Source organism: Apus apus, chromosome 1, assembly GCF_020740795.1.
Source record: "Apus apus isolate bApuApu2 chromosome 1, bApuApu2.pri.cur, whole genome shotgun sequence".
Classification (NCBI taxonomy): Eukaryota; Metazoa; Chordata; class Aves; order Apodiformes; family Apodidae; genus Apus; species Apus apus.
This window is the reverse complement of record NC_067282.1, coordinates 188,842,242-188,986,420: the sequence shown is the minus strand read 5'-3', so window position 1 is coordinate 188,986,420 and position 144,179 is coordinate 188,842,242.

The following is a 144,179-nucleotide window of genomic DNA, read 5'->3' as shown; positions in this document are numbered from 1 at the left end:
GGTACCTGATGATCTTTTGGGTCCCTTCCAACCTTAACCATTCTAGGATTCTATATTTCTATAAAGACTCAATTATGAGGTCGTAGTAAATGTATTTGTAAACTCTGACTTACATGTTTCATTATCTTTCACCTGAGGATATAGTCTAGTATGGCAGAAAGAGATAAGAAATAGACAGCATATCTAGAAATATTTCGGTTGATAAAAATGACTGGCATCCAACCTTCAGACATCAGATAATGGATTTTTCTAATTCATGATTGTAAAGAAGTTCTCAAGGCCACTCTGTATATACCGGGGACCTCTATTATACAGTTTCTAAACCTTAATCAAAGCTTACTATCAGTGTGCACAAAGATTAAAGTATCTCTTACTTGAATGCATACTTGTCAAATGTTTTGTTTCTATTTATGTGACCAAGATTATCTGAGATCATCATGATAGGATATCCTCAGCTTCTAGTCACAATAATAGGAATGGAGTTAGCAGAGACAGTGAGGATACTGCCCTTGTAGATATATGATTTAAAAACTTGAACATAAATTTGGAATATTTTAGTGGTAGCAGATAACCTGCCTGGAGTTTTCAATAACATGTGTGGGGAACGGTCCATTTTCTCTCCCTACACATAAGACTAAACAAAATGCCTTTCAAGCCAGCAAAGCAAGAGTGGCATCTTTTAGCTGATTTATCCAAGGACTGACTGGAACAGGCCCCTTGCTCTACCAGATAAGTCCACAGCAAGAAAAGAGCATAAGGGTTATGTAACCCCCCCTGGCATTGGCTTGCGACAACATGACATAAAAGCACTGGAGTCTGATGTTGGGCATGCAAATAGGATTAGAAATCTTGTTCAGTCTCTGACAGAAGTGTTCTGTCAATATCAAAAGAACAAGGAAAAATTTTGTAAAAGCATCATGGGCGTATTTTGCACACTACAGAAATAGCCTAGTTGGTTTGTTCACCATTTGCATTAAGAAGTTATCATCAATGCACTGGAAGAACCTGCTATACTGTGAATGGCTGGCTGTGATAAACAACAGTTTTTGCATAATGGACACGGAATTGCCTTAATTCTTCCTCCTGTTTGTATTCCAACCATCCCAAGAAAATTTTAAGAGATCAGGGGTAGGTTTTACAAAAAATCAAGGGTCTGCTCTTTTGAGATGCATCAGCATATAATGTGAAAGTGAACTATATCCTCTGAAGACGTGAATGTAGTAATGATTTATAACAAAATAATCAGAAAAAAGCATTTCTGTGCTGATTGCTCCTCATACAATCTACAAATTATTCCTTTTTTTCTTTTTATAACACATCCAGACATTTGGACTTTTAAAACCAATTTAGTTACGTAAATGAAAGACAGAGGAGCCTTATTTTTGGAGGTTGAACAATGCTGAGGATTTATCAGTATCCAGCCAATACCGTAACTAAACAATTGATTGCAGATTATTATATTTCTGGAGAGTGTCCTTAATTTTTTGCATAGTAAAGACAATATTAGTGAATAAAGTAAGATATGTCTTGCATCTCTACCTTCATTTTCAAAGAAGATTCATTATTCAGCTCCCAAAAATGAAGAGATTGGCTTGCTCTCAAACAAAATTTCTCTGCCAAAACCAATCATTAGCCACTCAAGAAAACATACAATGACAATTAGATTAGACTTGTTAGCAAGTATTTACACTATTGTATCTAGTGTAAATAAAATCCTTTCTTAAAACTAATTCACTGTGCCAAATCTGATAGTAAATAGACCATCAAATTGTCTCTCTTTTTTATGTTTATGCTTCGGACAGGGATGTGTTAAACTGCACCCTCACTTTTATAACAGGGAAAATAAGATCTTGACAGCCCCTCAGATGGAGAGAAAATTGTCAAGTATAAATACACTTGAGGAAAACCATGAGAGTTGCAGATAGAACAGAGGAAAAGGAGTTAAGATTGTGAGGTTTGAAGGTGACAGAAGAAAACCATTGGCTTCATAAGTAGGAAAAGAAGGTAAGAAAAATATATTCTTCACTTTGACTTCTTCACAGTGAATCTATTTTTAGTTTCAGTTGAAGATTGTCTAGAAGAAAGCCTATGCTATTAAATCAGGTTGAGATCGTAGAGTCTGTGTTGTCTCATCTGTGCTTTCATTAGAATCAATGAAAAGTTCTCTCTTCAACTCAATTAGCCTTCAAACATTCTTAACTGCTCTTGAAAATCACCTTTCCAATATTTACAAAAAAGAATCTGAATGTTTTTGAAATTCTGAACTTCTTGTATTAGCTCACACACTAAGTCCACTTGTTAATATGCTACTAGTATCACTTCAGTACATGAACAGTACTGGAAAAGAGAATTACATTATGCAGCAATATCATGCTTTGTAAGTTTCTCTCTACATATTAAAAAAAATATACATGGTTTTGTCTTGTTTTGTTTGGGTTTTGCTTGTTTGTTTGGGTTTTCTGTTTGTTTGAGTTTGGTTTGTGTTTTGGGCTTTTTTGTTTGGCTGGTTGGGGTTTCTTTGTTTGTTTGTTTTGTTTTGTTTTTTCATTTTTTTCCCCGAGCTAGGTTTTGCTATTTTTTATTTCATCAAACAAAACAAGCTCATTCGGTTCTAGTTTATATCAGCTCAGGATTCTAGCTGTGCTTTTCACCACATAAATTTCACTGGGTATGTATGAAATTGTTGATGTGATATGATGTGAAATAACGCTTTCAGTGATAGATACTGTCATTCAGCATATCCACAGTGTAAGGGGACTGAGAAGGATAGTCAGTTAGGCAATTAGTAGAATACATCAATGTCAGACATCTGGGTATAATTTAGTGGCTCTTGTCTTTTGTGAAGTGAGTTTCAATCTACCTCTGACCAATGGAAGACTCTAGAGAACATGGTCTTACATCCCAGGAGAGAATCCTGTCTTCACTGAGAGAAGGTTGTCAGCAGGCAAGGAAGGGGAGAAAGTGGGAAGATATTTACTTCTAGTTACTTCTAATCTGTGTGCTTAAAATACTTTTGTTTGTTCCCCTATTACAGGGAAAACATTTGCAAAATATGAGGTGTGTCCAATCAGGTATCCTTGCCATGAGGATACAAGGGAATTCTTTCTCATTGTCTCTGCCATCTATGTGGTTCCAGCATTTTGGGCTACGAAGTGGCTTTCAGTCAAGATGTCTCATGACTTGCTTGTTTACATCACCCTTGGATGATTCCACTGTGTGACTAAAAAGCAGAAGGCAGGCTACAGCCCTGCAGTGACAGCAATATTTCCCTTCATGAGATCATTCTCAGAAGTCAAGGCAGATTGAACTGCAAGTGAATGAAGACCTTCACATTTCCCATTGTTCCTTGTACTCATAAGCATATTTGTATCTTGAGAAGCACTTAACCTGTTCCCATACACTGTTAACCAAGTCCCTAACACTTGATATTTTGGTAACAGGCATCTAAGCCAGACACATCTCTTTCTACTTAAAGCACTCTCAAGTTAATTTCCCAAACACAGCATTCCTCCACAAACTTTGAGAGGTTTCACAGCTGGAGGAGGGATGTACACAGACTTAAGCAATTATTATTATCTACCTTTGATTTATTATACAGCCCATTTCTGAAATATTTGCACTATTTTGCCATTATAATAGAGGATGCAATGAGTCTGATCCTAGTAATTACCAGTTTAATTTTCTTTTAGTCCAAAGCAACTGTTTCAGTATGGAGAAATTATCACCAGGTAGGTGTTTGCTTAATCACTGTTGTACCATGTAGACAGGACTCCAGAAAATGTTTCAAGAAAAAGTTGAAGAATTTACCCTCTTGACACATTTGTATAAGGTAGAATAAAAACCATCAGCATCTTGTACTTCTATTAATATGTTTTCTCCTGTGTATTCTTTCTCTAGGCTTTACTGCTTGAAATTTCAGTAACAAATACAGTATTGTCTTTTCCAGCATTCTACTTGACATAAAAGTATGAAAAACCTTTTGGGTTTAAACACAATTATGCATATAACGTTCATTAAGACACTTTCTTCCCAAGGAACTCTTAATTACTTCTAAATAATACATAGGAAATAAACAACAGTGGAGTTTCTCGGAAAGAATTTCAAAACATCTATGACTATTGAATTAATTACGTTTTTAAAATGCAGGAAAGAAGTATTTGATTATCACTATTATTTAATTTACCTCCTGAATTTATGTGTTAGGATGCTAATTGCTATCTTTAAACAACATAAACCATTATAAACCATAACTTAGTTCAAAAGCTTTAAAAGCCTCCTAGCTTTCAGTTATCCAGTTTTCTCAAGATACAGAGAGCATTCTCTACTATAAAAGAGGTAAATTCTCAGCATCTTGAAAAAAGATGCATTTTATTCTCCATTATTTCTGAAATCTCTCGGGTACATCAGCTCTAGTAGCATTTTCACAGAATCACAGGATCACTGAATCACAGAATTGGAAGAACTCAAAGGAACCTCTAGAGATCATATAGTCCAATCCCCCTGTTAAGGCAGGATCCCCTAGGGCACATTACAGAGGACTGCATGCAGGCAGGTTTTGAATATCTCCAGAGGAGACTCTACAACATTTGCTCTTGTTGAACCCTATTAGGTTCCTCTCTGTCCAACTCTCCAGCCTGTCCAGGTCACGCTGGATGGCAGCACAGTCCTCTGGAGTGTTAGCCACTCCTCCCAGCAAGCTTGTTGAGGAAACACTGTCCCCTCGTCCAGGTCATTGATGAATATTTTAAACAAGACCAGACACAACCCTGACCCCTGGAGAACACCGCTGCCTACAAGCCTCCAACTCAACCATGCTCTTTTGATTTCCACCCTCTAAGCTCTGTCACTCAACCGGCTCTCAATCCACCTCACTGTCCACTCATCTAACCCCCACTTCCTGAGCTTCTTAGTGAGGATGTCAAAAGCCTTGCTGAAGTCTAGGTAGATAACATCCATTGCTCTCCTCTCATCTAATCTGCCAGTGATGATATCATAGAAGGCTATCAGATTGTTGAAGGTGATTTCCCCTTGGTGAATCCATGTCAACCACTCCCAATAACTTTCTTTTCTTCCACAAGTTTAAAGATGACATCTAGAACCATTTGTTCCATCACCTTTCCAGAGACAAAGGTGAGACTAACTGCCCTATAGTTCCCTGGGTCATTCTTCTTGCCCTTTTTGAAGACTGAAGTGACATCAGCCTTCCTCTAGTCCCCAGGCACTTCTCCTCGATGACTTTTCAAAGATGATGCAGAGGGGCCTAGCAACAACATCTGCTAGCTCTCTCAGCATTTTTGGGTGCATCCCATTTGGGAATTCAATCCCACCAATCTATCCCACCGTGTCTCAGCAATTGCAATGAGATCATGGCCCTGTGACCACACTCAGATCTCTAGCTCTTCCTGTTGTTTTGCCATACTATGTGTGTTAGTGTACAGGCATTTCAGTGAGGCAGTCAAGCATGCAGGTTTCACTGGAGAGGAGTGGAAGGATATATCATAGTCATGAACACCCCCAAGGTGGTTAGCCTTCTGCTTCTTGTCTTTAAAGGCAGCTAAGGAGCATTTGTTTCAAGTCTGGTAGACCTCGTTTATTCCCCAGAATGTGTTGACATAAGCATTTCCATTTTAGACCCTATGAACCAAATCCTTCAGTTTAAAGCTTGTTTCACTAAGCTGGCCAGTCTGCTACCAAAGATTCCCTTACCTATTCCAGAAAGGTGTAATTTGTCCCTCCCTAACAGGTTGCTGTCATTGAAGAGTGTCCTATTGTCATAAAAACCAAAACCCTCTCAATGGCACCAGCCATGTAGCCAGAAGCTGATGCACATTATACATCTGTTTCTGGCTAATTCCTTTCCTCCAACTGGTAAGATGAAGGAAAAAATAACTTGCGCACCAATATTTTTTTTTAACTTCTACCCCTAGGGCTTTATAGTCCTCCTTAATTCTGCTCAGCTTCTGGTTTGCTGTGTCTTTCATGCCCACATGAAAGAGTAACACAGGATAGTAGTCTGTGCTTTTGATCAGTTGTGGCACACTCCCAGTAATGTCTCTGATCTTAGTGCCCAGGAGGCAGCAGACCTCTCATGACTCTTAAGTCTGGTCAGCAGATGGGTTTCTCAGGGCCCTTTAACAGACAGTCACCCACTACAAGTACTTGCTCTTTCTTTTTGTGGTATTCTCTGTGCAGTGCTGTTGGAGTTATTTCCTGCAACCCTTGCTCATGGGTGTCTGTGGTTGTTAAAATATCTTATCTGTTTGTAATTGTAATTGTGGAGGGGCTAGATTGAAGAGGAGTCCTGATTTTGTGGGTCACCAGTGTCCAAGGTGTCCTTAAGAGGAACATGCTTATGAAACCACCTGTCTATCTCTTTCTTACCTCTACCAAAGTTGTGCAGCCATTGAACTGCTTCTTGTATCTCTGCTACCTGATATAACAGATCATTAACCTGTGCACACCTTGTGCAGGAACTTACCTTTTCACCAGGAGCAGAGTTTGGGCAATCACTACAGCCTACTGCATGTACTGAAGTCTCCTTTGTTACCAGTTCCATCTGAGAGGATACATCAGACATTACTGGGGCTTTCTCTGAAGGAACTACCTTCAGTTAATACAAAATGAAAATATTTTGCTCCTGCAAAATGATAGGACAGTAAGCAGAGAAGACATTGTATTCAATTGCACTTTACTATAAAGCATGGAAACAGTCCTCGGAACATAGATCAGAATCTGTATTACCCTAACCCAGATAACAACCGTAACTTCTAGGTCTGACTATGGATTCAGGAGATCCATGTATCTTTTCTTTCCCACATAAGAAATGACCATGCTTCCAGAGCGTTTTCATGAATAGGCTGTAGACTGTTCATTCATTCACATTTCGGAGAGTTAAGAAATCCACATTTAATTTCTACAGAGAGAGAATGAAGGTATCTTTAAGAATATAACCCAAAATTCTTTATGGCTTTGGCCTTTAGCTCTTCCTGTCTCAGTTCTACCTCCTTAAAATGTTGTGGGAATGATTACAATAAAGATAATGAGATACTCAGATGCTGTCATGATGAGGCCTTACATACAGACTACTAAAATGAATAGGTTAAGATTAAACGCTCCTCTACTTCCTAATGATGTAATTAGAAAGCTTTTAAATTTAAATGAAACACCACTTAAAGTGCCTGTCTCTGGCTTTGAGTGTGACCTAGAACACACATAACTGTAAAGATGATTAAGAACCCATTGAATAAAAATGCAAATAATAAAAAATCAACCAATGCTCTAAATATGAAAATATATTCCTCTGCCACTTGTTTGCATTTAGAAGATTTACTATTTCTCCTCTAGCTAGCAGTTTGAAGGTGTTGCTTCTCTTATGGTGAAAGCACCCAAATCCTCAAGAAGTGAAACTGTGTGTTTCCTTCTCAATTCATGTTCACCATCTCCTGTATAGACAAAAAATAAAAATAAAAATAAAAAATCTCAGAATGTTAAAAAATGTGCTTTGTGCTACCCATAAGGCTGAAAAAACTTTATAAGGTAAGGAAAGTTCCACTGTCTGGGGTTTCAATAATACTGTTTTGAAGTTAGAGACAACCACTGCAAGTGCAGTGCGTCTTGCTCTCTTATTCTTACTGACCCATAATATAATAGTGCATAATATCTTTGTCACAGTGGACCATACTCAGCACAGAACTATGGTTTCCAGATTTCAAACTTTCTCTTTCATGTAATATAGCTATAAAACACATTTGCTTATGAAGAAGTTGGCTGTGGGGAGGGCATATTTTCTATAATCGAGCAAAAATATAGGGAAGAGGAATCTACTGGCAGACTACAAGTATCATATTGGTGATTTCCAAGGTAAAAATTAATTCCCCCTATTGTCCTGATTTTGTAGGTAAGTTGAAAGTATCTGGTTGTACTGGGTTTGCTTGGGATGACATTAATTTTCTTCATAGCAGCCCATATGGTGCTATGCTTTGTATTTGTAACTGAAACAGTGTTGATAACACAGCAGTATTTTAGCTATTGCTGAACAGTGTACAGTGCCAAGGCTTTCTCTGTTGCACATATTATGTGCCCCATCCCCTGCCTTGTGAGTTTTGGAGTGGACAAGAGCTTGAGAGGGGACACAGAAATGCAGAATTTTTTAACATGGTGTAGTTTGACACAGCAGTATGCTGGATCAACACAAACAAATTCATTTTCCACGGCCACAACAGGAGTTAGACATTTAGAACAGGAATGAATGGCACACATACAGAAGAGAAAAAGGCATCTTTCATAACAATTAGTCCAGAAAGGATTTTGTAGGAAAGAAGTTGAAAACAGAATAATGTGATTACCATCATGTTGTCTGTGCAAGAAGGACTAGTGCCATTCACATAGGGATAAATGTGGTAAGATAATGTTTGTATTTAGCATGTGTGGCCCTACTAGTATACAGCTGTGCTGTTGCCATTCTTTAACAAAAAGTTATTAAAAGTGTAGAGAATTTTTTTTTTTTTTTTCCGAAATATATAAAAAGGCCTTCTAGTGACAGATGTCCAGGCCATGATCTATTTATCTTATTAAAAAAAAAAAACAACATAAAGAGTGGCTTAATTGAGGGCATAAACATTTTCACAAGAAAAAGTAACCAAGTATTAACAGAGTTATTTTACATAGCAGACAAGGGCATAACAAGAACAAGCAAAGAACAAAGTCAGATAAATTCAAGGAACACTCAGAACAGTTACTCATTAGAATACAGCAGGAAGAGAAACAGCACAATTTTCATCGTTTGATGTCTTCAGGTCAAAACTGGATTTCTCCCTGGAAGATGTACTTCTATCAAATACAAGTTATTTGGATAGAAGTAAATGAAATTTTATATCCTGTGACCTAGTTGCATTTCCCACTGCAAAATCAAAGAAGCACCAAAATTGACCTGATAGATATAAATAAAACTAAGAGAATACTATCACATCAGCTCTGAATAATGAAACTATTTTTGCTTTTTGTATTGCAAAGCTACCCACCAGCTTTCCCTTAACTCTTTTCAATTCCATCTCTTGAACTAGCAATATAGAGTCTATTTGACATAATTATTTTTTCTCTTCTATTTATACATGCTGAAGAGATTTTTTAAAGAAGCTGCTTCATAAATGTTGTCCTTTTACTGACCCTTATGCTACATCAAAATTTCCTTCTTTAGTGGTTTGACCATAAGTGGATGTTATGTAGCATGAACTGATCTTGGCTTTCAGATTTCTAGCAATTTAGTCATATTTAATCAATTGTCACTCTATTTTCCTTAGTATAACAGGTCCAGTGCTGTTATGCCTTAGGAGCCATGAAGACTAAATCTAGTTAACTCCCCTGTTTTATTCATGTCTTAAAATATGTATGTGTTCTAAATTATATTAATGATAATTCAATGTAGCTGCAACTCATTAATTTTTTGAAGTTTTTAACTATGGAGAAATTTGAGTTTTGTAAGTTCTGGTTAGTGCAAGACTGAAGTGAGAAAGTGATGGAAAATTGCCTGTTAGAGCTCAATGCTTAAGGAAAACTTCCTCTAGTTAATGAAAAAGTAATCTGAATTAGCTGGTTTTAGTGTCATAACACTAATGGGTAGAATTCAGCTTTGAGTAAAATACATGTCCTATTCTATTGCAGATGACCTAGAGTATCTGACACTAAATGGAGGTGTTTGCATAACCTGAATCATTCCCAGTGCTTTCATTCACAATTCAATTTAACATATACTGGATCAACCTGGGCTAGAATCAGTTTTCTACATAGCAGCCCTTATGGTGCTGTATTTTAGATTTGTGATTAAGATAGTGTCGGTAACAAACCATTGTTTTTAGCTATTGCTGAGTAGTGGTTGCACAGCAAGTGTCAAGGTTTTCAAGTTTTTTTCTGTTTCTCACTCTGCCCCTCTAGCAAGTAGTCTGGAGATAGGCAGGAGACTGGAGGGATGACACAGCTGAGACAGCTGACCTAAACTCACCAAAAGGATAATCCATACCGTATGACATCATGTTCAGCAGTAAAAACTTGGGGCAAGGGGAGTATTTCCAAAGTAGCCATTGCTCAGAGACTGGAAAGACATCAGTCTGGCAGTGGGAGGTGGTCCTTTACATCATAGTTTAAGTACTGGAATTGGTAGAGTCAGGTTAATGGTTTATAGAGGTAAATTAAGGTTGGACTTGATGATCTTAAAGGTCTTTTCCAACCAGAAGGATTCTGTGTGATTCTGTGATCATTTGGGTTTGTTAGTTTGTTTTTCTCTTTTACTTATTAAGCTGTCTTTATCTTGACATGAGTTTTTCTCACTTTTGCTTCCCCCTCTACTGCAGGGAAAAGTGAACAAGCAGGTGCTTGGTGCTTAGTTGGTAGCCAAAGTCAACCCAACCTATAACAGCATACAGGAAATCTACCTATTGCCGTTGAAGGGTCTGGCAGTTTGAATCCTCTCAAGAAAAGGTGTGGTCTCAGTGCCTTACCACATTTTTTCTCCAAAAGGTGAGAGCTTCTGGAGTCTGGGGGTGATCCAGCTAAGGAAAGTGGATTTAGCCTATTCTTAATCCACTTATCTACACAAACAGGAAGAAAAACAACTAAAGCACTATGTTGTTAGCTAGAAACAGCTAAAAATCCAAGCAGACTAATCAGTAGGGAATAGCAATCTCTTTTAAGCGTCTGGGAAGAAGTCAGAAGAAATCTAAGTTTAATTTTGAACTGGTAACAATATGTTAAAGTGGGATGTTTGAACAAAATATTTTTAGGTAGAATAGTGATGTTTTGCACTGATGTTGGTAAAAGTGTTGTGAAGGGCGGTTTGTCTGAAGTTCGTCATTAATCAATAGACTACCACATAGAACAAACCTGACTTTAATGAAAATCTGAGCACTTAACTCACATGCTGAGATCAAAATTGCAAATGCCTGAAGTTTGGTAAAATAAATCCCATTCAAAATCTAAGCTAGCTATCTGGTGGCAGTGCAGGGAGCAAGGGAGAGACTGAGAATTCTTTATAAAGAGACTTACTTATCTTAATTACCTATGTGCATAATTAACATAACCTAGGTGACTCTGAGGTGGCCAGAACCAAGTGAGATAAATTCTAGCACTGATCTTTCTTGATCCATGGAAGTATTATTTACCAGGGCAGTGATATCTACAAACACAAAAACTTTTCTAAGTATATATATAACATAGTGTATAAAATATATGGTATGCATTCATCTATATATACTAAATATATATATACACGCACACACACTGTACTGCATGGTATAGACAAAGGTCAAAAAACACCAGCCAAGCAAGGTTATTTGATATTTTGGGCTATAAGCCAAAATATTCCTGTCATTCTTTTCTCCCTTCTTTTGCTTTTCCTTGTGTGCCTCTCTCTCTGTATTACCAGTAGATGAAATCTGGGCTTAAGCTTTACATATACTAAATCAAAGAATACAGAATTCTAATGCCTCAGTAATTCTGATTCAATATGTTGTCTCATTAAAATTCACAGTTCCACACTGTACATAATTATAAAGAAAGTAAAACGATAATGCATGCCAAAAATCAGTTTGATATTAGCAAAATACCCAAAAGTTACTCATATGACCATATTATCTTCTTATTTTAAAACTCCAAACACATGAGGCTATGAGCTTAGGCACAAAACCCAAACTAGGAAGCCAGTCTGGGTTAGACTGATTTGATTTTAAACTTAGATGAAGAGGGTGTCTTAAAAAAGCTTGTAATCTCTACTAATTCCTTTAATTGTGCTTTAAATTTAAAATGATCCTTGAATATTGTATTATGAGATATTTTAAGACCTTTTCATAATTCCTAAATTCTTAATTAATAAACTTTAAAGACCTAATCCTGACAGTAGTAAATAATTATGTTAATGTCATTCCGATTTTAAATAACAGCAAGTTATGAGTAACCAGCACTAGGCATGTTCATATCTTAATTGCTTAACGAACAACTACAACTTCAAAATTACATAATTTGAATAATTACATGTGCCAGTAAAATGGGAATTAAGATAACATTTTTAATGTTTTTTTAAAAAGTTGGCAAATAGGTCAGTGTAAGATACAACTACAGTTTAAATGGGCATTTTAGTTGTCACTACCCTTAAACTGAGTAATAACTAACTCTTAGCTATCCCACAGATATGACCCCAAACTCCTACCCTTCTGCAGAATTAATCTGTGGGATTTAAAGCTTATTCATACAGGTATAATTACAACAGTTATAATGACAGCTATTAACCATCATTTCATACCTTTGTGGGTGTGTGAATGAGTGTGTTGCTTTCAAATGTCACATAGTAAACGATTCACTTTTTCTACCATTACCAGAATGTTGCCCACTCTGTACCCTGCCTCCCACATGTCCTGTCTTACCCTGTGGCTTTTACTGTCTGTGGTCCAGAGGTCCAAACTTTGGCATGACTCAGTTGAGTATCTTCAGTTTACAGCTCTGAAGAAATTGTTAGGTTGAGATAAAGACTAATGAGCAAGTTCACACAGTGGTATTGTGAAAGGTAGGAAAGGTAAAGTTAGAGATATAAATGCTAGAGCACAGATTATCAGGTTTTCAAGGACTGAAAAGGAAAAAGGTACAAAATTATATATATATAAAAAACAATCCTGGAAAATTAGATACAAAATGGCAACTCAACAACTTGAGCATTTTCTTTCAGACAGCAATAGGGGATGGCCATTTTCTTCCCTGACGAACCTTACCTGGCCAGCAAAGACCCTTTGGGGAGGTTTTTGGGCTGGGGAGCATACTAGGCAAGTGCACTAAGCTAGTATAAGCAATATTGCTTATGCCAGCCAGTCCTTCCACTTAGCTACCTTTTGTGTGAGTTAGATAATAAATACTTGCTTTATGCTTTTAAATAATTTGTGTTCTTGTTGCAGAGTGTCCTTGCACATGGCTAACACGCATCTGAAGAAAATGACTGGATAAGGTTTAGCAAAGTACCCATTTTTAGTGCGTTTAGTAATAAAAAATGATGTGAATTATTTATTCAAACTTTAGATGTCTGTAATATAGACATCTTTAGTGGACAAACCTGAGCTAATAATTTCCTCTTGAGTCAAGGGGGAGAAACAAGCAATTTCAGGGTACAATTCAACTGACTTATTTTTAACATCAATCTTGGGATAAATCAATAGTGCCTTTAGAAGAACCTCCTTTTCTCACTATTGACTAAAAAGGTGCCCTAGAGAATCAGCATAGATGTAGATGTATCCTTTGAAGACTTCTGGTCTGAATTTGCATGGTTTGCCAAAATCAGCTCTTTGTAAGGACAGAGAAAGATTCAGTGTGTAACCTCTGAAGCTAATTTTCAGACAAATGAGCTTTCATTTTTAATAGATGTTTCCTTATCTTCCAGCTTAAACAACCAAGTGCAATAGATAGAACATCATATAATTTTACTTGTTAGTACCTTAGGAAATTACATACTTTTCACTCAATTTGTACTGAGACTTTTTGAACTTTTTCTTTCAAGTCCTCACCTTTATCTTACTTTATCATCCTTTCATCCAATGATAACACCTATTTTTTTAGGCTTTACTTCCTCACCTGCCACCCTTTTACTTACATTTGAGTATGCAACACCAGGCCCTCAACATAAATCAGGTAAGGGGATGAATCATATGGTATGTTTGCTGATCAAGTAGCCACACAGTGAAGGTAATAAAAATCTGGCTAAATATGAAATGTATCACAGAGACCTTGCATAAATATGTACACTGCAGCACTGTAATCTTACCTGTATGTTTAGACATACTCAAGAATTTCCTTGATCACTTAGCTCTGACTTTGGTAAACAACATATGGTAACTGTGATAGAATGTATTTTTTGTCATTTAATCCTTTCATGTTATTTCCTATAGGATCAGAAACTTCAGGTCAAATTTAGAGGTGACAAACAGTGTTGTAAATCAAACAGTCATGTACATGAAAAATAAAAAGTTTAAGAAGGAAGAATCTCAGAATTTGGTCCCATGGATGTTTTCCTCTGAGTATTTTAAGCATGTATATTAAAACAGTGAATATTACTATACAAAGCTGGATTTGGATTGTTTTGATCTCATGGCCCTGGGGAAAACTCTGAGAATATGTTCCCAGTGTAGCTAGTGTCTCTCACTGATGACCTTCTTTGACAGCTCAATGAAAAGGCCAGAGGGAAAAGAACATGGTTGCACTGACCATGTATGGTCATCTCCTGCATCTACCTTTTGTTCTGCTACACAGTGAGGAAGGTTTAGTGCTTCAGGTCTTAAATTTTCCATACCTGAATACCTTATTTTCCAAAACTGGGGAAAAAAAAGTATTTCAGACTCCAAAAAAATTGAGCCTGAAACATTGCGTTTCTTTTTGGATGTGTTCAGACTGTTTGGGCTGAAGGCAACAAAATTAACCTCTGGCCTAATCCTGTGTTTCACTTCAGGATGTGGAAAAGTGTGGAATATGACATGAAAAGCTTTTGGTCGTACCAAATAACACAGCAAAATACTGACACAAGTTACAGATCCCATGACAACGCTTGCCTGGAATTAACAGGTCATAAAGGTGGAGTTACATAAAATACCATGAAACTGAAAACTGCACAGACAGTTGGAGGAAGGCATTGGGGCCTTTTGTGTAGTACAGTCATGCAAGGCCAACAGCAGCTAGGTAACCATATTAATAATGTGTAAGGCCAGAAGGACATAGTCACCACGTGACCTGGGCTTTCAGTGGGAACCTCTGAGGCAGTCCTGATCTTGATCACCACAACTTAATAAGGACAATAACCCATATCTTTCATTCAGACAATATCATGCCAGTCAAACCTCCTGAGATCAGGCAGTCCTGGGGAGGAAGAAGAAGTTTTCATAAGAGTAAAACAACCACATGAGTACATTAACTGTCCTGTGAACTGATTAATCAATGGTATCACTGCACCAGGTCCATTCCAGGCCCAAAGGCATTCACATTTAATAATCAGTTCCTGACAGTGGTTTGTTAAGACTAGAGTTAATGTTAAAACCTAATGGCTCTACTACAGTGAAGGTAATTTTCCTGCAGACCATCTCTGTGACCCTTTTTTTCTTCTCATCACACGATCACAAAATCACTGAAGTTGGCAGGGACCTCAGGAGATCTTGTAGGCAACTTCCCATGCTCAGAGATGTAGCACCTAGAGCAGGTGGTTCAGGGCTTCACTGTCCACTCTTTTACTCATTATTTTTCAGTTTGTTATTGAGGATGTTACGGAGGTTGATGTGAAAAACCTAGCTAAGGTCATGATTATCAACATCCACTGTTCTTCCTTTCTCCACAAAGCCACACATTTCACCATAGAAAGCTATTGGGTTTGTCAGGCAGGATTTTGCCTTCAGAAATCCATGCTGATAACTTCCAATCACTTCCAGTCCTGGGAGTGGTTTCCAGGATTATATGTTCCTTTACCTTCCCAGGGACTGGGGTGAGGTTGAATGGCCTGAAGTTCATTGAATCCTCCTTCTTACTTTCTTCCAGTCCTCAAGAACCTCCAATAGTCACCATGGCCTTCCATAGAGAGTGGCCTTGCAATGATACTGATCAGCTCCCTCTGCACTTGTGGATCCTTTCAGACTCCATGGACCTCAGTCTGTACAATTTGTTTAAATAGTTCCTTTATTGATCTTTCTTCACTAAGAGTAATTCTTCATTGCTCCAGAATGTGTCCTCTCTTCAGGTTTGTTGTGTTGGGGTATTTTTTGTTTGTTTTGTTTTGCTTTCTTTTGTTGGGTTTTGTTTGTGTTTGGGTTTTTTTGTTGGCTTTTGTTTGGTTGGTTGGTATTGTTTGTTGTTTGTGGGTTTTTTTGTGGGTTGTTTTTTTTTTCAGTCTGCTATTTTGTTTTTTTTTTTTTTTTTTTTTTTAGTAACAGAATTTATTCTGTGAAACAAAGCGAGGATGGACCTTTCACATTCCTTTACTGGAATTTATTGTTTCACCTCCTTCCACTTCCATTCAGCCATCAGACAGAAATGGAAGAGAGTACTGAACTCACGTGAAGAAACAACATGATTACAAAGCTTCCCTCCACTTTCAAATCCCTTTGCAGCTTTTGCCTTTGCTGTTTCATGCTTCTATTGACTCAAATGTTTTGAAATAATTATCTGATAATTTGTTCAATGTCCAAAGCCTTTGATGTAACTCTTTTCTTGAAATTTCAGTTTACTGTACCGATGTTCAGAAAAGATCCATTGTTTAACAAACTGCAGTGTATATATATAATGGTAATTAACAACATAAACTATATTCATTTGTAAGATGAGAGTAATTTTTTTGGAAAACAGCTGAGCTAAAAGCACTAAATAAACTTTGGAGTGAAGATAAGTCATGAATGGTTTGCCTCCTTGAGTTTTGATCATTCTGAACTTCTTGAATCCATCTGGCTAAATGATCTAAACAGTTTTACAAGCATGTCCTATAGATGCTGCATTTTATTGCTTCACAATAAAATGAAATTAAAATGAATGCTTTTGGAATTGTTATCTCTCAATAACAGTTTTCATGAGACTGTGATGAAAACTCCTTTCCAATTTATCTGAAGAAACTAGGAGCTGGAAAAGATAGAATCTTTTGCTCTTTATTTAATTTGAGTACCTTGGTATGTATTCTTAAAAAAAATGTTCAGAGACTTTTTTAAACACCCTGAAATATTGTGCATTTTTTTCAAGATACTAATAATAGTTCTTGGAGAGCTAAAACTCAATAGAACACATTGCATAGGAAAATAAACTTTCCTTTGAAGCAAAATTCATCACCAGTTCTGGAATGACTACATCTTAATGCAACTGAGCTACAGAGTGGGGAAGTATAAAAGAAGAAAACAAATCAGATAGTGTTTCACTTTACTGAGGTTTTAAAATTTTACTAGTGTTCCAACAAATCACAGCTCACTGTTAAATGTCTGCATTGCATTTTGGTATCCTAGTGTGGTTTAATTACAAAAGAGGCATAACCTCCTGCAGGAGTCCTGCTTGTAACAGCTAATGAGCAAGAGGCAATAAACTATCCTTTATAAATCAATATGTGAGAAATTAAATATGATTGCTTGGACTTGGTTGGCCCCATAGCTAATGAAACTATAAAATACATGATTAATTACAAAGGTGTTTTGGAAAGGTTAATTAGTTTATTTTTAAAATTATCTGCTGAGATAATGTGGTGGCTAAAAAAAAAATTCTGCATCACTAATTAGCCAATGATTTTTCTGAAGGTTCAGAATAAACCTATTTTGGCCAGCAACTGTACCTGACAGATAAAATTGTTTATTATTCAACAAAGGTTTAAATTGGTGACATTAATTTAAATATTTTCTCAAATTTATTTATCAGTGTAGAGTAATTTCAGGTTAGAATTATCAGTTTTAATCCTGCTAGGAGTCAGAGAACTTAGTTTTGGTTTTACCAAGAAGTATTAGAGAAATCCTAGACATCAACCAATATCTGATTTGGCTAGGTACAATCTAATTAGTAAGCCGGCCTGTGTCATCCTACAAATGAATTTATAATTTGAGGATAAAAGCAGGGGGGGAAAATGAAAAGAAACCAACACAACAGATGTGGAGAACTAAAATAAGACAAAAGTATCAGATAGCTTACATCAGATAGATGTGATTTTCAGGATTTTTTATGAAACCTGTTCTGGTTTGAGCCAGGATCAAGCCACTTTTGTTTTTACTGATGGATTTACCTCTTTGGACAATAAAGGAGCAGAAGAGTCATATCTGCAACCCTCCTGTAGGGAGGAGCGGACAAGACAAACATCAAAATTGCCCAGAGATATTCCATATGTATATATCTACATAGATAGGTATCAAGTCAAGGATCACAGAAGTCAACTTCCTTCTTCTGTTTCCTTCTCTTCTGTTCATGGCCAGTATCTGGGAAAGGCTCCATCTATCCATCACCGTTGATTCCCAGGCTCATGCATTCCTGCCTCACAACTCTCCCCTCAGCTCCTGTCTGCTCTGCCGCTCTCTCTGGCAGCTCTGGGACTTTTCAGGACTGCTCACAGCTCAGGAGATGTGGAAGTTGCTGGGGGTAGGGGCAGGTGATAGGGGCTTGCACATTCCTGCACATACTGGTATATAATTCTACGTATTTATCATTAGTGTTTAATTAAAGTTGTCTAGTTTAGTTTTCAATCCGGAAAATCTCTCTTCTTGTTCTCTCTCTCTTTTCATTGCCTGGGTGTGAGGGGAAGGGGATCGAGAGCATTGTTGTCGCCCATTTAATTGTTGATCCTGAGTAAAACCTTGACAAAAACTAGTAAGGCAGCTGTGAGGTGCAGTGTTTCCTAAACATGAGAAGTGTGGGAGAAAGCTTGGCTGTGTGAGTTCAAAAGTATGGAATCATAGAATTGTTTTGGTTGGAAAAGATCTTTAGGATCATCAGGGTCAACCATTAACCTAGGTCACTGCCAAATCTATCACTAAACCATGTCCCTAAGCACCACATCTACACATATTTTAAACAATTTCAGGGATGGTGACACAACCACTTCCCCAGGCAGTCTGTTCCAGTGAGTGACAACTGTTTCAGTATGGAAATTCTTCCTAATATCCAATCTAAACAATTTCAGGCTATTTCCTCTCGTCGTATCAGTTATTACTCAGGAGAAGACACCAATCCCCACCTTGCTGCAACTTCTTCTCAGGTAGCTGTGGAGAGACATAAGGCTGCCCCTTAGCCGCCTCCCCTCCAGACTAAATAACCCAAATTCCCTCAGCTGCTCCTCATGAGACTTGTGGTCTAGACCCTTCACCATCTTTGTTGCCCTTCTTTGGTCACACTTCAGCACATAAATGTCCTTCTTGTAGTGAGGGGCCCAAAACTAGACACAATACTTGGGGTGCAGCGTCAGCATTGCTGAGTACAGGGGTACAATCACTTCTCTACTCCTGCTGGCCACACTGTTTCTGATACAGGCCAGAATGCCACTAGCATTGTCAGCCACCTGGGCACACTGGTGGCTCATGTTCAGCTGATGTTAACAGATACCACCTGGTAACAGTACAGTCAGTCTTCCTCAATGCAGCATTGCATGGGGTTGTTGTGACCCAAGTGTAGGACTCAGCACTTGGCCTTTTTGAACCTAATATAACTGACCACCAATCTAACCTGTCCAGATCCCTCTGTATATGAAGGACATGTCATTGTGGTCAAGAATTTGGAGAAGTAAAGAAGGAATTATTAATGATGGATGGGTAAAGACAGCCCTTGAAAATAACGATACGCAGTTCACGCTCATGAGACAGAGTTTATGCAAAGAGAGGGATCTCATGGAGAAAGGGAAATGAATGAACAGTGTTCACAACAGGTACGTAAGAGATTATGAGCTTGTAGCTGTGAAGGCCAAGGAAAGCCTATGAAGCAGATGATTTGCAAGGCTGGTAAGAATCTAAAATGGATCTAGTTGGACAGAAGGATGGAGTAGGACCTGTAAGAATTTTCAAATGTTGGCTGTATGAATATATTAGGGGCAAAAACTCAAAGAGAGTATCTCTGTTATAAATTGAGGCTATGGTAAGCTAATGCTATTGTCTGCAGAAAAAAACAATTAACATTGTGATCTGAAGAGTGAGAAATACCTCAGATGGCTATGCCACATGGTAATTACTGAATGAGGGATTGTGAGTACTCCCAAATATATAGGAAAACATCAAAGGACTAAAAAGTGACCTTTAAAAATGCAAATAATTCTACAGATACAAATTTCATTTTCAATGAACAATGGGATAAATTCAGCATTTTATTAATTTCAACTCATTAAATGAGTAAGCAGCAATTATCCACAGAAACATATATGAGGCAATGCCCCGTATTTATTACTTATAGGTTTTGTGAATTGTCTTGATCACTAACTGAAAAGATAAGCAAATAAACAACTCTGGAAAGCGGAATGAAAGAAGGAGAGGTTAATAATAAAATTAACTCTGCAGCTGTATCCTATTTTTTTAAAATAGATTTGATTTATACTAAAAATGAAAGTGCATTAGATCATTTGAGGCCAGACTGTTTCTCAGTGTAGTCTTGTCCTCCTACACAAGAATTTTCTTTGACATATTGAAAAAAGATCTTAAACCAATTCTTCTTTAGCTTCTTTGTAACACTTGTTGGAAATATAGATTTCTTGTTTCTCTTCTCTGTCCCATCAACATAATTCAACAATGTCAGTAGCTTAATCTGAGGTTATATATTTATTAATCCGAAGGGGGTGTTTTAATTTATTTTCAGTCATCTCTTCGATTTCTCACTACCTTTCTATTTCTAGTGTTCAGTTTCAAGTAATGCTATTTCCATCCATCACTGTCTCTGCATTTTCAGTTTTCCTCTCAGCATCTTGTAGCTTAAGGCTAAAGCTCTCAAATTCAGTGTCCATAGAAATCTTTGGTTTATTTGTTGTGGTTTTTTTTTATGGCATCCAGCCATTTACTACTACTCACAAACAGTTGGTTTTGTTTTGCTTTACTTCTTTTTCTTTTTTCTTTTTTCTTTTTTCTTTTTTTTTCTTTTTTTGTTTTTTTTTTTTCTTTTTTCTTTTTTCTTTTTTCTTTTTTCTTTTTTCTTTTTCTTTCTTTTCCTTTTCCTTTTTTCTTTTATTTTTTTCTTCTTTTTCTTCTTCTTTTCTTCTTTTTCTTTTTAAATGAAAGCCTGAAATTGCCTAATAAATCTAGTATATATCTTTCAGTGAGGGGACACTAAACAAAAACTTTCAGTTAATGGAAACCTAGAAATCAAGATGACAAGTCATGTAAAAATTAAGACAATTTTTAGACCTTATCTGCCATGTTAATCCCTTCCGTCGTCAGGTCAAAGTTAAAAGTGGAAAACCAATAAAACAAAGGTAAACAAAAGAAGTGGTTTTGTAAAAACTATTAGAATCTGGATTTCTTGATTTTGTAGATATTTCTACACAAGTCGAAAGTCCAACCATTTATGAAAAACCTGACTGTGACAAAAAAGGCCAAGATGTTAAAAGGGTTGGAAGCCCAATAAACACATTGGTAAGCTGACGATACCAAAGACTGGGGAAGATGATGGCATAAAAGAGTTTCAACAACAGAAAATGCAGGCTAATTTGCTCAAGCAAAAAGCAATCTGAAACCTGCTGAGTGACTTTACAATGAAAGTAGTGTACAACATCAATAGGCTAATACAACATCTAAAAAGGTGAGGGAAATTGAAGAAGAGTGAAGGGACCATTAGAGTTCACAATCTCCTAAAAAAATGTGCAACTTAATGACTCAGCATCATTGCTGTTCTGGAAATTCAATAAAATATTGTAGTTTGAATGGAGTGTTTTGTCTGCCAAAATCCAGGAATCTGTGAGTCTTGATTTGAAGTGCATACTTTGACAATACTGAGGCAATATTTAAAGCTGAGAATGTTTTTGTTAGAGTGGCAATTCCAAAAAAATGAAAACATTCTTGGTTGAAATAAAGCTTATACAAATTTTCAGAGAATAAAGAAGTTGAGTAAAATGTCTTGCAATTCAAAAGGGGAAAAAAACCTAAGTTGCATTATGTGATCTGTAGCATTGCAGAATGTTCAATTATAAAAGAAAAGGACTTTTTAAATAAAAAAGGATAATGAAAGTTTTTATCTCCAGTATTTACATTTTTTTCCCTGAAGTAAATTATTAGGAAATTTTCATTTGAGTGATCAGATTATTTTAATGACATTAAATTTGTGTTTGTTTGCTTGTTTGTTTTATTTCTTGATTTTTGGTTTTACAAATCTGTTTCCAAATTACAGAATTATCTGTTTAGGGATCTTCCTTTGTTCTTTGCTGAGAAAATACATCTTATGCAGAACATGACAACCTTCTGCTTAAGGATAGAGCATGTTTTCATCAGGTGTTCTTTATTAATAGATGGTGTGTTGTGGTTTTTAGTTTGTTTATTTTGAGAAGAATTAGCTTTTAACTGCAGGCTAAACCTCCACATCAAATTCATTTTAACATGGGAAGGATATAATAGTAATCTTTTCCATATAGAAGAGTTAATCAATGAATTCCAATATCTCTCCAATGGTTGACTGTAAAGGGATTTCACAGCAAATATATGAGTTATGGTAAACACATGTGATAAACAGTTATTTTGGTTCACTGAATCCCATGTCATGAGTGTGGTCTGCTGTCAGTGAGATGGACAAAGTAAAACACTTCCTGAAAAGCCAGACATTTGCTTTGTACTCCATTATAAGTAAAAAATGTGCTTTGTCCTGCCTTGTAGCTGCATTGCTCAGTAGTTGGTTTACTGCAGTCTAAGAGGTAAGATCATTTAATATATGGTGTAATGCCAAATTGTGATAACTAGAAGAACCTATAACTTTTAATGCCTTTCGTCTGTAAAATGTTCCCTATTTAAAGGCTAGAACACAAGAAAATGGTGTAATAAAAAATGCTAATTTTTAATATTGTTACATGAAATTCCCTCATTTTGATTTTTGAAAGGAGATGAAGTGTTGACTCTACAAAGGAAAACTATATCCATAAAATTAATTTTACTTCTGTTTCTGGTCAGTCATAGAAATGTCTTATGGATTTCTTAATTCAATGAAATTATTATGAATAGAGTAATTCCAATCTGAATATTTCAATAGATGCTGTTTATGAAGAAATAGATGAGTTTAATTGATTTTCTAACAAAATAAACACAAATTAAACCTTTAAAGTATGTTATACAGCCATTTAGTATAAGCTACTTCGGGAATACCACAATGCAAGTATTAATATGTGTAGTACTTAGACTTGACACAATGCAGTACACAAAACAGAGCAAGTACAGGACAGCTTTCAAGATCTGGGGTCATGTATCTTACCTTTTTATTCAGCAGTAATTTTTTCAATGTATACTTTCCAGTGAAGAGATAGGTTCTTATCTCTTCCTGTTATACTCTGTACAACAATTAAATATTTAGAAATGAAAAAAAAGAAAAAAAAAGAAAAAAAGAAAAAAAGCCAGTTTTAAAGAAATAATGGCAAAAAGATATAACACCAAAATCTTCACTGGAGAATACAAGTAGCATGATAATTCACAAAGCAGAGATTACCTCAAGGGCATTATTCATGATGGATCTATTTTGTCAGGGAATTGAACTCATGACCCAAGTATTGGAAAGTGCTGGGCTTACCTATTGAGCCACAGAAAAATCTCATTTGCTGACAGTAGTAGTCCTTTTAACTCAACTGGGAAAGCTTTCAGCCAAAGGGCCTTCACCTTGAAAGGGCAAAAGATTAAACTGAAGATAGTATTAAATGAAAAAATCAATGACAACTAGTTAAATAAAAAAGGAAACTCTGAAATGAAGACAAATAATTGGCCAAATGTATCCCTTGTGAATCTCTGTTTTCTTCATTAGAGACATACTAAGGCTAGGTTTTTCCCTGTGTGCAGAACACAGAAGGGAAATAATTCAGAAAGTGTACTGTATAATATGAAATGGCCAGTAGTTGCCTTGGAGAATATTGAGGTTCTAACTGCAGGTTGCTAAAAGAGATCTGAATTATCCCCATTTTAACCTGGAAAAAACCTCGTGAAGCAAGCATTGTACAAAAACAGTTGCTTATTATATCATAAGTTACTGATTCTTGGAGATGTAAGCAAAGAACCTGTAAGTTGAGAAACATTCCTAATATAGTTTTAAATAGGGCAAAAGATCTCAAACTGTAAAAATACCATTTTAATAGTACAAGAAAGTAAATTCAAGGTATTCACAGAAAAATAAAACAAACCAAATTTATTTTTTTAAAAAGTAAAACTATAAAATAATGGGATAAAAAAAAAATTGCTACAGCTAGCAGGGCAAAATGCTTGCAGAAGGCACAGAGATTGAACATCTGGAAGAAACAGCATATAATACACTTGTATCTCAAAATAAACTAGATAAGAAAATAGACTAAATCCAGACTATTTGCAAAACTTAGCAAATATGGTAAAGAAATAAATAGATGTGTATAAGCAGCCAAAATAATATCTTGAGAAGAAAAATAATGTTTGTGTAACTGTACATCAAGTTGCATTTAAATCAAATATAGAATACCTAAGAATATTTTAGAAAAGTTCCAGAGGCTTAAAATCTAACATTTTTTTCCCGAGTTATGAGAAATAAGATTTTCAGGAAGTTGAAAAGAGGCAATCAAACAATGAGCAAAAGACCATAGGCACATATTGGAACACAGCGAGTTCCATCTGAACATAAGGAAGAACTTCTTTAGTGTGAGGGTGCCAAAGCACTGGAACAGGCTGCATAGCGAAGCTGTGGAATCTCCTTCTCTGGAGATACTCAAAACCTGCCTAGATGCAATCCTGTGTGATGTGCTCTAGGCAATCCTTCTTTAGAGACATAGAATTACCAAGGCTGGAAAAGACCTTTAAAATCATCAAGTCCAGCCTATGACCAACACCACCACATGGGATAGACAATGGGACTAAGTGCCACACCCAGCCTATCTTTGAACACATCCAGGGATGGTGCCTCTGCCACTTCCCTGGGCAGTCCATTCCAATGTCTAATCACCCTCTCCATGAGGAAGTACTTCCTAATATCCAACATAAACCTCCCCTGGAGCAGCTTGAGGCTCTTGTCTTGTTGCTAGTGGGGGGGTTGGACTAGATGATCTCTAGAAGTCCTTCCAACTCTCACGATTCTATGAAAGTTAAAACAGCAAGAAGAGAAAAATATTGAAAAAAATCTAAATTAATATTTATATCAATGCTCTTTATAGAGGAGATCTCAGATGCTTTCACATCAGGTGCATTATTTATGATATGAAACTTTGAGGAATTTTCTCAAACTGAATTCTCAATAGAATTCATGAAATAACCAGCACGTAAGCTGGACAGCATTGAATCACCAATCCAAAGAGTATTTGTTCAAGAAATATAAAAAAGTTGAAATCTAAAATTGCTGAACTTCTGTGGTATAATGTGTGACAATCTTTGAAAAGAACTCCAGGGCTGACACTGGAAAGCACTGACTAGTTTGTCTAGCTTCCAAAATAGATAACTTGCTAGAAAATGGCACCAAAAGTGAAATTGTAACATCAGGGCAATGTATGTATGATATTCTGGAGAACTTTTTTTTTTTTTTTTTTCAGTCAATATTAAGCTTCACAAATCCATTAGCAGTCTCTGAAAAAATGAGTAACTGTGAATAAACGTAGAAAATTATTGAAGATGATTAATTTAAAACTGACTGTGAAGATTTGAAAAAGAATTTCATGGCACTGTCTGATTAAGCAAAACCAGAATAAATGTAAATTGGCATCAGCTAACGTCAAATACTGTACAGTGGAGAGAAAAAAAATACCCTAATCATACATATGTGGTGACACACCAAACAAGATACTATCACACACAAAAGCAAGACTGAAGTGAATAAACCTTTAACACTGTCTTTTTGTTGCTACTTAACAGCCATGAAGGCAAACAAACCTGGGAATTGTTAGGATCAGAACAGGAAGCAAACTGCAAAGTGAGACCAGGTTACTGTATAAGTGGATAGTGTGTTCATGTACTGGGTGCTTATCAGTGTGAAATACTGGTCACCCAGTCTCAAAAGAGATATGATGGAATTAGAAAAGAGGCAGAAAGGGATGATGGGCTGAAGAAGTGATTGACAACTCTTCAATCTGGAATGGAATTGTGGGTAGCAGTCCATAAAATCATGAATTGTATGAAGATACAGAGTTCATTATTTCTCCACAACTCGCAAACTGAACGGTACCAACTGATGTACTAATGAAGTGGACTAAAGTAAATGAAAGAAAATGTTTTTCACACAGTTTATTTAAGATGCAAAGTTAAAAAAAAAAAAATTCAAAAGGCACTCAGGCAAATTAATAAAAGCGATAGCCATCTGTGGCTCATCTAGGGATTCACAGAATCCCTAAACTGCTGAGAGCTGAAACTTGGGAAAGCATAGCATAGAAAGTTTAACATATACATCTGCTCTGTCTTAGACGCCATGGCCCAGATCTAACCAGTCTAACTTTAGGCATTTGAGTTGGCTTAAGTCTCTGTAGGTGTTCCTGTACAAGAAAGAAAAATAAAAGTTTTAATTAAATTCCAGAAATATATATTCGTTTTTTCATGCTACAGGAAGCTTGACATTATTTAGGTTGTACTTTCATGATATAAAATATATAACAAAAATAATGTATTTGTAGGTCCACCTTCTCTTCCAATACTTTCCTACTAATTCCTGCTCCCATAATGAGACATACCTCAGTTTAGCCCTACACAAATGCGTATTGCAACAATTCCACAGTCTTGTTCATAACTCATCGCATGAAACACTAGTCTCAGAGTGGCCAAGAAGAAAGGAAGTTAGTTAGAGCACAGTCCTGGAAAGAGTCAGATTGGAAATACTTTTGTGAAGTACTGTCATCCAGTACTTTATAGTATAAAAACATAGCCTCTAGCACCTCAATTAAATTAGATTCATAATGAATTCAAAGTTTTTCCTAAGTATTCACGATATTCAGATGTAGGATTAATTCAAGCTACACTACAAAAAAGTCTGGTCAGATCCCCTATGTGTATTCTCATGTAAGTGTTCAAGCAATAAAGTTGAAGTTAAAGGTGTCTGTTCTTTGAGTTGCCTATACCTGTAATTTAATAGCTACGGTCTACAGGCAACATATAGAAAGAATATAATGCAACACAAGTCCAATACTATTCACAGGGGAATGACCAGACTGTCTCTCATTTGTAAAAGCTGTCAGATGTATCATCAATACCATTGTTCTTCTCGCGCATGTAGACAGTCTGAGGTGTCAAATGGAAACCATGACTTGGTCGAAGTGCCTGGATTTTAATTTTAATTGTAAAATGTTCATATTCTTTTGTTACTGATTATTATGTGGTTAGGGAGAAAAACACTTCTTCAGAATCACTTAGGGTTGAATATGTAAATTCCCTGATTTATGTCTAATTTCTGTGAACACCAGGATTATCAAGAACAGATTACTTTTTATCTGCAAATAGCTTTATAAGAATTCAGATGCTCAAATGCCAAAATATAAGCCTTAATACAATCTGTTGCTATATGTATTTCTCATTAAAGAGAATATACTAATTACCTACAAATACTCTGGACTGGCAATTATGATAAACTTGTAACTCATAGTCAGAGTTATTGTCACAATTTCTAGGACTTCCCTTTCTTTCAGAAAACAAATAGTTTTTTTCTGTTCTTGTGCAACATTATTCTTCCACTACATTGTGTCAACTTACGTTTGGTTTCACTGCAGACTTTGATGTGATAATATCAGGTATAAGCCAATAGCAAGGAATGACCAAAGAGAGGTGAATGTTCTCCCCTGTTAGGAACTACTATTCAGTACTGCAAAAATCTGGCTGATCATAATTGTCTGCTTTTTCTGATATCTCTATAAATTTAGTATAAACATAGCAGTATGCAACAAGTGAGTTAGAATTAAAAATTAGATATTAATGGGAACTGTATTTTTCAAAAGTTGGTAATTATTCATGAATTATTTCCACAAGATAGTTTGGATTTTAGAATTTTAGATTCTTCTGGCTGATTTTTATGCCACTTTCTCCACTCCTGTAAATTGATGAAGTGGTTTTCCATTGGTGTACAACATATACGTACTGTATAGTGGATCTGACAGATTTCATTTTTCCCTCAATAGGGTTTCACATTGGCAACGAAAAGTATGATTGTAGGAATATCAACATTTGTTCTTAAATTTGAAAAATAAATTAGGAAATCAACCAATGAAATAGTTTGAAAGAGAAAATATTTAACAGTTTTTTGATCTAATTTGATATTCAGACAAGCCTTCAGGGTGCCTTCCTTATTTTTAAGCAGAAATTAAACTTTCAAGACATAATGAACTATTCAGATGTGTCATTGTTAATTAATACTTCACTACAGAAGTATTTCAAATTTAAGAATATTTCAATTTTTTACTGTAAAGCTTTCTAAGCACCTCACTCAGGTTTCAAGATTTCAGAAAGAAAGAGAAAATGAATGTCTTGTAAACTGCAAAGAAATATAGGCACCTGATTGACAGCTCTAATACATGTTGAACCACAAGAGCATATAGTTTTTATTAGTCTAAAAACCACCTGAATTTTAATACTATCATCATACACATTGTTTCATGATAATTAAGAGGAAACTTTTAAGAGTACTGAAACATGAGCTAAAGCTGCAGTTGTTTATAGATCTGGCAGCAGTACAAAATGTTAGATCTGAAGTACTGTGTTTTCAAAGGTTACTACAAATGTTAACCTTCCTGACCTTTAAAAATGCAGACCTTTGCCAAACACTAAGAGATGTTCAGTGACCAATTTATTCTTCAAGTATTTTGATATACTGAATGTGCTCCTGCAAGGGCAGCTTATCTAACAGTACACTAACACAAATCTGCAATGTAGCTGATCTGGTAGATTAAAACATATCTAGGGTAAAGAGGCATGTTGGTGCTTCATGTTCACAGTGTTGATTTACACTTGAAATTATGAGATCACAGAACTCACGTACTCTTGGACTGCTGGGACTCCCTAGGCTTTCAATGACAGGAAAAACCATGTACAAGAGAATCAGAATATATATAGTTATCAGAAACAGACTCTTCTGTATGCCTTGACCCTAGGAAATTTTCCATTTGTATTCTTCTCACGGAAGAAACTGTCAAAAGGATCCATGGGAATTACATAAGCACAGAGGGATGAATACAATGCAATAATGTCAGTAGAGATTCCTTAGGAAAGTCTAAGTTATGGAAGAACTATGTCACTTCTTGCTGTGGTTTTTGCAGGAAAGGAAACAGACACAGAGCCCTTCAGAGGGGATGTAGTTTTCTAAGTTCAAAATAATGTTCTTTGAACTTAAATTTTTCAGCAAGAATGAAAATAAGTTATCATTTCCTGGGAAAAAAACACATCTTCTTTCAACAAAGAGTCTGAAAAAACAGTAAGTGCTCACATCTGGCATGAAGTCCACTTTTAGTAGTGATATCAGCACAGAGAGAGAAATTGCTCGTCAAAGCAAGCTCTGAAGCTGGAAATTTAACAGAAAGAAAAAAAAAAAAGTTTTCCTTAAATCTTGTATGACAATTTCATGAAAGACAGATTTGATAAATTTTTCTGTAGAGATGTATTTTGCTCTGGAATTAATTGTGAACTGTGCCAACAGCAGGTAGCTCTACGTCTGACAGGTTATAATACTTACTGATAGTCATCATCTCCATGAGGCCCCTCCTAGCCCTGTTCCTACTCTATTCTTCCTTTTAGAGCAAGCACCGAGAGCTCTATTTGAAGCTGCAAACTTGAATAAGCCAATGCACCTGAACCTTTGCCAAGAGGTTGATTTTGTGAATACATATAGAAAAATAAATTATGTAGAGAACTGAGGCTAGACATTGATGGGTGAAGTCAGCCTGTGGCAGATACCAGGGAATGGTGGCAGCTGCTAAGTGGCTGGCATGGTGGGTTAACAATATTCTTCAACCTCTTCCTGAAAAGCCTGACTTCTGTTTCAGCACCGTCTCATCTCATCTGACTATTTCTGACAAGTGCACATGGGTAAAAATATCTAGCAGTAAGGGACTGTAGAATAACTTCTTGCCCATTCTCCTTTTCCAGGCAAGGTAACTTGGGACTGGGCAATCCAGCACCAGGAAAACAGCAGCTGATGACATCACTCAAAGTTTGAGTCTGTCAAGAGCAGGAAAAAAGTCAGAATTTGGGTGCTGCCCATGTAGCATAAATACTATTTTCTACCCAAATAACAGCTTTCCTCTATCTGCATGCTCATAAATTCTCAGATCTTTAGTATTTTTGATTCAGAATGGTCCCAGTCAGACAAGATTGGGTACTGGAGAAGAGGGGAGGACACGGGTACACATCCTGCTCAGACAGATCCTGGGCATGATTTTGTTCTCTTGCTGCCGGGGACAAAATATATTGAATTTACACATAAGTTTTGTGACACTCTAGTGCTGTCTTAGGCTCTGATAAAACTGGTTTCTAAGCAGTGTTAGAACACCTGGAGACCTTGGATGATGAATCACAGAATATTAGGAGTTGGATGCGTCAGGAATTTGATCCTCAACACACCACCAAAACATGCAGTGGGGCAAAATACCTAGTTAAAGAAGAATGCTCATAAGGACCTCTTCTAATGGAGAGTGAATAGCTCATTTGTTAACTGTACTGGGATTCAGGTGTTAATTCTGTCTTTAAGGTCCCATACATCATCCAAAGCCAGAATACTTTAAGCCATCCAGAGGTAAAACTTAGTGCCAAACAAAAATCACTTCAGCAGTTTCCAGGGTCCAGTGCTCTCTAATGAGAATCTTTTAAATATCCCACATTAAGAGGTTTTAATATTTTAAAATCAATTTTACTTATTTGAGGCTATTTCCCATTACAAAGGATTTTGATTCAGCAGATTGACACAGCAATATACTGAAATCACTACACAAGCATAATATAGCAATTGCAATATACAGTTGAATCACAACACCCACATGATTACTATCAATATATAAAAATATAGGTTTCAAGGGATTAGTACAAGAAAACTTCAGGGAATCATCTGAAGGCTTTGGAAGGATCTTGAGTTAATTGCTGAAATCTGTGAATCATATTGCATTCAAAAGATGCTCTGTATACCTTTGATAATTTACATTATATATTCCATATTCATGAAGAATTTAGATACCACAATCATAAAAGCAAGGCACAAAATTCTGTAGATTTTTTTTTTTCTACTAGGTTATTAGGTAGTGCCAGAACATTCACCTTTTTGTACAAGTAAAGAACAGTAATTTTAGGCTAGCCTTGTCTCCATATGCCTCATCATGACTTGCAGAACCAACCTTGCTACAGTTCTAGCACTCCTCTACATCTGTGAAACAGATGGACATGTTTAGACCAAAGGTACTGGATGGGACTCACCTGAGACTTTTGAAAGAGGTGGACAATGTCCTTGTAAGAATGCTGTTTATCACATACCGAAAACTGTGGTAATCAGAAGACGTCTGACAACTGGAAATATTAACATTGTGTCTATCTTAAAAATTGATGGTAAAGAGGAATTAGGGAACTACAAACTGATCAGCTTCACCTCACTTCCCAGAAAGATCATGGGTCACATCCTTTTGAAATCCATTTCCAAGTAAATATGCACTGAATAAGCAGATGGTTTAGTAAATTGAAAACTGGCCAGACTACCAAGCTCAAACAGCAGTGATCAATATTTGGATGTTCATCTGGTGACCTGGAAACACTAAAGTACTCTAGGATGAAGTGCCAAGACCCATAATGTTCAACGTTTTTAAAAGTGGTCTGGGTGATCACACACAATGCTTTTGGAGATGTCCTGGCTTAAATATTAAAGGTGAATCCCAAAAGAACAGGGGACAGAATTGCTCTCTATTGCCCACCTCCTGCTCCAGCCTTCCAAGGGAAGACAGAAGAGGAATAAGGAAAAGAGACTTAAACTTTGGAAATTGAAACTAGAACAAATTTACTATACCACAAGGTAAAAGGGTAAAATGTGGGGGATGAACAGGTAAGTACCTATATACAAAACCGATCTCAATGATGGCAGGCATATGGGAAAGGCAGAGCCACTCCAGGGGGAGGTACATAATATGTACCTCAAGTACATAATATGAAAAAATGTAACACCCTTCATCCATAAATCTTCCATGACATCTGCAGTATAAGGTCATGTGAAGATTACTGTAAACTCTGAATTTGAATGAGAAACTGATATTATCTTAAGAGAAAGTTAGTTGCATAATCAATATATGCATACTATTTGCAACAGAGTCATGCATTTGGAATCACAAAAACATTGTGCTAGTTTTTGAGTCACTTATGTTAATTAAAAGTCATAATTATATAGGAAAACAAGATACAGGTATATGATGTAGTAAATTTAGATAAGGTTTTTTGAACTAGTAAATGTTCTGTCATAGCTGCATAGCCCATAAACTTTTTCTTGTTGGTCAGTAATGTCAGAGTACATCTGTGCTGGAATAAATGAAAAGACAAGTTACCAACAAAACCCACCTAGACTATGATACAAAGCTTCAATTAGCTGACATCCTGTGTTAAGTTTTAAAAACATTTCATGATAGATAAGATTATCAGTATTTTTAAAATGAGGCTAGAATGAACTTTATGTTTCTGGATTAAATGGATTAATTCCTACCATTATGCTCTAGCACTCACTCACAATTGAGAGGCCTTGTTACAGCTCCTATTTAAGTAGGTCAGAATTTTAAAAAAAAGGAAAAAAAGAAAAAAAAAGAAAAAAGTCTAGATTTTGAAACATTGGTAAGTAATGGGATTTTTCAGGAATGTTAAGCCTCTAACACAGTGAACTTCCAACATCAGCAATTAAAAAAAGAAGTCAACTTAACAGCTTTCTACATGTGAACAGAATAATCAACTCATATATTTTTTCACATTATTTTAGGCTCCTATATTGGAAAAACTTGGTCTTAATGATGCTATTGGGATGCTATTATTGGATTATAGCCTAGCCCATGCTCACCTTGAAATAACCACTGAAAACTTATGGAAAAACCTAGTTACCACAGAAACCAGCATTATGACTTCAGGAGGATAATTATAAAGAGCAGATAAACTCCTGAGAAACCAAGATCCTATTTTCATGTAAATGTTACTAGTTATAATGAGTGAAGGGAAAATGACCTGGAAAAACTGCAGAAAGACAGAATTGTTTTTAATAGCTTGTCTCCCAGAGTATTCTGTGACCTGTCTTATGATCTTTAGCTCCTTTGTTCTTTTCCTGCAGCTTCTATAAAAAACAGTATTTATTTTGGGAAACTGAAACCTATAACTCTCCTTTTTTTTTTTTTTCTCCTGTCACAGTTAGCAAGCACAGCTCTAGCGTACAGATCAGGCATTTTATTCATTCAACAAGTTGTATCATCCTTTAAGAAGTAGAAGGGAATTTTTCCTCAGTGAGTGCTGCCTTTGTTCCTAGAGTGTCACACCAGTAATTCAAGCAGGGCTGTCAGGTCTTTGAAAGAAAATGCAGTGGCCTTGAACAGACACCTGGGTTGTTGGAAGAAAGAAAACATACTGAATGCTCAGAATTCAGGTCTCAGACTGGAGTTGCATGAGCAGAGATGAACACTTTCTATCACTGCACTGCACTGAAGGAGAGGACAGGCTTGGGATAACTTCCAGGCAGGCTCTGTTTGAGCTGAGAGAAGCAAAGACTGGTGGGTCAAGCAGTCAGCCTTTCTGCTTATATGGCATTAGCATATGGACCATTGTCTCATTTAATGAGTTACCTCTCTGTTTGATACTTCTTGAATTAGTAAAGTTGTTTGTTTATTTATTTATTTATTTATTTATTTTAGGGAAACGTATGCCTCATTAGGAAGTCTTTTGATGTTTCGTTTTTGGCAGAGTTGGAAGAACTCCACTATAGTCAGTGAAGAAGAGTCAGCTTCTGTATCAAGAACATTATATTTTACTTCCAACTTCAGGTAACATTAATATAAAGATTAGTCAGAAAAAATGTTTCCAGAATCTCTTTGTTTCTGGCAACAGAGTAAAGCTGGATGCCATTTTTCTTGCTTTCTATTTCTATGTATTTTATTTTTGGGGCAAAACTATTGAGCAAATGTGACCTAAATTTAAAATATTTTTTTTCCTGACAGCTTAAAGGCAACAAAATTATTCAAAACTTACAGGTCTTTAATTTCTATTTATTTATTTTAAATACAAGGACATTTATTTAAAAGAAATGGAGTGAAATAACATTTATATTTGCTCTGGATTAACTGTTAGGCACTTACTTGTCTTTTATTTATACAATACAAATCCATTACATAAAAGCCATGTACATACACAGAGATGAAATACCACTCTTTCAGTGGCTGCCAAAATTTGTTTTGTTTGGGATTTGTTTTGTTTGGTTGTTTGTTTGTTTTTGTTGTTGCTTTACATTCTGAGGTGTAGAGGCACTGTAATAAATCACTGCATTACTCTGAAAAGCTACTACTCCATTTTACGTTTCTTAAGACTTTGAAAAGTACATTCAAAATAGCTTTATTTTCCAAACTGACTGACTGGTTGACAGCCTGTTCTGCTGAGCTCTGATTCTTTTAAACAGATCACAAGTGGGGATACATTTATTGCTACAGGAAATGCTTGAGAAAATGACCAGAGAAACAAGAGAGAAGCTGTGCAGCCATCGGGTATTGCTAAAAATCTGTAATACCAAGCATGGCTGCTGGTCTTCTTTTCATTATTCTCAACCCAAAGCACGTAGCAGAGGCAAAAAAAAATAAGAAAACAATGCACACATACACAGAGTACTGTAAATTAAAGGTCTTCAGAGCTTCAGAAATGTGAGGCAACAATAAAGGCTGCTGGTCTTGCAAGACCAAACCACACAAATATTTTCTTGTTATCTAAACACATAAAAACAGTGAGCAAATTACTTTGATTTGCATTTGCTCTATATCATACATGATCTACTCGTAACATCATACTTCTGCAAATCAGAAAACATTTATTTATTTTTTTAATATAAAAAGATGAAAATTATCTCATTTTCTGTAACAGGCACTGGCAATGTGATGCCAGGATGCTTTTTCCATTTAACGGGGTGTTTTACTATTAAGAAAGCATCCCCTTTCCCCTTCTTTCCATAGACTTCACAACCACAAAAGCACATCTGATACAATCAGAATATGTTTTGGCTTATTGTCCCAACTAGACTGCGGTGATCAAGCTCAGAGCTGTGCCACAAGTTACCACAAGTTACCCCCTTTACAATTTCTCCACCTCTTTTTTTCTATTTTTCTCCACCACAGTCTCATCCCAAACAAATAACCCATTACTTACTGATTTTTGTTTGCTTCATCTATATTTATCTGTTATATCTTTTATTTCTGATATTCCAATACCCATTCTGGTATTTCTGAACACCATTTCTGGTATTGGTGGTATGGTTACCCAGGTTCTCTTGGCCTTACATGGTCTTACTACCATGATTACATACAGATTGCTAGTCTTGCAAGACAGAAATACACAAAACATTCCCAATACTCTTTCATTTATGCTCTGAAACAGTTATAAAAAGAGTGTGCTTGGTGTAAGCAGTTTTCAGAAATGGGCATTTAAAGACTGTTAGAAGTTTCTGCACAGCTGTTCATGTTCAGTTCATGTTCAGTTTTCCAATGATCCAGGGAAGTGATTCTCCCCCACTACTCTGCTCTGGTGAGACCCCACCTGGAGTGCTGTGTACAGCTCTGGAGCCCTCAGCACACAAAAGACATGGAGCTGTTGGATAGGGTCCAGAGAATGTTTTGACTTGAGAAGCACATTATTTGTGCCTCTACTTCTTTCAGTGCAACTACACTTGGTGCTCATCTTATGTGATGTTTTAGTCAGTCAGAGTAAAGTCTATCAACATGATAAGCACTAAAATCTGTAGGAAAGATTATATCACAAAGAACATGGGATATCTGGACTACCTTGTTGGCTCAAAAATTGAACTTACATTTGGACAATTAATTTCATTTTTCCTTTTGTTGAATGTGGATGACTTTAGAATCAATATCAAGTATGCCACAGTTACAGGCCTAATGCTTCTATACCCTACCTGGGTATACTCTCTTGTATATATACAAACATATGGCTGGGTGTACTCCCTAGTGCATGAAGGCTTATTCAAAATTCAAACATTTATGGCTTCACTTGGCTAGGGAAAACTGTCATTGGTCAGCTATTTTCCAGCTGATTCTCTTTAAGAGAGTGTCTTCTCTGCAAGCTCATACAGCTGGGGGAGCAGAGTAGCCAGAGAGCTTCTTAAAAGTTGAAATAATAATATAAGGTGGAAAAAAAAATCTACATACACATCATTATTATCTAAAATTTTGTTAGGCTTTTTTTTAGAGACCTACGCAACTTTTCCAGATGCACTGACTCCTGGGCCCTGAGGTCTGAGAATCATTCTGACGCCTTGCTTAAATGGTTGTGCAATTTGCAACCAGTCTAGCAGAGAATTTCTCCTGACCCTTTAACAAGCTAGTCCATTGAACTCAGCAAAGAATCAGAGGCAGAGAATATAAATTAATAGCTTTTACTTAGTCCTGGAGTTTTGGTTGATGGCTCTTTATCTCAAGAAATTTGTTTGCCTTTGTCTTTGCTTCCTAATAGTCTTGACATTTTAATCAAACAAAGAGCATCTTCGGGATTAGGCTATGCATGAAACAACTTAATTTCTGCCTTTATTAGTATTACCAAATATATTTATCCCTATACTTTGTAGCATGTGAGCAACGGGAGCAAAATATTCTCTGCTCATGGAAACATTTGCAAAAATTGACACTTGAAACCCATTTTTTACTGTGAGGGGGAAAAAAACAACCACAAAAAACCCCCACTAAACTAAAACAAAAAAACCTCCCAAAACAACAACAACAAAAAAAACCCCAAATCCCAGAAAGCAATCAAACAATAAAACCCCACTAAAACATCAGTTAAGTAAGATATTTACCAACAAACTCTGCTATGTTTACATAACTTGAACAAATTGGGTTAATTTAAAAATATTTTTACATATTTTGAAACAGACATTAAGATGCATCTCAGCCATACTTGTAGAGTGTCAATGCCTAATGAAAACCAATGTACCTACTACATTTTTGTTGCTAAAAAGAGAGTTAACATTCAACTTTGTATGTTATGAAGAAGCACTAACAGGTGGGATGGAGAAAGCATCATCATGGGATATTTATCATATTTCACATCAGTCAAAGAAGAAAATTAATTCATTAATGTGTGTGACCTGTTTTTTACATCATCTTATTAAGGACTCCATATTTTTCTGGTGTAATAGGCATTCTGTAGTGCTGGTAACCTGCTGTAGGTTGTAGTCATGCAAAGAATAAACAGGTGGTATGGAAATTTTCCAGTGTCTTTGTTTTTTAATATCATGGTCTACCTGTACCATACTGTAACATTTCCAGGAACTGGCATCTTTTTTTTCCAGCATGCAGAACTGAATATTGTACACAATCTAAAAATGCAAAGAACAAATACTTGTACGATATTAGTAGGTATGAGGTATTAAATTTAGTATCTCTTGTCCATCTGTAAGCATTCCAAGAAACTTCTAAAGATATGGAGTATGTATCCAGGTATATTTATTAAGATTTAAAATTTGTAGAAGGAAGGAGTAAATATATTTAACTACCTTGTTAGGCTTTCCCACATTATTAACTTAATGTGAAAGAAGAGCTGCATTATTACTTTTCTGTATCCACCTTACAAACAACTAGGAATGTGCAAACTTATTTCACTAAATGCATTTGTGCAGGCTTATAAATAAATGTTAATGTAAAATTTACCAAGTTTGTTAGAAAACATCCAAATAAAACTACTAAGATTTTTAAAGACAAATAAGGAAATACATTTCCACATGCATTGTAAATGAACGCTAGAAAGAAAATGCTTAGAATTTTCTCAAGACCTGATAAAAAACATAATTAAAACTGTCTGAAAATAGCCTGTCTGATGTAGGCTATGTAGGACAGAGAGAGAAGGAACAGCTACTTAGAAGTCTAAATTTTATTATTTTCCCTAAATGGAACCCAGATTCTCCCTTCTCCCAGTGCAAAATATTCAGAAGAATAGCTGAGACAGTATCAGTGTTTTTCAGCTGGAAGATCAGAAACTGCAGTTTTTCGCTGGGAGAAGGGAGAATCTGGATTCCATTTAGGGAAAATAATAAAATTTAATCTTCTAAAGTTGTGGGGGTATTTTTTGGGTAGTTTTGCTGTGTTGTAGCTTTGGATTTTTTTTTCCTTATTTGGGTTTTTGTTTGTTTGTTTCTTTATTTCTTGTTTGGTTTGATCTTTGGTTTTGTGTATGTGTGGTTTTTTTGTGTTTTGTTTCGTTGGGTTTTTTTTGCATAAACTTAAATCCAAAAAGACATATGTCTTTAAGTCTGGTTTCTGAGATCAATCATTTTCTGCCAAAATACTGCCTTGTTCAAAGTTGGTTAACATCAGATGCTTCTGAAAGTAGTCCTGTGCTGACCAATTATTGCTGCTATATAAGTTTTAGTACTTCTTTAAGGACTGAGCCTGTCAAGACGGTGATTTGACAAGCTGAGTCATACCAGTTCATATATGATAGATTTCAAAATAAATTGCATCTGACCATCTATATACAGCAGAAGAGCACATCTTTATGGAATTCTTCATGTGTCTCCATTTTTATTTTTTTAAAATACATTATTTCTCAATGTACTTCAAGCAATTTAGTTTGACAGAGATACATCTCTCTGTTACGACTTTTAAAGTACAGAATGGCTCGATTACCAAAAATCTTTCCTAACAGCACAGGTTTGTGGTGGATTACAAAGAATCAAAAAAAGTAATTATTTACTATCTTGTCCTGATGGACAGGGAATTTTAAACAGTATTTTCCTCTCATCTGTACTGCAGCAGTAAACCAAAGTCTGGAATTCGTTTCTCTTATATCTGTAAACTCAATAAATATTTTTTCACAAACATAATTATATGTCAAATTTACACCTTTTTCCCCATGTGGGATTATTTTATTTCCATGACGGTACAATATTCAGTAAAAGCTCAAGTAAGATGAGTCTTAGTTTCAAAAAAAAGACAACTTGATGTCCTCTGTACAGTCCAGCAGGAGAGACTTTCCAATGGTCTGGCAGCATTTCTAAATATCACAGCAACCATCACAGGATTATTCACATATTCTAGGAATCAGTGCCTGTATGATCTCCTTAATCCTATACTAGACCTCTATCTCTAGTCTTTCACATGGTTGGATAGGAGATGTGGAACAATATTTGGAAAAAACTTTACATGAAAGAGCCACATAAGTTTCTAACCTTTGATTGAATGTATGCAACTTCATTTAAACACTATTTTTTAATGACTTCTCATTCTACTTATACTGATCAACTTTAAGATATTTTTCCTGAAACTAATGAGCTTCTAAAAGAGTTTTCACACATTTTAATGTGCATGTGGATACATTCTCAATATAAAAAAATAATTGTTAAGCATTTTCTGAACTGTTTCTGGACCTGTCAAAAATAGCTTCCTAACAGAACATATTTCAGATATTTGTACAGTTATCTACTAATGCACAAATTCCTACTTTGAAAATGAAGCAGATGGATTTCTCTGTGTGTAGGAGCACCTTTCTCATTGACAGTGTCCTTAACCATTAGAGATTTATCCTAAACTTCACTAGTCTCCTCAGACTGCCAATGAGTTCTTTATACTGACTTATTTATCAGCTTTACCTACTCCAGTTTTCTTTACATAGGGAGGAACTTTCATTAACTTTTCCTAAGCAATTAGAATTTCACTAATTATTGTTTCCCTGTGTTTCTGAATGAGGTAAAAAAAAAACACCTTTCATTGTCTTCATGAGATCTTAAGGAGATGATTCTTCTACAGTTTAGGAGAGAACTGTAAATTACCTGGATAATATCTTCAAATTACCTTTACATTTAAAAGAGAAAGCCATGCTTTTCCATAGTTGCATAAAATGGCCCATGAGATCATTTATCTAATTTCTATTAGACATAATAATGCCTTGTTTTAGCTCTTGAGAAGGTTATTTGTTTCTCTGCAGATCAGAAAGGTTTAAAGTAAAAATGCTATGCATGACAAATTTTAATACCAGTTATAGGATTATGCAACAAATACCAATTAAATTGCTTGAGCTTTTTCTGTCTCATAGTCTTTGAACCTGTTTGTGAAGTTATTTACTGTGTGATATTTGGCAGTTTGTTCACACCGTAACAATAAAACTCAGCAACATCAGTGGAAAGGAGAAAACCTAAGGATGTAATCTATCTGGAGTTCTGTAAGGCCTTTCACATGGCTCCCTGCAACATCCTTCTCTCTAAATTGGAGATATATGGATTTGATGGATTAAATGTTTGGTGGATGAGGAATTGTCTTGATCGTCACATCTGGAAGGTAGTGGGCAGTGGCTTAATGTGCAAATGGAGATCAGTGGCAAGTGGTGTGCCTCAGGGTCTCATTATGGGACCACTACTGGTTAATATCTTCATCAATGACATAGAGGAATCATCTGCAACGCAACCTCAGCAAGTTTGCAGATGATGCTAAACTGAATGGTGCAGTTGACACATCTGAGGACTAGAAGGCCATCCAGAGGGACCTGTACAAGCTCAAAAAGTGGGGCCATGTGAACATCACAAGGTTCAACAAGGCCAAGTGCAAGGTGCTGCACTTGTGTCAGTACAACCCTACTATCAATACAGGCTGTGGGGATAAAGGGATTAAGAGCAGCCCTGAGGAAAAGGACTTGGGGATACTGGCAGATGAAAAACTGGACATGAGCAGGCAATTTGCACTTGCAGACCAGAAATCCAGCTGTATCCAGGACTGCATCAAAAAAAACATGGCCAGCAGGTCCCGGGAGGTAATCCTTCCCCTCTACTCCACTCTTGAAAGACCCCACCTGGAGTGCTGTGTTCAGTTCTGGAGTCCTCAGCACAGGCATGATATGGAGCTGTTGGAGCAGGTCCAGAGGATGACCACAAAAATGATCAAAGGTCTGAAACATCTCTTCTATAAGAAAGATGGAGAATGTTGGGATTGTTCATCCTGGAGAAGACTCCTGGGAGACCTTGTTGTAGCCTTTGAACACTTAAAGAGGGCTTAAAAGAAAGACAGGGACAAACTTTTTAGCAGGGCCTGTTAGTGATAGGAAAGAGGTAGTGTTTTTAAACCAAAAGAGGGAACATTTAGTTTAGATATGAGGGGAAAAAAAATTACAGTGAGGGTGGAGAAACACTGAAACAGGTTGTGCAGAGAGGTGGTAGGTGCCCCACCTCTGGCAACATTTAAGGTCTGGCTGGTCAGGCCTCTGAACAACCCGGTCTAGTTGGAAGATGACTCTGCTCATTGCAGGGGCGTTGGACTAGATGACCTTTAAAGGTCACTTCCAACCCTAACTCTTCCACGATCCTATGATACTACGATTCTATGAACTAAGATTTTTTTTTTGAGATTCCCCTGCCCTTAAGAAAAAAAGTTTTTAAAAAAAAGAAGTAAACAGAACAATAATCGCTGGTAATTAATGGCTTTCCCTGCCACTAGCTCTACTCTAATAAGAAATGATTGTGATGTCTTTTTACTAAGCCAGCTAGAAAACGTAACTTGTAGCAAGTTAAATGGCAGATTACTTCTTGAATCAAAACAAACTCTGGTCCATAAAAGTAGACACACAGGTTTTAACAGTGAAAAGCTCCATGAAACATGCGACTGCTTCAGTCAGAGAGGTACGTTTTTTTCAGTGTTCTGGCTAGACTGTACACAAGGATATTTTACAGTTTTTCATGGCTACTCCTTGCCTAGGTGAACCTCCTAGGACTAAAGATTGCCTGTTTCATTAAAAACTTTTGTTATGGTGCAAAGATAAAGAGCCAGAGCAGATAATTTGTATGATTGTTGCATTAAGAGGCAAAGTAATTTGGCAGAAAACAAACCACCTTGCGTTCCAGCTTATCCTCAGATTTTAGAGGAGCTGGGGACAGCTCGGCTTTGATTGTGATTGATCCCCAATTTGGCATTAATCACATCCAATACCTCTTTTGAGCTCTTATACTTATGGCTGCACTAACGCTGCACTGTCCGTTCAGCAGCATTCTGTGAACTCTCACGGCCACAATCAGGAATTTGGGCTCATTCAAAAACTCTCATGGTCAGATTAATGAACAATGTAATTCATTGAAGCAACAGATGTACAAGTTATTTTAGATTGATGATGATAAATTCATTGTCTGCACTGTACTAAATATTGCTGAAAATCTGAAGTCTGGTATTTTCTCCATATATGAAGTCTAGTTCCTTTGTTAACTTGAAATAGACTTGTTTTTCCTCACTGATACTCAGAGTCATTAGCTTTTAGTGTTGTTACTACTGTAGAAACTGAAGCAGAAAATAAGAAGTGTTTTTCTGAGATTTGCATTTGAATGTTTTAGTTCTCTGCTTTGATCATGTTTGAGTGCCTTTTGTAACCATAAATTATTTAGATTTCCTGGCAGGAAAAAAAACACACTGTTGCTTATAATAAAAGAAAAATGCAAAATTAACTTTGTATTGAAAAATACAGTAAAGAAGATACTGAGTAATTTAAAAAAGGTGAGAAAAATCCTAGCTCTATACCCAGTCTTTTTTTTTCTTTCTGTTGAGCCGAGGACCAAAAGTTAGATCACTCAAAGCCATAAAATTTAGAAGAAACGGAACCCAAAATATAGCTTTTAGGCTTTGATTCAGAATTGAGAACTCCTAATGCATTTTATAGTCTTCCTCTACAAATTGTTAGGAAACCTAAGATGAGAGTTCAAAGCAACAAGCATACTTCAGGCACTGGTATTAGGGATCTGAAGGCAGGACCATCTCCCTCAAAGGCTGCAAGAAGGTTCTTTGTTGAGAGGGAAGTAATAAATTTGAAGATAAGACAACTCTGTCTTTTTTTCAAAAAATGGACTATGAGTCATCCTTTAAGGAAAAGAAGTGAAGCTTTTTATACAATAACCTATTGTTTATGACACCTTCCCCAAACAGTCCTTGGCTGCATCAAAAGAAGCATGGCCAGCAGGTCGAGGGATGTGATTCTGCCCCTCTACTCTGTACTCATGAGAGACCACTTGGAGTATTATGTCCAGCTCTGGAGCCCTCAACACAGGAAGGACATGGAGCTGTTGGAGTGAGTCCATAAGAGGACCATGCAGATGATCAGAGGGCTGGAGCACCTCTCCTATGGAAACAGGCTGAGGGAGTTGGAGTTGTTCAACCTGGAGAAGAGGAGGCTCCAAGGAGATCTTATAGTGGCCTTCCAGTACCTGAAGGGGCCTACAGGAAAGCTGGGGAGGGACTTTATACCAGGGTGTGTAGTGTTAAGATGAGGGGTAATGGTTTTAAGCTGGAAGAGGGTAAATTTAGGTTAGATATTAGGAAGAAATTTTTTCCTGTGAGAGTGGTGAGGCACTGGAACAGGTTGCTCAATGCTCCCTTCCTGGAAGTTTTAAAGGGCAGGTTGGATGAGGCTTTGTGCAGCCTGGTTTAGTGTGGGGTGTCCCTGCTCATGCAGGGGGGCTGGAACTAGGTGGTCTTTCAGGTCCCTCCCAACCCTAGCCATTCTATGATTCTATGATTTTTTTTTAAAATTATTTTTATTTGGTCTCCTAAGCAGCTCGTAACACTAACCTGGATTTTCCAAGGCAAAGGATCTCATGATGCTTCACACCACTGCACCTAGGCAGTTCCTTTATGTCCCCTGTGCTCCCTGTGCATTTACAGTTAGCTTCCACTCTTTTCCCAAAGCGTCCTTCACAGTGTTTTGGCCTGTCATCTGGGAAGGAGGCAGAGTATGCCACTGCTGGGTCTGACCTTGCTGCAGTCTGGTTGATTAGCCAGCTGTGGGTTCCACTTGCTCAGTCATTTGTTTCCAATCAGGACTGGCAATGACCAAGTTTTCCCTGCTTTCCCCTCAAGTTGTGCCTCTGTAATCCACTTCCTGAGTGTATTCACCTCTGTTTAAAATTTAATTGGAAACCACCTCAGGTTAGACTGACAGATGGCCAATGTGACCATGGGACAGGTGGGCAAAAAAACTGTACAACCTCTTACAAAAGAGAGCTGACAGGTATTTTGACAGTTGGCAATTTCTCTTTTGCATGACATTCATAATTTTACTGTCTCTTATATCACAAACAATGATTCCAGATGCTGGAGTCCCAAATAACTCCTAATTTTGGGCACTTTTGAATTACAAGATTGTTCTTTAAAACAAGTAAATTGAACTAAATTCTTTACAAAGAAAAAGGAGAGAAAGAGAGGTAATGTGCTATAAGACTACACAAGGCTTGCAAAAATACTTAAACATCTTTGGAAATTTTTTTAAGAGATTACAGCTTGTTGATCAAATTTGATAAAACTCCTGATCTGTTTGATTTGTTGACTATGAGCAGTGTCTGGGGATATCTCTACATAATAGTCCATTTCAGGTTCTGAAAATTCAATTTATCAGATTCTCTGGAAAAGATTTTAAACAATCGGTCTTGAGGACCTGCCAACTCTCTTCTTTGTACTGCGCAAGTATGACTCAGTTTTGGCTTTTAGTCCGTCCTCTTTCTGGCAGTCATTTTATGATACAAACAGACCCACAACCTGTCACAATAAGAAACAGAAAAGTTCATTCTTTATCAGAAAAAAAGAACCCTAAAAAAAAAAAAAATACACATATATATAGCCTTTAACAGATTATAAGATAAGGGGTAATGGTTTTAAACTGAAAGAAGGTAGATTTAGATTAGACATTAAGAAGAAATCCTTTATTATGTGGGTGATGAGACACTGGTTACCCAGGGAAGTTGTGGATATATCATCCCTGGAAGTGTTCAATTACAGTTCAGATGGCCCTTTGAGCAACCTGATCTAGTGGGAGGTGTCCCTGACTATGGTGGGGGGGTTGGAACTAGATGATCTTTAAGGTCTGATCCAACCTAAATCATTCTATGATTTTATGATAAAATAAAATTATTTCATCTTAAAATAGTGGATAGTAGAATTCTTAAATATTTGTTATTTCAAAATGGGTATCAAGGAAAATATAAGAACATATGCAACGATGCAATGGTATTTTCATGCTGGTAGTAGTTAAATGAATAGTAGTTGCATAAATAAAGACTTCATTAGATCTGAGGAAACAGATGCATGTCCATAACAAATACTTATTGCAAAGCTACGCTGAAAATCTGTGCCAAAGGTAGGAACAGATACTCAAATTCCCCATTGGGGACTTCTTGGTCCTCTTTGAGATTTACCTCAGACCTATAAAAGGTGTATCACAGAATGAAGGAAAAACAAGTTTATAAAAAAACACTCATCAAAAAATCCCAGGCTCATCTGCAAAACATTATTCCACTGTGAAGCCTCTTTTTTGTTTGGTTTTGTTTCATTTTGGTTTGGGGTTTTTGTTTTGTGGTGGGTTTTTTTTGTTTTGTTTTGTTTTGTTTTTGTTTGGTTTGGTTTTGTTGGTTGTTTTTTTTTTAATCAGCTTTTGTGAAGTATGGACTTTGCAAAGTACATACTTTGCATGCTTTTACACAGTGTATTTTTAGATTTTTAGATATCCTAATTGATTTTAAATATTCACATTTATTTTTATATAATGAAACCACTCTTAAAATCAACAAACCATTTCTATAAGTAGCTTTTATTATGGAAGTTGGTGAAGTTTCTCAGTCTGTCTTGTATTACCCTGGATCACTCTGAAATATTGTCAAATAACTCTAATGATGTTAAACAGCCAAAACCTATTGAAATTCTGTGGGTATTTTGTGGTTAACCTCTCTTGAAAGTATAAGACCTAATCTCATTGTATTTTGTTCTAATCAAATACAGAGATGTCACTGTTCCTGCAAAGATTACCAACTTCTTTATCAACGTCAGTTCATTGTATTACCATGAGACAGGTCAGTAACTGCCTTATACTTGGCTGAACTTAAACCATAGTTCAAAAAACCTTCCTTAGGGTCATTCAGTGAATGAAAACTGGACTTCTGACTGACAGTCTCCTTGTGTAACTAAGTGCCTACACTTACTCACCAATCATAAATTCTATCATCCATTCAATGATGGCTTTTCAGTGACAGCTATTCACACAGAAAAAGTTATTATAGTTTCAGACAAATCTTCCTGTTGGGATTACCAGATCAGAGATGGTTGGGAACATCCTCCTGCACAGCTTGGGTCTTCTGAGGCTATCTCTGAGGCATGAAATTCTCCTTGTTTGACTGATTCCCCCATCTCTCCAGTAGCAAGGCTGAGTGCCTGTTCCTGAGAGGCAGTACATGTCTGGCCACACAAAGTAGCAGACTCACAGAGCACTCACACAAACACAGAGAGAACCAATGGCCCTATCCTCCTCCTAGCTCTGGCTGAGCAGGACCATGCTCTGGCACCCCCACACACCCCTTGATCCCAGCCACTTCACCTTTCTGTTGGCTCTCTCAACTTGATCTGCACTAGTGATCACACAATCTCCCACACACCTGTACTCACTCCTCACTGGTACCACAGACCCCCTACATGCATGTGCACAGAGAGTGAAGAGCTCCTTACCAAAAAATAGTGGAAGATATAAGGAGGCAGGACAGACTGCAGTGACCAGGTGCAGGACATGCCCATGATCATCCTTTTATTTTCCATACTCATTCCCTCCCAAATCACCTGAATACCTCCCTTTTTCCACCTGTGGTTTCTACTCTAAGCATGCCTTAATAAATCCTGTGCAATCCCAACATAATATTTCCCTTTCTCCCATACTGTGTCCCACACCACTTAGCAGCAGCTCCCCTTAGTCCAAAAAGTGACAGTGATCTGGTCCTAATGATTCTGTGATGGGCTTTACACTCAACAATGAGGCTGAGGTCTGCTAGGGACAGTCCTGTGAGGGAAACAAGACAAAATGTTCCTCAGAAGTTTCTTATTTGGATTCACTGCCTGAAATTCTGTCCTCGTGCTACACTAGGCTTATGGTCACGAACTTTTCATGGGCTGGCAGCTCTCTGGAGATGGCCCTGAGAGCAGCCAGGGCATGTTCTCTGCATCCAATATTTTGGAACCTAGAACCTGTGTCTTACATTGTTTATCACCCATAACCTGCAAAATGTCCTGGGCTCCTGGTTTCCTTCACTGAGCAGATTAGGCACTAATTTGGAAGACACTGTCACACCCAGCCCTTGCACTTTTCTTTTACCGTTGACAAGAAAATAGATTACAGAAAACAGTATTAAAAATTTACGTCTGAACTACCCCCTTTTGCAAGGCAAAATAGCTAGCTTAGAGAATTGCAGAAAATCTCAAGCTGGAAGGGACCCATAAGCATCACCGAGTCCAGCTCCTTGCTCTTAGCAGAACTACTTAAAAGTAAACCATATTGTCCTTGAACTCTGACAGGCTTGGTGCCATGATGACTTCCCTGGGGAGTCTGTTCCAGGGACCAACACTGACTCAGTGAAGAACTATTTCCTAATGTCTAGTCTGAACTTCCCCTGGCACAGCTTCATTTCATTACCTTGTGCCCTATCACTGGTCACCAGAGAGATCAGCACTGCTGCCTATACCGCCTCCTTTGAGGAAGTTGTAGACTGCAATGAGACTACCCCTCAGCCTTCTCTTCCCCAAGCTGAACATGCCAAGTCATCTCAGCCACACCTCATAAGTCTTGTCCTTGAGGCCTTTCACCATCTTTGTTGTCCTCCTCTGGACATAATCTAACAGTTTCATGTTCTTCTTATATTAGTGGAGCCACACTATTGCAATGTAGTTGTGCTTGATGCACCCCGGTAGACAGCTGTGTTTTTTTTTGCTGTCAGGTACACTGTTCACTGATAACTCAACTTGCTAAAAACCCAAACCTCCACATCTTTCCATGGGGCTGCTTGCCTGTCTATCATCTCTGAATTTGTAGGTATAAACAGGATTATGCCATTCCAGGTGGAGAATCTAATACTTGCTCTCATTAAAATTCATATTGTTGGTGTTTCCCAGCTTTCCAATCTATTCAGATCTCCCAATGAGGTCTCCCTACCCTTAAGGGAGTCCACAGCTCCTCCTATTTTAGTATTACAGGCAAACTTACTTAATGAACCTTTGCTTCCTGCATCAAGATAATTTATAAATACATTAGGGAGTACTGGCCCTAAAACAGAACCCTGGGGAATCCCACTGGTGACTGGTCACCAGCCTCACGTAAGCCCATTTACTATAACAAATTGAGCCCAACCCAACAGCTAACTTCTCACCCAAAGTATTATGGACTTGTCTAGCTCTGTGCTGGACATTTTATCCAGAGAAGACTGAAAGTCAGTATCAAAAGCTTCGCTGAAATCCCAAACCCTCACATCTACAAGTTTCTCTTGGTCATCTATGGAAATTAAGTTGGTTAAGCAGGACTCTCCCCTCCTGAACCCAAACTGGCTCTGTCCAATGACTGAATTGTCTCTCAAGTGTTTTTAATAGCCCTCAGAGCACGTGGCAGTGCAGAGCAGAGAGCGGCAGCCCCACCAGCAGCGGTGAGAGCTGCTCCTTTAATTACTGAGGATTAGAGAAGGGGCCGGGCTTCCCGGAGACGGCGAAGCCGGAGCAGACAGAGGAGACCCGAGTCTGAGCGGGAATCCTGAGAGGAACAGGAAGGCTGACGTGGCGGGGGGCGGGGCTGAGAACGGCGGCAAGGTTTAAAAGCGGCCATCTCGGCAGCTCCCTCAGAGCACGCGGCAGCGCAGAGCGGAGAGCGGCAGCAGCCGTCACAGGAAGTGGCGCGAGGGCGGGGAGCGCGAGCGCACGCAGAGAGCGGCGGAAGGGCAGACAGGAAGCAGAGAACACCGGTAAATTTCTGTAGCATGGTCACAACACGCCCTAAAACCGTATTGAAAAAGGATATGGGAACTCAGACGGAGGTTCTGAGCAGGCACGCAGCTGTGCAGGTCTCTGGCTGCAGCGAGTGCCTGAGCCTGGCACTGGTGCCAGAGGGAGCCAGTGGCACCGCGTGTGTGCGGTGTGAGCAAATCAATGATCTCCTCAGGCAGGTGGTTAGACTGACAGAGGAGGCTGAAAGACTTAGAATCATCAGAGAATGTGAGAGGGAAATAGATTGGTGGAGCCAAACCCTGAGGCAAGGGCAGAAGGAAGAGGTGCTAGAAGTGACGGACCCCCTCCCCTCCTGTCCTCAGACAGAAGGAGAGAACGTTAGGGACATGGAGGAATGGAGGGAGGTCCGTCCTCGGAGAGGCAAGAAAAAACCCTCCCAACTCCCTCCACCCTCCGAATTGCCCCTGAAGAATAGGTATGAGGCCTTGGAACTTCAGGGAGAGGAAAATGAAGCTGGAGTGACAGATTTGTCTAGTGAACCGCCTATGACTTGTCGCTCAGCTCCACGACTTAGGACTTCTTCAACTAAGAAGGAAAGGAGGGTAATTGTGGTGGGTGACTCCCTTCTGAGGGGAACAGAAGGGCCCATCTGTCGACCGGACCCATCCCACAGGGAGGTCTGCTGTCTCCCTGGGGCTCGGATTAGAGATGTTAAAAGGAAAATCCCTAATCTTGTAAATTCCTCTGATTACTACCCACTGCTGATTCTTCAGGTTGGCAGTGATGAAATAATTACAAGAAATGTAAGGGCAATGAAGAGAGACTTCAGGGCCCTGGGACGGCTAGTTAGGGGGCCTGGAGCACAAGTCGTGTTTGCCTCCATACCTCCTGTAAGAGTGGGTGGAGAGGTAAACAGGAAGAGTTTAATGATCAATCAATGGCTACGAGACTGGTGCCAAAGGCAGGGCTTTGGTTTTTTTGACCATGGGATGCTCTACGAGACACCTGGCCTGATGGTGGCAGGTGGGATGCACCTGTCCCAGAGGGGGAAAAGGCTTTTGGGGCAGGACTTAGCAGGGCTCATTGAGAGAGCTTTAAACTAGATGTGAAGGGGGAAGGGGAGAAAACTGGGTCTGTTAGGGACAAGCCCAAGAGAAACATACCAGGGCCTGAAGGGGGGTGGTCTAAGGAGGATTTGGTCCCACCAGTGTGCTCTACTTGCTTCCTGAAATGCCGGTACACCAATGCACGCAGCATGGGCAATAAACAGGAAGAGTTAGAGGTCTGTGTGCGGTCTAAGGGTTGTGATCTGGTAGCAATAACAGAGACATGGTGGGACAGCTCACACAACTGGAATGTGGCCATGGATGGCTATGTGCTTTTTAGGAAAGATCGGTCGGTGAAGCGAGGTGGTGGAGTTGCACTTTATGTGAGAAAGCAAGTAGAATGTATCGAGTTTTGTGCAGGTGCTGATGAGGGGCAAGTTGAAAGTCTGTGGGTAAGAATTAAAGGCCAGGGTGGTATGGGTGATAGAGTTGTGGGGGTCTACTACAGACCTCCTGATCAAGATGAGGAAGTTGATGAGGCTTTCTACAGGCAGCTGAAAGCAGCCTCACAACTACAGTCCTTGGTCCTCCTGGGAGATTTTAACTACCCCGATATCTGCTGGAAGACTTACACAGCCAGCCTTTCACAGTCTAGGAGGTTCCTCCAGTGCATTGATGACAACTTCTTAATGCAAATAGTGGACAAGCCGACTAAAAGAGGAGCACTGCTGGATTTTGTGCTCACCAACAAGGAGGGCCTTGTTGAAGCAGTGGTGGTCAATGGCAGCCTTGGCTGCAGTGACCATGAGATGGTGGAGTTCAGGATCCTGTGTGGGAGGAACAGGATACCAAGCAGGACCAGAACCCTGAACTTCCACAGAGCAAACTTCGGCCTCTTCAATCAATTGTTAAGGGAAGTCCCATGGGACAAGGTGCTAGAAGTTAAAGGGGCTCAAGATAGCTGGTCAGCATTCAAGGACCACTTCTTGCAAGCACAGGATCAGTGTGTCCCAATGGGTAGAAAATCTAGTAAGGGAGCTAGGAGACCAGCATGGTTAAAAAAGGAACTGCTGGGCAAACTCAAGTGGAAAAGGAAAATCTATAGATCATGGAAGGAGGGGCTGGTCACCTGGGAGGAATATAGGACTGTTGTCAGAGAATGTAGGGAGGCAACTAGGAAAGCTAAGGCCTCCTTGGAACTTAAGCTTGCAAGTCGGGTTAAGGATAATAGAAAGGGCTTTTTCAAATACATAGCCAACAAAACTAACACCAGAGGCAATATAGGCCCACTGTTGAATGAGGTGGGTGCCCTGGTGACAGAGGATATAAAGAAGGCAGAGGTGCTGAATGCCTTCTTTGCCTCTGTCTTTACTCCTGCAGGCTTTCCCCATGAGCCCCAGTTTCATATAGCCCCAGAAGAAGTCAAGATAAAGGAAGAGTTTGCTAAGGTAGATGAGGATTGGGTTAGGGATCAGTTGAGTAATCTGGACATCCATAAATCGATGGGTCCGGATGAAATGCATCCAAGGGTGCTGAGGGAGCTGGCGGAGGTCATTGCTAGTCCACTCTCCATCATCTTCGGTAAGTCATGGGTAACAGGAGAGGTGCCTGAGGACTGGAGGATAGCAAATGTCACTCCAGTCTACAAGAAGGGCAAGAAGGTGGACCCGGGTAACTATAGACTGGTCAGCCTCACCTCCATCCCTGGAAAGGTGATGGAACAACTTGTCCTTGGCACTATCTCTAGGCATATCAAGGACATGGGGGTCATCAAGAGCAGTCAACATGGTTTTACCAAGGGTAAGTCATGTTTGACTAACCTTATAGCATTCTGTGAGGAAATTACTAGGTGGATAGATGATGGCAGAGCGGTAGATGTGGTCTATCTTGATTTCAGTAAAGCATTTGACACCGTCTCCCACAGCATCCTTGTAGATAAGTTGATCAAGAATGGGTTTGGTGATCAGACAGTGAGGTAGATCAAGAACTGGTTGAAAGGAAGAAGTCAGAGAGTTGTAGTCAATGGGGCAAAATCTAGTTGGAGGCCTGTGACTAGTGGAGTCCCTCAGGGGTCAGTACTGGGACCGGTGTTGTTCAACATCTTCATCAACGACCTGGATGAGGGTATAGAATGTACCCTCAGCAAGTTTGCTGATGACACCAAGCTGGGAGGAGCGGCTGACACACCAGAAGGCTGTGCTGCCATTCAGAGAGACCTAGACAGGCTGGAGACTTGGGCGGGGAAAAACCTGATGAAGTTCAACAAGGGCAAGTGTAGAGTTTTGCATTTGGGGAAGAAAAACGCCATGTACCAGTACAGGTTGGGGGCTGACCTGCTGGAGAGCAGTATAGGTGAAAGGGACCTGGGGGTCCTGGTAGACAGGAGGATGACCATGAGCCAGCAGTGTGCCCTTGTGGCTAAGAAGGCCAATGGCATCCTGGGGTGCATTAGAAAGGGTGTGTTTAGTCGGTCAAGAGAGGTTCTCCTCCCCCTCTATTCTGCATTGGTGAGGCCGCATCTGGAATATTGTGTCCAGTTCTGGGCCCCTCAGTTCAGGAAGGACAGGGAACTGCTGGAAAGAGTCCAGCACAGAGCCACAAAGATGATTAAGGGAGTGGAAGATCTCCCTTATGAGGAAAGGCTGAGAGAGCTGAGTCTCTTTAGTTTGGAGAAAAGGACACTGAGGGGTGACCTCATCAATGTTTACAAATATGTAAAGGGTGAGTGTCTGGAAGATGGAGTTAAGCTTTTTTCAGTGATGTCTAGTGATAGGACAAGGGGCAATGCATACAAATTGGAGCATAGGAGGTTTAAGGTGAATATCAGAAAAATTTTTTTTACTGCGAGAGTGACAGAGCACTGGAACAGGCTGCCCAGAGAGGTTGTGGAGTCTTCTTCACTGGAGACATTCAAAACCCGCCTGGATGCCTTCCTGTGTGATGTACTCTAGGTGACCCTGCTCTGGCAAGGGGGTTGGACTAGATGATCTTTCGAGGTCCCTTCCAGCCCCTAGGATTCTATGATTCTATGATTCTCAGAACAACCTTCTCTTTAATTTTACCAGGTACTGAAGTGAGACTGACAGGCCTGTAATTAGCACGGTCTTCCTTCTTATCCCTCTTGTAAATTTGCTAGCTTCGAGTTGACTGGGATCTCTCCAGCTCCCAAGACTCTTGAAAAATAATTGAGGTCCTGCATGACATCGGCCAAGTCTTTCAGTACCCTGGAATGAATCCCAACAGGCCTCACGGATTTACACACATCTAGCTGGAGTAGTAAGACTCTAACAAGTTCAGGGGTGACTGAGATTTTATCATCCTCTCATGGAGAGATGTCCCTATCTCCTTCTTGTCATGTATACCCTAGTCCTTACCTGGAGAGTTCCTACTAATTTTCCATCACATCCTGCTTTTCTTCTGTTAATGTACACCCAGTTTAGATATGTTATTATCGTTCTGGCGGGTGAGTAGGCTAGTAAAGTAATAAGTGAGAAATCTCCTTGAATTTTATACGCACAGTTTCCTTCTGCTATTACGGCACTTGAAATCCAAATGGCAGAGAAATGTGTGAAGGTGTGTTTGGGTTGTGGAAAAGAAAGAGGAAGTATAAGCCTAATGGTTCCCATGGAGCCAAGGCAAGATGCTGATATTTTTTGGTTTGAGGATTTGACTCTGCTGATTAAAGCCCCTCAAAAACTTCTCAACAAGGAGGAAGAAACTAAGGTTTCAGCTCCATGTGAGAGGTTTGCTATCTCATAACACTTTTTTTTTTTTTTTTTTTTTTTTTTTTTTGCATACTGCTATATAACCAGATAAGTCTGGACCATGTACATACTACCTGTATGTAAATGGCTATAGAAATGGAGGGAAGAAAGATGTGACTACTTTTCACTCAAAAATGCAAAAAGAAGAGTAGGTTAAGTTTACTCTTTTCCAGTTTGTAGAAGATGCCACCTATATTTTTTAATCAAATCTTTGAACAGACAGAATAGCCAATTAAAGGAAAGCTTTTCCCCTAAAAAAGAAGGAATATTTTAATATGAACACTGGTAATCCTTCTTCCTGCATTTTAGCTCTTCTGTCCAAGTAAAAGAACCAGTAATAGTGGAACTGTATAAGGAGATACTACTACATGGGATTTTCTTGTAAGAGTTCAATTAACTCCTGCTTTCCAAAAGAGCAAAAAAGCAGTCTAGTCTGCTCCACCATGGGTGGGAGGAAAGCTGCAGACATGAGCTTCAGAAGTGTCCTTGATTGTTATCAGTCCACTGACACTGCTAAGAAAAGTTCACTGAAAGGAAAAAAAGTCAGCAGAGAGGAAATTTACTTCACCCTGGTTCAAACCAGCACAAGAGACCTCAGAGGAGATTGGTTATATTATTTTCAAAAGGTGTGCATGCTGTCCTTGAATGGTGATCTGTTCTGAGTCTTCTGTAGCCGGAACAGGGTTCATCAACCACACTTGCTTTGCAGCTTTCCATTGTGACACCTTTTGGAAAGTCACATATTTTAAGTCGAGTCTCCTCTTTTGCTTATGTTTCTTACAGATTGGGCTTCTGAAGTCTACTTCTATAGAGCACTTAAATTTAATAGAGTATGAATTCTCCTGGAGTGTTAAGGATTTAAGCTGCAATTATCACAGAATGAATGAATGCAGTTTTTCAAAGTCCATTTTCCAATTGGTTGGTTGGAGTTTCAACAGTAATATTATCATATTCATGCCTAAATCCCCCACAGATCACTTAAGTCATTGCTAGCCATTTCTTTATGATTCCTGGTTTATACAACAGGGTTGCGTATACATATTAGATATTTCAAATTCATACATTTTGCAGAATATTTTCAAAAGTCAAGGGTACCACACCCACAGAAGCATTGCAATGTTTTTCTGTGCAATTATTCAAAATTCTTCCTCATGTTCTGGGAGAGATACAACCACTTAGATGTTGGCAGACACCAGCAGTATAGCTGTCCAAACTTGCCCTTTCTCATCATCTCATGATTCCTTTGTGTCAGGTGGCACAATTTCTATGGAGGAGCTATTAGAGAGATCATAGAGGAAATTATTACATCAACATCTGTTAAGGCATGTGTAATAGGACTATGAAGAAAGCCCAGCTTCCAGAGTCCAATTCCTTATATTTTCCTTGGAATCAAGTAGTGAGATGGAAATATTTCTATTAAACAGATACCAAAGAAACAGACATCTGTCAAGATGGCTACTAGCTCACAATAACATGGTATTTCACTAAAAGATTATTTGAACTCAAAATTTGCTATCTCCTCCGCTCAACCTAAGGAGATGAAGATCAAATAGCCACTTTTCGGGTGCGATACCATATTAGACCATGTTCTTACACAGAAGAACTTACAGAGACTCCAACTCTACATTTAGAAAAAAGATAAAATCCACTACTCCTCAGAAAAGCTCAGTTTCCTGGGATAGAAGACCACAACATTGTTCCAATGTACTTAGTACCCAGAAATTTTGAACAGTACCTATTTATTTATTTAGTTTTAATACCGTGAGAATTTACCCACTTCTTTCTCTTCTGAATACATTATGACCCAGGGAAGACAAATTTGTGGAGAATAGCTTTGTATGGTAGCTTTTAATTCATGTTGTGTGATCTGTGCAGGCAGTATAATACAGAAGCAGATATTTAAAAATAATTTATCTTTCAGTTCACTTAAGGACGGATTACCCAGGGGAACAGGGATGAAAAACACTCATCTGAACTATTTGTCAGTAAAATCTCTGAAATACACGATGGCATTTTAAATACACGTTTTTGTAGCAAACTAAAGATGATTGCAGGTGTTGTTATAACATTAAAAGCAATAAAAGTAATTCAGGGTTATTATCTACTTCCCCCCCCCCCAGGATTTTCACAGAATGTAGAATACACTCTTTCATCAATTATAGAACCTACCAAAAATCCCTGTCAAACATTAATCCAATTCTAGTTGTAGAATTCTGAACTCTAAATTACCAAATTATTTTCTGAACTCTGAATTTTTTTAACTATAACTAAGGAGAATGTAGAGGAGACTCTATTTATGAATGTAATTAAAAATTCAGAAGGAAGTCATGCCTATGTTTTCACTTTTTTTTTTTTAATTATTATTTTTAAAAGTTACGGTATACATACCTCTCCAGAGGGTGCAAAAAGGATGGAGCCAGTCTCTTTTCAGTGTTACTCATTGACAGGCCAAGAGGTAATGGACAAAATCTGAATCATGGTAGGCTCCCTCTGACCATCAGGAAACACTTTTTTACTTTGAGGGTGACTGAGCACTGGCACAAATTGCCTAGAGAGGTTGTGGAGTCTCCATCTTTGCAGTTATTCAAAAGCCGTCTGGACATAGGCCTCGGAAACCTACTCTAGGTATCTCTGCTAGGGCAGAGAGATTGGACTAGTTGACCTCCAGAGGTCCATTCCAACCTCAACCACTCTATCAGAAAACAGAAGGAAGGCAAGAAGACTGGTGGGTCAAGATAACGGTAGTTTGATAGAGAAGCAAGAGCAATGCACACATGCAAAGTGGAAAGAAGAATTTAGGTAGGTAGATGTTGAGTGACTTCCCAGAAAACAGAACCTCAGCATGCAGAATGGTTGTTTGGGAAGACACATGCCATAAACACAAACATCCCCCCCTGCTTTTCCTCCTTTCCCTGAGCTTTTACTGCTGAGCATGACATCATATGGTATGGAACATCCCTTTGGCCAGTTTGGGTCAGCTGTCCTGGGTATGTATCTTCACAATCTCTTCTGTCTCTGGGAGAGAGAAACCCTGACAAGACGAAAAAACAAAACCCAGACAGGGAGAAAACCCTGATACTGTGCAAGCACTACTCAGCAGCAGCCCAACTATTGGTATGTTATCAACAGTGGTTTAGCCACAAATACAAAGCAGAGTACCACATGGGCTGATGTGAATAAATAAATAAATAAATAAACCCCATCCTAGTCAAACCCAGCACAATCTGGTCTTCCTATGTTTCTTACATTTTTAAATAAGTCAAACCAGACTCAACATCACAGTGCCAGACCATTTAATCTCAAGTCTTTTTTCTGTTCTCCCCAAAAGATAATAATTATTTTAACCATGAATACTGCCCAAAAAGATCTAAAAAAGAGGTTTTCCTTATGAAAGTTTTCAGAGCTAAAGTGAAAGGGAATGACGTTAAAATGCTGTTTGCTTCTACCGCAAAATGTAATATTTAACAGCTATTTTAAATGCCAAAAGCAGATTGGCTAGATGTGAGATAACACCAGAATTTAGGTTCCAAGCACACTAAATAATGTCACTGATACACTGATCAAAGAATTATGAGTTTGTTTTTAGTTTCGATGTTTGTTTCTGGTTTATAGTCTCTCAAGTTTTCAACATTTATTCTTCCTCAGTAATAATTTTACAGTATTAACTAAATCAAAATACTTGATAACCTGTTCAAAAGACAAATACTTGAATAAATAAAAAGGGTGAATCAGCATCTTACTGATATTTTAAACATGAAACTATAACATTTAAAAATGCGGTGACATTTTAGTCTTAAAATGTTTTTTAAAAAACATTTTCACTGACAATATTTTTGTGTAAAAGTTGTAATAAATTAAAGATAAAAAACAATAAGATTTTTAAAAAGTGAAGAAAAAGGTTAGACAACAAGGAAAATTATTTTATTTCTAGTTCAAGTAAGTGCTTTCTTTTAATAAAACATAAGATTTCTTTGGTTTGTTTAGTTTTAGTACTAAGGCGAAATTCTGCTTTTCTCCAGAATAAATAAAAATCCATGTCTTCCTAACTGTAACCTAAAAAACCCTAAAAATCAGTCTGTAGAAACATGTTAAAATGTGTCAGTCCTTTTATAAACTGCAAGATAGATGAGCAGTTTGGGTAGTGGGATCTGTTTTCAACTCCTGCTTTGTCTGAAGGAGATAAAGCAAAAATCCAAGCCTGATTATCTCTACAATACTGATCAGAACCTAACTGCAAACTTCAGATTTTCTTTGTTAATGGTAATTCAAACAGGTAGTGTATTGTTCAAATCCTGAGGAGTAGCTTGTTATTTTTCATTAGACTGGAAACCAAAAACTTTCCAAATTCAATACTGTTTTTGCATTGAGATTCCTATTTATCTATGCACAAGACTATTTAATTTTTATCAGAGTACTCATCTCATATTAATATAAATCAAAACTGAAGAAAACATTTTCAGGACCTATATCCTGAAACCTCAAACCCTTTTGCAACTCAGTAATCAGTACAGTCAAACAACAATATCCTGAGTCCTGTTCCTTACAAAGAAAATCTGGTTTTTTTACATGAAAACATCAAGCAAGTAAGAAGAAGGTTTTGAAAGCTTTCACCTGGTTACTGTTGCTTAGGAAACCAAAAGCTCACTATTAACAAATTTTCATCACAGAAGCACAAAGTAGTGAAGTAGTGAAGGACCAGGTGGTCTCACACAACTTTTTCAACAAAATAAACACTTGAGTTATGGACCAAGTATCATCCTTTGGGATGTTACTACCAGTCAGTTGAGACTTCAGGAATCATACAGTACTTTACTGCTGTTATACTACCCCAATGATACTATGGGAGACCATATAGGAAGTACCTTACTGATTTCAATACTTGAGGTGCATTTGTGTTGAGTTAACCCGGGTAGACAGCTAAGTACCAAACAGCTACTTGATTACACCCCCACGGTGGGATCAGGGAGAGAATCAGAAGGGTGAAAGTGATAAAATTAATGGGTTGAGATAGACAGTTTAATAGGTAAAGCAAAAACTACATATGCAAGCAAAGCAAAATACAGAATTAATTCACTGGTTTGTATCGTCAGGCAGGTGTTCAGCCATTTCCCAGAAAGCAGGGCTCTATTGTGCGTAACAATTACTTGGAAAGAAAAACATTCTCCCTTCCTTATTCTCTCACCAGCTTTTATTGCTAAGCATGGTTTCATGTGGTCTGGGATATCCCTTTGGTCAGTTGGACCAATTGTCCCAGCTGTGTCCTCTTCAAACATTTTGCACACCACAGCTTACCTGCTGGTGGGGCAGTGTGAAGAGAAGCAAAGAAGACTTTGATGTTGGATAAGCATTGCTTGTAGTAATTAAAACATCCCTGTGTTGTGTTGTCAAACCTGTTTTGGTCACAAGTCCAAAATATAGCAACATATGAGCAAATATGAAGAATATTAGTTCTATCCCAGCCAAAACCAGTACAAACCCCATTTATTTTTGACATAATACATCCTGTTAAACATCCAAAGGATGAAATAACAGAGATCAGCCTGCTAGTTTTGGGTTAATCATGTAATTATGTCTCAGGACTCTAAAACAATAATCCTAAATCAGAAGGTTTGACCATTTTGTAAAGTTATACACCTCTTTCTCTAAATGTGTAGAATACCCATGGTGATATATAGTTCTAAAGAGTTTTACTGTTATGACACGGTCTGAATTATTTAAAAACAAATAGGAAGTGAAAAAATACAGAACAGATAAAACTTTACAAGCAACTGAATTACAATTAATTAAAATACAGTTCTCATGTTGCAAAGAGCAAGTACTTAAGGTCATTACAGAAAGAAGTTCTGTGTGGGCTGTGCCCTTATTGTACGGGTATACAGTACAACAGATAAACTCAGAGAGCATTTTCCTGTTACAATTCCCACTTGAGAAGCCAACAAACTTTTTTAGAATAATATGTTTTCAAAACTCAAAGGTGCTACTATATTCATTCTTCATTGTCCACTCAAATGAACATCTCTACAGATACTGTTCTATCATTCTTCACCCAGACACACTCCAGATTACAGCCTCTCTGGGTAATTTGCTCTAGTGTTTGACTATTCTTATAGTCCAAGCTTGTTCCTAGTATTGAATTGAAATTTCCCCTATTGCAACATGTGTCTGCTGGCCCCTCATGCATCTCCAAGATGTCTTCTTGTATTGTTATAGAAGATATCTGTAGGTAGCAACAAGATCCCTTCTTTACCTTCTTCAGGCTGAACAAATCCAGTTCCCAGAGCCCTTATTCATTGTGCCCCATCCTCCTAATCTTATTGGCAGCTGTCCTTTGGACTAACACTAGTATATCATTAGCTTTTTTGTAGTGAGGAACCCAAATCTATACACAGTACTCTAGAAGTGATCTAAGAAGTGTTCAGTACAGGAAAATACCACATATTTCAGCCTGTTGGTCACATCCATGCTAATACAGCTACTATGTGATTGGTCATCTTCAATATGACAAAGGACTGATGACTCATATTTTAATACTTCTCCAACAGATCCTTTTCTGCAGAGCCCTTTCCTAGTCAGTTAGTTGCCAGACAATATTGTTACATAAGATTATTCCAACCCAGCTGCGGGACTTGCCATTTGCCTTGTTGAATATTACAAAACTTATATGCACTTATTTCTCCACTTGTCAAGTCACCTTTGAATAGTAGTAGTGCCTTCCAGTCTATTGACCTTCTCTGCCACATCCTTAGTCTAATATCATTCACAAACTTATTTCCAGGAGGATTTTCTCGAATCTTCCTAGGGAGAAGCCTATGGTTTCCTAGATCCTTCTTCTTTAATCAATAGGAAGATGAGTGTGATGTTAGCCTTTTGCCTGTCATCATGAGCCTCTTCTGATTGACATGACTTTTTGAAAATGAGGAAGAACAGTCTCATAATTATATCAGCCAGTTTCCTCAGCATCTTCTGATGCATCCCTTCTTGTTCCATGGCTATTTAAATGTATCCACTTTGGTTAAATGCTCCCTAAATCTGTCATCTACTAAAGTAGATGGTGTATCTTTCATACTGACTCTGACAGTTGCCCTTACAGTCCCGAGATGACTGAAGCCAGGCTTCAGTTGTTAAAAAGAGAGGAAGAAGATAATTTGGCATGTGCTTTGTCACTAGATTCAATGCCTCACATTTTCCTTAGGCTTACTTTTGCTGACAAGAAGCCCTTTTTTGGCTTTCTCATCCCTCCTTTGTTTCAGCTTCAGCTGAACTTTGCCTTTCTGACCTCCTTCCCTGCACGTACAGGTCCTTCCCAAGAAGCACATCACTGCTTCCTCCTTCACAATACTTTGTTGTTTGAACTTTAGCTCAGTCATGAATTCCCCATTCATCAGTACTGGCCTTCTGCCATGGTTGCTTGACTTTCTGTACATCAAAATGGATGATTCTTGTGCTTTGAAGAGCATTTCCTGAATATGAAAAAGCTCTCCTGAGCCCCTTCGCTCTTCAGAGGAGTTAGCAATGAGGTGCTGCCAAGCATATCCCTGAATAAGCTGAAATCTGCTTTCCTGAAGTCCATATTTATGATGCCATGATTCATCTTGCTCACTTCTCTTAGGATCTTAAACTTCTCTGTCTTGAGAACATTGTTCCATATTGTCGAATCTGCTGTTGACCTTAACACTTCACTAAAAGAAGAACTGGTCCTTTCTTAATCATAAGTAGCATGTCAAATCACCTTACCCTGCCAGCTCACTGATCACTTATTTTTGTCAAGAAGTAATCCTTGATGCTCTCCGGAAGTCTACACCCCTTGTGCCCTCCAGCATTGTTCTTCCAGCACAGGTCAGGATAGTAACACCCTCCATGAGAACCACGGCCAATAGGCTTCTTGCAGATATCAGTACTATCTCTTCTTGATTAGGGACTGTAGAGTCCTGAAATTAATAACTCTCTCAGAACAGCTGCCCTGACACACTGGACATGGTGCTTGGGTGGGGTTCTTATTCTATAAGCCACGTGGACTCTGTTCTCACAAGGAGATCCCTTCAGTAATGACCCTGATAAACTGGACACCATCCTTTAAAGGGGAGGCTCTCCTTTGGTAGCCACCCTAATAGATGAGACACAGTCCTTATTCAATAAGGAACAGTGACTGGCAAGAGGAGCCCCACAGAGGCAGAGTGCCACCTTGCAAAAGAACACTATCCTGTTTAAGAACAGAGTGCACACTAGGTCAACCAGTTTGGGGGGAGCCAAGTGACCACCTGGACCCACACTCCCTACCATCTCATTTCTAGAACATTCTCAAACCCAACAATGAGTCTGCACCCAGAAGAGGCTGACCCAGGTGGCATAAAAGAGGCAGACTTGGAAAGGTTGGTGCAAGTGCCTGCAATCTGAGGACCACAACCTCTTGCTAAGATCACACTGGATCCAAGGGTGGTGAAATCTTTTCTATACCCTTTTTCTTAATGTCTCTCTTTTTCTCTCTCTCCCTCTTTCTAGGTTTATTCTAGGCACATAAGGGTAACATAATTTCCAATTTTGCTAAGTTTTTCCATTTGCAACCTGTTGTTCTGAGAGTACAACTTTGCTAATTTCTGGTAGTTGTAACCTGTTCCTTTGAGAGTGATATTGTGTCTGTTGCTTTGTATAGTGAATGATTCCTCCTAGTCTTCCTGGCCAGCCCTTCCTAAAGGGAAAGACTGAGAAAATTCTGTATTTCAAGAGATCAAAGCATAGTCCCTTCTACACTCCATTCAAAGGGGCAACCATTCAAGTCATGTACTATAGCCAAAAATGATTTAATATTTAGTTTTTATTGCTATTCTGATAAGATTAACATCTAGTATTATGCAACAATAAGCTGAATGTTACTCTATGTCTACAAAGTGTTGTGACATTTATACAAATTTCTCTTCTTCAGAACATTCTTCCTTATGCACTGTGTATGGAAGAGCCTCATGCCATGACTAAGAAAATTCACCAGTTCAGTTAGAGTAGTGCTTAGAAGGCACATAAGGTGATACTATATTAGGTAGCCATGTTAAACAATAGTATTACTGTCTTTACAAAAAATATTAAGTACACTTTTTCTCCTTCCTTGATGCCCCACAGATGACCCAGGCTTTCTGGCAAAATGATATTTCATGTTTGTCTTCTGCATCAGCAAAACTGAAGCACAGGCAGTAAACCAGGGAAAGATACAATTAAAGATTTAACATCTAATATCTTGCCACTGATACATTAAGCTCAGGGGAGAGGACAATACCTCCAATACACCAATATCTCTCACTTGATTTCCTTGCCAGTCATGTACTATAAGCTGCTAGTTTCATCTCAGGAAGAGCATTACAAAGTGCTTCCTGCTTCAATAGTCCTGCTGTGAATGGTTACCTGTAATAAAATCTTCTCTTTCCACAGAAGTAGAGAGGACAATAGTTGCTTTTAATACCTATTACAGAACTAGCAGAAGTATCTCTGCTCTTGAAATTGTGATTTTCTCATTTCTCATTCTTTTTTAGTGAGAATTATTTGTAAGTCAGGCACATGTTTCCTGTACCATTTCAGACAGGGTCAGCGTGATTTGAATAAGAGCAAAACTACACCACAGAGTTCAGAAACACTTGCATAAGACCAAGTGTTACATATAATCCAGCACAGGAAAAAAAAAAAAAAAAAAGAAAAAAAGAAAAAAGCCAACCCAAATTAAAAACAGCAAGCAAGAAGTTAAGGCTGTAATATTTCACAGCAGCTCACTGAGGATAGTTTCAGTGCTTAAATATATTTCTGTCTCGAAATTAATTAAACTGTGATTACACTAATCTGTTCCATGCAGGGTTTTACTGTGAGTTCATGGACATTTAAGGGACAGTTTACATGTTTGTGTAAAAGTACAACCTTAGAGTGTAAAAATTTATGTGTAAGTTTTGTCTTTCTCAGACACAAAAAAAGAATAGATAATTGTTGATAAATTTTTGACAAAAGTTAATGAAATTTGTATGAGTTTCTAATTCAAAATATATTAATGTGTCACAGTGGAAGTGCTCTTTAAATATTAAAATCCTGAAAATGAATTCAAAAGCGTATGGTACGTGTAAAAATAATTTTATCATCCAAAGTTAACAGGGAGGTTGTGTGCTATGACACTCTAATTGTAATGTGTACTGCAGTTTTCAGACCTACAAGAGATTTACGTCCAATTTGTTATCATAGGAGACAATTCCCACTAAAAGCTGCCCACAAAACAGAGCTTCTGAAGGGAAAGCCACAGGGAATAATAGCAGAGAGAACTAAACAGTGTGGTAATACTGAACTAATGTTGTGATGGTTTCTTGAGACCTTGCAGAACGTGGGTCTTTTTGGGGTGACAAATCTAGTTACTCTCCTAAAATCCAAATGATAAAAAGATCTAGTGCATATGAGAACTAGAAGAATGGTCTTTTAACTGATTAAAGGTAAATGATTAATCATTTGTGAGCAATACTAAAATTTTGAATTTATAGAAAGCAATACATATTTTTGAAATTTCAGTAAGAATAGAACAGGATTATTATTCTCCATACTCACAGGTGTTTTAATTAAGCTTGTTTGTTCATCTTCAAATATATTTTAAACTGCTTAGATGTTTCTGCATTGTACTATAAAGGACATTCCAAACCAGAAAGAGCTTGCAAAATGAATAAACTCTATATGGAATTAAAAACAGTTTACACATAGTTCAGCATGTTTATTTATAAACATAAGAGCACTGTTGAAGATATTTTTATAGCCACAGAGATGAACAGAAAAGGACAAATCTGCGAACTCAATAGGAAGGCTGTGAAGCTATGAATATATTTGAGCACATGCCATACAGATAATTTTAACTGGAAAAAAGGTAGAGGACTTATATCCTGTCTCACAGTGTTTTGGAGAGTTTGGAAATAGGTTCTATCTGAACAGAAAATATATTCCAGGCATACAGCCAAGACAGAGAATGGCAGAATGAGACAACCAAGGAGAAAGTGAAAGTAAACGACACTGTCAGAGTGCAGAGTCCGAGAGAGGGGAATTTAATTAGTAGCAAGCTATTATGTAAACATTTATATAGAATTGGTGAATATTCAAAGTTAAGTTTCTCATAAAAAAATGAATAGGAAGTGACAGTTAGGCTGCCAAAAGCTGTTGAAGAGGCAGCTAGAGATGAGAAAATACATCTAGATAGAGAAGATAAGCATTAAAATGGGAGTTAAAAACAAAACAAAACAAAAACAAAACAAAAAAAACCAAGCCAAAACAAAACTGAATGGGAATTATAATTGGTTTCTTAATTTATTTTTTTACTTCCTTTCTGCTAGAAGCTGTTTACCCTGGTGGAAAGAAGTAGTGAAACTAAAACTCTCTAAAATGGTCTTTATTAAAGAAAAATGTACAATATGAACAGAATAGGCATCACAAAACTTGTGATCAAATGCAGAAAAGCCTAAGTCCTTTCCAATTTAGCAACCCTGGTAAGCACATGGTTGAAGTGAAGTAGGTATTTAACTGCTTTGAATAACAGAAATGTTTGTACAAAATTAGTGTTTTGAAAGACATTTGGTTTTCAGGCTCTTAGGGCATGGATTCTCTGGAGACTCCTACTCATGCCAGCCTACTGCTTTATTGCTATAGTAAGCAGTTCTATCAAATGCTTGTGCCTTATTGAGAAATTCTTCACCTGAACTGCAGTTCAGCCTTGAATTTTCTAAAATATACATTGTATGAACTAGCAATGCAGATGCACATAAACAATTAATGTGCAGTGCCAGTCACAGAAGAAACATTTGATCTTGTAACACATTGATCTATTCATAGGGAAGAATGAGAAATATCCCCCTACCTTCTCTCAAATTCTTTCTTCAGTGACCGTACATGTTCCATACACAATGCACTATCCCTCTCCTATTCATATGCCTCCTGGCTTAAATTACAATTTTCTAAATATATCATGTCATGTTATTTATCTTGCTACCCAGATGCAGGATATTTGCCTGGCCTACTGACTCTGGATTCTTACAAATAAATCACTGTTTCCAGAGTGCATGCTGCAAGTCCAGGGTTAACTGAAACACCAAATATTTTTCAATTATACAGTGTCTCAATAACATTGTTATGCAGAACAAAGCAGAGTAATTTGATTTCCAGAATTAAAGAAGTAGATTATTGCTCCTCCACAGATGGTCTTCCATAAATCTACAGGGAAAGAAAATCTATTAGAACAATCAAGATGTGAATAGACAATGAAAAGTGATTAAAAAATATTGGTGTTTTTATATGACTAACGTTCCTTCAGTTTGCTAGTCAAAGATTCATCACAAAGTATGAAGAAACTCAATAATATAAAAAAAAATTTCCATTAAAGTAAGCATCTATGAATAGTGGATGCTAGTCCACATTATTTCCAAGGAATATACGTGGAAGTATTCAAAGGACAGACTCACACTTTCTCAAAATAGTTGAAGTTGTCAGGGACCTCTGGAGACCATTTCATTGTACCCCCAAGCTCAGCTCTGTGCCTACCAGAGGTTGCACAGTATATTGTCCAGTCAGGTTTTAAGTCTCTCCAAGAAAGGAGACTCCATAAACTCTCCTGGCATTCTATTCCAGTATTTGAAAAACCTCACAGTAAAAAAAAAAAAATTAAACACAAAACACAGTGCCTCACAGAGGGTTTTTCTGTTCAGACAGAATTTCCTGAATTTCAGTTGGTGCCCATTGTCTCTTGTCCTACCATTGGGCACCACTGGGAAGGGTCTGGCCTTATCTCCTCCCTGACCCCCATCAAGTATTTATACACTTTGTCAAGTATTTATACCTTTGAGCCTTTTGTTCTTCAGGCTCTCGAGGCTCTCTCAGCCTCTCCTTGTATGGCAGCTGCTCCAATCCCATCATCACCCTCGTGGCCCTTGGCTGAATTTGCTCCAGAATGTCCATGTCTACTGACGAGGCCAGCTCTGGAAACAGCACCCCATATGTGTCTCAACAGTGATGAGCAGAAGGGAAGGATCATCTCTGTTGACCTAGTGGCAACACCATGCCTGTTGCATCCCAGAAGGCTAGTGACCTTCTTTGATACAAAGGCATTTTGCTGGCTCATTTCAGTTTGGTTTCCAGTAAGAAAGACTCTTGAGGTTCTTCTCTGCCATCTGCTTCGCAGTCGGTCAGCATCCTAGGCTGTACTGATTTGTGGGATTATTCCTCCTCAAATGCAGAAATAGCCATGTTCCTTTGCTGAACATCATGAAGCTTTTCTCTGTCAAATTCTTCAGCCTGTCCAGGTCCCTCTAAATGGCAACAAGATCTACTAATAGAATCATAGGGGCTGGAAGAGACCTCTGAAGATCGTTGAGTCCAATCCCGTCCTGCAGCAGAAACACCTAGGACAGATCACAGAGGAACCTGTCCAGACAGGTCTGGGAAGTCTCCAGAGAAGGTGACTCCACAAACTCTTTGGGCAGCCTGTTCCAGCAATCTGTCACCCTTACTGTAAAGAAATTTTTCCTCATGTTGAGATGGAAATTCCTGTGTTGTAGCTTGGTGCCATTTTCCCTCATTCTATCACAGGGCACCACTGAAAAGAGACTGGCCAGTTCTTGACATCCACCCTTCACATATTTACAGACATTAATAAGGTCCCCTCTTAGTCTTCTCCTCCCAAGACTAAACAGCGTCAGGTGTTTTAGCCTTTGCTTGTATGACAGATGTTCCAGTCCCTTAATCATCCTTGTAGCCCTCTGTTGGACTCTTTCCAGCATATCCCTGTCCCTCTTGAACTGGGGAGTCCAGAACTGGACACAATACTCCAGATGTGGTCTTACTAGGGCAGAGTAGAAGGGGGTGGAGAACTTCCCTTGGCCTGCTGGCCGTACTATTGGCTCTCTTGGCCATGAGGGCACATTGTTGTTCCATGGATAACTTGTCCACCAGGACCTCAAGGTTCTTCTCCATGGGTCTGCTTTCTAGCAGCTCAACACCTAATCTATATTGGTGCATGGTGTTTTTTCTTCCTAGGCGCAGGACTGTACACTTATTCTTGTTGAACCCCATTAGGTTAATCTTTGCCCAGCTCTCCAGTCTGTCTAGACCTCACTGAATGGCTGCACAGCCTTCAGGTGTATTAGCCAGCTTTGCAACATCAGCAAACTTGCTGAGTATACATGCTATCCCCTTCGCCAGGTCACTGATGAAGATGTGGAATAAGACTGGGCCCATTATTGATCCCTGGGGAAAACCACAAGTCACGGGTCTCAAACTGGACTCTGCAGAATTGATCACAACCCTCTGGGCTCTATTGTTTAGCCAGTTCTTGATCCATCTCACTGTCTGCTCTTCTAACTGACACTTCCTGAGCTTATCCACAAGGATATTATGGTAGATATTGTCAAAAGCCTTACTAAAGTCAAGGAAGACAACATCCACTGCTCTCCCTGTGTCTACCCATTCAGTCACACCATCATAGAAGATGATCAGATTAGTCAAACATGATTTCCATTTGGTGAATCCATGCTGGCTACTTCTGATAACCTTCTTCTATTCCGTGTGCTTAGAGATGACCTCCAGAATGAACTGCTCCATCCTTTTTCCAGGGATGGATGAGAGGCTGACCAGTCTGTAGCTACCTGGGTCCTGTTTCTTGCCCTTCTTGAAGACTGGAGTGACAGTGAATCAGCTGCACTCCCTGCTCCCCATTTTGTATCATCTGTGAGCTTCATGAAGGTGCAGTCTGTCCAATCATGCAGCTAATTAATGAAAATATTACACAATATTGGCCCTGGTCTTAACCCCTGGGGTACACCATGAGTGACTGGCCACCGGCTTGCCCTTCATGTTGGTCACAGTCGTTTGAACCTGGCAGTTCAGCCAGTTTTCGATCAACCTTACTGCCCACTTACCGAGTCCATACACAAATGCTTCTTTTATTTCTTTACAACAGGAAATGAACTAATAAAGAATTTACACATCTTTAGATTTGTACCTTATGTCACTGTAGATTTTTTTAATTTTATTCCACTGTCCAGTACTCTTGCCATTTCTTAGCCCACCCCTTCCCTTGTAATATCTGGAGAACAATGATGATTTCAGCTGCCCTGCCCTCTTTAAATCCAGTTTTGCAGTGATTTTTGCTCAGCTCATATGGGAAATACAGAGTTCCCTGTTTTACAGCTTCTTTAATTCTTTCACCTAGAAATACTCAACAAAGGAGTTCTTTTGCTACTTTGAATGAAGAGATATAAGGTTGTTTGTAGAATACACAGTGAATTATACATGCCAAAATGTGCATCAAAAGGAAGAGTTATAATTTAAATATACCCAGACTATAACCTAGTAATTTCTAGTACAAAGCTGATAGACATTTAGCTTCCTGAATAAATACTAGAGCATCCTTCCTTTAAAATACACTCATCTGCCTAAAACTAACATTCTACTACCAGAATAAAACAAGCATATTACTTGCTCTTTTCCTTAGATAACCAGATGCCTTTATATCAGAAAAAAATTATCAACTTAATCCCTCACCTAAATAAAAGCAAAAGCATATCCTAGCCAGGATCCTTTCATTGTTTATAATTGTCACCCCATGCTACACTATTTTTTTTCTCTTTCCTCTTCTCCTTGGCAATTCCTTGGTAATTATTCATTTCCTACTCACTACACTGGCATACAGACTTAAAAGAGCTCACATTATTAACAAAATACCTTACAGATGCTGTTTCATGTGCTTATGAGCAAAACGTAAAATAAAAAAAGCAGGAGTATTTGCCACATGAAATTCTTTGTTTCATTTAGGGTTTTTTTTCTGACCAATTAAGAAAATTTAGCTGGCCCAAGGATGAAGTAAATATTTTTTTATCTACCAGCTACCAAAGAAAAGAGGAGTGAATTATTATTCTGCTTGCAGGCTTTGATATGGTTTAAACACATATGTTTGCACATCATAATTTCCAGGCAGCAAGTTAGAATGCCTCTTTTAATTGTTGTGATTGTGACATTGCAATGCTGGGAAGTGTCACACAACAAGTGCATAGTACTAAAACCATAAGAAAATACTCAATAAGCTTTATGCAGGAATCAATAATCACAAATATCAGCAATGCAGATGCTGCAACTACTCAGGCCCATTAATTATTTCTAACAATTGGTTAAGGAAAAAAAATAAGAATGGTTACAGAATAAGAATGTTTTAAATTTTAGCTCCAAGTAACTAATAAGGAAAAAAAATAACTTTGGCTATGCAAGTGGTAAAGTTTAGTAAGATAGGGGCACATTCAAGAAGGAAAAAAGACTACCAAGCATCCTTACAGAAGAAGATTTACTTTTTTACTTTACATTTGGGACCAATATTATAGAGTTATGTGTGGAGAAGCAGCTGTAACAGGAATTGCAAAAGGTTGTGAAATCAGAAAAATGTCAGCATACACTAAGCACCATGGACAACAGACTACTCAGAGTGTTCTGGAAAGCTATTGTATTCAAACTTGTGACTAACTAGAAAGAATAAGTAGAGGTGAAGTGATCAATTAAATTCATAATTAAAATTAATTTCTAACTTCTAATATTGGGGAAGAATATTATTGTCAGAAAGAACTAAGAAAAATAGTATATTCTAAGTCAATTAAACAAGGAAATAGTAGCAATAGTGTGGTGGTTTTAATTTTCTTTTTATTCATGGTTCTGTTAAATTATTCTTATCATATTGAAAAAAAACAGAAACAAAACCAAACCACACCACAACAGGAACCTAGGAGGACACAGAGATTTTGAAAGGTTTCTGCAAATATATTTTCTGAATGGCATTCTTTTCTGCTTGAAAATGCAGACCAGAAAAAGTTTTTTAGACAAGTAAGCATTTAGAGGAAGATAGAGTAATTTACTTTTAGGAGAAAGTAGACAAGATATTTTTCTTGGGCTTCGTTTGGAATAGGAAAATTAGTGTCTTATGGTTATTTATTTGTAATCTTACTGAGATACTCTAAATATGCCACTTCTTTTACAGTAATTGTAAATTATGTCTGCAATATAATTTCAGCATAAGTCAAGTTTGTGTGTGTGTGTGTGTGTGAATTTGCCTTTGAAGTTTTATTCCCAAAACATAGATAATAAATGAAGCATTTGTTTTCATAATTTGAAGCAATAATACAAAATAAATGAAGTGTTAATTAATCTATAATATTTGGTCATCAATTAATCATGATCAATATCAGATAAGATCTCATTTTTTATGTTGATATCTCCAGAAGACACTGAAGAGCAGTATAACAACAGAATTAGAAAACTTCAGTTATTACTTTGGTAAATGTTGTGTTAAACAAAATGCTATCTGCAGGCTAAGACATTAATACAGCCTGAAGAATTAGATGTTAAGATTATTTCAGGTGCATAGAATCCTTAAGTTTGTCAATTGTTCCAACTTCAGATACTATTTTCTGCAGACTATATGTGGTTAAGGATAAGGGGAGAGAAATTAAATTGGGTAAGAAAAACACTGAGGAAAGGACCCACCTATCTTAAATTAGATTAGTTCAGGAATAATTAGGTAATATCTTGAAGGAACAGAATATTGAAATAGAATAGTGTTTAGATGAGCTAGATAATCGCTTATTAGACATCCACAAATCTGATTGTTTTAAGCGTTCAGGAAATAGGACTTATTTCCATCTTCAAGTGAGAAACATGTTGAGTATTTATTTGATGGAAATTATTTTTTTGTCAACTGATCTGCTCAGTGCTCTGGTTACAGAGTTTAAATATTACTTAGGCCTTGAATGAAACAATTAATTCATAGCCAGAAATTTATTTTATTAATTTTATTCTCTTCTATGCATGAATTTTCTGTGAGCAGACTATGATTTTTCTCTAATTTATTCAGTGTTTGAAATTATTACCTAAATAATTTATTTGAATAATTCTTAGTTTGTAAATTGCTTAGATGGAGATAATTTCAAATCATGTAGGTTTAGCATGTGGTTTGGAAAAATACATTTCCCATACAGGTTAATCTTCTTTACTACCAAAAGATCTCTAATTCTTGTTAGTAAGGTAAACATATGGACCCAAATGTCTTCAGATATTGAACATCTGTAGAAAGATATTGTTCACTCTTTTCACTGAACTTACTGACTTAGCTCAGCAGACCTTTGGAATTTGAATTGTAATTCAATTTATTTTTGTTATGAAATAGCTAGAGGAGACTGGGAATTTTATGGGAATTTTGTGGAACTCAAGGTGACTTGACTTGAAACATAACACAATGTAGCTCCAACATAGTCAGTTCTTGGAAAGCTACTCCAAACTTCTCTTGTCCATGCACTGTATTATATCTTTTCTAAAGAGCAGAACACAAAACATAAATCACTTCATGATGATAAGGTATTACAATATCTTTCTGCATAGCCTTATATATTTTACCCATTTTAAGACTTTTTCTTTAAATATCTTTTCATTTAAACATCAGTTAATTGAATACTTTCATTTACAGCTATTTTTTACTGTCTTTTTCACTTGTCAAAATATGAAACAGCAATTGCTTTCATAAACAAGTACCTTGCTTTGTCAGAGTCCTTATTCCAGTTCTCAGTTTATCTTAAGTGCTTCTTCTCTGGATTTCCAACACAACATGACTCTTGTTCAGAAAAACTAGGTCAGGATAGATCCTTTGCCTCAACAGAAAAAGGAACTCAGACCAGCTATCTCCACTTGAGACCTCTAATCCAGTGCTCAATGCATACAGAGAATACAATTACAGTGAGAGTTCTGTGCAATATGCAGTAGCCATGTAAAAGATATGTTAAAGGTCTCTTGTGGATTGCATTACAATAATAAAAAAGTTAAAATATAAAATATCTATTTGGATACATAATATGTATAAATTTGGAACTGTACAGAAAATAATTTAACAACTTCACCCATATCTTTTGCGTGTCATCCTGTGAAAGTAGCAGGAAGATGTTTTTGATGTCATCCCATAGTTTGAACAAAAACATTACAATTTGTTCACTGATCTGATAAATCACCATACCATGTTATTCATACAGGCTACATCACTTCTTTATTTATTTTTTTTTCCATGTTAAATAATGGAACTCAGCTACCTTGTACAATCCTCTGTATGTTTCTCCTTCCCCTCTACACAGCTCTGTGGCGAAATCAGCAAAGTGTGTAATCCCCCATTGTGTCAAAGCCCTTTAGGATGCTGCAGATAAATGCTCAACATCTTCAGCTCATGGTAACATTTTGCTCACTCCTTCTGCGCTTAGACTCTTGCAAAGCATTTTCTGACTTATCTCTGTGTTATAGGTGCAACTGTCACAAATTGCAAAATTGAATGAGAGGCTATTTTGAACAAAAAAGGCGAGTCAAGAAGAGTCAGGAAACTGCCATTTTCTGATGATTAAAGCATATCTTCGTGAAAGACCTGAATGAGATTTCTGTAAAATTCCATTATTCATTTCAGTGCAATAATACAATCACTGTACAGGATGAAACCAGCAATCAATAGTTCAGCATACAGCCTTGATGAATTGTTTCTTCCTACTTCCAATTTATATCTTAAAGAGGAGTCTATCCTGTAGAGTTCATTGTGTTCAACTAACACAGCAATTAGCTGTTGTGACAAGATTCTGCAGTATCAAAAATGAAAGCTTTCCGGAGAAAATAATCTTCTAGCTTAGAAAAGTTCTCAGGGAGAAAGTCAATTAAAGACCCCAAGGATATGTATGCATAGTATTAATCTCAGTGTGGGTTTAACACATTAAATACATACAAAAGGATTATAGCTTCTGGACAGGACAAACAGCAGTATCTTTTGAAGAAAGCTAATAAAAGAAAAAAACACCTTTACATGTGTAAATGATTAATACTGAACATTACACACTCTTAACTAATTTGAAAAAGGGATTTTTACCTTCCAAGATTTTGGTTGAGAGGGTAGTCTGAGTTAGTAAAGAAATGATAAGGTTTGCTGGATTTCTCTCATATTTTTGTTAAGAATTCTGTTATTACAATATTTTTAAGATAATAAGGTGGAAAAGATCATGGGTCAAAATAAAAACAGATTGCTCACCAGTTACCATCATGAGCCAAACAGATCAACTTGGAGAAAATTAATTTAAGGTAATGTCAATTAAAAAATCAAAACAGATTTAGATAGTCACAAACATGCAAAAAGTAAAACAACTTCTTGTCTTTCCCCCAGGTCTTTTTTCAGGCTCAGGCTCATTCCCTTATTCCTGGCTCCTCCACTTCTCTGCCTCTGAGTGATGCACAGGGGTAGGGAATAGGGATTGCTGTCAGTCCATAACAGGTCCTCTCTGCTGCTCATTCCCCCTCATAACTTTCCTTCACCTGTGTATTCTCTCTGTGGGCTGCAGTCCTTCAGGATAAGCCCACCTGGGCATGGTTGCTCCCTGGGATGTAGGGAGCACCTCATCCCCCTCCTTCTTCACTGACCTTGTTGTTCACAAGATTGTTTCTTATGCTTTTTTTCTTTCTCAGTCTTCACTGCTCTCTGATGTTTTTACCCATTCTTAAATATGTTTTCCCAGAGATGACATCAGTTTGGCTGACAGGCTCTATCAAGTCCTCTGGTGAGTCCATTGTGGAGCTGTCTGGATCAGGAAATGTCCAGCATGAGGCAGCCCCTAGTTTCTTCTGTCAGAGGCCATCCCTGTAATCTCCTCCCTTGCCAGCACCTGGGCACAAACACCAAATACAATGCACAGAGCCACTCATTCCACCTAACCACCTGCACATCCCAGAAGAGGAAAATAATACTGTAGAGCTGATACTGTGGTAAAGAAAGGTTGGTATGAAATCACAAAAGCATTATAGAATATTCAAAGTAAGCTTTTTTGACCATTCCTCTGAAGAGCTTCACTCACCCTGTGGTATATAGAAAAAGGTCTGTCACAAATTACTAGCATACAAGAATCAAGGCCATGCTCGTGGGTTGTTACTTCTACATTGGGAGAAAGTTTTCTCCTTTGATCTGTTTGCCATATTGCCTAGATTTTGTGGAATAATGCATGTTAAGACAGAAAAAAGAAGAGTGGTTAAGAGGAGGAGAGTATGATACTTCATACGGCTGTGGAATCACACTGAAAAAAGGATGTTCCTAACACAGAGGACTCTGGCTAAAATTTGACCTGTATCACAAAGCAGTACCCATAATAAAATTAAAAGCCACTCGGTTCTCTTCATATGGTCTGAAATCTGACCAGGTAAGGTATAAATATGTTTTGGCTTTGTGTCTTTGTTGTGCCTTTCATTCCTGCAGGTTTTGGAGTTTACTGAAGAGAACTATTTCACATGTTGGCTTTTGACTTCATGTATACCAGTGTACTGATAAATATTTGGCACACAGAGGTTTTTTTCTCATGAAAACTGAAATAAATCTCTTGGACATGGCATATCTAATGGTGAAATGAAGAAAAACACTTGACAGGGAAATATGAATTTGGAGATTTCCTATTGTTAACCAGTCTACAAAACTGGAGAAGGGCTACTTCACCTCCTTAAGAATTTCCTGTAGATTTGGCGCATCCAAGACTAGACAACAGGTTTTGTCAGTGATATGGCAGTACTTCTGAATAATGTTTAGATGATTTGCAAAAAAATTGTTTTTCCTCAGAAGAGAAATGGAAGGTCAAGTGCTGTCATTCTGCTTGTATGTCAATTTAAGCCCCTGGGGGATTTGCAGTAAATTTTCCTTTCCTCCTCCTCCTCAGTTTCTTGAGGCATGATTTATTTTTTTCTGGAATTTGTGGTGCTGGTTCATATGGACCAATGTAAAGTTGTTGTTTTTTTTAAGAGGAGAACTACTTTAGATTATGCTTGAAGCAGAAGCTTTACTTGCATTTTCCAATTAAAAAAAGAGAAAAAAAAGAATGTGATTTCTTCAGTCAAGGACTCTTACTTTACATATTAAGACAAAGCCGCTTTTCATAATTTTCCCTTAATTCCCTTAATTCCTCAGCTATTATAATGTCTGTATTAATTTTCTATTATTTCAAAGTTTGTTCACTGTAAAATTAAGGCACCCAAAACTTTTTTATTCCATGAGAACCTAAAATACCACTGTCAAACATTCTGTTACTCTTATTAAAAAAAAAAAAAGTACAAGGTTACCGAATCCTTTTTCATCTTCAGGTTTCTGACGTATCAGCAGCCTGTTTTTCCAATGCCTTGAACTGTTTTGCACTTGTCCAAAGTAGGATTAAGTGTACTGGAGAGAATAATTTTATACAGGTATGTATGACCCTACAAAGTGCAAAGCAAAAATCAAAGTCAGTAACAAAGTTTGAGATTTATTGAAAAAGTGAAGCTAAACTGGGGATCTATTTTGTGTCTCTGCAATTTAAAGTATTTAAACAAACTCTAGCACAGATATTGTTAAAAGAATTTCTAAGCTTTATTAAACATATTTTATATTTATCAAATTCAAACAAACAACCCCCCCCGTCAATGCACTCCCCCATGGACCAGTATAATTTGATAATTTACCTGTGCTATCTAACTGTTGCTGAAATTGATTTAGTTCTACATAAATTTGAAATTACTTCACTTAGATCTACTTATAACATTTCTACCAATTTAATTAGATCAGTTACTGGATAGATTTGTTAGATTGATGTAACTCTTTAATACAGACATGCTCAGAGTCCAATGTGCAGTAGAAACTTGAGAAAAGTAATATTGAGATATATGTTTTGCACTGGATTATAATTCAGTTATCTGTATATATTTCTTGTGAATTTCACCCTTGGCTCGCATGAGATGACAAAGTGGATATTTGTTCAGATTACAATTATATTTATGATTCTTTACACTTCCAAGGGAAGTATTTAAATCCTAAATAAATTACTGAGGTACTTTTAAAGGCAGGGAAATTGATTGGGATCTAGGTGTTTTATAGAATGCATAAAAATTAAATTACATGTGAAATTACAAGTGAAATGAGTACAGAAATGTCTGAAAAGCAGAAGGTTGCCCAATAATCTTCCAAGTTTACTGAACACATTGTCAAAGACACATACTGCTCTTTGGGGAAAAAAACAACTCAGCTATGCCTGCCAGTATGGTTCAGCACATTGTTGTATTTAAAAGCCTTTAGTGTGGATGAGAAGGGAAAAGTGAAGCAGTTTCTCATGGTGCTCTCAGGACAATTCTGAAGGGTGTTCACATCCTTAGAGATTCAACTTGCTAATTTGCATGAACACAATAGAAAATCCATCCTGTGTCTCACCAAGCTGTAGATGAGGGAGCCTTAAATTTTGTGATTGTGATAAAGCTTGGCATGATTCATAGAATTATAGAGTGTGTGGGGTTGGAAGGGACCTTTAAAGGTCATCTATTCCAGCCCTTCCTGCAGTGCACAGGGATCTTTTCAACTAGATCAGGTTGCTCAGAGACCCATCATGCCTGACCTTGAATGTTTCCAGGGATGGGGACTCCATCACCTCTCTGGGCAACCTGTTCCAGTGCTTCACCACACTCATAGTAAAGAACTTCTTCCTAATAACCAGTCTAAATCTACCCTGCTCTAGTTTAAGACCATTGCCCTTGTTCTATTGCTACATACACTTGTAAGCAATCTCTCCCCAGCTTTCCTGTAGGACCCCTTCGTGTACTGGAAGGCCATGGACAACACACACCACAAGGCTGACAGTGTAATACATTGAAACCTGATGTTTGAATGAAAGCATTTTGTGAATTCAATATTTTTGGTCCTATGAGAAAACTAATTTTAAGATATAGAAGAATGAATGAGATTCTTCAGGATATAGAAGAATGAATGAGATTCTTCAGAAATCAAAATAGCATTAGTAGATGCTGTAACATCCTGAAAGGTACTTGAGAAATCTTTATTTTTATAGTATGTTCTTCAAGTTGAAGTGTTTAAAATAGTCAAAATCATACCTCTGTATGGCTGAATTGCTCCTTCTCATGCCTGAAATTGTTTGGGATCACTCAAGCTTTAGGAAATTTTCTTTTTCTCATTTTCGTGTAAGTAAAACCAGGATGAACAGAAAAAAATGGCAGACACTTGTAATATTCACTTCATGCCCTTTCCCAGCTGACTGCTTTCTTTGAAACCATTGCCAGTGCTGTTGGCTATGCCTTTTAAACAAGCTCTGAAGAAGCAGGTAATGTCTACACTTCCTCTAAAGCTACTGCCCTCTATTTTCCTTTTATTCCAATAAAGATGAAAGATAAATACAAAACAAGGGGGAAACAGTCAGAAAGGTAGAGCTTTGCTTTCCACTTCAGTACCTGCAATTGTTCCTTGTTTATTTTTCAAAAAATTTTTCTTGGTTCACCAAGAAACCATTGTTCAGAAAAAAAAGCTAAATAAAACTTTAATAGGTCACAGAAACTGTCAGAAGCCACTCTCTTTCAAAATAGCTCCTGTCCAGGAGCTTGCTATTGAAGTCTACTGTGTGCATGGTTCGCATGTTTGAATGCACTGCTGGCTCACAGGAGCAGAGCAGCAGGTTGAGCAGAAGGAGAGCATGACTTACATAAAGGCAGAAGCCCAACAAAGATGCTTGGTCTAATTTTAAGCTTACAAGAACTGAAAATGTTTCCTTTAAAATATAGAGTTTACCTTTTGGGAAGTATAAAGAATTAATAACATTTTAAGAAGTGATTAAAAAATGTAACAATTGCTTATAAAATTATTATTATTACTATTGCTATTATTATTAGTAATCTATGAGTAAAGGATAGGTTTATTAAAAAAAAATAAAGATTAAATAAAACACTGCATAAACTATTTGAATAACGGACAGAACTAATTGCATATTGGCAATGGATTTTCATCCATTTGTATATTCAGAAACATCTACAGGGTTTATAATATCTAAAGATACTCTGTAAGAGAGTTACTAAAAATTGTTGACATTTTCAGGGAACCAATATAGAACAAAAATACTGGAGACTATTACAAAAAATCACATAAACTCTGAACAATTGATTACTTACTCTTTGTTTATGTGTGGCAAATTTTTCACCACCTTTGTGTTAAATAATTCAGAATTCAGTACTGAACACCTCTAATATTCTTTTAAAATTTTTGAGTTATGCAGATGTCGTTAAGTACATGATATTTACTCTTTCTCTTTTCTCATAATGAAGATTATTTTAAAAGTTAATTGGTATTATCCTTGGACAATGTACTACATCGTTTTCTAAACTAGTCCTCAGAATAAAAGTTTGCTATTTATGAAACTCTCTCAGTTTTTTTATACCCCTCTGTTTTTCTGAATTGTTAATGATGAAATAGAACATAGGCAATACTAATGATACTGTCTGGTATTATTAGATATATAAATTTCACCTGTCTTAAATTTTAGGTTTACACCAAGGAAAATTAATTTTTAGGGGTTATAGACCCTTGCAAATGTGTGTATTTGCACATGCACTCTTACATACCACTTGATTCATTGTCCCTAGAATCCATTATATGCATGAACCAGACACTTCAGTAAAGCTCTGAGGACATTTGTGAACATTATAACTACTCATAATTTCATAGCAACGGCAAAGATAAAAATCAGATCTTTCTTTCTCAAAAGCTTCCACATTGAATGTAGGTGTTTGTTGCTGCTTAGTAGAAGATTTAACTTCCAAGTTATACAATGTAGAACTAAGATATTGTTCTTCCCTCCAAAGGAGGGCAATGTCATATAAAAAGCACCCAGATGTTATCCTGCAGCTGAGCAAAATTAATCCCCATATAGTTTGAAAATTTTAAGACATTGACATCTGAAGACTGTTCTTATGGAAATGCTGCATTTCTTGGACTTTTCAGCTTTTTATGTTGATAACACTGCTAAATTTCTGAGCTACTTATACCAGATCGGACAGTTATCATATAAACTACTACGTAAACTAAAACAAACTAAAGAAAAATCTCCACTATGAGTTATATGCCCAGCTCAACTAATCATCATACTTAGATCAATCCCAAACAAATATCTCACATAGACATTACTGAAGTTATCAAAGTATTGATTGCTGCAATTAAGTTTCAAAAATTAAAACTGCAGTCAAAAACTCAGAGCAAAGCAAAATGGTGTAAAAATAAGGTTGAAGATAAGAGCAGAAATTAATATCTTAATGTCAAAATATTTCCATACAGTGTGCAAGAACTGGAAAAGGAATCTTTAAAGCTAGGAAATTCAATATTTGAAGTTTAAGGAAAGCCCTAGATTCTCAAACAAGATGTGTATGATCAGGACTCTGATTTGACTTTTATCACCTTTTTGTTACAGTATCACAGAAAGACAATATAATAGTCATTACAGTATCACCTGCTGTACTATTATTTGGTTTTTAAAGGCATTTACTATGCCCTTATAGAATAATACAGACTGTCTCATCTCCTGCTTTATTTGCCCAGCACTAGTTTTGTTTAGAAATATAGTACCGTGGGGATACTTCTCAAAATAATGTGTAGACACAAGCACTTTAAAATGCAGCTACTATTTTATTACTTGCTCACAAATAAAACTTCTCAACATACAGGACCAATTTTCTTTGCATCATTAAAAACAACAGAATGCTTTTATATGCAAGATACATGAAGACTAATCTATATACAAGGTAATACTCAAGGTCAGTTGATTATGCTAATTTTCTGTAGCAATGGCAAGGTAACATCGCTTCAGATTTAACCATATTCCTCTTTTTAAATGCTCATAGACATTAAATACAATGAATGTCAATAGCTAGTTTTATTGCAACCTACTTTCTAGGAATGTTGTTTATGCAAAGAATGGTAATAGTTTGAACTCTATGGAAAAGTCAACAGATTGTAATCTACTCAGGAAAAACAACAGACAGCTCAGGGTTCTCTTTCTTTCAGGTTTTAATTTGTTCTAATTTGTGAACTAACTGCTGAGTTTACTTGCAAAGATTTAAAAGATTTTATTCTGTCTGCAAAGTGTGAATGGAGAATTTTAGAGAAAAACTGTATGTTTGTAACACCTGAACACTGAACTTTTTGTTTAGGAGTAAAACAGCACAGGGCCACAACTTCTTCAGTACAAATCAAAATGTCAAAAAAACAGATAGCTTTTACTTCCAACTCTGTCACTTCACAATGAATAACATTTTCCTCTCTGTAAATTAAATGACATGTCTTCACTTCCTTGTCCTATTTGTACTTTCTGCTTGTTCAGTCATCTATCCAAACATACATTTTCTGCAAGTCAAGTCACCTGGTTTACTCTTCAAGCAATTTTTTTTCTTATTCCAGGCATATTTTTATTTATACAATATGTGAAGAAATATTGTCACAGACAAAAGAATAGATAGGGAATAACTGTTTAACTTTGAGTGGCTTTGTATTCTCTTGTTGAATCTTAAGTTTGCAGGCACAAGAAAAGGTTAGTTTATGCAACTTGGCTTTGAAACATTCTGTATCCTTGAAACCAGAAAACAATACAATTCAGGTATTCGTGTGAATGTGCCTACTCCTGTGATACCCATGGGAAGATTTTAAGCAAGTGAAAGCCAATATGTGAGTCTTGAAAGAAATACCTATTTATTTTCCTGCTGCTCCAATTTCTACTCCTTTGTCTTTCTCATCATAGTTTCTGTCCCACAGAGCAAAACATTGCCCTTAACAGACCATTTAGTTACTAGATAACAGCATGTGCCAATTTAAAATCAATCAGATCTATGTCTGACCATGTTCACTTCCCTTCTTCTACAGCTTTTCATGGGCAAAGGTTTAACTGAATGATAGCAGCAGCTGGCAGGGAATGAGGAACAAGTTTCTTTAATGAGGAAACTAAGACACTAGTTTAAAACAGATGAAGACGTTCTCTCTGTGGGTTTGAAACTTTAGAACTCCAGCAATGGATGCAGATCCACAGGCACATTAGTTGAAGGGGAATGACCTTTGGCAGTATACTCAGAGGAAGTTCTCTCACAACAGGGGCACTTTTGTTAGTGATAAATCACTGTCAGAGGATGAAAGTGTTCAAGATGACATTCCTGCAATACTCCTTATGTTCACAAAAGGTAGCATTAGTTATTGGCATTTTCTGTTTAGTGCTGTGCCAGAAACAATGGCCTGTTCCTCCTTACAAATATTCCCCCCTTCTCCTTGTACTATGGCTATCTGAATTTATTCTGCTTGTAAGCTTCACAGAAGAAACCATACTTGGAAGTATTGCAGAGAGCAGGCAATCTAGATAGCCAAACTGTCAGGGAATTAGTGGCTCAGAGGTACAAGAAGGAAGCTGTGTAGGGAAGCAGTAGAAGAGTGACAGAAGTAAAGCTGAATGAAACCCAAGACTGTTCTTTACAAAAAGTCAAAAGAAAAACAGAATTCAGCCAAGATCTGGAGCATCTATATATGCCTATCTACTTTGTTTCACATATGCATTCAGATCTGCATTTCCGATATCATAGTTAAGTATTGTAATCATTAGCTGTCACAAACTGAGTTTTGCTCACACTTTGAATTAAGATTCTATCTTCATCCTGAAGACCTAGCTTGGTTTTGAAAATGTAAAGTGTTAAACCACTATTTGAACCCTCATTTTTTAACGGTCACCTGAGTCTGTGTGATGTACAAGTACCTGACATTCTTACAAATGCTAGTGCATGATTCCGACTTAGATGAAAACATGTAAGGCTGCAATTCCTGACATTCACTTGAATTAAGCAGGGACGGACTTGTGAGAGGACTATACAGGTCTCTTACATACTGCCCAGGGTTATTCATGCTCCCACATAACAGAGTAAGCTTGCAGTCTCACAGCTGAATACGCATCCATCTGGAAGTTGAAGTAAATAGGTAGAATAAATATGTTTTGCAAAATCCAAAATTTTTCAATGCTTAACACCAAGAGTTAATTCACTGATGTTTTTGTCAAAAGACAGTTGAAAAAAATTAGTGTGTATTTTTGTATTTGCACCAAGCTAAGCAAGACTGGTTGCAGGTAAGTTCACACAGGCAGTCCAGATGAACAGAATGGTGGCAAGGTAGTCTCACAAGGCCATCCAGAGACCAAATTGTCTGTGTCCTACTCTTCAGCTGTTAGCAAAAGTTTAAAATATTCCTATTTCTTTCTCCATTGACCTACACTAGTGTCAATGGCCTTCTATTATCACTGAGTTAAGACATTTACCTCAAGCAGTAGATGTGTAAGAGCTGAAGTTTCCAGTCCTCATGTGGATGAAAGTAAAGATATAATGTATTTGATGGCATTCCCTTTTTCTTCGGTTCATTCTTTCAAATACTAGTAAAAATGTTGTATACATATGCTCAGTATTAGTATGCATTCTTTACATTGCAAAGATGTTCTCAAAAGTTAGATAATGCCCAGTTACCTGCTTGTCCCAGAGTATTTTGTGGTAACACTGACTTATATGTCCATGTCAACAATTTTTGTGAAATTCCTGAACCATTTGTTCCATAAATGTGCTGAAACTGTGCCAGGGTTGACTTTGTGTGACTAACACCTTTACTCTCTGAAGAATCCATACAGCTTTTGTTGTCAGACTGGAATGTATATAACAATGCACGGCTGCAGAAACTTGAAAAAAAGTTAATTATTAGGTCTGTTAGATGTCACTGACACTAAACTTTCTGTAGCAGATGATATCTCTTCTTTTCTTCAGAGTGTTAGAGATGAAATACTGTTTATGAAACAAGCATAGATGAAGCAAGGAAGAGGCTTTTTCTGAATCAAGAATATAATTCTGCAGTCAGCAAGATTTGGAAAGTGCACAGTAAATGGGCTATGAAACCTCTAAGAAAACAAAGGAGAAAACAAAATATTGACTATTATCTCATTAAGGGAGCAGATATTTTGTGTAGTGAATGTAAGCGAGTTCTGTGAATATCACAGTTTGCCATTCTCTAATTTAGGTCTGTATCATAAAGCATTTGCATTCAGCATCAAAATTAAGCTGGAATAAACAATCTTAATTCAGGCAATTGGTATTTTTCTGATTTATATTGTACTTTTAATTGACTTTTAGTCTACATATTTTAATGTATAAATGGTGTTTGCAATTGGCAGATACACAGTTGTACGGCTACCTACCACTTAGAATACACGTTCTGGAGCCTCCATAAAGGAGGCAATGATGTGAATGAAATTTATTCCTGGACTTCTACTTTTTCTGTAGGCACTTCTAACTTTCTATTCAGACTGACTTTTTCTGTGGCAATATCCTCTGCTCAGAGGCTCTGAAATTGATCATTTGAACATACATGCATTTCCAATTGGTCCAGTGAGAATTCATAAATGTGAGAATCCTAGAAGAGGTCTAGACTCTGAGAAATTCTACTTCAGATTAATTTTTAAATTAAAAGAAAAACAAACACATGGAGCAGCTCTGGAACACAGCAAAGAGTTCTCATTTAGGAAAGTAGTGGGTGTTTTTGACTGAAAGAACAAACCTTAAAAATATGTACTCTTAATGAGTGAAGCATCATACAAATTAATAATGAAAGCCAAGATTTTTATAGAGTATAGGGATGCTAAAACAGTCTCTCCCCTACAGACCTCCATATTCTGCTGCTCTTGATGGTTACAGGGACTTGTGATTCCAGCAGTTTGACTCCTACAGAAGCAAACGCTAGTGCCAAGACTGGAACAAATTGCACTGAATTGCTTGGACCTATATCTTTTCAAAGACAGATACATGCAGAAGATTTTCAATGCAGAATATTAGTCCAATTGAAATGTATTCTTGTTCTCTATAGTATTACGTCTCCTTCTATAATTTATCTTTGACATTTAGCAATTAAATGCTTACATCTTATTTTCTTTTTAAATGTTATTTTTATACCTGCTGAAATATATTACTTCCATTCCATATCTGCTTTATTTCTTTTCAGTTAAACACTGAATAAAACACTACTCTATTACTAGCTTGCCTTTATTTTTGAGTGGTAGTATTAACCAAATTAGCAAAATGTTACAGAGATGGTGGATCTGATAAAATTTTAAATCTGCATACAAATACTCCAGATTCACCAAAATCAATTGTTTATATACAAACATAAATCCTGTGTAGAGTAGCAACTTATTTAAATATCTGGGTATCTTTAAACATCTTGTCATCTGTAAGCTTACTTTAGCTATGCAGTATTAGTGTTTTTCTTAATTCTAAGAATACTTGATGTGTCAAATTGCACAACTCCTATATGTCTTACCTGTCCTCTGAAAACAGAATCACAGAATAGTTTCGGTTGGAAGAGACCTTAAAGATAATATAGTTCCAAACCTCCTGCATGGGCAGACACAGCTCCTACTAGATGAGGTTGCTCAAAGCCCCATCCAGCCTGTCCTTGAACACTTCCAGGGATGAGATTTCCACAGCTTCCTTAAGCAGCTTGTTCCACACCACCCTCACACTAGAGAATTTCTTCTTAATGCCTAACCTAAATCTCCCCTCCTCCAGTTTCCATCCATTACCCCTCATCCTATCACTACCTGCCCCTGTAAAAATTCCCTCCCTGGCTTTTCTATAGGCCCCCTTCAGATACTGGAAGGTAGCTATAATAACTCCCTGGAGCCTTCTCTTCTCCAAGCCTGTCCCAGTGTTTCATCACCCTCACACTAGAGAATTTCTTTCTAATGTCTAATGTAAATCTCCCCTCCTCCACTTTTAATCCATTTCCTCTCATCCTATCACTACGTGCCTTTGTGAGAAGTCCCTGCCCAGCTTTCCTGTAGGCCCCCTTCAGGTACTGGAAGGATGTTACAAGGTCTCCCTGGAACCTTCTATTCTCCAAGCTCAACAGTTGAAATTCTCCCAGCCTGTCTTCACAAGAGAGGTTCTCCAGCTCTCTGATCATGTTCATGGCCCTCCTCTGCATTTACTCCAACAGTTCCATGTCCTTCTTATGTTGGGGGCTCCAGAATTGGACACTGTACTCCAGGTGGCTTCTCATGAGAGCAGAGTAAAAGGGGAGAATCCCCTCCCTTGACCTGCCGGCTACACTTCTTTCGATCCAGCTCAGGCCAAGGTTGGCTTTCTGAGCTGCCAAGCACACAATGCTGGCTCATGTTGAGCTTCTCATCCACCATTACTCCCAAGTCCTTCTCAGAGCTGTTTTCAATCCATTCTCCATCCAGTCAGTACTTTTGCTTGGGATTGCCCCAACCCAGGTGCAGAACCTTGCCCTTGGCTTTGTTGAACTTCATGCAGTTTGCTAGAGCCCACTTCTCAAGCTTGTCAAGGCCCCTCTGAATGGCATAGCGACCTCACCACACACTTTGGTGTCATTGGCAAACTTGCTGAGGGTGCACTCAATTCCACTGTCCATGTCGCCAACAAAGATGTTAAATAACACTGGTCTAATTACTGACCCTTTGGGAACAGCACTCATCACAGATCCCCATCTGGACATCAAGCCATTGATCACAACTCTTTGAGTGTGACCATCCAGCCAGTTCCTTACCTAATGGGTGGTCCATCCACTGAATCCCTATTATTCCAGTTTTTATACCAGGATGTCATGTGGGACAGTGTTGAAGGCTTTGCACAGGTCCATGTAGGTGATGTTGGTTGCCCTTCCTCTGTCCGCTGATGCTGTGACCCCATTATAGAAGGCCACCAAATTAGTCAGGCAGGATTTGCCCTTAGTAAAGTTGTGTTGGCTGTCACCAGTCAACCCTTTGTTTTCCTGTTAACTCTTCTTGTACATTTCCATAGTACACCTGATGTCCTCTGGGCTTTCTCCTCCTATTAGTATATCATCAATATGTTGATAGGTTTTAACACTCAGTAAGGTGAGAAATTTTGCTTAAAAATTTGCTAGAGCAAATTTATATCCTGTGTCCTTGTTTATATCCTTGGAGCCATCTATTAAACATGTATTGCATGTATTTGCTTTTCCAGGTAAAAGCAAAGGGAGCTTTGTCATGTTCCAGGAGTGGAAGCATAAAAAACCCAAGACTTTTACATTTAGGGTTGCTACCCATGAATGGGATACTCCCTGAATTTGATTTACCAGTTTTGAGACATTTGACACTGCAGTGGTTAAAGGTACAGTGTTGGCATAAAATTGATCACTGTAATCAATTGTAACTCAATCATAGCTATTAACAGCATATGTTATTTATCAAAATGGATCTGGGAAGTCTTTCAAGAGGTGAGGAATGCTACTGAAAACTGCATCTTAGACAAGTCACTCAGAAAGGACTGTTTCTCAGGCTGATATGCACCTGCCTGGAAGGCAGTCAGTAGCTCAGATATCTCCAAGAGTCAGAAACTGCTGAGGCTGGGAGACAGGTCACCATGCTTAAGGGTCTCTGAGGGAGGAAGCAGAACCACTCTGCCTAGGGGTTTGCTAATTACTGAGGAAATAACATCCTATATTGCTAAATGTTTCTATTTGCCCTCAGGGAAAGGGTGGGGGGGGGGAGGCGGTGGGGCGGTATGTCAGAGATAAATGGCTGTTAAGACCTGCCTGCAGAGGATTTGTGGAGGTCAATCTCAAGTGGGTGATTTTGAGATGAGGTGTTTTTTTATTTCCCTTTTGAGAAGGCCATCCGGCAGGCTGATGTCTGAAGAGATACCCTATTTCTCTTTGCTAACTCAGCATGAATCGTGGTTTATAACACTGTTAAGTACAGCCATTTTACTTACTTTTAAGGACAGCTCATACCAAAGGTAAGAGTGGGAAAAATTAATTTCCTCCTCTGGTAACTTAAACTATGATATAAAAAATTATAATTAGGACCTGAATCATAGAAACTTACCAGGCACAAGTGAAAAACAAATCAATAAAATATCTTTCCTAACAAAATATGCAGTTTATTACAACACTGGGTACTATATTGCTTTTCCCTGAATAGAATGTTGTTCTCTGTACTTTGTATCAGCACATTTCTGTTTTGCAATATATTCTGTCTGGAAGTTATTTATACTGTATCTTGTTAAGAGAGAAATGTACATTGGAAGCAAGCTATATATGTGTATATATCTAGAGAATGTGCATGTATTCATACTGCTGAAGTAAAAGAGGGGTAACAAATGACAAAATACGTAAGTTTTCCACATAGTAAAAAAAAAGAACAATATAAACCAAATATAAACCAAAAAAAAAAATGTTTTATATCAGACGTTAACTTCAGTTTTACAACAGCAGTTGTCAATGTACATACAATTATGAAATTCTCTTAGTCTGTTATGGGAACACAGTTATAATTTTTTTTTAAGAAAACTCTTATGAGGCAACATTAAAAAGAGTTTTTAGTAGAGAATCAACAGTAATGACAAAGGTATACAGTCTCTCACTTCTCATAAAGAAATTACAGAAATTTCCTTGATTATTTTTAATCAGCAGAAAATTCAGGTGGAAAATTATATTTGTTAGGGAGGCTTTTTGGGTAAAACTCAAGAAGTTACAGAAAAGTCAAATAAGAATATTATTTGTGTGAGAAATAATATAGATTCTAACTCCATTTCTAGACAAGAAACAAATTGATTGGTACTCTTGATGACTTGCCCTTGAATTATTCTCTTGAGAAATGTAGCATTTTGACATGCTGACTGGTTTATCTATGCACAATGAGCCATATTTCACAAGGAATACACAGTGTTTTTTGTAAAATCAAATGCAGTGTTCTTTATAGTGAATGCATTTTCATTTATGTCCACTGCCTGTTTCAGTGAAGTAAAACATCTCTGAAATAAAAATCTTGCAAATACATAATACATTGCTCTTCAAATAAGTCTAACTAAAAGCTTTCTTTTCACTTATCCTATATACTTTGGAAACCAATAGTTTAAGAAAGAATAGTAAATATTAAAACTATTTTATTAGGAAAAATATATTAACTTTAAAAGCTGGGCCTGTAGGTTTGGATCTATAACTCATTGATCTGATAGTTACTATTAATCATATATATTATTCTTTTCATAATGAAAAAAAAGGTAATTTCACTTAAATAACAGGTGCTCTTGAACGCACAGTGGAACACATGAACATTTTACTGATACTTATGTTTATTTGTCACTGTCTCTTTTTCATTGTCGTAATTACTTAAAATACAATACTTCACTTTAGTGTCAGCTTTGATTCTATAAACGGAGGATAATTTCTTTCACATCAAGAAAAAATTATGACAGTTTTGTATTTCTTCTAGACAGGGTGTTATAAGCATAAATGCATCAGTATTCACATGTTCAATGAACAGAGCAAAGAGACCTTCCTTGCTCCCATCCAGGAATAAGAAAGAAAGTACTCAAATCAGAAAAAAACTGATATAGCATGTGAACATAAGTTATAATAATTATACAGGAGTATCATACTGATTGTTGGAGAATCTCCACAATAAAAATGTGGAAAGACATCAGCAATCCAAATAGTTTCCTTTGTGAAGCTTCCATATTTATCAAAAGTAATAATCTGAGTATTAATGACAACAATTGAAAATATTTCAATATTATTTTCAGTGAAATGTAGGATTTTCCATAAAACTATCTGGAAGAAAACAATTCATCATTCCTCACGTTGTGCTTGCAACAGAAGAGTGAAAGAGACTGCAAATGGCATTGCCAATTGCAGACTTGTGTTTCACTCTAATGTATTAATAATTGAGAACACATGCTGAAATAATGAAAGGCCTGGTGCTTGGAGTTACTGTGCCTCGGTCAAGTAGAACCTGTGGATCAACTGAAATAACATTTTGCTGAAAATAACATATTTCTGGATATAAATCTTCATTTAGGTTTTCACAGAATTTTTAGGCTGTAGTCCTGAAAATTTCTGTGGGTTTTTATTTTCCTTGATACCATAGATACTGTCTGTTTTTGAGGAAAAGGGTATATATTAATACTGATACTGTCAACAAAATATTCATCAAACTATTTATTGAAATGTTTTGTTACTTTATCTTACAATCAGATTAGTAAATAGTCAAACAGCACTAGGCATTAATTTCTGAAAAATATGTTTAAATTATAAACCTTGTTTTCTTTATTTAGTTCAAGTTATTACAGTTCTTTTTTGTTATTTTCTTTCTATTGCTTTTAACTCATCTGAAGTACCATGTGCTGGGAATGTAATTTTATAAGAATTTTACCAAAGCCCTCCAAGAAGTAAGCAGACAATTTTGACTTTTACTCTTATAGCTAATTTAAGTAGCCTATTATTTTTGAGGTTTGTTCAAGAACAGGCTAAAAGAAAACTGTAATATTTAGAAGTTACGTACATGCTAGTTTCATTTTAAATGTCATATAAGTGACTCTTTTTCAGAACCTTTTTCATTAGATGTCTCCAGTGGGTTCACTTCAGCGTTACTTGAAAGTACTAGCATAAAAAACCCTAGATGCTGTATTTGAAATAGTGGTTCCAGACTACAGCTTTCAGAGTGGTGATTTGTCTTTACTGGGGACCGGATTTGACCTCCGTGTATTTATTTTTTAAATTTTGTCTCAGAAGTTAGGAAGCCTTCCTCAATGATAAGAAGTGGGAAAAGTAAGGCAGCCACCTGACCCTCCAAATATGCTAATTTTACTCAAATTTCTTACTCCTGTAATCTGTCTGACCACTGCAAAGTGGAATTATTTTTGTTGACAAAAATACTTAGCAGCTACCAGTTTGGGATATTATCTGACTCATTTCCTGTTCCTAGGTACAGTTCCTTGCATAACTGTTTCTTTCTCAGATAAAAGGAAGCCCCCTCCTCCCTTTCCCAGTATGCCTGTCTTAAAGAGCCTGTACCCAACCATCAAAGCACTCCAGTTTTATGAGCTATCCTTCCATATCTGTTGATTAGCATCTGTGTTGCTAATGAGATTGTAGCTATGCAACCATGTTCATGCCTCTAATTCCTTCTTTTGTTCCCCGTGTTGCATGCTTTAATGCACAGGGACTTCAGAGAAGCTTCCACTTATGATGATTTCCCAGAAAAGTATGAAAGCCTCTCCCATAGTGTTGTCCTCTTGGCTCTCCCCTATTTGTGTGACCACACTTAGGACTGGCCTTTTTCTCCTCTGTTTTGTTGATTATGAATTCTTACTTGTCCACATCCCCCTATACCCTTCACTTGCCAACCTGGTTTACTGTTTTGTCACTCTTCTGAAGCATGTACTATCCCTTCAGTGTTATTTTTAGTTTAAGGCTCCTCTCACCAGGTTGGCAAGTCAGTTGTCAAATACGTTTTTACCGCTCTTGGACATGTGGATTTCATCCCTGCTTAGCAGTCTTCAGTCCTTGAAGAGGGTCTCATAGTAATAAAAACAAAATTGTTTTGTTTCCAAGAGGTTTTAGTGCATAACTTGTAGTACAAGGCAAAGCATGTGCCAAATGAGTAGTCTAAATGGTTTTTACTTTCAACTGAGAGAATCTGCAGCAATGGGGGACATGATTTTCTTCTTTGGTTTTACTTCAGTCTCAGATGAGGACAAGGCAGTAACTCCCATTATTTAACACTATTTAGATATATTATGTAAGGTATTCCAAGGGGTTTCGTATCTGAAAGGAAGTTTTTCTACAATCATCACTGCATACAGCAGGATGAAAAACTTTACTGAAATACTCTAAGGCTCTTTGGGATTTTCACACCACTTCAGTGTAAGAGGTTCTCCAGTACTTGACTACTCTCATTTTCCTCTTATGTAGCATAACCTTTCCAACCAATCCACACATAATCACCAAGTAGTCAGAGACTCCTAACATCACTGGCAGAGCTGATTCAGCATGTCACATTGCTGAACCTACTAAATCACTGAGCTATGCAACATAGAGATGAAATCTTCCTCAACACTTTCGGTAGCATGTCCTCTTAGTGACAGCCACTATGAAGGGGCCAAGGAGCCCGCTATGACAGATGTAAGAAGGAACAGCACCTCTGACATGAGGAGTCAAGAGAAGGCAAGGCAAGAGAGAAGGCAAAAGACTGAGGTCAGATCTAAATCTATTAAATTCCATTAGTCACAGCATTTTTCACTTCTTTCCTACCTTGAGGGTTTAGGAGTTGGTACACCTTATTGTGGTAGGCAGGAAAACTACAGGCAGCTTGTCTCAGTTAACCCATTTGGGATCCTTACATCTGTGTTAAAATGAATCATAGAATAGGATCACAGAATCATGAAAGATGTATATGGTGATTTAAATTATTATGAAGGAAAGCTAATTCTATTAAGAATTTCACAAGAATAAACGAAACACTTTGCAATAGTGTAAACAGATTCATTAAAGAGAAGCAAACATTAAAACAGGACATAAACGCAAAAAATGGATATTAGACCCTCAGCAAAATATAGATTAATCACTACTTAGTGATTAATAGTGAAATATAGAATAAGATGAAATAGACTATTTTACCTAGTCCACCTAGTCACCTAGTCCAACTGCCTGACTCATTCAGAACTTACCAAAAGTTAAATCATGTTATTAAGGGCATTGTCCAAATGCCTTTTAAACACTGACAGGCTTGGGACATTGACCACCTCTCTAAGAAGCCTGTTGCAATGTTTGATCACCCACCTTCTTGGTAAATAAATGCTTCCTAAGGTCCGGTCTGAACCTTTCACCTGACACTGCTTTGGACCATTCCCACATGTCCTACCACTGGATTCTGAGAAGAGATCACCTCCTTGCCCACTTCCCCTCCTTAGGAAGCTGTGGAGAGTGATAAGGTCACTCCTCATCCTCCTTTTCTCCAAACTAGAGAAACCCAAAGTCCTCATCTGCTGCTCATAAGACATTTCTTCCAACCCTTTGACCAGCTTTTTTGCCCTCCTCTGGATGCATCTGAGTACCTGAACATCCTTCTTAAATTGTGGGACCAGAACTGCAAGCAGACTACTTCAGATAAGGGTGAACCCATGCTAAATATGGCAGAACAATCACCTCATTTGGCCAGCTGCTTACACTGTGTTTGGTGAACCCCAGGGTGCAGTTTGCCCCCTTGGCTGCCAGGGCACATAGCTGACTCATATTGAGTCACATTAAACAGTCAGACTTGATGCTGTGTGAGCCCTACTCAGAAGGATCAAAGACACTGCTGTGTTATCAGCACCTTTCTAGATACTAATACAAAGCACAACGCTATGAGGGCTGCCTGGGAGAAAATTAACTCCATCTCAGCCTGACCCAATAGAGTAGCACACCTCCATGTAACTCTGCAAATTATTTTGAGCGTTAACAATATAAGTATCTCCTAAAAAATTTGTAATGGGCAGCAGCACTTTCTTTACTCTGTAGCAATCTAATGCTGAACAAATTTGAACCCTGCATGTCTAGGGAGAGAAAGAGGGAGTGAAATATTTTGGTTCTCCAAATGAGCAATCAGCAGTGTAGAGCATTTCAGACACAGGCACAGATTATTCTTGATGTTTGCATAGCTTCATTTCCTTTTCATCTTTAAAATTTATCCTGAAGAACCTCATGTTGGGTTGTAACTTGTGTTTTAGAATTGCCGCCTGTAAAGCTTGCCTTCTTACAAGCATATTTATATTTCTACAATGAATCTCTCTGGTAAGTTATTACTTAGCTTGGTTCCTCAACCTGTTTGACTGTTCATACACTTGTCAAAAATGCCTATTTTACTCATGATACTGCATCAACCTACATGTTTGGGGTTTTTTTTGTCTTTGAGATAAAAGGGAGAAGTGATGGTGAACTAGGGCTAGCGTTAAGAATAATGAGCTAGCAATTACTACTAGAGTATACAGTGCTCAATACAAGGCAACTAAATGTTCAGTCTTGTTGAATTAATTGAACAGAACAGACAACACATTGTATGAGCATTCTGAAAATTGCATGATATGATGTCTTACAGTTGTCCTGGAGTTCTTAATAAATATGGCATATATAGCATATATATATATCTGTAATGCCATAAAAAAAAAAAAAGTTTTTTGTTATAAACCATTTATATTAGCAATCTCAAGTATCAAAGATCCCACTATTTTATTAAATACTTTAAGCTACTATTTTTATCGTTGAGATTCATCCTAGGTACTAATACTGACTTTGTTTACTAAAATGTATAGACTCATAGATAAATAGAATAATAGAAACTGATTATTAAAATCTGGATGCTTTGGGTTGGAATGGACCTTAAAGACCATCTAGTTCCAAACCTCCTGCATGGGCAGGGACATCTCCTACTGGACCAGTTGCTCAAAGTCCCATTCAACCTGGCCTTCAACACTTCCAGGGAGAGGCATCCACAACATCCCTGGGCAGCCCACTCCAGTGTTCCACCACCCTCAAAGCAAATAATTTTTTCCTAATGTCTAAAATAAATTATGCCATTCCCCCTTGTCCTATCACTACATGCCTTTGTGACAAATTCCTCCACAGCTTTCCTGTAGGTCCCCTTCAGGTACTGGAAAGGTGCTATAAGAATTCCCCAGAGCCTTCTCTTCTCCAGGATAAACAACACTAACTTTCTCAGCCCAATTTTCTCTATCGCTTTGATCATCTTTGTGGCTTTCCTCTGGACTTGCTCTGACAGCTCAAGTTCTTCTTGAGTTGAGGGCTGCTGATCTCTACTTAGTACTCCAGGTGGGGTCTTACCAGAGAGGAGTAGAAGAGGGGAAGAATCTCCTCCCTTGACCTGCTGGTCACACTTCTTTTTTATGCATCCCAGGATATGGTTGGCTTTCTGGGCTGCGAGTGAATTGCAAGTGCAATTGTCAGCTCATATTGAGCTTCTCATCAGCCAATACCCTCAATTCCTTCCCTTCATGGTTGCTCTTAATCCATTCTCCACCCAGCCTGTATTTGTGCTTGGGATTTTTCCAACCCAGGTGCAAGACTTGGGTTGAAAATCCTTACAATGAGCTGTCAGTTTCTGAGGCCTCTTGATGGGAAGAGCAAGATGTTAATGGTTTCTTCCTTTTCTGTTTAGAGGAGGAGATTGGAACTGTTGTAAAACATTTATATCATATTTAGTATTTATCTTTATTTGTTGGTCTGCATCTCCATGTTACATCTAAAGTTCCTAGATACGGCCTGTCTTAAGTATGTCAGCTACCTGTTCTTTGTCTGTTTTGTTATTCCTAAAACCAATTTTGCAGTATCTCCAATCTCTAGTTCTTCATCTAGTTTTGTTTACATCTCTTTAATTGTTTACATCTCTGATGTTTCCAATGTAATATGTGTGTCTCATTTATCCTCTTGTGGTTTACTTCCCAACACTGCATCCTGTGACTCTGGCTGTTATAACATGCCTGTATTCTTCTATACTACAAATACTTCATTCTATGCTGAATATTTCATTCTGTGCATAACAGTTTTGTTATAAAAGTAGAAGTAGAGTTTCCTCTACAAAATTATAAAAAAAAGTTAAAACTAATCAGGCAATAAATACCTGATCATTAGAAAATATTTTTTCTATCTGAAGAAGCTGAACCAAAACCCCATATAGGTCAACACAACTTCAGACAAAACCTGCAAGCCTTTTTCCTGATCCTATGACCTGTTACAAGTGATGACAACATTGTATTTAGAGTTACAAGGCTACATTAATAGCTACCAAGGACCTTTGTCCTCAGAAAATATTCTTCATATTTTATTGGACACTTCCTTGCTTTCAGCAAACCCATCAAGTTATTTCTATCTTTGTCTCTTTAATACCTTATGTACAGTCTCAGCCTACACCTTTTGTTTTCTGAATACTAATAGCATATCTTCTACTTCTCACTGTATCTGAGGTGCATGAATGACTACATTAAGAATTAACTTTTACCTAAATAGCTTCATTCTCACACAAACAATTTATTAAGTCTTTTTTGTGACTACAGTTCCTCATGGAGAAAAACCTGCTTTGTATTCAAATTATAATTGCAGTACTTGTTTTAGTCTCTTTTCAGACAGATAATTATCAGTGTGCCTAAACCATAGTCACTGTCAGCTCAATACTAATTGAAGAGAAGCACACTGCTGAGTTAGCAGCACTTCTTTGTAAAAGGAAGATATGCAGAGAATGTAAATCACATTGGATTTGTGCCAAACTCCAGAGCAAGGTAGCCAAATCCAGAGACTGTGAACTTCTGTCCCTCTCATTGTCACTCATTCCTGTTCTGAAGTTTCTCTTCTTCACTCTGAGTTGATTCTATCCCATGGGGTAGAAAATTCCTCTATAAAATTAGGAAAGTAAAGCAAAGAAGTGAGAATATAATACTAAATTCTCATCTGGTTACCACATTCAAGCATCCTGGAAGTAGAGATCCATGAGAAAAGAGAGATGAATTGCAGTTCGGTCTTAAAACTGTCACCAAAAAAAAATTGGATGCCGCTTCCTCACATGTAACAGTGTCACTCGAGCAAGATCCTTCAAGTCCTCAGCTTGGATAGATCATGAATTCTTAATCTGTGCCTCTTTTGGGTTTCCATTTATTAAACTGTAAACTCTGTAGCACATTTTTGAGCAGTGGTAACTCCATCTGCACCTTATGACATGCACAGAACTTCAGTATTTTTTTATCACCTTCTTCTTCCCATCTAAATATTTCTTTTACAAAAAAGAAGAAAGACATTATTACATTATAAATTCTTTAGTTAAATGAGGATACTTACGGGCCAAAAGGCTGTTTATTAAGAAACAACGACCTTGTTTACTACAGTGACAGACTGTGTCCTGCAACACTGGAAACTTGTGGAGTTCATGGGAGAATTACATTTGCTGACAGACTGTGTGACTTTGTGAGCAAGGAATACATTAGTTCCAACAATTTGTATTAAAAAAAACTTTTTTAGAGAAAAAAAAAATCACTGAACTTTTCTTTAGTATGGATATCATTATAAATGAGTCTATAGCTTGTATTTGTTTATATGTCTGAGATTTTTTAATGAAGGCAAACTTTATCCTGCAGACATATAGTGGTACTGCTCCTAATTAATTAAGTCAGCACATATGGTCACATCCATATTCAAAAAAAAGTAACTGACAGGGGAAGTGGCACATCTGGAGGCAATGTGCTCATCCTCAATATGAAGAGAGAGGCTCAGGGTGAGGAGTAGCGACATTGTCTGAATACTTGCTAACTAGTTATGGAACTATGGCATTAGAACTTCTGATAAAGAAAGAAAAATATTAAGAAAATTCAATCTAGGCAAAAAATAATGAAAGAAAATTGATGAGGTTCAAATGTTTATAAGATACAAAACAAATATATGAAAATTAACTCTCCTGCCTACAAAGTAGAGCTTACACATATGTTAATTCAGTTCCCACATTCATTTCAAGACTCCTAAACAATTCAACATTTCATGGTTTTAGTTTATACAATTCATATTCTGTAGAGTATAGCACTATTACCAGACTCCATTACAAAGGCTACATGATTACTCAAGCTGACAATAGCAAAAATAATTATCATTAGATTGTTCCAGTATCCTTTCCTAAAATTCTTAACAAGATTTTAAACGGTACCAATAGACTGATTCTTGCAGCCAAATGGAGGGCAGAGCCAGAAATAATTGATGTTACATTGACAATGACAAATAAAAATTTAAAATTACAAGGGAAGATTTAAATTAATTTTAGGAGAAATTGAATGCCCTGGCAAGAGAGATCATATATTGTTGCTAGTCAAAGCCAAACTGTCCTAAGAGGGACTATTAAAGTCTAACAATATGAACTTTGCTATAATTTAAAGGGACTCTACTGAAATTAGTCAATATAGAGAGTTGTGTAACTTACTTTTGTACAGAATTGTGGGAAAAACTTCCTGCATTGCTACTGCCATTAGCCATTACCTGTACAACATAAAGTGAATAACTGCTCCTATGTCTGGTCCATTTCACTCATTTGAATTCCCAAAGCCTTAGTCTGAAGCCAGGAACCATTTTCCTTTTTCTGTCTCTTGACACCAGGAATTGGAAATCCAAACCTACCAGCAATCATCTCAGATATTCTAGAAATAATACTCAGGTGCTTCTTAAACATAAGTAACTACAGTCCGGTGCATAATAGGAGGGTAAATTCTAAACATTTTTGCTATTATAATACTTAAGATGCTGAAAAGTATATTTTTCTAATCTATACTTCCAGAAACATTGATTAATACCTGGATGGGTATACATGTCTCTATCAGGAATTGTTATATTTACATTATTGTTGTTATGTTTTTTTTGTCTGGGATGTCTGGTCATCATGTCTTCCCCTTTTACCCCCCCGCCATTTCCCCATTCCATTTGAGTGTTTTCTGTTTAACATCAGTGTTATTAAAAACAAAAACAAAACAAAAAACCCAAAAAAAACACAACAAAACAACAAGCCAAAAACCTGCTTTGTTCTTTGTTTATATTGTGGAGTGTTAGCACAAAAAGTATTTTCAATAGACTAGGAACAGACTACTCTTCAGAACCTGGCAAGCCATGCAGGAAAAATACTCTCAGTTCAGAGGATATATTTCATAGAATAATAAAATGTACTGGCTTGGAAAGGACTTATAAAGGTCATCTATTCCAAACTCCCTACAATAAGGAGGGACATCTCCAGCTAGAACAAATTGCTCAGAGCCCCATCAAGCCTGAGTTTGAATGTCTCCAGGGACAGGGCCCCCACCACGTCTCTAGGCAACCTGTTCCAGTGATCCACCACCCTCATATGAAAGAACTTTTTCCTAATGTCCAAACTGAATCTGCCCTTCTCTAGCTTGAAACCATTAGCCCTTGTCCTATCATTACTTGCCCTTGTGAACAGTTCTTCCCCAGTCTTCTTATAGGCTCCTTTCAGGTATTGGAAGGTCACATAAGGTCCCCTTGAAGTCTTTTTCAGGCTGAACAACCCCAACTCCCTCAGCTTGTTTTCATAAGAGGGGTGCTCCAGCCCTTAGATCATTTTCGTTGCCCTCCTCTGGACAGGTTCTAACAGGTCCACATTCTTCTTGTGTTGGGGGCTCCAGAGCTGGACACAATACTCCAGGTGAGGTCTCACCAGGGCACAGTAGAAGGGTAGAATACTTCTTTTGGTCTGTTGGCTACACTTCTCTTGATGCAGCCCAGGATGCTGTTGACCTTGTGGGCTGCAATTGGACACTGGTGCCTCATGTCCAGCTTTTGATCCACTAGTACCCCCAGGTCTTTTTCCACAGGGCTGCCCTGGAGCATGTCTTCTCCCAGCCTGTATCTATGTCTCTGGTTGGCCCTGCCCAGGTGCAGGACCCTTCATTTGGCCTTGTTGAACCTCATGAGGTTCACCTGGGCCCACTTCTCCAGCTTGTCCAGGTCCCTCTGGATGGCCTTCTGTCCCTCTGGCATATTGACCACACCATTCAGCTTCGTGTCATCAGCAAACTTTCTGAAGGTGCTCTTAATGCCATTGGCAATATCATCAATGAAGATGCTGAACAACACTTGTTCACAATATGGACCTCTGAGGGACACCACTTGTCACCGTTTTCCATGGAGCCATTGACCACTACCTTCTGGATGCAACCATCCAGCCAATTCCTTGTACACTGAGCAGTCCACCCATCAAAACCATATCTCTCCAATTTAGAAAGAAGGATGTTGTGGGGTACCATGTCAAGAGCCTTGCAGAAGTCCAGATAGATGACATCCGTATGTCTTCCCTTGTCCACTGATTCAGCACTCCGTTGTAGAAAGCCGCCAGGTTGGTCAGGCAGTACGTGCCCGAAGTAAAGCCATGCTGACTGTTCTAAATTATCTTTCTGTCCTCCATGTGCCTTGTCAGAGCTTCTAGGGGGATCTTCCCAGGCACAGAGGTCAGCCTGACAATTCAGTAGTTTCCAGGATCCTCCCTTCCACCCTTTTTAAAAATAGGTCTGGTCACCAATGACCTCACTTGATTGCAATGACTTTTCAAATATCATGGAACCTGGCTTAGCAACTACATAAGCCAATTTTCTCAGAACTTTGGAATGCATCTCATGATGTCTTACAGACCTATATACATTCAGGTTCCTCAGGTGATCATGAACCTTGTCTTCACTTACAGTGGGAGGGACTTCCTTCCCCTAGTCCCCGTGCTGAGGTACTTCAACTTGGGAGGTGTGAGGAGAAGGTAGCCAGAGAAGTCTGAGGCAAAAAAATCATTTGGAACCTCAGATTTTCCTTGTCTGTTGCTACTAGTTTATCATCCTTGTTTATCGGGGGGACACACATACACACACACTTTCTCTAACCTTCCTTTTCTGACTGATATACCTGTAGAAGTCCTTTTTGTTATTCTTTACATCCCTTGCCAAGTTCAGCTCCATCCATGGCTTGGCCTTCTTGACCCCACACCTTTACAACTAGGCAGTGTCCCTATACTCTTCCCAAGGTACCAGTCCCTGCCTTAAGTGCTTGTGCAGGTCCTTCTTCCTGTTTATCTTGGCTAGCAGTTCTCAACTCAGCCATGCTGGTCTCTTCTCTCCTTCACTTAATTTCTTGCACCTTGGGATTGAGAGCTCTTGTACTCTTTGGAAAGCATTCTTAAAAGTTTGCTGGGTCTGTTCTCCTCCCTTGTCCCTGATGATTGTTTCCCAGAGGGTCCTACTGGCTATTTCCTTGAAGAGCTGGAAGTTTGTTTGTCTAAAATTCAGAGTCCTTACTACACTCCTCATCTGACTCATATCCTTGAGGACTGTTAACTCTAACAGTGCATGGTCACTGCAGCCCAGGCTGCCTCCAATCTTGACATTCCTGATGAGTTTGACCGCATTGGTGACCATCAGGTCCATTATTGCATCCCCTTGGGTAGTGCCATCTATTTAAAGGCTTAAGAAATTTTCAAGGTGCTCCAGGAGTCTCCTGGACTGCCTATAGCTTGCCATGTTAATTTTCCAGCAGATGTCAGGATGGTTGAAACTCCCTGGCAGGACAAGGGCCTGTGAGTGTGATGCCTCCTGGAGCTGGAGTAAGAATGCTTCATGATAGGCTCCCCTTGATCAGGTAGTCTGTATCAGACACTAACCACAAGGGTCCCCTTGTTGCTTCTGTCTCTAATTCTTATCCATAAGCTTTAGACTTTCTCTTAGCTATTCTTTAGAGACATGTCCTCACATTCAATCAATTTCTTAATATAGAGGGCAACACCTCTGCCCCTCCTTCCTTGCCTGTTCCTTCTGAACAGCTTGTAGCCATCAATAGCCATTCTCCAGTTGTAGGATTCATCCCACCAAGTTTCAGTGATGGCCACTGAGTCACAGTCTTCCAGACATGGTAGTTTCCGACTCCTCCTGTTTGTTGCCAATGCTTCATGCATTCATGTAAAAGCATTTCAGATGGGCTGTTGTTCTTGTAATATTTTCAGAGGAACACCCCTTAGTTCCCTTGAGGTGTTTCATGAGTGTTTCCCTGTAGGTTCTTGAGGGATGGCATACCTTCTGGTTTCCAAAAATACTGTCAGTCTTCCCTGCAAGTCCTGAGATACTACACCCCAAAACCTCTCTACAAGCCTAGTTACATCACCATGCTCCTTAAAATCTAGTTCAAAACCCTCTCTATGAACCCTGCTAACTCTTGCCCTCTTGTCACACCTAGGCTCATCTATAGTGGGCATGGTTTTATCCCCCTCCACCTCAAAAACTACTTTAAAGCCCTCTCAATGAGCCCCACCAACTCCTGGTAGAAAATCCTTTTCCCCCTTGGTGATAGGTCCCCTCTATCTTTGGCTAATAGACCTGGTGCCATATAAACATTCCTATTGTCACAAGAATCCAAAATTCCACCAATGGCACCAGCCTCTGAGCCATGTGTTAATCAGCTGTGTTTTCCTGTTCCTTTCAGTGTTCCCTGCCACTGAAGGAATTAAAGAAAACACTCTGTGATTTTTCATATCCAGAACACAATGGCTTCCTAAATATCTTATCACCCCAAAGTGGAGTAAAGGGAGGGTGGACATGACTCCAGGCCCATAACACCAGTGTGGATAAGCTCAGGAAGTGTCAGTTAGAAGAGCAGACAGTGAGATGGATCAAGAACTGGCTAAACAACAGAGCCCAGAGGGTTGTGATCAATCCTGCAGAGTCCGGTTTGAGACCTGTGATTAGTGGTGTATCACAGGGATCAATAATGGGCCCAGTCTTATTCAACATCTTCATCAGTGACCTGGAGAAGGGAATAGAGTGCATCCTCAGCAAGTTCACTGATGTTGCAAAGCTGGCTAATATGCCTGAAGGCTGTGCAGCCATTCAGCGAGATCTTGAAAGAGTGGACAGCTGGGCAAAGATGAACCTAATGAGGTTCCTACACCTGGGGAGAAAAAACACCATGCACCAATATAGATTAGGTGTTGACCTTCTAGAAAGCAGCCCCATGGAGAAGGACCTTGGGGTCCTGGTGGACAAGTTATCCATGGAACAGCACAGTAACAATGGATTTCCTATCCTACATGTTTTTTCAGGTAAGAGCTTTACATGGCGATTGAAGTTAGGATTTACTGCCTATGTGCAATACATCAAGAATTTTAAGATTGAAATTTCTTTTATAAACAAACGTTAATGTCACTGTGGTCAGATTCAGGCCCTCTACTTCTACCCAGTGTTGTTTGTTATTGTATCAGTTTATGATATGATATAGGTCAGTTTATGAACCATTAAATCCAGATTTAGGAAAAGGATTAATATTTTTTGTCTGGATTCATCTCTCTCTTGAGCCTTGATCATTAATTGTAAACCATCAGTGATTAGAGGCTTCCAGCATGATGAGCATAATACCACATGCATACATAGTAGGAGACCACACCTGTTCTAATATACTTCTGTTACCCAAAGGAGTAACTAATTAGATACAAACCACCTTCAATTTATTATTTATTCAACTTTGCTGATCAAATTAGATGGCAGAAATTCATCAGATTTTCAGGGAAACCACACACACATACCTGTCATTCCTGGCCAAATGGGTGGTCAGGCTAAAAACTTCGTAATTCAGTGTTCTCCCAAAGCTGATGGACACTGCCTTTACAACAGATCTCTAAAGACTTCGTAAAATACTTCAAAACAGACAAACAAAATGATCCTTATATATTGATACAGCCTCATTTCCATGCAGTAATTGAGAAGCACGATTTACTTGATAGTAGAATTATCGTGGTTTGTGCCCAACATGACAACAAAAGGAACAGCCCTGTGGCCACTCACTCAACTCCCCCCACACACACTTGTACACACTCTGTGGGATGAGGAGGACAAAGGTCATGGGTCGAGACAAAGGACAAAGAGGACTCTTCACCAATTAAGGTCCCTGGCAAAACACTCATCTTGGGGACAAAATAATAATTTAATTTCACACCAATCAAACACACACAGGACACAAACAACACAAAGAGCACAGCTTGCATATGTTACCCCACCCCTCCCTTCTTCCCAGGCCCAAATCACTTTGTTCCCGGTTTCTCTCCCTCCTTCCCCCCAGCTGCACAGGGGGACAGGAGATGGGGTTTAGAGTCAGTTCACAGGCTGGTGGTTCCTGCTGCTCCTTCCTCCTCAGGAAGAAGGATTCCTTACAGTCCTTCCCTGCTTCCCCACGGGGTCCCTCCCATGGAAGAGAGTCCTCCAAGAACCTCTCCTTCATGAGTCCTTCCCACGAGGTCCGGAGCTGCTCCAGCCTGGGCTTCCCACAGAGTCACGGGCTCCTTCAGGAACAAACTCCCCTGGCACCGGGGTCTTCCAAAGCTGCGCAATCAGAGTCCACAGGCAGCAAATCCTCTGGCCACAAAATCCAAGTCCACTGGCCAAGTTCACCCCTCCTGGCGCCTTCAGGGAATGTTCCACCACGTTCCTCCATGAGTGCAGGGGGACAGCTGCCATCTCACCATGGGTTGCAGGGAAACTTCTGCTTGGACACCTTCTTCTCCTTCTTCCTCACCAGCCACCAGCATTGCTCTCCTCCAGCACAGCTCTTCTCCCCCCTTCTTCTCTGCTCAGGTGTTGATTCTTTCATATGTTAATCACTGAGGCACACCTGTTGTCTCTCTGGTAGCTCTTTGGCTGGGTTTTGGAGCAGGGGGAGCTTCTCTGCTTCTTACCAAAGCCAATCCTGTGGTCCTTCCCCAGCTACCAAAAACCCACCAAACTAAACCAGAACAAGAATCTATGAAATGTTTGTGTTTAGTGCAATTAAATTCAATGTAAGTTATACTTCAAAGACATTGGAAAGGCATTTAGAATTTTATTTTTAAGACTGTGCATACTAATCACTGTATATCTTGGGTACACATGCATTAACTTCAAACTCTAAGTGAGATAAAGTCAATTCATAGAATGCTGGAATGAGCAAGCATGGAATCCTAACTTTTTAGCCTGCTGACAAATTGTTGTTTCAGCAAATAGAAAGAAACTACTCAGAACATTTTCTCATTACTGGATCAAATTACACTTCTTGAAAGACAGCTGTAAAAATTCATAGAATGGAATTGAGTTATCATGTAAATCCTAGTTCCTTCAAAATAACACCTAAAGTGATAGAAAAAAAATAAAAATCATGTTATAATAAGACTATAAGGAGAAACATATTTTTCTGCAGAGAATGTTAAAATCATAAAGGTATTTTGATGCAGAGAGGGGTTCACATAAAAAGGCGTATTAGCTTAAGCTGTCTTTACGTGCAGTTCTTAATCAACCATCTCAAACCCTGGAGACATTTCAGAGAATATTTCTTAAATGACTTAGATGCCTATGAAACAGACACTATTTTGTCTATCATATATCTGTATCAAGACGTAGAGTTAAAGAAATAGGATCTGTCTACAGTGAAGAATTGAAATAAATAAATTCAAGAAAGACATTCAGAGTGGAGAGCCTCCTACAGTGCTGTTTCATACAGCATGAAATAATAGGTACAGAAGTGTGTCAAAATTGCCCATCTTTCCAGAGCTTAAGCTGTTGAATTAGAAGCATGAGGCAATAATCTTGTGATACATAGTGTAAAATCCACAGCTCCTCTGAGGAAAGGTGAGGTAATCCTCTTTGAAAATCGCACACCTCTCTTTTTATAAATAAAATTGCCAGCCCATCCTTAAGGCCATACAATTGTCCATCTGTAACTGTATTTGGAAACTGAATTCACCCCTTGGTCCAAAATTCAAGGCTATGGTTTTAAATTTCTTTGGGGTATTTATAAACTTTAAGCAACGGACTATTCAGGTGGAGCAGAGGAGACAAAGAGGTGCTCCATTTTCTTCAGATTGCAAAAGTGATATAAACTTAATATGGCACAAATAAAACTTTTCATTAAGATCATTATTCTGTAATAATAAAGCTGTATATTTCAAATGAGATAAGGTTATGATTTTATGTCTCCTTCTGCTTTTTATCTAGTAACTTTTTATAATACACATAAGCATTCCTGAAGTAGAGATGATAACCTGGGACTCACCACACTACAGCTGAATATATGTCTAATTTTTTTTTTCCCTTCATATATGGTGGATCTTGATTCTTTTCTACATAGTAATAAAACACCACTGGAAAAAACAATGATCCATCCTGATCTTTTTCTCCTGTCCCACTAGGTTATCTTGAAGTCTGATAAACCAATGTTCTCATAATTTTAAACTGACAGAGACAATTCACAACTGCTGGGTATTTCTCTGTATAGGTTCTAGGTAGAGATAGGCAATCAGCAGGAGCCAAATACTATACTTTTCTCATCCAGGTCATTCTGTACACAAATGCAAGAACCAATTGGTGGCATTTAGGGACTTTCTTTTTTTTTTTTTTTCCAGGTCAAATCTTGGCAAGCTTGAAGACTTAACAGCCTTTCAAATCTGCTGATTGCAAAGAACATTTTCTGTTAGGCTGCATTAGTGTCGAAAGTCCACCAATGTGGACTTTAGCTACTCAAGAACATTTTCAGACCTTATCCTTGAATAGGGCCTGATAAGGAAATGCACTAATCCAACATACATTTTTCAGGAGCTTCTATTCACTGATTCAATTGTGGTGAATGCAGTGTTCCTCAAAGAACTCTGAGAAATCTGGTCATGGAGCTTGAGTACAACTAGGAATTGTTCAGATTCAACACACAGGAACTATAAAACTCCAGGATAATGAATGTGGAAGACTATACAGGTCCAAAGAAAGGACAAACTTTTAGAAATGTCAACCAGAGGTAGGATATTCTTGTTCACATTACTAACTGCTGTATAAAAATTCCAGCATTTAATCACAAAGTGCAAGATTTTAAATATATGATAAATCTCTATCAGTGTTTTGTACCAGCACTTCAGCCAGAAGGATAACTCATAAAAAACATCTGAGAAAAAGAAATTGACAGAGATCACAATCACTATGTTAATCACAGTGTAATTATCATTGCTCAGACTGACATAAGAAAATAATCATTAAATAGCTATTAAACTGCAGTCTTCTGTCTCAAAAATCTAATAAGGAATATGTTTGATCAATATGCAGAACCATTATCTTGATTGATAAGACTATTTTCCCTTCTGTTTAGCTTGAGAATAGAAAGGTTTTCTGCATCCTCATCAAAACTGTAACAACAAAAAGCTTTAGGTCTTTAAATAACTTAAATTTGGCAGAAAATATGAAGGAAGAAAAACCACAGTGACAGGCTATTCTAAGCAAAAGTGTAAAAGAGGGAAGATTTAAAACAAGAATCTGTTGTCTTAAAGAAAGATACATCATTTTCATTTAAAGACGTCCCAAAATAAGTTATTCAAAAGTTAGCTGCCCTTAGTGTTAAAAATGTAATATTACTTTTAGTAGATACTTATTTTCAGTTTTCAGTAACTGGAACTCAGTGTCAATTTTTCTCTATTACACTGACTGTTCATCAGATATGAAACACTTCTGTGTAACAGGAATCAGGGTTGAGGAGCAGTGCAAGATATTGAGGTGTCTAAATGTATATGTATAAACTTCTGCTGTAGAAAATGGATATCAAAGCAAGAGATGATGGAATATAAAGATGCAATTCAATTGACTGGACATTAGAAGTGGGATTTAATATACTACATTTTTGATCTATGCATATAGACAATGCTGTCAATGGAGCCTAGAGAACAAATTTTAACTGTAAATTAAACATTAAGAGCTCTATTCTGTCCCCTAAACAAAACCAGTGCCATGTGGGACAACTTACAAAATGAGAAGACTTGAGACAGCCAGATATGGCATGGCACCTGGAGGAAAGCTATGTCTTCTACAGAGTCAAATTCAGGCCATACAGGATAATTTCAAGCATCTTAAATGTCATTAGATGCCTGTTGTTATGTGACTGCCTTATTAATGGTGTTGTTGCGGACTGATGCTGAGTGTTTGCTAAAAAGCAAGAAAACGTAATTTATTAGGATCTTGGCACAGTGTAATGCTTGCATGGAGGATCACATAGTGTCCTCTGTGACTAACCAATCATATGCAAAATTCATCACTGTTGATACATGTAAAATGCATGCAAAGCATCTAAACATCTACATTCAAAAGTTTGTCCTTTGCAACCATTTCTGCAGGAAGGGTTTCTATTTAATTAGCTGTTTTTCCTAAGCACAATTCAGTCATGTCTGCAGCAGGAATGACCTAGGTGAGTCCTTCAGACCCTCCATCCAGAATGTTAATCAACACATTTAGGCATATAAATTGAACTAGACACAGCAGGAGTTGCCAAACTGTCCAAAGTTTCCATCTGGAAGGCTTCTGTAACTGTTAGTCAAATATGTCATTGTAGAGGTTCAATCAGTCAGTCACCTGGTGTCAAGATGGCCCATTGTCTCAAGCTTGTCCATTAATTCATTTATACTAATGACTGGCTACAGATTTCCTGGACAGCCCAAAGAATTAATGATTTACATGTACTGGTGTGTATGCAGGCAGAGCCCCAAAACCCAATTGACCACAACTAAGGAACAGATTTGATTTGTTGGAATCAAATCGTGTTGGGGAAATGTGATATTGGTTTTTTACATATTTGTATGTTTCATTATTTTTTCTATTATTATTTTTATACCTTTTTTGTTTTGTTGTTATTTTTTCATTAAAGCTGTTTTAATTTCTTCCAATCCATAAGTCTCCCTTTTCTCTCTCCATTCCCCTTCTGGGAAGGGAAAGGGCTAATAGAGAGGATCTGTCATCCATTTAATAATCAGCTCAGCATTAAACCATGGCACTGTATAAACACAACTTATTTTAAAATCATGTGCTTTATAGAAAAAAGATGGCCCCTTTGGTATCAATATTAACGGATAATACAGATCACAAAAAACATGGAAAAACAGCTATCTAAATGGTTAATGAAATGGCAGAAAAAATAATTAAAGATATTAACAAAAAAGCAATGGAATTATGCCAAATCCCAGTGGATTATGCTGCAGAAAAACTGCCACTAAGTTAAGTACAGTTATACTACAGATTCGGTATCTGTTGTTAAGGAAGTTTTATTAAGGGATATGACTGGACAAACCAAGAGCTACAGCTGAGTTCTGAAAATATTTACACAAAATACATGTTATTATTCATGCTACTTCTCTAATGTTGTCTAATAGTGTCTCCTTTTTATCAGACTTAGAAACTCCAGATATAATTGAATAATTCAACTTAAAATAAGTTTTCATATTGTTAACAACAGCAACAATGCTTCTAAAACTAACGTGACTCATATAATCAATAGTAGTTTATGGAACACAAATGGTCAAAGAAAAACAGGAACATAAATATTTTTTCAAATTATCAAATGTTAAATTAAGATCTACTTTTGCAAGTGTTTTTCTAAACACTAATTGTATGACATTTTCTAGCTGTAGACTGTCTATGTGTATTATATAAGAACAGGAGAGCAATATAATTACTCTGAAGCTGTAGTAAGAGCTTTGTTCTGGTCCCCACTGAATTCAATGGAATTTTGCTATCAGCTTTAATGAAAAAAGGTTGAGGTTTTATATAGTTGACACAGAGCATATTTTAAAGCCACCTGTGCAAATGCAACCACTGAGCCTCCTTCTGTTGCTACAGTTCTACAGAATTTACACTCTCCAAAGGTACCTTACTTTTACCTAGAAACACTGATCAAACTTATCAACTGCAGCATTTTTACCTAGAATTATACCTTTTTACACTTGATCTCTGTTCAAGCAGCTGCAAACAAAGTAGTTACATACATTGAGTCAGTTCTTTGAAGTGACAATATTGAAACTGTTGACTTATAAATTGCAGATAGGTATATGTCAACATATGAGAATATTAGTCTTTGTTATTTTATCTTATGTTTTGTTACAGCTAAAATATTTTGTAAATGATGGACCAAACTATGCAATCCATACACAGACAATACTCAGTTCATTGTCAGGGGGAATTTAGGAAGGGCAGTTAAAAAAGACAACACAAATATTTACCACAGATATTCATAAATTATAATCAATGATTTACACATTTTCTTTGCATCATGGAACACTGAATGCATAAAGATGTCCCTATCCAACAACTACATATTTGATTTATTTGTCATTTGTTAGAGAGAAGTTCTGGCGAAGTTAGGGTGACTTGTACCTCTGCAATTTGATACAGAATCAAGACTGCTTGTTTCAATGAAATATAATAGTTAAACTTAGCCTTGGGTACTGATTATTTTCTTGTAACTTTTTCATCCACTATCATGCCATGTGAAAAAAAAAACAAAAACAACCCCAAACCCCACAAAACCAAACCAAATCCAAAACCAAAATCAAACCAACCAACCAAAACCAACAGTAAAACAGGGACAGACCATCAGGTGTGACATCAGCTCTACCTTCTTCCATATAAAAATTACGTACTTACCTACAGATCTCAGTAAAGCTGTAAACTTTTAAAGCCTTGAAGAGACAGGGAAGCACACACACATACACACAAAACAGAAAAAAAAAAAGAAAAAAAAAAAAAGGAAAGAAAGAAAAAAAACGTGCTGCATCCCAATATTTAGGTTCTGAATTTTTGTTGGTATCCCAAACTGGATTTGGTTCCTTTGCACTGTCTTATGTGAATAAGGAAGCCACTTATGTGAATAAGGGCTCTCTCCTGTAGCTTTACACTTTTTCTGCAGTGACTTATATTGCTGTATCTTAATGCTGATTTGGTTATGGTATGGTCTAACCATATATGATACAGGTCTAAGAAAACTGAGGAATCACTGTATAACAAACCTGTGAGCCAAAATGGAAGGAGATAATTAAGGTAATAAGTTATTGAGTCTACATGTAAGTTATATTCCCTTTTGCCTACAACATAATTCTGAGTGCAAAAGACATGCAGAGGAACTAACAGAAACATGCAGAATGGGGTAATATCTTAAAACCCACTTCTGCAAGGTGCAATGGCACTTTATTCAGCAAAATCAGGAGCTTAGTTACGTTATGATTCCATGAGTGTCTCTGAAAATCAGATGCCAATAGGTTTAAAAAATTAATTTATTTATTGTTTTCACCTTATTCCCTGCAGTTTAGACTGTTTATGTGTATTCTCTTCTCAATGGCTACAATAATTATATTTATTAAAGTAGGCCCCAGCAAATTTTCTACTGAAGAAAAGTGGTTTCAAGGCAAAGCCCAGGAACTGTTCAAGCGATATCGCAGACCAAGAACTATGTTAACAAGGAAGTATGGAGAAGCTCAACCTATGCTGATATGAGAGTGAAGAATACAAGAATGTGAGCCTTGCTCTGCCCTTTGCCCTCAGAGCAAGAGAATAGTCCCTGGCCTTTTTTAGTTATTAATACAGATTTAGCCTGTGCCTTGTCAACATCTCCCAACTTTCCTTACTTCTTTAAAAATTTTGGTGGCAGAAGGTTAGAGACTGTGGAAGTGTTATGATTGAGGTAAATATTTCAGCATGAATTCTACTCCTTATTTGTTACTAAGTTCTAATATATATGCACCAATCAAAGGAAAAGCAGCAATCAGGGAACGTATTTTCATAGACTGCTGAGTGAATCAGCAGAAAAAAAAAAAAATCCATAGAAAATCAGGCTTTCTTAGTTCTGGAACTAATTGTTTCACAGAAACAAAGAAGGATGACCTTTCTTCAAGCACTGTCAGTGATGATGCCATATCTACTCTGTCCTTTTTATAAAAAACTTCAATGGCTAACTCATTACCCTAGAACAGGTGAGACCTAGGGTCAATGCCAGTTTCTGTCTCAGGAAATACAAACTCTCATCTCTCACCTCCCTGGAAAATGCAATAATCAATGAGATAGTTTATTTGGAACAGCAGGGAGTATTCATTTCTCATCTTGTTGATTCTATAGAGAAAAGAATTCAAGATTATCTGGGATAGAAAAAAGAAAAGGACAAGGAAAGTAAGAGAGAACATGATTTTCTGATGTATTAAACATTCCCCTTGAAATGGAGGAAACTGACAGTATCAGGCAGTACATAAAAGACAGTCAACCCCTTTTATTCATTACCACAAAAAAGAACTTCAGAACAAAGTTCTGAGCTCAGATATCTCCTGACCAGTATGTTGGTTGGTCTAGTGAAATGTAAGTTCATTTTTGCTCAGTGCTACAGCTTCAACAGTTGGGATTGCAGATTAATAAACCCACACAAAAAAATTGAGCAAGTGGCACTTGGGGGACAGGCTATAGAATAACATTTAGGTTTCTTCCTGTCAGGATGCAGTGAGATCAGGCTGCTCAGTGGGCAATCCCAGAGCTGGCCATGGTGTCAATGATGGGTACAGTCTCCCTGGGTCTGAAAACAATAGGCAGGAATGAGATTAAATCAGGACCAACAAAGGTGTTCCTGACCAGGCTGGAGAGCAAGCTGCAATGTGGATCTGAGGTGTGCCCAGGAGAGGGGGTTGGAGACAGAGCACACCAAGCTATGATGCATGTCGTAGAGTCCATTGAGGAGATAGATGAGCTACTTACAGAGGTCTGTTCAGGGACACTGAGCTGGAGTCAGGCATACCTACGGCATCACTGAGGCAGGGACTGATGGCCCCAGGCTGAGCTGATCAGGGCCCCCGGGCCCATGGATAGGGGTGGGCAGTCTCAGGACTGGCTGCACAAGGACACTAAGCCCCTTTGGGGGACTAAGGTCTTGGACAGATTCTCATTAGGCAGAGGCTTTTGTAGCTGGGATCTACTGTTTCCTGCATGAACAGCCTAATTTCTGAGCTAAGATAGAAAAAAGGAAAACAACACTTTGCTGAGCAGAAAGGTTTTAGGATAGCAGACTTTGATTTAGCCATCAGAAATTCACCACAGTTCAATGAAGGCTTCATGTTTTATTGCAAGTGTATGTATTTCCCTGAGGCAATTCTGAACATTTCCTTCCTGTCCTGCGACATTCATGGAGGGAAAACATGAGCCATTTTTAAATCCTCAAGAACTATGCAAGAAAGTAACATTGTGAGAACTTGGACTGATTTACTACTTTCCCTACACACTTATTTTTTCAGGCAAGCACTGCTGGGGATAATACCAGACTAGCTTTCTACTGAAGAAATCTCACAAGAGAAAATCCTTTGTAAACTAGCATGTACAAAATTTTACTAAGAAAAAGCAGAGAGGAAAATGTTGTTAACACAAAAGATTTCCTCTGCTTTAAATAAAATATATTTGGGGATTCCTTTACATTGTGTTATATTGCAATTATTGACTCCAATTTTCACCTGTGGAAAGGACATAAGAGACACTTTCCTGTTGGAAAAAATAAAGTCATCATAGAATCATAGAATCACAGAATGGTTTGAGTTGGAAGGGACTTTAAAGATCATCTAGTTTCAACCCTCCTTCTTGGGCAGGGACACTTCCCACTAGAGCAGGTTGCTCAGGTTCCCATCCAAACTGGCCTTGAACACTTCCAGGGATGAGGCATCCACGGCTTCCCTGGGCAACCTGTTCCAGTGACTCACCATACTCACACTAAAGAATTTCCTCCTAATGTCTAACCTAAATCTCCCCTCTTCCAGTTTTGATCCATAACACTTTATCCTTTCACTACAACCTCTTTAAAAGAGTCTCTCCCCAGCTTTCATGTAGGACTCCATTAGATACTGGAAAGCCTATATGAGGTCCCCCTGGAGCCTTCTCTTCTCCAGGCTAAAAAACCCCAACTCTCCCAGCCTGTCTTCATAGCAGAGGTGGTCATCTTTGTGGCCCTTCTCTGGACTTCCTCCACGAGTTCCATGTCCTTCGTATGTTGCGGGCTTCAGAATTGGACACAGTACTCCAGCAGGGGTCTCACAAGAGCTGAGTAAAGGGGGAGAATCACCTCCCTCAACCATGCTTCTTTTGATACAGTCCAGGACACAGTTGGCTTTCTGGGCTGCAAGCACACATTGCTGGCTCACGTTGAGCTGCTCATCAACCAACACCCCTAAGCCCTTCTCCTTCAGACTGTTTTCAATCAATTGGCCACCCAGATTGTATTTTTGCTTGAGATTGCCCCAACCCAGTGCAGGACCTTGCACCTGGCCTTGTTGAACTTCATGCAGTTTGCATGAGCCCACTTCACAAGCCTGTTGAGGTTCCTCTGGATGGCAGCCCTTTCCTCCAGCGTGTCAAGTCACAAAATTTTATTTCTGTTATAAAACTACTACTACATGCAAGACACTATAGTTTTTTTTATTACTATTGGGCATTTGCATTATTAACATACAAAGGACTACTGCCAGAATAAATTTTCTGTTCATTAAATATTTTGGGATGGGATATAATCAAAAAACAAGGTGTCATCAGCAGACTGGTATGAAAAATCTACCAAAATAATCCTGTTGACAGTGCTGACATTTTGGAAGAGAGATTTCTGCCCTCTACCCTGTCAAATTAAGCAGTTCTCTACCACAGAGGACAGCCAGCTTCTGAAATGTACATTTCTAGTGTAAACGCACAGGAAAATGGAGCAGTGTGACCCTTCAGCATTTTCAGCTAGTGATACCCCTGAGTAAATCAAAGCAATAGAGGTGTCTGTATTTTATCTGTGTTGCTCAAGGCTCTCTAAATTGTCATTCTGCAGTCAGAAAAGCTGGAAGATAGTCCAGTCCTCTTGCAAACCTAGCAAAAGAGAAGGACTTTAATCCTGAGTTCACTTAATTAGTGACTATCTTCCTTTCCTTTTGCCTCTATTCCTTTTCTTCCACTCTATCTCTTTTGAATTAGACTTCTTGTAAGCATTTTGAGGACACAGCATCAGTACTATGGTGATTAGAGAATTCAACATGTCAAGAAATACTAGATGAACAAGGGTAAGATAAGCTTTTTCAACATTTCAATTAAAAATAAATTAGAAACTAATAACCAATATTAATAGACTGTTTCACAGTGATTTTCCTCTTCCCTCTTCTCAATGAATAACTCTTCTGTGACTTCCGTGGGGTCTCTAGTGTTTACAAGGCTGAAAACAACCTAATTTTGGGGCTCACATGAGCAATCTCAAGTTCATCTGTAAATGAGATCAGGTCTCTAAGATAGGTCATATGGACAAATTCTAAATGGAATTGGGGGACCTCAGGCAGTTTCATAAAAAATAGGTAAATGCTGCTTAATCAGACTACTTAAATACAGATGTGAATTATACTGTCTGAAACTTGAGGCAATAATTTTCTTATGCCATTTTTGATCTGGTGCTATGTACCTGAAGGAGATGAGGGGAGACAAAAGTTGAGTATGTATATACTGATGAGACATCATTTAACTTAAAAAGTATACTTTCATTACCTGGATTTTCTTTTCACTTTGTTAAGTATGGAAAATTTCTTTTCTTGTGTTTTTTAATGTGCTCACTGAAATCTTTATTAAAGAATGTGTTTACTAAAACAGAAGTATGAAACAGATTCATCTGTGTAGTATTCATTTTTAGGTTTTAAATACTGTAGAATCACATGTGGGATATTAGTAACTCTGCTGGTCAAGAAGACCTGAAATATTCTATGTCTGGTTAACAAAGATTGTTGACTTGGAGTGAAGACCAGACTAGGTTTTCAATTTATATACCTTACATACAGAGCAATGGTTCACTGAACATAAATATAAAGGCTTCTTGCTCGACAATTTTCCATTTTCATTCTACCACTGCTGGTTGAAGTTAAGAATCTCTGGAGCAATTTTAGTTCCTATGAGTTGGAAATTAATCTATATATTCAGGTTAAATGGGAGGTTTACAATAGGCATTGCTGGTGAAGAATACCTTAACTTAAAAATGGTAGCCCTGCTGAAATTGCTATGCAGTTTGTTCTTTCCATCTTCTCTTTAGTGATGCTTTTTAGTGCATTTCCAGTTCTGTCTCCTGTACAAGCATTCCAAAGACAGGACATAGAATAGTACTTTTTTTAATTATTACTATAATGATCTTTACCAACAGTTAGATGTATGAGTGAGGATGTTTCTACAGTACATTGCAAATCAAAAACACTACATATATTAGCCATATATTAGAGTGATTTTATGGGCTTTCATTTTTTGCTGAGTTATAAAGCCTTACACATTTATAATGAAAATACATATTTCATTATTTACATAGAAGTGATTGCAATTGTTCAGGTTTTATTGCATATGATAATAAGCTCCAGGACTGATTGCTTCTAACTGTAGGCTCACAGGTAAATTTAGAAATCACCATACAATCCTATTCAAGAAGTTCAGACAGTCTGTAAAAAAATATGGCTGAGGCTTTGTCAGATCTTATTGTTAAGACTAATGACATTATATAAAAAGACTTTTCTCACTTGCCTGAAATGTCACAAATTAATTAATAATCAGTGAGAAAAAGAGAGGAGGTTTCAAGGAGATTCTAGAAATTAATTTCTAATCTGAAGAGATGAATGAATTTTTCAACAGAAGAAGAGGTACAAAAGGATGAATGCTGTGAGATGCTTGTACATTCACCTCTTCAAAACTGGTGTGGTGGCTACTTCTAACAGGTTACCAGTTCCACACCTCCACATTTTCTATGAAGAGGCCTTTTGCAAAAATTTCTGCTTCATGCCTCAGTGCAGACAGGAATCTTTTAATGGTATGTTTTTGGGCAGATGGATCACACTGCTTTCATTTCCACTACATTCAGTAGATACTATGACTGTAGATCTTTAATGTGTGATTGACCTCAAATCTGACTAAGACACTGCCCAGCTCCCTATAATGTACCTCAAAGTATTGTCTGGAGACATGCATGTTCATGTAAGTAGAGGACTTAGGTATTTAAAAAGGAATGAAACCAGAATTTGATCAAAATGGAAACTCTCAATTCAATGTCACTTTATCTAAGGCAATGCCTAACCACAGCTCACCACATTTAGCTCCACATTTAGCTTTCCTACACACTGTCGTCATAGACTGGTGACTCAGACTCGAGAACAGTAAATCACTTAGCATATACATATAGCAATAAATCATTAAAAAATTGTAATTATTTTCAATACATATCTTCTATGGATTTTTCTTTTAAATGTCTTCATCTTAACCATGTTACAAACATCTCAGGGATTCCTTCAGTTCTTCATGTGACTTTTTGCTAAATCGTTCAGTGGCTAGAACATTCACTAGCGGGAGAAGGAGATCAGGAAGACTGACTCAAGTTCCCTCTCCACCTAAAGAGATTCCTTTACATGTCTGCAATAGAGTGTCCTCAGGAGACAATATCCCCTCTGCCACAATATTTTTTATTTTGTCCTGATGGAACTGCTCCATTGTGCAAAAAATAATTGTACATTTTTGGTAATAATAAGGGAAGAGAAGACAACAAGAAGATGACCAAAAAAAGGATTAAGGAGAATAATCTGGAATACAGCTCTTCAGTCTTTGATTAGGGCACTGAATAGTTGCTGCTGTGATTGCCTTAATTTGGAACATAGACAAGGATGCAAATTTTTTGATCCTCCTTATTTAGCTCTTCACCAAATACCTGGTGTTAATTTCTCAGGAAAAACAATTGAGGCAGATCAATCACAGAATCATCATTGTTGGAAAGGACCTCTGAAATCTTGGGGTCCAACCATCAGCACAAAAAAAACCCCAAACAAATATGAAAAACCACACACACCCCACCAGAAAACACCCACAAAAACCTCCACAACCTCGGCCACTAGAGCATGCTCTGAAGTGCCATATCTATGCATTTCTTGAATACCTCCAACGATGGTGACTCAACCACCTCACTGGCCAAGCTGTTCCTGTGCCTGACCACTCTTTCAGTATAGAAATTCTTCCAAATGTCCAGTCTAAAGCTCCCCTGCAACAACTTCAGACCATTTCCTCTGGTCCTGTCATTATTTACTTGGCAGAAGAGGCCAACACCCACCTCCATACAACCTCCTTTCAAGTAGATGTAGAGGGCAATGAAGTCTCCCCTCATTCTCCTCTTCTTCAAACTAAACATCCCCAGTTCCCTCAGCTGATCCTTATGTGACTTGTTGTCTAGACTCTTCAACAGCTTTGTTGCCCTTCTTTGGACATGCTCCAGCACCTCAGTGTCCTTTCTATAGGTGAGGGGCCCAGAACTGCACACAGTACTTGAGGTGCAGCCTCACCAGTGCCTCCTAGTACAGGGGCACGAGCACTTCCCTTTTCCTGCTGGCCATTATATTCCTGATGCAGGCCAGAATGGTGTGGCCTTCTTGGCCACCTGGGCACACTGCTTGCTCATGTTAAGCTGACTGTCAACCAGCAGCCCCAGGTCCAATCTGCGGTCTCACCCAGTATGTGACATAATAGTTATTATTACTCTTATTTCTAAAATTATTGCATGCAATGAATATTTTATTATTACCACGTTTTTTAACCAAGTTGTGAAATACTTTGAATTTTCTAATTTAGGTTTTAACACACCTCAGAAAAAAATTAGAATATTTTTACCTCACTTTGGATTAAAAAATTATAACAAAACCACATATGCTTATATGCTTTATATTACAACTATATAAATATTTATTTATTGAAGAAACAAATAATTGCAGATTAAGGCCTTTATGTCAAAGCCTGGAGAAAAGCCTTGCATATCTAGTATTGGAGGAATTGCTCAAGAGCAATCCATCCTTGTTTGAATAACTACCTTCATAAAGTTAATTAGCTGCATAAGTGCTGGCTGCATGAGGTACCACTGCCGAAAGGCAACTTAGTATTCATGAACTGATGTAATTCATGCAAGACCATCTACCATGTTCTTTCTACCTTTTTGGTGTATTATAGCCTTGAGTATCCTCTTTTTCAGTACTCAATCATTTGCCACGTAGTCATAGTAAGGTATGTTAGTTTTATTGAGCATGCCTAGGATTGCTGTTTTCTGAGGCCTTAAAAAGTTTTCAAGATACCTGTTTTTAAATTTTTATCAAGTATTCTAAGTCTTTCATAACTAGGCAGAAGTCCTTACTATTTTAAAAAAGGACAACCAGAGAAGAAAGAGAATATATGTTCACGTATAAACTCTGAATATGGAAAAATCTGTGATGAAATAATAACCTATAATCCTTTTCCATATGGAACCAGTTCAGACACAGTAAGCAAAATTATTCTGCACTAATCCATTCATTGGCAAGAACTTGCTTTAGGTCATACATAATGTAGTAGTAGTTTCTTCTGACACAAAGAGGTTAAATTTTAATTCTAAAAAAAACCCCCAAGCCTCCAATCAATAAACTGTTTGAAATGCTTTAAAAGCAACTGTCCTTTTCCAAGTCTCTTTAGTACTAAAGCATGAGCTTTCAGTGGCTGAAAAGCTTAAATTATTTGTGAATAGAATTGGTCACTATACACAGCCATCTGTAAATGGACCCAAAGTAGTGTAGCCCCATGGAATATGCTCTGAAACAAGAAGGTCAGGATTTGCTCAAGACAGCATTGGCTGCTGAGTAGGGACACCACCATTATGAACCTGATCTCCTAAGGCTCTCACTGCAAAAGTAATTGACACCTTCAGAAAATGTTTCAGCATACCTAAGATATGAAATCTGAAGTATGCTGCTTCAAAGGGGAAATACAAAAAGGGAGGGAGCTTCTGAGTGAGACTGCTTATAATCAAGAAGGGACCCAAATACTGGTCTTCTCTGTTCAAGGTACAGAAGTAACATTGAGATACTACTGGGCAAAATACACTCCAGTTTCTGTTCCTTGTGGAATCTGATTCTTGATTTGAAAAATACCTGTTATAATAGACTGAGGAGGTGCCCATAGGACTTAAATTTCTGTGGACTTGTTTTCCACACAGTATCCACATGTATATCCCCAAACTGATTGCAGTGATGTGACTTACTCTTGGATGAATTGCCTCACTCCCTTACATTGCCTATGTGCGTATCTAGTTTAGGTACATGGTAGTAAAATATGTTGTGTAGATGCAACTTAATTGGTTTGCACAGTCAAGATTTAAGTAGTAAAAAACTCTCTAGTCAGTTTGGGAATTTTAGTAGAAAATCTTAGTTACTTATGGATTTTAAGGTAGGGCAAGAGAATGCTGAGTGGGTTCTCCAACAATTTAAATAAAACTTATGAATATGGTAGGGCAAGTACTTGGGATTAATCTAGAACTGGCAGCCACCAACTGATCACTGGACACTTTTACAACACTGACTCTGCTCCAGGACAACTGCACAACTGGTAGGTGGGGCTTTTTCAACACCATGCACAGAACCTCAGGGTGTAGGCAGCTCTGCTCACAGTGATCTGGTATCTGCAAGGAATCAAGTGCATGAGTCACACATTTTGCAACACACAAAATTAATGATGAGATAAAGGCAACTCAATCACATGTGAGAAACAAAAAAGTAATTATAAGATAAAGGCAACTCAATCAAATATATTATAAATAGTTTGTTTCAGGTAGCAGTCTAGAACATCACTTTTAAAAACTGTGTTTTGATGTTTTTTAATTAAATTTTTGTAACATTACTTTTAGAAAATATCTCACATTTGATTGACATGCTGTTGGCTAGCTTACTTAATACATATTTTTTAAGTCTATTTTTCATGAGTAATTTATCTGATATATTCTACAATGGTAATGTCATCTTTACAACAGTGTTCTGCCCCAGTTTTGCATCCAAAATTAAGAACCTCTATTTAGACAACCTTATCTTGTATCTTACCTCAAACTCATGGAAATCAGTTACTTCGGATCAGGCCCCCAGTACAGGACAAAACCATGAAATGAATATAAATGAAACATATAAATCTGAGTAATCAGCTATTTCATTTGGTAACTGAAAAATAAAGATTAAATACTTGACTTCCAGTGTATTTGAAAATGTCATCCTTCTGCTTAAAAAGTTTGACTTAGAAAGACTTCCGTTCCCCACTACTGATTACAAGGATGAAACGAGTATATATTGTTTGTCTGTCACTATACTCTATTCTCTTGTGTTATATTTACAAAGAAGCTAGAATTGTGTTGGTGCAGAGGAGATCAATAAGAAGCCTGTTATCAATCTACCAGCAAACTTTGAAGTTAGAAAAAAGGAGAACTATATTGCTTTCAAACATCCTTGACAGTTTAACAAAGATGTAGCAAAGGCAGAGAAAGAGATGGGGAGGAGCTGTAGTGACTGCCCTTGGTAGGAAAGAAAAGCAGAATGACTCAGTTGCTGAAGAGTTACATGAACCACATAGTTTCATCCTTCAGAGGTTGAAAAGTTCAGGGCTATTAGCTATTTTCTTCAACTGACAATGAACAAAAGAACAAAGCAAGAAACAGAATATATGTCCAAACAGACTTTCCACATTTATTGGCCTAACAGCTTTACTTTTATCTAAGAATTATGAAATAATGAAGCAAGGAGTCATGAGACATGCAATCTTTAGCCTTGAAAAAGAGCTTTGTTAAGTCTTTAAAACAAAAGTTCTTGATCTTTTTAACATGTAAGACACATAGATAGCAAAACACATCAGTGTGTGATATAAAGTAAAGGCACACACAAAAGTGTTTTTCTCATGTAAATTTTTCTCCTACAATACTAAACTGCTCCCTCCAAGAAGTGAATTTTGCAAGAGGCAGAGCTGACTTCACTGTTAGGATTTAATCCATTTTAACTCCTTAAAGAAAGAATTAATCTAGTAACTATCTGATTAAATAAGGAGGTAGTTAAGTGGGACAGAAGGATCTCGAAAGCATTTTATTGTCTTTTACACAGTGTCTCCATGCAGTATTACTAGATATTCTGGGATTGCATATGTGCTGTACCGTCTCTGCTGAAAACTTCTCCTGACCACAATATGATAGGGAGATCAGCCACTTTGCAGGTCTTCTTCCTTAGGGAAAGATATTTGGCCCCAGAATCTTAAGAGTTCCTGCATGTTTTTTAATCAAAGATACAATTTGTGTCTCTTATGCTGTCCCCCTGGCTCCATATGAACAAGTATAAAGAAGCAGAAAACTCAGCATCTGTGGCAGTTCCCTCACTTTGAAAGAACATGCAGCATGATCTTTGCATTTCATTGTGATTATGAATTGTTAATCTAACTCAACGATCATGCAAAATGTTAGGCCTTGAAAAATGAAGTCTTATTATTAGCCTTAATATTTGCAGACAGAGAGGTGAGTACGTACGTTGAAGTGTGTGAGCATGTACTTTCAGGTTTCTTGCACCATTTGGGGGAGCTGTTTCTCTGTGGTTCTTGCGTTCTAGAACTGCAGCTCCTTTTTTGCCATTGGTGTCGGTGATAAAGAATCAGAAGTACAGATGAGGTGAAAAGAGCTAGTGTGACTGAAGAGATGAAATTGGAAACAATAAGGCCTAACCTTGGGGATATATATAAGATGATTTTGGGGTGAGGGGAATAGATAAATGGTCAATTTCAACAAAAGAAGAAGGAAGTCCTGAGTAGCATTCAGAAGAAGGAAGGAGTTTGAGTTGTACCTTGACTGCTACTGATCAAGGAGCTATCCTGAGGGAGAGAAGTGTTATCAGGAATGAGATTACTGGACCAAGGCCAGAGCAAAAGAAGGTCCTGAAAAGACATGTGTGAGTTTGGGTGGGGTAGGGATAAACTGCAGCTGAGGGAGTAAAAGATATATTTGTTGTAACAGATGTGTAAGAAAAATATCCGCTTTATACATGCATTTCTTCTTTTTTTTTTTTCTTCCCCCCCCCCCCTCCAAGTCTGCAGTAATATCAGGTGTAGGCTGAAAACTGTAGGTTGAAAATAAAAAAATCTGCCTTATCCTTTTGTTAACAAAATTACCGATGCACTAAAAAAATAACCCACCCAAAAAATCTGAAAACCAACCAACCCCCACCTCTTTTACCACAAAAGAACTAAAACAAACAAAGACACACAAAAAACCCACCCCCAAACCAAAAACGACAAAACAAAACAAACTAAACCAAAACCCAGAAGAATTAACACAAATGAGACTGTGGAGCTCTGAGTGGAAGCTTGTAAAGATAAATACAATTTGAGCAGACAACCAGTAATAAACTCTATGTCTCCATAAATATAAACTGAATATGCATGAACTGGGCCTTTATATTGGAAGAGGGAGCAGAAATTAATTTGCCTGTGAAAGCTGATTAATACTTCTTTTGTCTTTCATACTGCTTTCAGCCCCTCAGCTTCTGCACAACTAATGCGTAAGTATTTCTTGTTTACAGTTTTATTTTCTGTCTCTCACTAAGGCCTTCAATGCTGGTGCTGCAGACACTGAGTGAAAATATAGGCCATTAATTTACAACCAAAGTATTGCAAACAGCACAGAGAGCATGTCTTCCTCCTCTTCACTGCATGTATTTGAAAGCAAAGATATTTTACTCACCATCAGAGGTTACATGGAGAAGAGCTGTGACCTGTATTTTTCCCTGGTAAATGGAATAAAAGCAAAACAAAACAGCAAAACCTCTTAGTATTTCCCTCACACTACCTAAGAATCAAAGTTCCCTGATTATTTTGTGTGATAGTGAATCCCATGACAGATGGAAGCTTACACAGCAGCCTGAGTTACATGTGTTTAAAAACAGCACAGAAGGCAAACCATAGCGGCAGACCACCACTAAATTTACGTACTGAAATGAAGAGCATGATCAGGGTTGCAATGTACTTAGGCAACTAATTTCTGCTTACAAATTCTCACTGTACACTGTAAACTAGCTTGCCTGTGACCCAGTGGCACTGCCTACATTAAAATTAAACCTCCTTTGAGAAACGTTTTACTTCATTTACATCTACATTCTGCAATGTAAATTTTGCATTCAAGACTGCAAATGTCCGGTTGTCTTTAATATAAGCTTATTTTAAAATCAAATATGCTCTATTTCACTTTATAATCTACTACAACCATCTGCCTTTGCTTTATCTCTGAAGCATTAAGTTGTCTCAAACTGATAGTTTTACAGGTGCAGAAATTAAAATGGATTAGGGTGGAAAGAGCCAAATTTGGTTTTATTTACTTTTCTTTTTAGACATTATTTTAACTCGTATAATTTCCTAAGTCTTTATTTCCTTAGAGTGACTATTGCAGGGAGTTAATCTACACACTGCACCAGATTCTTAGGACACACATTAAAACACAGAGCTAGCTAATGGTTCTTACTGCTGTTCATTTCTGTTTCTCTGACAACATAAGACAATGGCAACTCAATAACCAGCTGATTGCTCCGTCCCCAGTACTTTTAGGTGAGACAAGCACTGTAGTGTTTCAAGGTTCTTTTCAAGGAATTAAGTAGAAAAATTGTATTCTGTTACTGTATGATGACTGAATGAATATTTTTGTAAATGGTATTCATGTAACTTATTTAAGTATTGAAGAAATAGTAGTGCATTCCATATTTCAGGCTAAATTGAACCTTGAAAAAAGAAAAGAATATGACTCCTAAAAGGGAGTAACCGTACGTGGTCTAAAAGAAGTGGCAGTCTTTGAAAGAAAGAAAGAAGTTCAAAAGCTTATCTCTGCAACACTTACTCAGGCAGAAATTCTCTTTATATCAGTAAAAATGTAGAATTATAAAGCTTCATAGAACTGAATTGTGAATCTGCATGTTTCCTCTTATGTCCAGTTTAATTATTCATTATGAATCTACTCTTGCTAATCTTTTTTTTTTTTTTCCTCCTTACTGTTGTCTAAACAAGCAATACATGATGGCTATTAATTCAGGTAGTTATCACTTTTAGTAAAGAATTCCCTTCACAAATTTGTCAGGGATGTCACCAGTTTTTCAGTCTCTCAAGTAAAATTAGACATTCATATGTTTTCCCTTTGCTTTGTATTTTTATCTCCTCATAACAGACTGCACCATTCAATTAGTATAGACTCAAAAAACTACCCTGGAATCGTGTGTCAGGATGAGAAAAACATCTGAATTCCTTCTATTGTTGAAGAAACAGCACCATTCAAAGACAAAATGCTTTTAATGAAAGGAGAATTTTAGATCAGACAAATAAAATGCAGGTTTCCATAAATTACAGGCAGTAAATTTTTTAGCCACTTGTTGCATTGGACTAGGCTCAATAACGGCTCATGAATAAAACAAACTCAAACAAAAAGTTCAACTGCAGAATGAGTTTTTGAGGAAATGAAACTGATTAAAAGTCAAAACTCAAGAATCCTATCTTCAGCAAAGTTTTTCACCGTAATGAGATATTTTAACAATTGTTAGCAGTACTCAAGTTTCTCACCACTTTTCACCAGAATTGCCCCACCTAGAAATACACTTTTGGCAGTCAAGGAAATAAGGAGATTAGAAGATTTAGTAGAGCACAGTAGATACTTTGCTATCAATAATTAATTTGATGTACTCATAATAGGTGCTACTGGTGAGAGAACACGATAATACCAGCACTGAAAATTTTGCCCATTTTCCAACTCTGGCCGTGAGAATCTGCTATCTGAGAGAGCACACAGAGGCAGTGTTAAGAAGAGTCTGGGATGGCAATGCCCTCATTCTTGCTACTAGAATAAGTAGTCTCTGGAGCCAAGACCACAGAAGCCCATGGGACAAAAAGAATACCACTGCAAAAAACCAGTAGCTCCTTGTAGATAGGACAACAGAAGCTTTTGATGTCCTCTTGTACCCTTGTTTCTGTTTTTTTAATTAATCACTAAAGTGATTATACACAATATTGTTTGTGAGAAAGATGCCTAGACCATGGTATAGGAGTCTTAGTTGAGGTCTTCATATGCCATAGAATGTTTGCCTCTTCTCTATCTGTTGGGTCAGGATTGGCAGTAGGAGTTCAGAAAGGGTTCCTGACTGTCAGGAACTGAAAGATCCAGTCTCTCACTTCTTACATGAGTTCTCTAACTTCCCAAAGGAATAAGCAACTCCTTCCTATACATTCATATTATAAAATGAAAAAGTTATGAAAGCTTTTGTTTTCTATTTCAGTCCCGTCTGTGCATGTTAAGTGACCTTCCAATGTACATAGGAAAATAAGTCCTCTTCCAAGATGTGTGTGCTAATATGACTTATGTCTAAATCCTGATGAGTTTTAAGCTAACACAGCTTGTCAGCTGAACATGGAAAAGCCTTGGTACTCTTGGACACTTCAGTAATCTCTGAAATCCATTTGGGTTTTGGCTGGCCAAATAACATGAATACTATGCAATGAATCTCTATCCTTTCTAGCCAGTGGCCACACTCTCTCATCACATTTCCTATTGATTTGTCTGATAGCATGATTTTCATATACCATATAGTGTGTTCATATTTTAGGAATATGGAATTTAAATAATAAATTGTTGTTTCATGTTTAGTTGTATTTTTTTTAAGTAGTGATTTTATTTTTTGTTTTTTACCTTTTGAAATACTCTGCTCCCCATCTATGTTAAATTAGAAAGCTTTATTCTTGCCTAAAGGTCTAGAAAACTGAGTAAGCAATATCCCAGCAGTCTATTTAAATTGGAGTGCAAAGTGATTTTTAAAAGTCTGTCTTCTTGCTTCTATAACTTTGGCAGTAAAAATAATGTTATTATTATAATGTTGTTGTTGCATATCAACAGCTTTTGTCAATACTACTTGTAAGGACCAAAAAAAAAAAAAAAAAGAAAATAAAATAAAAAAGAAAAGCATGTTTTAGATATTAAAAATTGCATTTGATTAGTTCCCAAAGCTATTAGTATGGATTGTTTCTTCAGCATTTTCTAATTGTAGCTGACTGAGGAACAATTCCACATGTGATCTCAAGCCATTTCGCTCTTTATGTGAAATTCACAACCAACCACATGGTGTTCATTATGAACATTTGTCTGAGAATATTAGAATGACTGAAAAAAATAAATTCCTTCGGGAGAAACTGCTGTAACAAATATTGGTGCACATACAGTTTATGCAAAATACTTCCAGTTTACAAGAATTCACACTCTCATCACCTTGTCATAACCCCTTTTCTGCAAGCTATGAGCTCTGATCGTATCTCCGAACTCTCTTGTTTTGCCATTTAGTTCTCTTGTTTCACTTCAGACTCCTAGTGTTGTCCACAGACTTTGCACACACAGAAAGACAGAATCATAGAATGGTTTGGTTTGGGAAGGACCATTAAAGGTCATTGAATCCTACCCTCCTGCAGGGATATCTTCAACTAGATCAGGTTGCTCAGAGCCCTGTCCAGCCTGACCTTGAATGCTTCTGTCATGGTTTGTCTCAGGATCAGCAATTAAAACAGTAATAATAATGCTCTCAATCCCCTTGATCCCAGGTAGGGAAGGAGAGAGACTTCCTGGATTGAAAACTAAACTAGACAGCTTTAACTAAATAATAATGATAAAAGAAAATGTTTACAATTATATACAAATGTGTTCAGGAATGTGCAAAAGCCTCTTGCCCCACCCCCCCCCAGGAACTCCCACAGCATCTCCTGAGTTGTGAGCAGCTCTGAAATGTCCCGGAGCTGCCAGAGAGAGCAGCAGAGCAGACAGGAGCTGAGGGGAGAGTTATGAGGGTCGGGAATGCACAAGCCTGGGGATCAATGGTGATGGATATATGGACTCCTCCACGGATGATGGCCATGGATGGAAGAGAAGGGAAGAAGATGCAGGAAGGAAGTTGCCTTCTGTGATCTCTGACTTTCCTCTGAGCTTATATATAGATATATGGAATGGAATGTTTGGTTAATTTTTCTGTCTGTCTAGTCCACTCCTCCCTATGAGAGGGTTACAGATATGACTTTTCTGCTCCCTTCACATCTCAGGCCACAGATTCAACAAGTAGACCAAAGTAGACCTTGAAGTCCCAGCAGCAACATAAACATTCCAGCATTGTCAGTTCACTAGCTAGAAAACTTACTGCTAGTCAAAGAGTTCACTGAAGGAAAAAAAAAAACAGTAAAAGGAAAATTGGTTTCATCCTGGCTCAAACCAGGATAGCTTCCAAGGATGGGGCATCTACCGTCTCTCTGGGCAACCAGTTCTAGTGTTTCACCACCCTCATGGCAAAAAAAATGTCTTCCTTATATCTAGTCTAAATCTACCCTCTTTTAGTTTAAAACCATTTCCCCTCTTCTTATCACTACAATGTTTATTGTCCTAAGTGTATCTACCCTGACATGGTTTGTGATGCTTAGCTGCATTTCCTTAACATACTGTTGGAAGATCATATGCTCCCACATGTCTTCTGATTTGTCATTATATGAAATACTTTTATTTAAACTATTAAGAGAAGACAATTCTAAATAAAGCCTGGGAAAAACTGGTACAACCTGTGGACTTGATCCTAACTTTCACTGAGGCTCTTCCAGTAGAAAGGCAGACACAGGTTTTTTGCTTGGCTCTTAAAACTTTCTGACTCCACAGTTAGTTTCATGTGGTGATGGAAAGAACATATATTTTATATTCCTCTCTTTGATGACTAAGTGATAGGTAAAAACTGTTTGAGATCTAGGCTTGTGACCTTCTGCTTCCTATGTGGAAAAAAAAAGCTGCTTAAGCAGGGATATGATATTGCTATGAAAGTGCAGTAATAAATAGCATCCTTTGATGGAACTGTGCTGCAGATGCATTTCTTCCATGAAGCTCCTCCATATTTTATGTATCAACAAATTTATTTGGCATTAAATAAAATACTATTCTATGTTTACAATGTTTATATATATTGTTTATTCTAAATAAGTTTTATTCTTTGTAAATATATATATGTATATATATAAACTATTTATTTACTTATTTACAATAATTGCATTTCTGGCAGTAAAAAAAAAAGGTTTCCAAAATAAACCTTGCAAAGTTTTCTGTAGTAAAGACTGACTACTGGTGAAAAACGTGCATGATTTCTTACACAGGTTTTGATTCACGGGCTACCCATTTTTTTAAAGGATTGGTAACCACTTTAATTTTAAAGTTAAAATGCAGGGGAGAGCTGATGAGGTAGGACTAAAGAAAAATAAATCTTGAATTTTAATAATATCCTTTTCATACTAACAATAATTTCAAAATAATTGGAAAGCTTACTGCATTATCTGTCCATGTCAACAGAAAGGAGTTCCTGAAGAGCTCCCTATCAATTTCTGTTTTAATACTCTTAGTGACATAAATTTTCCAATTTCTAGAAGTCTGAACAGTGAACTTACATCAAGAAACCAATTAAGCAAACAAAGAATATAAAACCACATGGCAAACACAAGATAAGAATGATATTAAACTTGATTCATCAACTTGTTCTTAGTGTTAGCAGAAATTACCTTAAAATATATTTTAGTATCCTGGATTAAAACCAATTAAGGAAGAACCTACATGAAAACATAGAGCACTGTGAGAGTAAAATGTATAAACTGAACTAAGATTTTTATTTTCCAGACACATTTTTTGGGAAAGTGTGATCATAAAATTATTTCTATGCAGTTAGATCCACAAGTTCTGACTGATGGCCAATTTTTATAAAACCTGTATAATTTTAGCGTTAGCACAGAAAAGCAAATAATCTCTGTCCAATGGATTATACATGAAGCACAAGGATTGATCCAAAGACTATTATTATTTATTTTTTTTTAACACCGAAGAGGAATTTTCCAGTTTTAATATTCTCCCAGTAAATGGTTTAGCTTCCACTTTATTTAGAGACAGCATATAGGCACAATAATAATAATAATTAAAAAATTCAGTTGGCTTTTGATACTTACATTGATCTCAAAAAGCAATGAACAAAAATATTCACCTTCAATGGTGTTTTACTTTTGTTTTTTTTCTTGCCAAAACAAACTCCAAAAAATTCAGTTCTTATCTACATATAAAATCCCATGAAATAGAAAAGATTTCAAGTGAAGTGTAAAAAGAAAGCCAAAGATAACCAAGGCTTGCCTTTTGATGAAGAGACAAATAGAGCTTTCCTCTTCTCCTGCTCTCTGGAAAGATAGTACTAAGAACATTCACTCAGGTAAAGGTAGGAGTTTTCCTCTACAAATTAGTAGATCTGAGCCTGCATCTGGAAATTTTCTTTAACATCATCCATCTGTGGAGGGAAAAGGCTGGTTTCCTTCAGTTCTGTTATGAAAAAGAGTTCTACACCTTCACTGAAGTAGGGACTGGATAATAGGTGTCTCACAGCCTGATGTCCTTTACTATCTGCTGGGTGTTTGTTTACCCTCCAGGTCTGGTAGCTAGTGATTTGATTGATGGGGAACTATAACAGATGACATGAGACAACTGGTCCAAAGTAGGGTCTGGTAGGTGAGCCATCCGGATGGAGCTGTCCAGAAAGTGATTAGATCTTGTAGTAAGCATCCTAAACTATCAAAGAATAGAGGCATTTCACTAGCGTAGGACTATTAGAAGTATTTTATGAAAACTGGATTGCTCCAGCAAAAGTTGAGCTCTGATGCAGAAAACCTGAGATCTTAGTCTGTAAAAGCGTCACCTGTGAGTTAGAGGATCAAAGGTGAAATCTTTGGCCTGAACCAGGAGGAAAGTGAACTTGAGGTTTCTTACCCCTCAGGCACGTACCTTAATCACAGGGACATTATGTATTCTAAAGAAGCACTACTTCATGTTGGAGCTAATGGACTTAATTAATGTTTGCTTCACTGAAGGCGAGTTTCTGCAGCTCCACAAGCATTATGTAGTGTAATCAATCCTTAGCTGAAACAGACTTCTGTAGTTGTCAACTATAACGTTAGCTGACCTTTCTCTGGTTCCCTCTTCCTGAGCAATGCTACACGTGCATGTATGCCCAAGTGGGTAAAAATACACTGTGGAATGTGGCACTGAAATGGTAGATTACCCACGGTCAGAGATGAAATATTACACCTGACTTAATGATACACAGTCCAGAAGGGCTCTTTCTATGGCTACAGTCATAGAAGATCAATAAAGTCTTTTCCATTAAAGGAAAATATCAGTTGAATGACATAGTCCTAGTTTTTCTAACAAGGGTGTCACAGAGACAAGATCTCCTAACGTGATCTCTGAATAGCTAGTAGTCTAAGCTGTGTCTAAGCACGCGGCAGCGCAGAGTGGAGAGCGGCAGCGGCACCGGCAGGGATGAGAGCTGCTCCTTTAATTACTGAGGATTAGAGAAGGGGCCGGGCTTCCCGGAGACGGCGAAGCCGGAGCAGACAGAGGAGACCCGAGTCTGAGCGGGAATCCTGAGAGGAACAGGAAGGCTGACGTGAGAGGGGGTGTGGCTGAGAACGGCGGCAAGGTTTAAAAGCGGCCATCTCGGCAGCTCCCTCAGAGCACGCGGCAGCGCAGAGCGGAGAGCGGCAGCAGCCGTCACAGGAAGTGGCGCGAGGGCGGGGAGCACGAGCGCACGCGGAGAGTGAGGGCAGGCAGGAAGCAGAGAACACCGGTAAATTTCTCTAGCATGGTGACAACACGCCCTAAAACCGTATTGAAAAAGGATATGGGAACTCAGACGGAGGTTCTGAGCAGGCACGCAGCTGTGCAGGTCTCTGGCTGCAGCGAGTGCCTGAGCCTGGCACTGGTGCCAGAGGGAGCCAGTGGCACCGCGTGTGTGCGGTGTGAGCAAATCAATGATCTCCTCAGGCAGGTGGTTAGACTGACAGAGGAGGTTGAAAGACTTAGAATCATCAGAGATTGTGAGAGCGAAATAGATTGGTGGAGCCAAACCCTGAGGCAAGGGCAGAAGGAAGAGGTGCTAGAAGTGACGGATCCCCTCCCCTCCTGTCCTCAGACAGAAGGAGAGAACGTTAGGGACATGGAGGAATGGAGGGAGGTCCGTCCTCGGAGAGGCAAGAAAAAACCCTCCCAACTCCCTCCACCCTCCGAATTGCCCCTGAAGAATAGGTATGAGGCCTTGGAACTTCAGGGACAGGAAAATGAAGCTGGAGTGACAGATTTGTCTAGTGAACCGCTTAGGACTTGTCGCTCAGCTCCATGACTTAGGACTTCTTCAACTGAGAAGGAAAGGAGGGTAATTGTGGTGGGTGACTCCCTTCTGAGGGGAACAGAAGGGCCCATCTGTCGAGCAGACCCATCCCACAGGGAGGTCTGCTGCCTCCCTGGGGCTCGGATTAGAGATGTTAAAAGGAAACTCCCTAATCTTGTAAATTCCTCTGATTACTACCCACTGCTGATTTTTCAGGTTGGCAGTGATGAAATAATTACAAGAAATGTAAGGGCAATGAAGAGAGACTTCAGGGCCCTGGGACGGCTAGTTAGGGGGTCTGGAGCACAAGTCGTGTTTGCCTCCATACCTCCTGTAAGAATAGGTGGAGAGATAAACAGGAAGAGTTTACTTATCAATGAATGGCTATGAGACTGGTGCCAAAGGCAGGGCTTTGGTTTTTTTGACCATGGGATGCTATATGAGACACCTGGCCTGATGGTGGCAGGTGGGATGCACCTGTCCCAGAGGGGGAAAAGGCTTTTGGGGCAGGACTTAGCAGGGCTCATCGAGAGGGCTTTAAACTAGATGTGAAGGGGGAAGGGGAGAAAACTGGGTCTGTTAGGGACAAGCCCAAGAGAAACATACCAGGGCCTGAAGGGGGGTGGTCTAAGGAGGATTTGGTCCTACCAGTGTGCTCTACTTGCTTCCTGAAATGCCTGTACACCAATGCACGCAGCATGGGGAATAAACAGGAAGAGTTAGAGGTCTGTGTGCAGTCTAAGGGTTATGATCTGGTAGCAATAACAGAGACATGGTGGGACAGCTCACATGACTGGAATGTGGCCATGGGTGGCTATGTGCTTTTTAGGAAAGATCAGTTGGTGAAGCGAGGTGGTGGAGTTGCTCTTTATGTGAGAGAGCAAGTGGAATGTATCGAGTTTTGTGAGAGGGCTGATGAGGGGCAAGCTGAAAGTCTGTGGGTAAGAATTAAAGGCCAGGGTGGTATGGGTGATACAGTTGTGGGGGTCTACTACAGACCTCCTGATCAAGATGAGGAAGTTGATGAGGCTTTCTACAGGCAGCTGAAAGCAGCCTCACAATTACAGTCCTTGGTCCTCATGGGAGATTTTAACTACCCCGATATCTGCTGGAAGACTTACACAGCCAGCCTTTCACAGTCTAGGAGGTTCCTCCAGTGCATTGATGACAACTTCTTAATGCAAATGGTGGATAAGCTGACTAGAAGAGGAGCACTGCTGGATCTTGTGCTCACCAACAAGGAGGGCCTTGTTGAAGCAGTGGTGGTCAATGGCAGCCTTGGCTGCAGTGATCACGAGATGGTGGAGTTCAGGATCCTGTGTGGGAGGAACAGAATACCCAGCAGGACCAGAACCCTGGACTTCCACAGAGCAAACTTTGGCCTCCTCAATCAATTGTTAAGGGAAGTCCCATGGGACAGGGTGCTAGAAGGTAAAGGGGCTCAAGATAGCTGGACAACATTCAAGGATCACTTCTTGCAAGCACAGGATCAGCGTGTCCCAATGGGTAGAAAATCTAGTAAGGGAGCTAGGAGACCAGCATGGTTAAAAAAGGAACTTCTGGGCAAACTCAAGTGGAAAAGGAAAATCTATAGATCATGGAAAGAGGGGCTGGTTACTTGGGAGGAGTATAGGACTGTTGTCAGAGGATGTAGGGAGGCAACTAGGAAAGCTAAAGCCTCCTTGGAACTTAACCTTGCAAATCGGGTTAAGGACAATAGAAAGGGCTTTTTCAAATACATAGCCAACAAAACTAATACCAGAGGCAATATAGCCCCACTGCTGAATGAGGCGGGTGCCCTGGTGACAGAGGATTTAAAGAAGGCAGAGGTGCTGAATGCCTTCTTTGCCTCTGTCTTTACTCCTGCAGGCTTTCCCCATGAGCCCCAGTTTCATATAGCCCCAGTAGAAGTCAAGATAAAGGAGGAGTTTGCCCAGGTAGATGAGGATTGGGTTAGGGATCAGTTGCATAATCTGGACATCCATAAATCGATGGGTCCGGATGAAATGCATCCAAGGGTGCTGAGGGAGCTGGCGGAGGTCATTCCTAGTCCACTCTCCATCATCTTCAGTAAGTTATGGGTAACAGGAGAGGTGCCTGAGGACTGGAGGATAGCAAATGTCACTCCAGTCTACAAGAAGGGCAAGAAGGAGGACCCGGGTAACTATAGACCGGTCAGCCTCACCTCCATCCCTGGAAAGGTGATGGAACAACTTGTCCTTGGCACTATTTCTAGACATATCAAGGAGATGGGGGTCATCAAGAGCAGTCAACATGGTTTTACCAAGGGTAAGTCATGTTTGACTAACCTCATAGCCTTCTATGAGGAAATTACTAGGTGGATAGATGATGGTAGAGCGGTGGATGTGGTCTATCTTGATTTCAGTAAAGCATTTGACACCGTCTCCCACAGCATCCTTGTAGATAAGTTGATCAAGTATGGGTTTGATGATCAGGTAGTGAGGTGGATCAAGAACTGGTTGAAAGGAAGAAGTCAGAGAGGTTTGTAGTCAATGGGGCAGAATCTAGTTGGAGGCCTGTGACTAGTGGAGTCCCTCAGGGGTCGGTACTGGGACCGGTGTTGTTCAACATCTTCATCAACGACCTGGATGAGGGTATAGAATGTACCCTCAGCAAGTTTGCTGATGACACTAAGCTGGGAGGAGTGGCTGACACACCAGAAGGCTGTGCTGCCATTCAGAGAGACCTAGACAGGCTGGAGACTTGGGTGGGGAAAAACCTGATGAAGTTCAACAAGGGCAAGTGTAGAGTTTTGCATTTGGGGAAGAAAAATGTCATGCACCAGTACAGGTTGGGGGCTGACCTGCTGGAGAGCAGTGTAGGTGAAAGGGACCTGGGGGTCCTGGTAGACAGGAGGATGACCATGAGCCAGCAATGTGCCCTTGTGGCTAAGAAGGCCAATGGCATCCTGGGGTTCATTAGAAAGGGTGTGGTTAGTAGGTCAAGAGAGGTTCTCCTCCCCCTCTATTCTGCATTGGTGAGGCCGCATCTGGAGTATTGTGTCCAGTTCTGGGCCCCTCAGTTCAAGAAGGACAGGGAACTGCTGGAAAGAGTCCAGCGCAGAGCCACAAAGATGATGAAGGGATTGGAACATCTCCCTTATGAGGAAAGGCTGAGGGAGCTGGGTCTCTTTAGTTTGTAGAAAAGGAGACTGAGGGGTGACCTCATCAATGTTTACAAATATGTAAAGGGTGAGTGTCTGGAAGATGGAGTTAAGCTTTTTTCAGTGATGACCAGTGATAGGACAAGGAGTAATGGATACAAATTGGAGCATAGGAGGTTTAAGGTGAATATCAGAAAAAATTTTTTTACTGTGAGAGTGACAGAGCACTGGAACAGGCTGCCCAGAGAGGTTGTGGAGTCTCTTTCTCTGGAGACATTCAAAACCCGCCTGGATGCCTTCCTGTGTGATGTACTCTAGGTGACCCTGCTCTGGCAGGGGGGTTGGACTAGATGATCTTTCGAGGTCCCTTCCAACTCCTAGGATTCTATGATTCTATGATTCTGTGTATTTCCTCCTTGTGTACGATCTTGCAGCGTTTTCACAAACCTGTAATCCAAGTGTAAGGCAGGTACATGCCCAGACAAAAATGAACCTGTCAAATCTTAGTACAGATATAAACACTCGTAGGGAGGAAAAATATTTTAGTGAACAGAAACCAGTTACGTTGTTGTCGTCTAAAAAAACTAGTTACATTGTTGTCCTTAACATCTAGCATCTTGCATCCCATAATTAAAATAGTGTATGATTTTGCAGCCCACAGCTCACAAGCTAGTTTTGCAGTTATTTGCAGTAGTTAAATATTGTGAGAAAAAAAAATAGCAGAGATAACAGGAAACAAAATTTTCTAATATGAACTTCAAAAATATTAATAGTCTTGTTAGGTGGTATTTGTGGTGCTAGCTGTTAAGTTTTGATCATTTTGCTTTTTTATATTTTGAACTACTACATCTTCATTTAGAAAGTGACAGGCAGTGATAGAAGAATGAAAGAGATCTTTCATGATATGGAGAACTGTAGGCTTTTCTTATGAAAGATGCAAATATTTTAATAATGGCTTTTTAAAAACTCATTTGCAAAACTATATCAGAATAAATGTATAGTGCTAGTGTCAAGGTTTATTATTCTTGGCTGTACTAACATGAAGTAAAGGATTGCTTAGCCTGTTTTTGTTGTATCAATAACAAAAAAAAAAGTGCCAGTTTAACCTAGAATTTCTTTAAAGGAATCCTATTTAATGTAAATACCGAAGTAAAATATTAAGTCTTGGATATTGTAATCAAGTTTACAGGGCAGGTAAAATGTTGTAATTTTTTCTTACATTTTGTTAAACACTCACAGAAATTATTCACAGAAAGGACAATGCAATTCTGTTTTTTGCCTCAAATTATAAAATTAAAATTTTAGATTTACTAATTTTTCAAACTCTCTTTTTGTTATAATCTATTTCAAAGATTAAGATAATAAGTAAAATATCTAATAATTACCTATAGGCATTTACATATGAAAATAGTTTCTTAATTTTAAAAATACAGTACTTTAAATAATGGATGGGTAATTAATAATGCATATTTTACAATTGAACTACATATAATTGTTCAACTCAAAATATCCATGGATAAGAAGATTAGCAGGAGCACTATGCGATGCTCAGTCTGGTTTTGGTTTATGGAAAAAATCAGTTAATATCTGCAATATTTATCTTATGTTTCTGTTTTATATTTGATGATCATGCAAGAATAGCACCACTGAGATTTGTCAAACATGTATGCTAGCAATAATAAGTATTTATTTAGTTAGGATATTGGAAAAATAATATTTAAATGAAGAGGTTTTATTCACTATTTATACTTAATTTTATATATTACTTGCATATTAATTTAACTTATCATAAATGGAACTTCCACTACAATAGTTCTAGACAATCTACATAACAAACAAAGGATCAAGATTTTTGGCCCATTGTCTTAAATAACCAGTTGAGCAGACAGAATTTAGTTGCATGATAAAGGTGAATAGGCTTTGGTAAAAAAACATGTGAAAAACAACAACATAAACTCTGGGAAATTCATGCAATGTTTGAGAGGGTACCTAAGAAACGGAGAGCTGTGTGATCTTCTTCATGTCATAGTATGAATTACTTCAGAAGAGTGGAGGTCTGTGCACAGCTGTTGGAGGAATAGATGTGCTGACATTATCAGAGTAATCCACGAGATACATATTAATGAGTTTCACATAGAATCATAGAATCATAGAATCTTAGGGGTTGGAAGGGACCTCAAAGATCATCTAGTCCAACCCCCCCTGCTAGAGCAGGGTCACCTAGAGCACATCACACAAGAACGCATCCAGGTGGGTTTTGAATGACTCCAGTGAAGGAGACTCCACAACCTCCCTGGGCAGCCTGTTCCAGTGCTCTGTCACTCTCACAGTAAAAAAAATTTTTCGCATATTCACCTTGAACCTCCTATGCTCCAATTTCCACCCATTACCCCTTGTCCTATCACTGGTCATCACTGAGAAAAGCCTAACTCCATCTCCCTGACACTCACCCTTTACGTATTTGTAAACATTGATGAGGTCACCCCTCAGTCTCCTTTTCTCCAAGCTAAAGAGACCCAGCTCCCTCAGCCTCTCCTCATAAGGGAGATGTTCTACTCCCTTAATCATCTTTGTAGCTCTGCGCTGGACTCTCTCAAGCAGATCCCTGTCCTTCTTGAACTGAGGGGCCCAGAACTGGACACAATACTCCAGATGCGGCCTCACCAATGCAGAATAAAGAGGTAGGAGAACCTCTCTTGACCTACTAACCACACCCTTTCTAATGCACCCCAGGATGCCGTTGGCCTTCTTGGCCACAAGGGCACATTGCTGGCTCATGGTCATCCTCCTGTCTACCAGGATTCCCAGGTCCCTTTCTCCTACACTGCTCTCCAGCAGGTCAGCCCCCAACCTGTACTGGTGCATGACATTTTTCTTCCCCAAATGCAAAACTCTACACTTGCCCTTGTTGAACTTCATCATGTTTCTCCCCGCCCAACTCTCCAGCCTGTCTAAGTCCCTCTGAATGGCAGCACAGCCTTCTGGTGTGTCAGCCACTCCTCCCAGCTTAGTGTCATCAGCAAACTTGCTGAGGGTACATTCTATACCCTCATCCAGGTCGTTGATGAAGATGTTGAACAACACCGGTCCCAGTACCGACCCCTGAGGGACTCCACTGGTCACACACCTCCAACCAGATTCTGCCCCATTGACTACAACTCTCTGACTTCTTCCTTTCAACCAGTTCTTGATCCATCTCACTGCCTGATCACCAAACCCATACCTGATCAACTTATCTACAAGGATGCTGTGAGAGACGGTGTCAAATGCTTTACTGAAATCAAGGTATACCACATCTACCGCTCTACCATCATCTATCCGCCTAGTAATTTCCTCATAGAAGGCTATGAGGTTAGTCAAACATGATTTACCCTTGGTAAAACCATGCTGATTGCTCCTGATGACCCCCATATCCTTGATATGCCTGGAGATAGTGACAAGAACAAGTTGTTCCATCACCTTTCCAGGGATGGAGGTGAGGCTGACCGGTCTATAGTTACCCGGGTCCTCCTTCTTGCCCTTCTTGTAGACTGGAGTGACATTTGCTATCCTCCAGTCCTCAGGCACCTCTCCTGTTACCCATGACTTACCGAAGATGATGGAGAGTGGACTAGGAATGACCTCCGCCAGCTCCCTCAGCACCCTTGGATGCATTCCATCCGGACCCATCGATTTATGGATGTCCAGATTACTCAACTGATCCCTAACCCAATCCTCATCTACCTGGGCAAACTCCTCCTCTATCTTGACTTCTTCTACTGGGGCTATATGAATCTGGGGCTCATGGGGAAAGCCTGCAGGAGTAAAGACAGAGGCAAAGAAGGCGTTCAGCACTTCTGCCTTCTTTATATCCTCTGTCACCAGGGCTCCCACCTCGTTCATCAGAGGGCCAATATTGCCTCTAGTGTTAGATTTGTTAGCTATGTATTTGAAAAAGCCCTTTCTATTATCCTTAACCTGACTTGCAAGGTTAAGTTCCAAGGAGGCCTTAGCTTTCCTAATTGCCTCCCTACATCCTCTGACAACAGACCTATATTCCTCCCAAGTGACCAGCCCCTCCTTCCATGATCTGTAGATTTTCCTCTTCCACTTGAGTTTGCCCAGTAGTTCCTTTTTTAACCATGCAGGTCTCCTAGCTCCCTTACTAGATTTCCTAACCATTGGGATGCTCTGATCCTGTGCTCGCAAGAAGTGATCCTTGAATGTTGAAGAGCTATCTTGAGCCCCTTTACCTTCTAGCTCCCTGTCCCATGGGATTTCCCTTAACAGTTGATTAAAGAGGCCAAAGTTTGCTTTGTGGAAGTCCAGGGTTCTGATCCTGCTGGGTATTCTGTTCCTTCCACACAGGATCCTGAACTCCACCATCTCGTGATCACTGCAGCCAAGGCTGCCATTGACCACCACTGCTTCAACAAGGCCCTCCTTGTTAGTTAATACAAGATCCAGGAGCGCTCCTCTTCTAGTTGGCTTGTCCACCATTTGCATTAAGAAGTTATCGTCAATGCACTGGAGGAACCTCCTAGACTGTGAAAGGCTGGCTGTGTAAGTCTTCCAGCAGATATCGGGGTAGTTAAAATCTCCCATGAGGACTAGGGCCTGTAGTTGTGAGGCTGCTTTCAACTGCCTGTAGAAAGCCTCATCAACTTCCTCATCTTGATCAGGAGGTCTGTAGTAGACCCCCACAACTGTATCACCCACACCAGCCTGCCCCTTAATTCTTACCCACAGACTTTCAACTTGCCCCTCATCGGCCCCTGCACAAAACTCAATGCATTCTAGTTGCTCTCTCACATAAAGAGCAACTCCACCACCTCGCTTCCCCGCCCTATCTTTCCTAAAAAGCACATAACCATCCATGACCACATTCCAGTCATGTGAGCTGTCCCACCATGTCTCTGTTATTGCTACCAGATCATAACCCTTAGCCCGTACACAGACCTCTAACTCTTCCTGCTTATTCCCCATACTGCGTGCATTAGCATACAGGCATTTCAGGAAGCAAACAGAGCACTCTGGTGGGACCAAATCCTCCTCAGACCACCTGCCTTCGGGCCCTGGTGTGTTCCTCTTGGGCTTGTCCCTAACAGACCCAGTTTTCTCCCCTTCCCCCATCACGCCTAGTTTAAAGCCCTCTCGATGAGCCCTGCTAAGTCCTGCCCCAAAAGCCTCTTCCCCCTCTGGGACAAGTGCATCCCACCTGCCACCATCAGGCCAGGTCTCTCATATATCAGCCCATGATCAAAAAAACCAAAACCCTGTCTTTGGCACCAAAGACATTTCATAAGAGTTTGCAATTTCAAAGTTTATAGTCTAAGACCATGGCTCTGAAAGCAGTTCTGCGTATGATTAAATCTAAGCATTTGATCAGTCTCTTTGACTGTAACATGGCAACTGATATATATGAAAGGACACATGCTTGCAGAGTCAGGGCCCAAGATTGTGAAATGTCAGGGCCCGAATCTTTTAATTTCTATACATATGCCGTTAAATGTCTGGTATTAAACCTAATTCTTTATATTGCACATTCAAAAAGAGCTACCTGAAGTTTTATCAACATTTAAAAGTGTTTACTTCAGCATAACTTCTGTATTTCAGAAAGTAAATGTATGCCTTCTTAAATTGCCAAGAACACTTATAATTTTCAGTACATGCTTATGCATATAGATGACTGTAAGTGATAGGACACTTGAAAACAGGCATCAGTCACAATATCAAGGAATCTGAAAAGACTGATTTTCCAAAACCTTTAAAAAGAAAACTAGGTAACACAAAAGCTAACACACATTCTTCCTTGCTCTAAACAGAAATTGTTCATTTCCCTCTACAAGTGTGCACCTGAAGTCTGTAACCTTATTTTTATTTCCAGGGCTCAGGTGAGTCCTTCTTTAAACTCTTTGATTTGTGCATACCCATAATTTTGTAAGCTGCCTGAATAGGTTTGTAATTCCCCAAGAAAATATTGGTAACTGTTAATGGTGTTAGGTAGTTCTTGAAGATTCAATATAATGAAAGAAAAAAAAAACACAACTAAACAGACAAAAACCAACCTAAAAACAACAATACAATAATTTGAATGTAAAAATCAAAGTTATGTTTGTGAATAGTTATAACAATGCATGTATTAATATAATAAATATTGATAAATTGACAAATAACTACTTATTTGTACATCAAGGAATACAGTGCTCAGGTTTTCTGTTAGTATGAAGCCTTCTGACATTCAGTTTTTATTAATAAAATAAAATTTAAAAAAACCAGACTACTCTACTACTATATGTTTGCAGTTTATTATTGCAAAAAAATGTAAAATTCTTTAGGCATGGTGGAGTTTAAACCTAGATCCAGATGAAGTTCAGGTTGAAGTTTTTATTTGAGTCAGACAAGACAAAGGTTTAACTATATCAGTTATAAAGTAACATTTCAAATTAGAAATCATAAATCAAATAAATAAGATTGGATAGTTTGATCTGATCAGATTTTCATAACCCTGAACATAAAAATTGATTTTAAATTACCTATTCTCACAATCAATGGTCTCTTTGAATATTAAGAATTACCATGAAGAGATGTTAGTTTTGAGACCAAAAGTGGTTTAAAATTAAAAGATCTATGAAATAAAGCCACCTTGTACACCTGGAGAATCTAGAGGATTTTTAGGCACTATTTCAAGGAATTAATACATTTCAAGGAATTAATACATTTCATTGAATGACAGCTAACCTGTTTCTTGAAGGTACACATATATTTCAGCTCAATTAATCTCCATGTTATGTCTGCTTTCCATTTATATTCTGTAACAATCCTTTGAATCAGCATAACTATAGGTGTTTTATTAACATAATTATTTTCTTGACATGAGAGGTTAATACTTTAGTGGCTTGCCCTTTATTATTATCAACACTATTTATTTATAGCTATACATTTAAAATAAGCCAAAGTTATAAGTTTTGTATATGTCTTTGTTGAAGTATAAAGATTATAATCTGCCTGAGAATTCTAATTGTTGGGTTTTTTTTTTAAATGTTCACTTTTGAACAATACAATGTGGGTATACATGCAATAGCCTGGCATCTATCATCACATCCATTATATATATATATATATCTCAAGCATATACAGATCCTCAGTAAATCTTTTCTACTAAGCTGTGGAAGATGAATGCTTTCAATTCTCAAATGTAAAAAAAAATACGAATTTTACTTCACCCAAGTCAAATTGTTCTATACTAAGCTGTTTTAAATGTTTGCTCCTTCTGCTCATACAATCCTATCTAGCCTTAAGAAAGCTTTTCAGTAGAAAAATACACAAACAGTAATCTTAAACTATTTTCTAGAAGACTTAACCCTTTTCATTCAAGTTTTACAGTGAAATCAGAGAATACTGTTACATGTTTTTTTCCCTTTTTGTGGCAACACATACAGTATAGGACTGGCCCTTGCAAGAGGAATCACAGAATCTTAGGGGCTGGGAGGGACCTCAAAAGATCATCTAGTCCAACCCCCCTGCCAGAGCAGGGTCACCTAGAGCACATCACACAAGAACACGTCCAGGTGGGTTTTCAATGTCTCCAGCGAAGGAGACTCCACAACCCCTCTGGGCAGCCTGTTCTAGTGCTCTGTCACTCTCACAGGAAAGAAGTTTTTTCTGATGTTTATGTGGAACCTCCTATGTTCCCGTTTGTATCCATTGCCCCTTGTCCTATCACTGGTCATCACTGAAAAAAGCCTGGCTCTGTCCTCCTGACACTTGCCCTTAACGTATTTGTAAACATTGATGAGGTCACCCCTCAGTCTCCTTTTCTCCAAACTAAAGAGGCCCAGCTCCCTCAGCCTTCCCTCATAAGGGAGATGTTCCACTCCCTTAATCATCTTTGTGGCTCTGCGCTGGACTCTTTCAAGCACTTCCCTGTCCTTCTTGAACTGAGGGGCCCAGAACTGGACACAATATTCCAGATGCGGCCTCACCAGTGCAGAATAGAGGGGGAGGAGAACCTCTCTTGACCTACTAACCACACCCTTTCTAATGCACCCCAGGATGCCATTGGCCTTCTTAGCCACAAGGGCACACTGCTGGCTCATGGTCATCCTCCTGTCCACCAGGACCCCCAGGTCCCTTTCTCCTACACTGCTCTCCAGCAGGTCAACCCCCAACCTGTACTGGTACATGGGGTTCTTCTTCCCCAGATGCAAGATGATGAATGATAGTGAATGGAGAAACTGCATAATGTTCCAAAACTCAAGGTAATTTCTACGCATATACCTAAGTTATTTTAACCAAATAAATTAGTGTACGTCAAACCAAACAGCAATCACAAGAAACCTGAAACACTTTTTTTTTTTTTTTTAATTACCATAATTATAAATTCTAGCTGTATGTAGATAGATTATCTTCCTTTAAATGCCTGTAGCTACTGCTAGTCTCTATTAAACTGTTACATTGCAAAGCTGAGCAATTCACTTGGAACTGTGTTAAGAAAAACCTTTAGTAATAGTTAAACTTTTAACTCTATTCTCTGTCATACAGCTTCTCACTTTAGCTGCAGCTTTCCAAGATAGTAACTGAGTTTTGTCCTGTACATATTCTTTCTTAAAAATATATGTTTTAAGTTAATGTGATTAATTTTATTTTGCATACTTTTCATAAACAATGAAAATAAGGACTGTACTATCATGACTGTAGATCATTTGCAAAAAGATCTACATCAACAAAAAAAAACAACCCTTTAAGATCTTCACAAAGAAGATACAAGTGTTCACTGGTCATCGTTTTTTTCATCTGCTGACATTACTGTGTAATACTTTATAAAAGACTTAAGGATTAATTCCTGGGACTCATAAACACTCCCTTTGGAAAGAAGTTTCATTTATTTATTTTAATAGACAGTCTTCGTGCCATAGCATGTATTTTCTAAACAAAGCAAAAACACACCTAAAATCCCTGTGTATCCTCCTATTCTGTATTTCCAAAATGAACATTTAATTTTATCCAGAACACTTTTGCTGTTTTCAGCACAGGTAAATAGAAATATTTTATCACAGCATACTTCTAACTATAATACTTTTAAAATATGTGAAACTTTCCTGGAATATTTTTAAAATTTAACGTGCTCTGCTGGTTTCTCCACCAAAGCTCATGAAACACTATCAGAAATATTGGACACCTTATTTCTCTGTAATGCATTAGGTAATGTGAATATCTCCAACTGTTTTGAGCTGTTAAGCACCTTTTTAGGTTAATGTTTTTGTGTCTTCTAATAGTGTTTTATTTAAAATGTAAATATTTTTGAACATACATATTTCTAATTCATGTTTGCTGGCTCCATTCTCTTTAATATTTTCTTTAATAAGGAAGAAGTGTCTTTTTTACAAATCCTTGGAAGGAAGACAGGTTAATTTTAAGCTCAGTTAGTAGATTTTGGTTCCTCTGAGTTTCTCCTTGTGGAGGGATGGTGGGAGAAAAATCCTGCCAAGAAACACAGACATTCACATTCAACCCCTTCAAGTCACAAAAAGAGATCCTAGAACACTCAGAAGGGAAATTCCATGGAGGAAGTATTAAGTATTAATTTGTAATCTCGAAACTTACATAAGGAAATCACTCTTTTCAGGTGTAAAAGGGTCAATAGATCTTAAATAATAAATGTTCACAAGAACTTCAAAAGCTGTGGAGTCATATGCATGAAAGATGTTTCTTGACCTGTTCAGGGTGCTTTTGATATATCCTTTGCTTGAAGCATTACAGGCTTCCTCTTTCTTGTCTATTTTTAGCATTTTTTTCAAAATGAATTTGTAAATAAGATACTTAGCTATACTGAAATTATTCCTATCCTCCTTTTTATTATTCTTTTTTTGCCAGCTTCTCATATAAGGCCCATCATTTAAATGTTATCACCACCAAATTGTGTTTACTGTAGTAATTTATATCTTCTTGAGATGCATGTCTTCTTGCTTTCATCTTCACACTTTTCTACTCTTCATTCTGAATCTCTCCCAGACTGTCAGACATCAACTAGGTATAAAAAAAACTGCCTTATTGCTATCACGCTGCTTGCTGGAAGAGCTACATTCTGCGTCTCTATAATGCTTTTTTAAATGAGAACAGGTTGTTGCATTCATAGTGCCTTACCTTGGGGGATCTGGATTTTCCTTGCGATATACCCAGTCTGCTTAGTCCTACAGAGTTATACTCCTATTGGCAGAACTCTCAGGGTCATTGAAGCAAATATTCCCACTACATCAAGCTCAGAGACTGGGGAAGGAAATGCAAATTACACAGACCTCAAGCCTTATTTTTGCTTCTACACTTGCCCTTTCTCAAACATTTTCTCTTTTATCTTTGTCAGATTTTTTTATTTTAGCTTTGAGGGCTTAACCAGAAATATTTCTGTTTTCCCAGAACTAAAGCTAAAGTTCTCCTCCCCCTAATCTTAATGGAGTACTATTTTCTGCTCAGTTGCAATGCAGTTTCTATTAACTGTATATTGCATAAGGATAGCCACACAGCAAATGAATACCTTACGTTCAGCATTGCCTCAGTAAGTTTTAAACAAATGACCCCCAAGATGCAATTCAAGGAGAGTGTAACTTTTAAAATACTTGAGCAAAATTGTATATTCTGTAAGAAGAATGTAAAATACTGCAGATAATAACTATACCCACATTATAG